We start from the raw sequence: 144,179 nt of genomic DNA on the forward strand, positions 1-144,179 counted from the left end.
GAGGGGACCCCGGCTCTCCTCGGCCTCCCGCCCCTGCAGCGTCCCACAGCCCGCGCCCCCTGCACCCTGCAGAGCGCAGAGCGGGATGCCGTCCTGCCTCAGGGCAGCCCGCCGGTGGGCCCCACTCCCCAGTCCCGGAGCCCCCGAGGCCGCCCAGTGCGGCTGCAGGAGCAGAAGGAGCACCTGGCGACCCATGGCCCGGGAGCAACAGGGTGCGAGAGACCCTGTGCTGGGGGCCGGTGCGTCGGGTCTGGAGACGCGTTCGACTGAGAAAACGCCAGGCGGGGAGGCGCGCGGGCGGCGGGGGGGCGGGGAGGGGGCTTTACTCCCGCTCCCGCCGCTCGCTGGGGACGGAGGGGTGTGGGAGGAATGGGCCGCTGCTCCCGGGGGGGAGCACTGCTCGCCCGGGGCTGCAGAGACAGCCCTGCGCCTCGCGCCCGTCTCTCTCTGGCTCCTCGGTGGCGACGAGTGGCCGGGACGCTGGTCCTTGACACACTTAGAGACAACATAGGGGTGGTCAGGGACACTTGGCTAAAGGCTTCTCAAACTTTTATATGCCCAAGAATCACATGGAAATCTTCAGACACAGACGCCGCTCCTGCGGGTCTGGGGTAGGGGGTGGGGGCTGAGATTCTAACAAACTCTCAAGTGGTGCCTTCGCTGCTGGTCTTCAGACCTCACTTTGAAAAGCAAGGGTTTAATAGCTTCCAAACTGAGGGCACCACTGTGACCGCTAGTCTCTGGAGCTGTTCTATGCGAGGACTCCCTCTCTGTCTCCTGTCCTCTCAGAGGACCAAAGCAGATTACATCTTCATGACTGGGTCTGCAATGACCGCTTTGAGATGTCAGTCATCTTTGGTTGGTGATCAGCAAACTAAGGAAGGGTGACAGCACAAAAGCCCTGAAAAACACCATTCCCCTTTCAGTCTGAATCGATGTCCAGAGTGGAATGCTTTAATTAACAATTGCATGTGGACATAGGTTGAGTTTGATGGCTCCAAACCTGAGTCAAATATAATCCCCTTAGGGCGGTAGGTTTATAGAACTGGAAGAATTTAGGATTATTTTACCCAAATGCTATCGTTTAAGGATGAGATGATGGATAAAAATGAGAGTTTGTGACACTTTCCCATAGACACAGACCACCCCCAACTCCTTACTTAGCTAAGCTGTGGCATTCTTTCTTTCCTGTACACCAGGAGAAGTGTCAGATTCTTGATGAGAACACAATAGAGTTAAAATTTAGGATGTAAACAGGCAAGGAACATTTATGATGTTTGGGAACAAAAGGCAGCAGTAAAACTACCAGGAACACTTCTCTGTTACAGAGAAACAGAGAAATGAATTGCAAAGTGCCTTCTTAGATTTTATTTGCAACACAATACTCCAACAGCTTTCTTTTAAATCATACCTCCTCTTCATGTTCACTGCTGGTCCCTTCAAACCACACTTTGAAGACAGCAGAATGCCATATGCTCTGAAATTTTCTATAAATTCTTTGTATGCTCTGATTGCATAAGCCAAAAAGGACCCTTCTGTTTTTAACAAAAATCTCCTGAGATATAGTGAGGTCTGCTGAAAAAGAAAACAGACCTGGAGTTCTGCCTTTATTGGGGTCAAGGGAAGGGTTTCTAGGGTTTTGTGAGTTCACTCCTTTTCGGCGAATTTAAAACATAAGAGATAGAATTAGCCCAGGAAGGAAAAAGCAAGCAGTCAATCAGATGGTCAGTTGTCTACCTCAACCAGAGCTTTCTAGAAAGAGGAACGCCATGATTGGGGTAGCCTAGTTCTTTATCTAGATCAGTAGCTGGCAATGTATGTATTGGAGATGAATGTCTGAAATGGATACCTCAGCAATGAGAAGGTTAAAGTCAGGCACTCACGATCAAAAAAGCTAATTGTCAGGAGTTTATAGTGTAACCAATTGCATTCCTGGAATAAATCCATCCCACTTAGTCATTAAAAAAATATACTAAAATACAGCACAGTTAATGGAATACACAAAAAAATTGGCTCATGAGAACATGACTATGTAGTTAGTTAGCACAGTACATTCACGTAAACAGTAACCTAATGAATACTGTGATCAGCTGTGTGCTGGCAGAAATTCGAAAGTGTTCAATTAATAATAAATTATTAACAAATGATGGAGTGAATTGCTAAAGCTTTATACCAATGATAGATACTAAAATTTTTTTGGTATTGTATGTATTTTATCTTCTTACTCTGTGAAATTTATGTGTGTTTAAGCCTAGTGAGTCTCCATCCGTGAGTTGATTCACCAGCACTTCATTCTCTGTCAGGCCGAATATAGAGAACTGTGTGGGTGTCCATGTGTGTATCAGAGAGCTGAAGGGAATAAATGTTGAATGAGGACATGCTGAGAGATATTAGCCTGGAAAGATTTCATGAAAGAGGTGAAATTTAAGCTGCAATTTGATAGGGGGAAAAATGCTACAGAGGTTCATTTATATAGCAAGTCAAATCTGTGTTAATTTTCCTAGCTGTTGATTTGGTAATGTGGCAACATGAATCACTTTGGAAAAACCCATCTGTCTGAGTGAAAATACCAGAGAGTCACCTTCTCTGAGCATTCCTTGCTGGTGTCCATCTGGGCCATCGGATGAACAGATTGCTAATATAATCTGGTGTGACACAAGACATTTTGATAACTGCTGCACTTGTCCCATCCTAAATGACAACCTGCTTCTTTACCAATGACTACAGCCATGTGTCTTGGGGAGTCTCCATTTCACGATCCATTTGTTATACTCCTTGCCCAAATTTGTGTCATTTATGATTCAATTTAAAATGTTGCAATTTTACATTTCCACAGGGCCAAAGAAATGTTTTTGTCACTTGTCAAAACAAGTCATCTTAACCTTTTTTGCTGTGTTTTTCCAAGGAGTGTCCTGGGACTCATCTCGAGATTCAGAGTAAAAGAGCTTGAAGTTATAGAGCAGGAAAAAATAGGGAGAACCTTTTTGTATTTCATTTATAGTATTGTTAGTCTTTATCTGAAAAAGAGTAGTGGCAATGGCAGCATGGAATCATCACAAGCAGAAACCACAAATGGAACAGATATAGAAGGACTTCTAAGCCACAGACAAATGTTTGGTGACCGAGTTTGTGTCAGTGTGTTCTGTTTACATATTAAGTTTCTAACAAGAAAAACAGCATTTAATGAATTTCCTGTCCTATAAAAACCGTTGCATTGTTTGTTTGATCATGTGTTCATCAAGCCCTGTAATCCTACCTGCATTCTCTCTCTCAGATCACCCCCCCCCTGCTATACCCACTGGCCCCACCCCAGCTCCATCCCTCAGTGCTTCTCACACGTCCCCTCAGCAGTTTGCCCTCAACATCTGCACTCAGCACCGAAGTGTTATGAGCCATTTATTTCTCTGCATCAGGCTGCTCTCTGATATGGCCACAAATAGTCTTACAGTCCCTTTCACCTACTTAAAGATAGATCTTGGTTTACTCAGCAATTTTCTTTCTTTGTTTCTTTTACCAAATACTGTAAGATTGTGACTAAGAAATGACGGAGGATGTTCCTATAGACCTCATAGACATTAAAGAGATATCTTAGATGAAATGGACAAATTCCTTGAAAGACATAAACTAGAACTCACTCAAAAAGAAAAAGATTATTGAAGACATCCTATATCTATTAAAGAAATGGGCTTTGTAGTTAAAAAACTTTCCGACAAAGAAAACTCCAGGCCCAGATGTATTCGCTAGTGAAGTCTACCAAATATTTAAGGAAGAATTTGTTATCAATTCTACACAATCTTTCCCAGAAGAATGGGGAGAGGGAAAAACAACAACAGAAACCAAACAGAGCCTGAAAGCTAACAGAAAATAACAAGCCTAATCATGTTTCAAATTAATACTCTAAGCACACTGAAGGAAAAGGAAGGAAGAAAAGAAGGAAGGAGAGAGAAGGGAAGGGAAAGGGAGAGAGAGAGTAAGAGAGGGAGATGAAGGGAGGATGGGAGGGAGAAAGAAACCAATTCAAATAAAATATGAACACAGTATTTGCCTATATAACCTCATTTTGAGGAAAGGTAAGGGCCACTGAACTGAAGAAAGAATTAAAAACAAGCCCTGAACTCTTTTTAGTGGTTTGCTTATTTTAGCAGCATGGGCAAAGTAATTCTGAAATTATTTTAGATGTGTTAAAAGATTAAGCATATAACCAAACATGCTGATATTGTTGGGAGCCAAGTTCTCACTGTGGAAGAAGGAATATACAAATATGACTTCCACTGTCAAATCTGGGACAATTTGAACACCAAAAATGATTAAGTACAGTACTGAATTACAAACCATTGAAAATATAGGGATTAAAGAGTCCATGATGATAGGTTAGATAGATAGATGATGATGGTTGGTTGGATGGATGGATGGCTGGATGGATAAGTAGGTAGGTAGATGACAAGAGAGGACTCTTGCTTATGGTAGAATACCAAGAGCTAACTGGAAAATGTGCAGGGAGTGATAGAGCTTGAAAATAATTATTTTGCAAATATTAAAAGTAATAATTAGATCAGGCAAGATTCATCAATGGGCAATACATCTAGGGGGCAATTTTGATTGGGAGCAGAATAGTCGCACAGCAATAATCACAGACTGCTTATTAGTTGCAAGTGAGAAAAACAAAACCATAATTATAGAGTAGATAACAAGACAATAGCCTGCATAGTTAATCAAGATTAGCATCACCAAAGGAAGGCAAGTAGATATTTTGTAGGGCAGATGAGATATCCTGAGAAAAACACAGCCTTACTTGACAAGAATGAGCTGAGAATGCATAAGCTGAATCTAATCACCGTAATCTAATCAGAAGGGAAAAAACCATGAAAGAAACAGCATCCTGTTTTAAGAATGTCAAGGGGTCTATACTCTTAAAAATGTTAATTTCATAAAAATGTTGAGAAAGGCTATAGAGAGTTCCATATTAAAGAGGCTAACGAAACACAACTAAATGTGATACCTAGCCCTAGATTGGATCCTGCACTGGAGAGAGTTGGGGATGCTATAAAAGAAATTATTAGGTTAACTAACAAAACATGAATATGGACTATAGATTCAAATATTAAAACAATATAAACTTATATTGTTAAGTATGCTATGGATATGTAAGAGAATATCATTCTTCTTAGGAAGCCCACATTAAAGTGTTTAGAGATCAGAGTAGATATTGGGTACATATGTAATTACCCCAAAATGGTTCAGATAATAATTACGTGTGTGCACGTGCACACACACACGCGTGGGTATGTGTGTACGTACAGAGAGAAAGAGCAATAAAGTGAATTGGAGTAAAATGTTAATAAATAAAAGGCAAATTTGAGTAAAGGACATTATAAATGTTCTTCATACTATTTATTTTTCTAATTCTAAAATTGTTTTCAAAAAAATTTTAAATACGTAATTATAAATTCTAATTTATTAACAAAATATGGGTATTAGGAATGGGAGGATAAATAAATGAGAAAGCCAAAGCGTTCTTACATCTCAGTTTGGAGGAGGGAGTAGCACTGATGATGTTAAATCTTTTGGGCATTGAAGTGACTATGTAATTTTAGTGTATTGATAGAGACGTCTAACTTTAAATATACGTCAAAATATAAGAAAGATATAGTAAAATGTATATTGCTTTGGAAGAAAGAAAGCTGGAAGAATTATAAAAATTAATGTTTTAATTAATCTGGAAGAAATTGGAAAAGAGGAAAAGCACAAACAATAGAGAAAATAAATAGTAAAGATAACGTAAGAAGAAAGGTAGGAAACCAAACCCACCAGAAGAAATGTGATAAGGTTGCACTCCAGTATCAGATGATGACTCTTAGGCTGGGTTAAGAAACAATATCAATCTATATGCTGTCTACAAGAAATATATTTAAAAACTTTCACAGAAAATTTGAAAATTAAGAGATAGATAAAAATAAATCAGGCATATGCAAACCAAATATTATCCAATGAAATGAAATTCAAAAGCAATAATTTTGATATCATCTGAAGGAGGGCCAAAAGGGATTACAGCAATGAGTAATCATTGTATACCTTTCTGTCTTCTGTCTACCCCTGGGAGGGTCTGGCCTGTTTCCCTAGCAACCCAGTGGCTAGAGGAAAATTTGTTCCAGAATAAATAACATTAATGATTAATGATGGCTGTCACAAGCGATCTCTCTCATTAAATGTTGAATAATAATAACACTCTAATTCTGAGAAAGACATTCTAATTGTTTTGTATTTTACTTTTTTTGACATAAAGAAACACGAATACATGATTCTTTGGAGTTCGTGCTAGTGAAACCAAGTAGAGGACCCACTGCAGAAGGCTTCGTGGACTGGCTTTCTTTCCCATGCCTCAGTTTCTGCTGCCACCTACAGTCAGAGTCCGGGCACAGCAATTTACCCTTACAGCTATTTTTCACACTTCTCTCTCTCCTTCCCTCCCTCCTTTCCTCTCTTTCTTCCTTCCCTCATGCATTCATGCCAAAATTTTCCTGTAGCCGTGTTAGCCACATAAACTAGACTACAATACAGTGCAGTGGTTGCATCGACAGTGGTATGAGGGGAGCGTAAAGGCAGAGTGCGATGCATTACAATCTAACGCCCTTGATCTGAAGTCGGCTGTTCTTTTCTCTCCAGATTCCTTCTTCATGAAAACTGTCTGACGTCTTCCTCAAACTACAGAGAATACTGTTCAATATGAAGCAAACCTTTTAAATTGCTATTTGTTTCAAAGTTTACGTTTTCTTATCTTTTTAATCATTTCTGTTTAAAATGATATAACTTTAAATGTGTTATTGTGATCATGTCACACGTCACCAGGGGACTTTCCAGTGCGGTTTTTCATCTCTCTCTTTGTTTGGCTTCACCCTGTCTTCTCTCTTCCTCACTCCCCTCACAAGAGTATCAGAGTAACACACATTACGAACGTTACATTTTGTACTCCATGTTTATATATTCACGTGTGGACATATAAGTACATACACATTTGGGGGAAGGAATGCAAGAAAAAATTTATGTGTGTACCCATAAAACTTTCAAGGCTACTGTTTAATTGTTGTGTTTTAACCGTTCAGCATCCAAAGACTCTTTTGGGGAAGTGTCCGGAACCCCTACCTGCTTCAACTCCTGTTTCATGGCAAATGATTCATAAAGCCTCTGTGTCAGATTATTTTCCCTTTAAATTTTTTTTTGTATCAAAGACTTAGTGATCATCCCAGGTGGGCTGAAAAAAGATTTCTGTGTTTTATCTCTAGAGCAGAAACAGAGTTTTTTTAAAAAAAATATATCTAAACATCTCTCTGTATTCTATTTCAACCTATTTCACTGAGTATTTATCGGAACCCCAGTTCCTAAAATCCTTAAAAGTTATTTGAGAAAGCAAGACCTGCCCTAAAGGAGAAAGTACTATTGACTCCAGGGGGATCCACGTAGTGGTAAGAGCACAGGCTCTGAAGTCTCCCCAATAACTCTGAAATCCCAGCTCCGCACCTGCAGACTGTGTGGTGTTGGGCAAGCCACTTAACCTCTCTGAGCTTTGTTGTCTATGTTATAGACCTTTTTGTTGTAAGACTTGAAATATATGCACTTAGCAAAAGCCAGGACTCTGACATAAATAATAGATTTTAGAAAAATACTGCCGACCCAGGTTTCTACCCCAGAAGAGATGATTCCCTTGGCTTGATCGAGAAAAGCAAGAAGGTGGCAAACACTGCAAGGCTGCTGGGTGAGCCAGAGAATGGGGCTCTAAGTCACGTCCCATGTCCTATGTCCCACGTCCCTATGTTGAATGTGGGGCATGGCTTGACAAAACCTCCAGATGAGCCCAGGGATCTGAGTGCAGAAGTAGCCTGTCTTACTTCCTGGGTGGCTCCGGGGAAATACAGAGACTGACCTCCTGCTGAGGAGCTGCTGCAGCAGGCTAGTGAAAATGGCTGCAGGTGTCGGTACGAGGCACCTGAGACAGCCCGCTGTGGCTCTCCGGATCCAGACTGGCACGGTGGGCATCAAGACAAACACAGATGCGCAGAGACCACCAGGCCCCGGGAGGCCTCCAGGTGTGGGCAGGCAGGAGTTACCTGAGGATCTGTCAGTGAGAAATCAGATGGAGTTTGGACATCTTCCTGGTGTGAGCAGGAAGTTCAGAGGTCAATGGGCTCGAGGATTCAGCATAAGATGTCAATGTCAACACACAAAAATGAGGGACCAGACACCCCACCCTGTGCCTTGACTCTAAACCCCATTAAAACTTAGATGCAATCCTGGGGAGGGAGAAGGGAAGCAAGAATCCCAGATTCGCAGGAGAAAACCCGAGTTGGCTGAGATTAATTCCCATTGTCAGTGGAAGGTGGGCCCAAAATGTAAATTCAGGTGTGAAAAATAATTGATAAAGCTAATGTTATATGTTTGTGTTTGAGACCTGAGCAATTTATTTCACAAATAAAGTACTCAGCACAGTACCCGGCTGTTACAAATGTTTCATAAACATTAATGATGATCATTAGTAATAAGAGGCTTAAATAACAATTCGGTGAGGCAAGATGAGAAAGTAACAAATGACAAAGGTTCAGAAGTGCAGCAGCCATGGAAACGCACAGCGCAGACCTCCTGCCGCAGGGAGAAAGCTGATGGAAGACCCCGCATCTCCTCTCCAGGACTGCTTCCGCCAACACCGGCCGACCGGGACCCCTCTAGCTGCCCGTGGCTCAGGAGCTGTTCCACTCTTGCCAAAGTGCCCTTGGAGCCACACTGCTTTCTGAAACCCCTCCCCCGCAGGCCACAGTGCTTCCTCCTCTCCCCTGAGACCCAGGGCTGCATCTGGTCTGCTGCCTTCGCAGTCCACTCCCCATCATCCTTCACGAAAGTGCCCCTACCCAATATCTCTTGCACATCTCATCCTATCTTTGTATCTACTTCTCAGAGGACCCCAGCTAACACAAGAGGCCTGATTCTATAGTCTCTGTAGGCCAAAAAGGGCATAGATGGCTTCAAAGAAGTTAGATTAAGTTCCAAAAGGAATTAGATGTGGCTAGTCTAAAAGTCGGAGACTGAGCACTGCACACCCAAGTGACCTCCAGAGCAAGGGTGGGCCTGGGCTCTGGGGCCTTTGGCTTGAGTCAGGGTCAGACTGCAGACCTCTCAAAGAGGCTAGGCTTTCTGGAGCAGTCAGTAGGAAGCCTGTTGGAAGGCTTTTCTCAGGGGAATGACAGGGGTGAAGGAACTGAGGGCAGCTCAGGAATTTTGCTCTGCAAGCTTTATCTTTCACAGTGGAATGCAAAACCTTGCCTCCTGTCAAATGGATTCGAAGCTTTAGCAAATATGCAAGGAACAATACTTCGTTGGGGGTACCTCATAGAATCTATGGCTTATTCTAAACACATAAAAGTGTAATTACTGCAGATATCCAACTTAAAAAAATCTATATTGTACAAAACATATAAGGTTTAATTGTAGAGAATAGTCAAATTATTTTACCACATTGAGCCTTAGTTTAAGGAAACTAAACTAAATAAAGAAATGAAACCTAGTGGACTCTAAAATTGTTGCAGCTCCACTAACCTATGCTTTTCAAAGTTATTGAACCATGATTTGTGACATCATTTCACATTTTCATTTTAATACAGGAGATGCTGGGCTAGTTTTATGGACCAATTCTTGACATCACATCACTCAGAAAGATTTATAAACAAATTTGTCTTTCTTGTGACGTGAGATTTTCAATTTCATCAGTTATAAATAATCGCCGTTGACATTTTTTGCTGACAGTTGTTTGAGCAGTTGTCAGTAAAATGTTCATTTCATTGATTTTTGTTTACTTGTATATCATGACTAAAATTTAAGTAGCTCAAAAGATAAATATTAATTGAGTGGAACTCTTAGTTCCTTGGCATGAGGCCACAGAATCAGCAGCTTCCCCTCGATGCCTCTATGTGCTATTAGTAAGAGGATTACAAGGGAATAAAGGGTAGTAATGCAGACAGGCTTAGATTGGTATCTTAATAAGTCATCAAGAAACCCTCAGAATAGCCACAAGTTTCTTCAAAGATGATTCTCAAGATCCCCCAATGGGTAGAATGAGATACCAGATCAAAAAAAATAAAAGTAAGTGAAAGTCTACATATTAAACCATGAAACTCACTCCGCTCAGCCCCGTCTTCTGCCCAGCTCCATACATCTGCAGCCAGCTCTATACCATCTGGCAGGAAATGGGAAGCATGTATCCTTCTCAGGGGATATTAACGTTTAGGGGTCACCCAATAAAGCAGTGAGGTCCTTTCCCAGTCATGCTGCTGTAACGCCCACTGGGCACCAGCATCATAAGACACACGACTTACAATCAGCTCAGGAAATATGCCTCACTCTTATTCACCAGGCATAACTTGGCAGATATTTGAGGAATAGATTTAAAATAAAAGTAAAGCAAGAGACAAAAATGAACATATGGAAACCAGAAATTCAGAAGAAACAGAGAATATGTAGGAAGCAGAAGAAAAACTAATGGAAGTGCTCAGAGAAAGAAAAAAATATAGCATATGGCATCTATGAAATAAGAACGGTGCAAGTCTTTACAAAGAACAAGAAAAACTTTGGAAATTAAAAATATGCTCACCGATATTTTTTTAAATCAGTAAAAGTGTTGAAGATAAAGTTGAAAAAAATCAACCAGATTTAAAAAAAGAAAAGACAACAGGAGACAAAAGGTAAATAAATTAGAAGATCATTGCAGGAGGTACAACAGCAAAATAATCAAAATTCCACAAAGAGAGAAGAGAAAAATTAGTGCAAAGAAAATCATCAATGACAGAAGAAAACTTCCCCAAACTAAAGATGTAGTTCTCCAGGTCCTGGACTCCCTGGAGTACTAACTCCATCTTGAATCCTAAACTTGGGGGCAGTGTCTAATCACTATTTATTTTTGGACCCTCTAAATGACCCAAGCCAGTGACTTACACATAATAGATATCAATAAACAGTTTTTTGAATCAATAAATAACATTTGTAGAAAAACTTTCTAAAGTAGAGATGTGGGACATTTTGTATATAATAATAATAATAACAGTAATTTAGAAACAAAATATATATGTAATTCAACACTGGAGAAAAATCAAGTATGGCATAGCCAAGAAACAGAATCGTGTGCATTCATTAAATTATTTGGCTATTTGTTAGGACATTGATTATTCTGATTGACATTTAGAAGCCAAGCCTGGAGCTTCTCCCCACTGCTCTGGACTTGGGGTGGTGACCTCAGCGGAGGAAGAAATCCTGCTAATCTGTTAGTCAAGTGCTCTTTGGCCCAATGTCTGAGACTTTATCTTAAAGGCTTTAGTATAAGACACTGTAAACCACAAGAGTTAAGTTACCCATTGAAAGTGTTATTAGTAGCTGAACATACTAGTGGGCAAAGAACGTCCGCATTTGAGAAGGGTCTGAAGCATGAGGGAAAGATAGCGTCAGGGTATGTGGCAATTGCTAATTTCAACCATCAGGTGGCGCAGCAGAACACAAAATTCTCAGCAGTAGAGGGCAAAAACATTCCTTGGCTGTTCTTAAAAAAAATTAGTTTGGTAACCCCAGAAATTTGTCTAGAAGAGGGTTCAGTCAGACCCCATTGAGACAGTAACCCAATACATTAATTTCGCCCTTCTCCCAATTGTGCACTGAAAAGTACTTTCAAGAAATGTATCTGACAGACTGTCTCTTGAGAGCCAAGAGCTACATTTTCAAGAATTAAAAAATTATACTTTTGAGGTAGACAGGGGAAAGAATAAAAGAAAATTGAAATAATTTCTTCAATTAAACAAACAAATAAATAAATATTTTTAATTAAAATTAGATTATATAAACTTACAATTAACTAGATTATATTTAAAACAAAAATACTTTCCAAGGCACCCAAGATACAAATTCATCATTCTGGAACTCTTCTGCCACCTGAAAATGGCAGGGTGTTTCCTTATCAGAGTATGCACATTGCCATTTCTAGAATTCCTTCTGTCCTAGGATATACGCATCGTCTCAGGGGAAAAGCATGTGACACTCTAAGTCATTTGAGACTACAGCTGTCTTACTGTCATGATCTCATTCAGAACTATTTTGGCACTGCCACAGCTGCTGGTAGAGCCCAGATGGGTGTAACCATGCATGAGGAGAGTAGTGATATGGACAAGATAACTGATACTGACAAAGTGTCATCACGACAGATCAAGGGCCACGCATAGGCCTTGCTAGTGCTTTTAAAATTTTAAATATATGGATATTATACAAATAAATACATGCTCATTGTTGAATGTGTAAAATATAAAGGCATAAAGATTAATTTTTTATTTCCCTCTAGCTTTGTTAAGATATAATTGACAGGACATTGTGTAAGTTTAAGGTATGTTACATGATGATTTGATACAATATATATTATAAAATGTTTACTAAATTAGATTAACTCATCCTTCACCTCCCATAATTACCTTTTTTGTTGTTGTTATTGTGAGAACATTTAAGATCCACTCTCTTAGCAACTTTCACGTGTATGGTACAGTATTGTTAATTATCGTCACCATGCTGTACATTGGATCCCAAAAACTTATTTACCTTCTGATCGGAAGTTTGTGCCATTTGACCAGCATCTCCCCATTTCTTCTACCCCCGCCCCCAAGCCTTTGGCAACCACTATTCTACTCTGTTTCGGTAAGTCCATTTTTTTTTTTTTTAGATTCCACATATAACTGAGAACAGACAGTATTTGTCTTTTTCTGCCTGACTTATTTCACTTAGCATAATGCCCTCATAGTCCATCCATGTTGTCACAAATGGCAGGATTTTCTTCTCATTTAAGGCTAAATAATATTCCATTATTTATCTATCTATAGAAAGGAAGATTTTTTTTTCTTTTTTCTCCTACCGTCTCTACTAATTATTCTCAAATAGTTTCAGGTTTACAGAAAAGTTGCAAAAATAGTATAAAGAATTACAATATGCTCTTTACCTAAATATTGACATTATCACATTTGCTCTTTTGTGACCCCCTTTCTCATATGTGTATTATTTATTTCTGAACCATATGATGGTGCATTGCAAACTGATCCCCCCTTCCTTGCCTCTAAATACTTCTGCACATGTTCCCTGAAAACAAGACCAGTCTTACACATACTAGACAACAAAATCAGGAAATTAATAATGATACTACTGTTTTAGTCAATCTACAGAATTTATTTAATTTCACCAATTGTCTCCTTATTGCCCTTTTAGCAAAAGAAAAACAATTTTGGTCCAGGATCCAATTCAGCATCACATATGGCATTTAGTCTCTTTGGTATTCCTTAATCTGGGTAGCTCTTCAGCCTTTCTTGCCTGGCTTGGACATTTCTGAAGGGTATGAGTTAATTCTCTTGTAACAGAGTTTTGAGTTTGTTGATGTTTCTTTATATTGAAACTCACGTTGCACATCTTCAGCAGGCAGCGTTGTTCTTCTTAGGGCGTTATATCAAGAGCACATGCCGTGGTTTTGATGCATTACTGGTGGCGTTAACTTTGACCATTGGGTGAAGCGGTGTCTGCAAACTGTAAATGATACTATCTTATCCTTTGTAATTAAAAACTATCTTATGGGAAGCTAACATTAATACTATGTAAATATCCTATGACTCTTCTAATTTTCACCTATTATTTTTATTATCCTTGATGATTTTTGCCTGAATCAATTATTATTACAATGGGTACTAAATGATGATTTTCTAATTTCATCATTTCTCATTTATAGTTTGCATTCTACTATAAGTAGGTGCTTTTCTTCCTCATTTTTCATGCAGTTATTTATAGTAGTATTGATACTCATGGATTCTCACTTTAGTGTGTTATAAGCTATTGCTATTTATCTGTTTTGATGTTCAAATTGACCCAGATTTGGTGAGTAGAAGCCCCATCAATCTGGCTCTGTGTCTTTTGCATATGCCCCCATCATCCTTTGAGCACATCCTTATATAATTGCACAGCAGGATGCTTCAGCCCTGGAATCAGCCAATTCTCCAAGGAACTCTAGTTCCTTTTAGTGGAGCATGGTATTTTAAAAACCATATCTGGACACTTAATGTGTTCATTACTACTGGGATATCATTGCTTTTAAGCACTCTCAACAAATAGAGTCAGGAATTTATGTTTGTGTCCTGAGATTCATAATGACTTCTATATCTATATATTTTAAACCCATGTGTTTATAATGATACTTGCAATTCCAATACAACACCACAGGCTGCATTCTAGCTTCTCCCTTCATGTATGTGTAATTCTTTCCTCTAATAATGAAAAATCTAGCTCCCATTTTTTGTGCAATCTGAGAATAGCCATAACGTAGTTTTGAAATTGCTAACAATTCTGAAAATTCTGTGAAAAACAAACCCACTAACTACAATAATTGCCTATAGTTTTTGTTGTTGTTGTTGTTGTTGTTGTTGTTTTGCCTGAGAGTATAAAATCAAGTTATCGCATTCAAAAATAACTTGATTGTTTCCCTATGGTCCCTTTGTCTATGGTTGGCACTTAAAATACTATTAGTAATATATATTTGTTTCTTTTCATGTCTTATTTGCAATTTTTATCCCACGTACTCATTAATTCTATTAATTAATGTGTTCATTTATTTTTGAATATGCGAAATATAAATATGGTTTTTAAAGACAAAAAGATACAAAAAGTTTACTTAAGAAAGTGGCATTCTGCTCAACTCTTGTAGTCTGTTCCCATCTTCCTACCCTGAAGGTGACCAATCCCATTTACTTGTGGTCTACTCTTCCTGTGATTCGTTTTGCATAAATAAGCAGACGTGTATATTTTCTTATTTCTCCACTTCTTGGTTACACAAAAGGTGGTACAAAATGGATACTCCTTTGTACACTGCTTTTTTCATTTAATGATATATCTTGAAAATCCCTCCATATCAGTTTATACTAGGACCTACTTCATTTCTTTTCATAGCTGTATAGCATTCCATTGTGTAGATATATCGCCATTTATTCAATCTCTCTATTGTGTAGGTACTTAGGTTATTTGCGATATTTTGAAATTACGATGGATAGATATTCAATAGATAACCTTGTGCATATATGTACTTTTGTTTGCTGGAGTTGTATCTTCAGGGTAAATTCTTAGAAGTGAAATTGATGGGCCAAAAGGTAGTTTAAAAAAGATATGTAGTTATCATTTATTGCCAAAATCTCCTCCAAAGGTACTGCACCAATTTCCATTCCCACCAGCAATGTATGGGAATGCTTATTTCTCACAATTTCTCTAACAGAATATTGTCCTATTTTTTAATTTTAACCAATCTGATAGGTTAGAAATGGAATCTTTGGACAGTTATAATTTACATTTCTCCAGTTATGAGTGAGGCTGAACATTTTTCACATGTTTAGGTTATTTTTGTGTTTTGTTTTGTTTTGTTTTTATGAATTCTTCCTTAGTATCTTTTATTCTTTTTTTTTCTATCTAGTGTTTAGTCTTTATTCCTTTAATTTTAAAGTTTTTTTTTTTTATTTTTTAAATATATGTTAGGAGCCATTCTCCTTTTATCTGATAAATGTTGAAAATATTTTCTCTCAGTTTATCAGGTATATTTTGATTTTTGTTCATTTTTTTGGCAAAAGATTTTTACCTTTATCAATCTTTTCTTTTTTCTTTATTTTGCTTCTGGATTTTGAGTCTTAGAAAACCTTTCTTCCCATACTTGTTATAATAGAATTTACCTTTGCTTTCTTCTATTTTTACAAGCTTTCTGATAATAAATTTTGTATTTCTTTTATGAAGGTAACATTATATATGAAGGGTTTCCTATGTTGATAAAAATTATTTTAAAATGTGGTTTTAAAATTCTGCATTTTCTTTGAGAAGATTGAAAATAATTGCTTAATTTATCTATTATTGTTGAACATACAGATACCTTCTAATTTTTTGATAATGTAAATAACGTTGTAACGTGTGTCTTTAAACATAAATCTTTGAACAAATCTCTGATTATTGTCTTAGAATAAATGTCAAGAAAAAGATAGTTGGCAATTTTATGCCAATTGACAATGAGTGGACAAGCAGATGATGGTATACCCATCCCATGGAATACTACTCAGCAATAAACAGAAACTCATTATATGCATCCAACAACATGGATAAACCTCACGATAATTATGCTGAGTAAAAAAATAGAGACCAAAGATAAGAGGATATAGTATATTATTTAATTTATAAAATACTAAAAAATATAAATTAATCTATAGTGACAGAAAGCACAAAAGTAGTTACTTGGGGATGTAAGCAAAAAGATGAATAGATCATAAAGAGATGCAAGAAACATTTGGAGGTCATATTCTTGATTGTGATGATAGCTTCATGGATGTATATGTTTGTTGAACTTATCAAATTGTGTACTTTAAATATGTGTATTTTATCATATTTTAATTATATCTCAATAAAATTGCAAAATCAAAAAAATATAAGTCCAAGCAGAGCAGGAGAGATGACAGATATCTTCAAGGTCCTAATACTGACTACCAATTGCCTACCAGGTCAGCTGTCCTGTCTTGTACTTTATACAGTACAGGTGTATAACCACTTCTCCAAAGTCATTAACAGGAATTTCGCATCTTTAAAAATTTTTGCTAGTTTCATAAGCACAATCATAAGATTGTTCTAACATGCATTTCATTAATAATGCAGTCCAACATTTTATATGTATACTTCTTATTACTTGTTATTTCTTCTTGTGTGAATTTTCCAGGTTCATTGACCATTTTGCTAAATTTAATGAACTTTGACGATTTCTTTTTATAGTATGCCATTTCTTCATTTGTGTATATTGCAAATATTGCTTTAAATTTGCTTTTTACTTCCTTATTTTGCCTATGGTAGTTTTAGATAGACAGAACTTTTAAAAGATGTAAAAAAATCAAATGTGGTGATTTCCTTCATGGTTCTTATTAGAAAAATCCCACCTATTCTGATATCAAGTAAATATTCACTCTGTTTTCTTAGTGTTTGCCTAATTTCAGTTTTTACACTGACTCTCCTTATTTCCCTTTGGAATTTTTTTAAGTGAATTCTATGAAAAAAAAAATCTAATTCCTCCTCACCCCCCAAGCAGTAAAATATGTTTCCCAGGATCATTTTGGTGATATTTCTAAAGAATAAGTGGCCATTAAAAAATAAGTCTTTCTATTTATATTGTCCTGGTTTTTCTATCTGTAAACTTATGGTATAATGATTTCCACTTCATCATTGTATTGAACATAGAAAACATTAGCTCATGTCCACTAGGCTAGTTCTTACATGCAAGATAAGCATTCTGAAGAGGATAAGAAAACCTGATGCCCTGAATGAATGCACCAACAGGGGCCCTAAATTAATATCTGCAACTCATCTGGAGCCCAAATGAAGCACTGTGGGGGAAATGTTCTCACTAATGGCATGCTCAATGTTATTCCTAAGCATCTTCTTTTTCTCTTTTTTCCAGTTCCTGGATGGATATTCATCATATATAGAGGAAGATAAATCCAGTCAGCTGCAAGACAAGGAGAGAGAAAGAAGAAAGTGAATGGGTAGTAAAATTCACCAGATTAAAAGAGAACTTTATAATTTCGCCTGCATGAATTTGACTCCAGATTTTCCCCCTCAATATGCTATTCTCATGTTCCTTAAACATACATATTTGTTTAGGAAAAAAAATGATGTAGTGATGTACTGACTCTCACCATTACAGACTTATTAAATATTGCGGATACAACCCCTAACTCCTAATATGCAAAATGTCAAATGTATATAAAATATATATTAGAAAGTAAGTATGTTACTGTAAATTACCTACTCCGTGGATGTTTTATAAACGGTTAGGTTCCCTGGTACATTTCAACTCTGATTCAGGTGATGAAGTGCAATGTTCATAGGTACAGAAAATGAAGTTTACATCATTCCATTTGGCTTTTGGTCTATAAGCAGCTGAACTTCTATCCACGGAACACTATGATCATCTTTTTGACCTTCATCCAGAAAGCATTTGGTAAGTGGCATTACTATTTTACTGATATACAAACCCTTTATAACATTTTATGATCACAGGCTTGGATAAACCACATTATTAAAACAGAGTCATTAAACACGGTCACTGCGTCCACAGCAACGGCTGTACTCCATGTGGTCAGCTTTATTACCATTTCCAGTCTTGTGGATATTGGTCCTTCTCTTCCTCCCATGCTCACATTTGGAAGAGTCTCTGCAGGGGCAAATGGTGCTGTTGTTATCAGTGACATCTGCAATCATCACCAGCAGAGGTGAATTCTGCGGCTTTGACTTTCTCCTTTGCAGTGCGTCTGCTGGGAGAAAGAAATGGCAGTAATGAACAGGGAGACACGGTAGTCTCAAGTAAGGGATCATCTAAGGGACAAGTATCAGGTTGTTGTTTTTTTTAAATTTTAAGGTGAAGTTTATTTTGGGTAATTTGGAAAGTAGAATGAAGCATAAAGGAGGAGGGGAAAAAATAAGGACCTGCCCTCCCAAATCTAAAGTAATCTGTTAGCAATTGTTGTTTTTTTTTTTGTAGTATTAAGAAACAAACAATGTAAACATTTTTAAACTGAGATGAAATACCTTCTTACCATAAATCTTGAAAAGCTGCAGCCACAGGTCTTAAAGCAGATCTTGTACAGTATTCATGTAAGAAATTTTCATTTTTCGTCCTAGTTGTCCATATAGAATTTTTTTTTTCACATGTAAGCCTTTTATGGGAAGGTTGGAAAGACTGCGTTTGAGAATGGTGACCTTCATCTCATCTTGAGCAACTTACTATTAAGCTGCATTCGGGAGAGCTGTGTGTGAGAGGGCCTCAGCCTGCACCCCGGAAACGGAAGCGGAAGTGGAAGCACCGGCCTTCCTGCCTCGGGTGTGCCCTCTGCAGAGCGGGGCGCTTCAGTGGCGCCCTCCTTCCGCGCGTTTGTTTTCACAGGTGTTGAAAAGAAATTATGTATAAAACTTGCAACTCACTTTTGCACTTAGAATCGTAGCGATAGGTTTTGTGTATTACTATAAGACATTCTTCAGAGCATCATTAGTGACATTTCCCGTCATATACTTACAATTTACCGAATCGTTTTCTCTTTGTTACTTTAAATTTTTGCTAGAAACATCATTATACATACATCTTTGACCGTATATCTATGACTTTGGGATAGGACCTGAGAGTGGGATTAAATCCGGACACACTGACAGCTTTCGACAGCTATCCCTAACTGCTTCCCAGCGCGGTCCCACTCCCGCCGCCAAGGCCCCAGCACGTGACCGCAGAGGCAAACTTGAAAGGCACATTGTTTGGAAACATTCATGGCCCTAGATGGCACAAGACATCAAAAATAAGGTGGTTTACCGACATGATCCCTCCTAACATCTTCATTTTACAATCCTAATAATGAAACGCAATTCCATTTTAGAGTTCATCTGGGGAGTTTGGCTTCAGAAATGCCTCACGTTATAGTCTGGTCAGTTCGCGTTTTAAAAACAAGGTTTCAAGAGTCGCCCCAGGACATGAACATCTCTGGCAAAACCAGATTTACTGTTTCCCTTGAGCCGTTTTGAATGTCCTCCTCATTTTTGCAAGAGATCACCTTGCACAGAAAATGTATCACTCATCCAACCTGTCTGCTTAAGAACTTGAGCATTTGGTTATTTTCACTTAGTTTAAAAATAACACTGTGATAAAATCCTTGATGCTGGCGACCACGTGCGTCAGTCGGTTCATTTAACCGTCTTTGCGGCTGTGCGGCTGAGGAGAAGGCAGCTCCAGAGGCTGTTCCCCTGATACCAGGTCTGAAAAAGAGGAAAAGCATCACAGCCCCAGCCAAATTCCATTGCCTGAGGCTACTGTGTGACAGACGCAGAATTAGTCACAAGGAGAACAAAGTCAGATCCAGCTTGTGGACCAGTACAATTAGAAAAGTGACTGTGATATTATTCATTGGTCAGCTCCAATAATTTTGTAGATGTGGGACAATAATAGCCTTACAAACTGGCATGGATTCAATTTATTTTTTTATTTGTTTGTTTGTTTATTTAATTTTTAAAAATTTTTAACGCCTACTGCACCTGGTCTTCCTAGATGGTCTCCCATCCAAGTACTAACCAGGCCTGACCCTGTTTAGCTTCCAAAATCAGATTTAATTAAACCGTGGAAGGGACCCTAAGCAATCACTGAGTATAAAGATGAGCAATCTGAGGCCTAAAGAAGTCCGGTGACATGCGCAAGATCCCATAGCTAGTTATGGCTATCTGGGTCTTTACCGAGGTCTTCTGATTGCAAGCTCAGTGCTCTTTCTAGTTCCGCATTAGCTGGATCTCTGGCCCATGTCCTTGAAGTCTTGGAAGGTCAGTGAGAACTGGTGGAGAGAGAAGCCTGGACACAATGAGAGGACATATCTTATTATTCTTCATCTTGCTGCCACTTGCATTCCAAAGTAGTGGAATTTTCTGGTGCAGCTCAGCCACTGACAGTGTCTCTCATCTCTGCATCTCTCAGGAAAAAATTAAATTCATTTAAGAATTCGTTTCCTTAGCCCCTTATTTGTAGCAAGCCCCTTATGCGTGAAGGAATAGCTCCAAATCAAGATTCTTTTCTGATGAAATGGAAACCAGTCTGCAGTGAAACATGTAATGAGAGAACTATAATTTCCTGACCCCAGCATCATTAAACCTCAGCAATGCTACCACATTCACTGGTTTTCATGTAATTGTATAAACACAGTTTTGCCAGTTCAAAGCACTTGGAAGTATTTCATTATGCCTTCTTTCTAGCTGGACAATACTGATCATATGCCAAGACTGAATAAATAACTGGCTTGTCAATTAGCTAGTGACAATTTGGATTTGTACGAAGGTAACTGGGCTAAAATCTTTACATGCACATCACCATTTCAATTTTACTCTAGGAAACGGAATAATGAGGGACTCATTATGATCTTCTTGGATGTGGAAGCTGGGAGAAAAGGAAAAGGTGAATGTCCTCCTTATTTCTCCCTCCCTAGTCCTTCACAGGTTGAATTTAGTTCAGCTTAACTAATATCCATTAAAGTTAGTACATATTACGAAGGTCCAGTGATAGGTCGTAGGCAGAGAAGGAATTGGGCTCATTTTCTATTCCCAAGGAATTCAAGTTCCTAAAGATGAGATAGGTGTATAAATAACTTAAACTCTGAGCCAGAATGGCAGAAGTGCCATGATGACCACAGAAGTGCTAACTGGTACAAGAAAGAGAGAAATTAATTTTGTCTGAGAGATTCTGCAAGAAAAGAATAGTATTTGAGCTGGACCTGGAAGCAGGTCTGTATTTAGTGGGTAAAGAAAATTTAATGAGAGGAACCACTCTGAACAGTGTGGGTCAAAGCGCATGGCCGAGAGTGTTTAAGAGCAGGGCATAGGGCTGGGTGCGAGTAACCCACTGTGAGTAGTAAATATTGTGGTCTCTGACCACAAGAAAGTCAGCTCTCAGCAGAGACCTGGTCTGCCTTATCTAGTACTGAATCTCCAGTGCCCAAACAGCACTCAGCATAAAATGAATGTCCAATAACTGAATGAATTTCCAGGGAAGGAGTGCATCCTTCAGCAGGGTATTTTTGGTGCAAATGCAGGGATCCCTTCAAGTTACCTCTAGTAATAGGTGGTGCTCAGGGTAGGTGGGTCAAGTTCACCTGTAGAGGGAATAGAGTTGTTAGACTTATGCCAATTGACCAAGGAATTTGACCTGTATGCAGTAGGCACATGTTGTAGAAGGCTATTATCAGGGCCTCGGCTGCTGGCTCTGTACCCTTTCATGTCCTCAGACTCTCCCATGTCACTGGACAGCAGCCTAACAACTCATTGTCCCCCAATATTTTCTTTTATATAAGTTTTGTATCTTCACTTGAGAGACTCATCACTCTATTCTCAATTTGGCTCTGTTACTCTGTCTTTGTTCTTTGAAGCTTTCTCGTAGAAGCCTGTGCCCTCAGCTTTGGCAGACGATTGCCCTCTATGAGCAGGCCTCATCCAATCAGTTGAAGACTTGAGCAGACTAAAGGCTGACCTTTCCCCCCAGTAGGAGAGAATTCTCCTACCAAACAGCTTTCAAAGGAGGCCACCAGCTTTTCAGATTATGGACTTGCCAGCCTCCATAATCAATGAGCCAATTTCTTGTAACAAATCTCTTTCTGATGTATGCTATTGGTTCTGTTACTCTAGAGGAGCCTGACTAATACACTCCCCTAAAAGAAGACCTGTACCCCTTAGCAGTCAGTCCCTCATCCTGCCTCCCTCCAGCCCTAAGAAACTACTATTTATTTGCCTACTCTGGACATTTCGTATAAATGGAACCATACAGAATGTGGTCTTCCATGACTGGCTCCTTTTACTTTGGATTATGCTTTTAAGTTTCCTCTAAGTGATAGCATGCATCAGTACTTTGTTTTTCATTGCCAGATAACATTATATTGTATGAATATACCATATTTTAGTTATCCATTCATCAGCAGAAGCATATTTGGGTTGTTTCCACTTTTTGGATATTATGAACTGTGCTGCCGTAAACATTTGTTCAAAGTTTTTGTAAGGATGTGTGCTTTTATTTCTCTTGGGTATAAACTCAGAGTGGAGGCGTGGAATTGCCCAGCTATAGGTAACTCTATGTTGAACATTTTGAGGAACTGCCAAACTGTTTGCCAAATTGTCTTCATCATTTTACCGGCAATGTACGAGAGTTCCGATTTCTCCACATCCTCGTCAACACTCCATATTGTCTATGATAGTGGTATCTCGCTGAGGTTTAGATTTGCACTTCCCTCATATTTTCTTCCCTGTGTTTTCTTCCCTGACCTACTGGTGATTTAGTACTGTGTTGTTGAATCTTTATATTTTTGTGCATGCATGTCTCAAATTTCCTTTCCTTCCTGATGAATTGACCCTTTCCCATAATGAAATGTCTCTCTTTACCTCTAGCCACATTTTTTGTTTTAATGTCTATTTTGTCTGATAAGTCTGATATGAGTACAGCCACTCCAGCTCTATTATATTTTCTTTTTTTTCTTTTTTTGGCCTGGCATATCCCTGTCCATTCCATTACTTGTCACCTATTTTTTTTTTTTTTGGTATCTTTAAATTAAAATCTGTTTCTTATAGAGATCATACTTTTTAATTCCAATCACACAATCTCTACCTGTTGAATTGCTTAATCTATTCATGTTTAATGCTATTAACGATATGGTTAGGTTTACATCTGCCGTATTGATTTTTGTTTTCTATGTCTCGTGCTTTTTGTTCCCCTATTCCTCCCTCGCTGTCTACTTTTATATTAAGCGGGTATTTTCTAGTGTAACATTTTAATTCCTTTAATGATTTCTTAAGTATATTTTTGAATTATTTTCTAAAGGGGCGTTCTAAGTTTTGCAATATACATCATAACTTACTAGAATCTACTTCAGATTTATACTTAATTCCAGTAAAATATAGAAACTTTATTCCTATATAACTCTATTCCCTCCACCCCTTTTTGTGCTATTGTTATACATATGGCATCTACATATTACAAAACAATACATTGGTATGATTATTGCTTATTGGGGCTCTTCGATTCCCTGTTCAGATTTTCCCCCTTTGTTTTTATCTTTTAGCCTAGCACACTGTTACCCGTGGTTCTGTATAAGTCACTTATTAGCCAAAGTTGTGCTTAAGCCCCCTTCATCAGTGCATTTTTAACTTTTACTGTGGGATGTGCGTGCACGTTGTAGGTTGCTATCACAGCTCAGAGAATTTACCTTTTTTTTTTTTGGCTCTGCATTTGCCAGGAACTTACAGTTTGCAGTTTCCTCTCATCATTCCTGAGAGGGCTCAGTCTTGGACATGCACAGTCTCTCAGGCTGCTAGGAACCAGTGTGATGTGAGTTAGCAGCCTGGCTTCCTAGGAGTAGCCCCTGAATGGGAGGAGCTTACTACTCAGTGTTAGCTCAGAGGTTGTATTTGAGTCCCTGTGCCTGTGAGGCTTCTGTCTTGTGTCTTGCTCTGACAATTCCTGAATGGGTGCAGCCTAGAACACCCCCAGGACTGACTGTGAACCTGGAAGAGTTCTTCTTGGCTCTTTCCCTGGTTCTATTAACTTCTAGCTCCTCTTCTGTCCCACTCGTTTCATAGAACTACCAGCCTCCTCTGCTGCTCTCCACCAATATCTCCACTGTTTTGACAACACCCCTAGGCATGCAGCTCTCCAGGCTCTGTTCCAGATAAAATTGGTTCTCCTCAGGCACAGCCCTGGAGCTCTTCATCTTTTTTTTTTTTTTAATGTGATTAGTTTTTATCTATCTATCTATCTATCTATCTATCTATCTATCTATCTATCATCTATTTATTTTCGAGCCTGCAGCACCAGGTAGTCTCCCATCCAAGAACTAACCAGGCCCGATGCTGCTTAGCTTCCGAGCTTACCTTCTGAGATCGTAGGAGATCCAGTGCATTTAGGGTGGTATAACTGTACACCTGGGGCTCTTCACCCTTACGGCCTGCCTTTCCTCTGGATAAACTGTTGTGCCCTTGCACTGAAACTGAGAGTGAAGACCCTCTTTTTCTGAGAATGACAACCCTGCTACAAGTGAGTACTGAGGGAGGAAGAAGAGGTGTTATTGGCTTGCCTCTCCTGGGGTGGAATCTATTTGAAAGATTGGCAGGGGAGATGGAGCCCCCTGGATTCTTGGCCAACCCTGCCTGTAGCAGAGCTTAGTTCCTGTAAGTGTGGGGGGAGGCCCTTGTCCTCTCAGCCACTCTTGCCTGGGATACAGCTTCTGTCATAAAGAGCTGGGGATGACAGAAATACTAGCAGCCTGTCCCTCCCATGGGGAAACCATAGCCCCAGACACAGAGTTGAGTGAGAGGAGAACCTTCATCTCCTTGGCCACATCTGCCCAGAGCAGAGGGCTCAGGGAAGCAGCATGTCCAGAATGTGAAGCTATGGGAGAGGAGGGGTTAGGGAGGACATGGTTCGAACTTCAGACTGGGCCGATCTTATATTCACTAGATTTTCCTGAATGACTATTTCTCCATTTGCTATATGTGCTTAGGACAATTTCCAGGGATTTTAAGTGATTGTGGTTTTGCCTTTTTCAAAAAACATTTTCCCTATTTTGTTTTGCTGGGGAGGATTTTCACTGAGCAATTCACTCTGTCACTCCAGAGGTCCACTCATCTGCCATCTTGGCATGCTTTTTGGAGTAGGAGAAAAAAAAGCGAATGTGTCACTAGTTTGCTGGGCATGACATCTACTCCTTGACACACCCTAGGCATGTGGACTGTATTCAACTTAATTTCAATGCTATGCCACTCAAGTACCGAGTGACTATAAATTCAAGCCATTTGTTTTGTTCTGTGTGTACCAAAGTGGTACAGTTAGTTTTGATTTCATTTCTTTTTTTAAAAAAATTTTAAAAATTAAATTTATTGGAGTGACATTGTCTATTTAATAAAATTATATAGGTTTCAAGTGTACATTCACTAATACTTCACATGTATATTGCATTATGTTCACCACCCAAAGTTAAATTTCCTTCTGTCACCCTATACTTGACCCCACCTTTACTCTCATCTACCTCCCCTTTCCCTCTGGTAATCACCACACTGTTGTCTGCGCCTAGGAGTTTTTGTTGTCTTATTTGTTTGTTGCTTTCAAACATGATTCTCAACCATTTCCGTCTAATTTCATTTTGCATGATGATCTCCAGATCCAACCATGTTGTTGCAGATGGCAGTATTTCATCTCCTATGGCTGAGTAATATTCCATTGTATATACTTACCATAGCTTCTTTATCCACTCATCTATTGAATGGTACTTTGGTTGTTTCCATGCCTCGGCCACTGTGAACAATGCTGCAATGATCATTGGGTGCATATATCTTTACGGATGTTTTCAAATTTTGGGGTTATATACCCAGAAGAGGGATTGCTGGAACATATGGTAATTCTATTCTTAATTTTTTGAGAAACTTCTATACTGTTTTCCCTAGTGGCTATACCAATTTACATTCCCACCAGCAGTGTTTGAGTGTTCCTTTTCCCCTACAACCTCTGCAAAGTTACTTGCCCTGTTGATGATAGCTATTCTAACAGGTGCGAGGTGGTACCTCATTGCGGTTTTGATTTGCATTTCTCTACTAGCTAGTGAAGGTGCGCATCTTTTCATGTCTGTTGGCTACTAGTATGTCTATTCAGGTCCTCTGCCCATTTTTTTCTGATGAGTGAAACATGAAAGATTCAGAGAAAAAGTGTTTTACTTATAAGTTTCTTCCAAAAATCTAAAATTTTCACAAATCAAATCAGCTTTCCCATTCAAATTTCAGAGCTGTATTTACATGGAGAGCTTCTGGTTACACTCAGACAACATTTAAGAATGCAGCAGAACTTATTTTAAATATCAAATTTAAGAAAAATAAAAGGTCCTAAGAATATAATTCTGTAATCTTCCAAAATATTTTTCTCACAGAAATTTTAGAACGGGTTTGGGTTCTTTAAAAGGGTTTGGGTTCTTTCAGGCTCACAGAGAAACTGCCTGGTCTCTCTGTAGGTTGCTTTAGAGTGTGTCCCTTCATCGTATTACCCAGACATTCACATACATTTGCATAAATTTTGCCATATAGTCACCATTTTTTTATCACCTGCACTTATTCATTTAATGTTTTTTCTTTCTAATACATTTTAAGTATTTCATCCTAAACACATTCATTTTTAGAGCATTTTATCGCTGGTGCAAATAACCAGTTAATAAACATGGTGAAAACAAATGTTAAAAATCCTTGCTAGATACTGTTAAAGACTCAGAGCTTGAGGCCTGCTTTCTAGGTGTGTGTGTGTGTGTGTGAGAGAGAGAGAGAGATTGAGAGAGAGAGAGAGAGAGAGAGAGAGAGAGATTGAGAGAGAGAGAGAGAGAGAGAGAGAGAGAGAGAGAGAGAGAAAGAGAGAGAGAGAGAGAGAGAGAGAGAGAGAGAGAGAACTATGCAAGTAAGTAGAATGAGATTAGTCACATTTGATTAGCCCTTCCAGCGCTAGGCACAGTCATGAGCACTTCACACATTATGTCTCATTTAACATTCATAACAACTGTATATCGTAGATTTTCTCCATTTTACACATGAGGAAGTTGGGGCACAAGGTAAATAGATGACAGAGCCAGAATTCAAACGGAGGCAGTTTGGAGTGAGTGCTCTTAACCACAGTGCCAACCTGCCTCCTACTAACTAACATGAAAGGCCCACAGAGAAGTGATTCTCTACCCTTTGATGCTATGTCTGCCTCTCAGGTTGCATTGCCAGGCATGTCCTGTACTTTGGGTCTCGGAGGATGTCTACAGATGACTCTTGGGAAAGGCTTCCTTTCTCACACGCATGAAAGTGCTGCACTTTTTATTCCCTTTTGGATACTCAAAATGTATATCGACATCTAAAATGTTCTGAGTCCTGTGGCAAAAACTCTTTTAAGCTTTAAAGCAGCATTTTTCAAACTTACATGATCTCAGAAGTCTTTTGCAGAGGACTAAATCTTAGTGTCTCCAGAGACACAAATATTTCATGGAGCGGTTCGGGAAACAATGAGTTAGTCTCTGTTTTGAATGAAATTCATTCAAAAATATTTCATATATGTAAAGATGAAGATGATATTTCTTACTTGCATTTGTATTAAAATAGGGTTTCTGTTACCAGGTGAATTTTCTCATGCTATCAAACCCAGATAATGTCAAAGGGTCATCTGATTTATAAAACCTCTTCCAGGAACTCCATGTCCCCTCCCTTCTCCAGGTGATGTCACTCCTGGTTCCCAGCATCAATGGGTGACTTAAGTAGGCACAGGCAAAGAAAACCTTGGGCTTTTGAATGCAGCACCTGAGCAACCACCTTTGTCTTAAAGCAAATCTGAAATCTACCCCCAAAAGCCCACAATGAAGTAGGAGAAACAGGCTTGGGAGATAGTGACATGTGTGAAAAATCGGGCATTCTAATCATCACCAGACGCCTGCTCACCAAGTTTAAAGAACTCCGAGGTACTTGGTAAGGGACTGATGACTTCTGTTCCTCATGCTGCTCACCAGGAGGGACAGCAGGACCCAGCTCTTTGCCTTACGGCACACAGCTCTAAGAGCAAGCCCGTCCGCACTATTCTTTGGAAAATTCTGACAACCACATGGATTCAACTTTTCCGTTGGCAGAGATATGTTTGGATTCAGGGCCACCAGTAGCTCCACCGACCTTCTCAGGAGTCTTATAGTGAGGCCCTCCCAGCCAAGGGGGCCCTTTCTTCCCTGTGCCAACGCCCCAGCCCTCAGGGTGGGACTTTTCTGCTCCTGGTCCTTCCCTAGAGTCTGTGGCTTCTGCACCAAGCAGCCACACTTATCCCTTTCTTTTATCTTCTCAACTGTCTTTTAAAAAGAGAGAGAGAGAGAAACAAACAAACAAACAAACAAACAAACAAACAAAAACTTCAGGAAGAACAGAGGCTCTGACCCTGGTCCTGGAGGGCCAGCTCTTTCAGCCTGTGAATACAGACACCCACCGGGGCAATAGTTACAAGGTGGCAAGAACTTCTGCTAAGAGCCCTTGAAAAAAAGATCAGAAAAAGAGAACTTGCAAACCTGTCATAAATTCATAAGCTTTGATTTAGGAGTATAGCAGAACACTGAAAAAAAAGGATCTGACTTAAGACACCACAGCCAATATATTCAGGAGCTGAATCTCTAGTCTGAAAACACTGGCAGAGTTTTAAACAGACCTCATCAGTTTTCTTCTTGGGGACTCAATTCCAAAAGAGAGCTGCCACCATTCACCTCCTATAGCTCAAAAGTGACTTAACTAAAAATGTATAATCGTTATTCATTAACTGATAAAAACTGAAACAAACAAACAAAAACAAGAATAACTAAACTCTGGTAATATAATTGCTTAACCATTTGTATTTTTATTGACCTTAAAAAAATTTTTTTTCTGCCCGGTTACGACAATTAAATGGGAAACAGCAATTACAATTCACAAACTGTGGCATGAAAAATAACACATACCTCATCAGGAATGACACCAAACCTTTTCCATTTTTATTCATTCAAAAGAGTCCACCACTCAAGTGTCAAATCTGAACAATGTCATTTCTTTTTTTCTTGGAAGGGGGAAAAACATTTATTCTGGCAGCACTTTTACAATTCCAGGAAGTGGTTTTGATACCACAAGTTGCAGGAATAGAAACCATAACAAACTTGGAAGGTTTTTTATTTTTTTCTTGCAAGGCTAGGGACTAATGGCTGGAAGACTCCCCTTGTGCTCAGTGAATTGCCTGTCAGCCTCAGCTGGCTGAGTCTTCCCAGGTGTTGAAAGAAAAAATGGATTTTCCTGCAGACAGTGAAAATTCCTGTAGAGCAGAGTGTTTTCTGTATCTCCGACCCTCCCCGCACCCTGAAGCAAGTTCTCAAGCTTTTCTGGAGCTGCTTTTGGTCACATGACCCTCTATCGCCATGACTTTTTTGCTTAAATACATGTGACACCAAGACTTCTTCTTACACTGCTTCTCTAGGGTTCAGATGACAGCACAAAACATCACTTGTCAAAAAATAGCAGATATTAAGAACGTGGGCATTTCTGTTCATAATAACAGCACATACTTTTTGGGGTATGCCACCCAAAGTAGCATTTTTTTTTTTTCATTTAATATGGTCCCCTGGAGAGTTAGCTCAAAGTCACACACTTAAAAATCTTTTCAAAAGAGTGGTCAAAATCAGTTACTTTGACAGTTTAGGAACTGTCTCATGCCAATTAAAAAACTTTTATGCCCAATGATTTAATGGTCCACAAAGCAATTAAATGTTAGCATTCAGTTTACACTTATACACACACGCATCCACGCACATGCACATGCACGAGAACTGTGACAAAAGGATTAACCAGATTAATTTTGTGACTGTGTTCTAAGAGAAAAAAAGCCCAAATTTGAGGTGTCATATTCAAGTAAGTATTTAAAAATGCAGAAATAGTCTGATCCCACTTGATTTTATGATCATAAGAAATCATACTTGTTTAACTGAAGTTCTGGAGTTAGTGAAGTTAATTCTGAGGACACAAAATATTCCACAAAAATAGATCTATGATTTTTTTGCAATGCAGTACTTACTTGTTCGTAATTTCTTTTAAAAATCTTTTGAGACGTTGTATACTGTAGCATTGCAAGAGTCAATACTTTATAAAAGAAGTAAAAGAATAATACCAACTGACTCACTTTTCCTGTCTCACACTGGTGAGAAACAGTCTTACACATTTTCAATCAACACCAAAGAGGAGGCAGATGTAAACAGAATCCTTTACATTCTGCAAAGACTAGAATGTGTTTCTATTGCAGCAGATGCTGTTTGGCCCCAATCAGGAGTAGAAGAGAAAGCAATTTGTTTGGTTTGCTTTTTAAATTTTGCTTCATGAAGATTTTAAAAGAAGAGTTTTACTAGTTCTTGGCAATCGGAGGCTCTGTATTTATAAATAACCAATGTGGGATTATGCTTCTCCAATTAGGTCATTTACTATCTAAGGTCTGACAGCCAGATGTGGAGGGCTTTCAAAGTGCTCTGCGAAATTTCATAGACTCTGTTCTCGGGTAAAAAAAAAGGACTCATTACTAGAGTTCTTTGTGTGTTTCCAACTGACTCCTGATTATCTTAAGCTACTGAAAGACTCAGGTTTTCCATAGACTGATTGACCCCTCTGCTCCTTTCCACTGAAGAATCCCAACACCAGACTTCCATCAGTGCATTACGCAGTGACAGCCCACCATCAGCATGAAAGCTTGCAGCAAAGAATGCTGCCCAGCACTAGCGACATGTGGGCAAAGAAAAGGAATAATCCCACTACCCCGCTCAACACTTACAGGCAGGGACCTGCGATTAAGAGGAGAGGGAGCGCTGCCTGACGTGCACCTTGAACATTCATGCAGGTTGCTGGCAGCCTCTGTGAACCAAAACTTAAGCCACGGGCAGATTGGTATCTTATTATTTTCTTAATCCGAGAAGTATTAAAGTATAAAGAATGAACAAAAAGGTCTTATGCTAAAATAAGAAATCAGCCCCATCTTGGCACAGTTCTCATGCAGAATATTGCACCCAGTGTTAACTAACGCTAGAAGCCTCAAACTGTATAAATTTAAATGTTTTTGCATATTATAAAAATAAAGATAAACATATACATATTTTACACTAGTTATGGAACAGCAATGAATGGTCAGTCGATCCCTCTTTCACATTTAACAGAACTGAAATCTGAGTGCTCTAAATACTGCCACCTGTACTGGAACTATGGCTTATATGTGCACAGAAAACAAAATCCCTGAGAAGCCGTTCGACTTTTTTTTTTTTTCTTTTCTTCAAGTAGCGCTCTCCTTGGAGGATCACAGTTCTGAGGTTCAGGTTGTAAGACATTTGCTCCATATTCTCTCCCATCCTTCCGCCGCCCCTCCCACCTCACGTGCAGGCGAGGCGTGCCTCTCCTCAGAGAGCACCCTGAACACCTATGCACTCGAGTTCACGGAACACACTGGGAGTGTGGAGGGTTTACCAGGTGCGAAAGATGGTCCAGGTGAGTTCTGATGCTCTCTTTTCTCCACGGAAATTCCACAGCCATAAAAGTCACTGGTTTCTGTGCTTTTCACCAACGTTCTTCCTATATGGGTAGATGTGAAGAAAGCACAGGAATGACAAAAGGCAATGGAGCTCTCAATTACATGATTAGGAAGCAATACATTTGCATAGATTGTCACTGCTATTTCTAGAACTCCTTATAAAAATGTCAATGTCAGACAACTAATGTTCCTGCAGAGGAAAGACTTTACTAGAAAGAAGATCGGTCAAACATTTCCGTGTGTGATGTTAAATTCAGACATGACGAGGGGGCTATGCCACTGTGGTCTCACGGCTTGACTGGAGTCCCCATCAAGAGCCTCAGACTCTAAACGCGGCACTGCTTCCTTTCAGGAAACACACAGACACACACACAAACACCCTAAATAACCCTCGAGGAGTAGGAATATACACGAAAAAGCGAGAACGGCTGTCTTCCATCTGGACTAAAAGGCATGATTTTACTTAAAGAGTTGTAAGCAAGGCTGTCAGACTAAAATCTGGAGTTGGATGAATAGGAAGTGAAGAAACGGTGGCTTCTTCAGCTAAGCAAAGTGGCATTCGATTCAGACAAAATGGGTAGAGGAAAAAATGTCAAATGTTCCCATCCCTTATTTCAGCTTTTTTTTATAATGATATGTAATGTGATGTTTTAAAAAGTGTTTTAGCAGCATTTAATAAAACATACAAAGACACAAAGGGTTTATGATCTACTTCCTTCACGTTCAGCCCTGTCTCTCTCCTAATGCTACCTGATTTTATGGGAGCTGACAATTTTCTACCTAAGACATTTCTCCAGACCACATAAGAATCGGTCGAGTATAATACTAAGAACAACATCATCAAAACTATGCACCTTCCATTTACTAAAATCTTAAACTTACTGCACACTGGGAATAGCATCATTCACTGCAGTGTGTTATTCCATGAATCTTAAACTCATCATAGTCCCACCAGGTAAGCTCCATCTTACCCTGCATCTTACTAAGAAGGAAAGCAAGGTTCCAAGAGGTACAATAACTTCCCTGAGGGTACAGAGCCAGGCCTGTAGAAGGGCGTTATTTGACTCTAAAGCACGCTGGATAGGTTGGAATATTTGGGAGCATGGGATACTTTCCTGTTTCTATGGCACTCAAGAATGAAGACCCTTTGAAGGTCTATTAATATAGTAAACTTGCCAGTAGAAGTTTTGAAGACTCCCTCAAATTCAAGTAATAATATAATATATCAAACTAAAGAGGATGGCAGTGTGAAAACACATGTGTCAGCCAAACAGTTAACTCTGGTGGTGTGACATGTGGGTTCATATGGGAGAAGTGCTATGTATGTTTTTTTAACCGAATCTAACGAACCTCTGGAAATGCAGACAGTTGTGTCTGGCTGTCTGCTCCCCTGAGCCACATGTAAGACTGAGAAACACAAGAATACCTAAACAAGGGCGTCTTCATTGTTGAAGGGAATATTCCAGTGTTGAAGAAAGTAAAAGGATAATTGATTTCAACATAGTTCCACGGAGATCCCACTTTTCGTTTGTGCTCTTACAGAAAAAGAAAATATTCATCAAATTGGCAGCCTTTTCCACCCCTCACTGCTTCCCCATCTCATAAACTTGCCCTTATCCATCAATCAAGATCCACCTCGAGTTCCGAGAACTTTTCCCAGTTCTGGCTTCTTTGTGCCTACAGGTCTTTGTCGATACACCTATCACAGCAGGTATCATATTTTAGTTGTAAATTAGACACTCACAAGATTGTCTAATTATCTTTGATTCCTATTCTTTCCCAAAAGACTATTAGATTCTTGAGGGCAAGGTCTGTCTGTCTTAAGTTATTTCCACATCCTCAACATCTGGCACAATGCCTAGTCAAAGGCAAATACTCAACAAGATCTGCTGAATGAATGATGAATAAGATGTGATGAAAAAGTCTCAGGTGAAAAACAGATAAGCTACTATGAGTTCACAGCTTTAATGGAGGTGTATAATAAGTATTGAGGAGATGTGAAGAGTGACCGATTATAGTTAGAAAGGCTGGGGATGGCTTCTCAGCTTCTCAGGGGAAGTGGCATATGACCTTGGCCTAAGGGACGATGCGTCTTCATCTGGTAGGAGAGAAGGAGTGGACGCCAGCTAAGGACTGAGAGCCAGCCAGGGACATAGTATGGCTGACGCCTCTCACAGTAAGGGAGCGTCACACATGTCAGCAGGGTGGCTAGGGTCTGATTGTGAGTCATGAACAGGAATTTGAACTTGGGACTATACTCAATAGGAAGCCATTTGGGCTTTTAAATAGGGAGAGAAGTAAGAGGGCCTGACATTGAAAGATAATATCGGTTTGAACGACAAAAAGACTAGAGAACAGAGGCAAGCTGAAACTCAATCACAGGAATCTTGCAAAGACAGGTAGGCCTAGGTAAAAACCTCGGCAGAAGGGAAAGTTATATGGCCAAATACGCTCATGTCAAGACAACTGATAAGATAGGATAACAGCTCTCAGTGGAGGACTGCATATGGAGAAGAGGGCAGTGTTGACCCTGACAGACTCTTAGCTTCAAAGATGGGTGCAATATGCAGGCTGATGAAGAGCTTTGGGGGAGGAAGACAATAATTTGTACTATTAAGCCCACAGGACAATCAAGGGGGTTGCCGCGCAGGATGCTGGAAACAGAAGCCCGGAGCTGAAGTGAGAGGTGAGACATACAATCCTTTCAGGTTATTGAACATGCATTCCCGGGACGAAGCAACATTATTTAGGTATTTAGAAATTTAGGCTAAAACTAAGGTCATGTGATGTTGTATTAACCAGATCTTTTATTTTCTTTATTCTGAAGCTCTGACATCTGAGGCCTTGCTGACCCTGGAGGGATTGCCCCTCACAGCATTAGCTAGTTTCTAGAGATAATAACTGGAAAGTGAATGTGCTTCTCAAATATAAACCAACTAATCCAAAGCCCACACCCCACCCACCTTCCTTATCGGCTCTCACACTCTGAGCCACTATTCACCTGCCCTAAGCAAACACACCTAGGGTGCGGTACCAGATAACAAGGGACAGTCTCTATGCCTGACAGCCTGCTGAAACTATTCAAAACGGCCCATCCTAAGCCTGTCCGCCCTGCCTTGTCTCTACCCTCACGCAGAAGCCATAATGTAGGCTCTTGCTCACAGTCCGACCCTTTCTCTCTCTGCCTCATGATGGGTATTTCCCCATTCAGCCCCCGATAGCACAGCACGCCCTTCCTCTAAGGAAATGTGAGTAATGAACCATCCTTTCGATGGCAGTTGTTTCTCAATCTGTTGGCCTTCCTATACCTCCAATGTTCTACTAATACACTATATTTTAAAACGAATGGGCAAGGAGGAACTTGCTGTGAAAACAACAGTGTGCCTGGGGGCCGTGACGTGGATTTCAGGCCCAACTGTGCATCAGTCGCTGTGGTTGTGGGAACATGGTTTGGTCTCAGACTCCCTGCTCCTGGCCCTATGGGACGTACAGGGTTGTTAGGAGAAGCACATGAGCCAGGGGGCTTCTCTCTGAGTTCATCTAGGCACAGTAGGCATTTGTGACTATAATATGAAAGGAACGGTGCCAATCATCTCTTTATCTCATGAAGACAGACAGGGTTGGGCCGACAATGTTTACTGAGTAACGGCAGGTGGGCTTATTAATAGATCTTCATGTGTTCTGCCGTGACCCCTTCATGGTGGTGGAGGGGAGGATAAGCCAACATACCTGTCTGGCATTCACATGTACCTTCCTTGGGCAAGTAGCTCAATTAAGCTAAACACTGCTAGTAAGTCAGAGGATGAATTTTACTCAAGTATATTTATTTATACTTTGAAGTTTCATTTTTATTACTACCTTTAATTCCTGAAATAACAGCAACTGAATTTATTAAGCACTATTTACTCAGTGTAAAGAATAATGCCAAATACTTCCCTGTACTTGTCTCTTAATGCTCACAACACCACATGAGATCAGAGCTGTTGTAACCTCGATCTGACAGAGGTCTACCTCATAGCACTAACAAATCTGAAAGATTCAAACTCAGGAAGTTAACTCCAGAGCCCATCAGACTGCCTTGAGGAAATAAACACAGACATTGCTTTTTAAAAGTTATTTGCTGTGCTAATCAACTTAAGCTTTTACTGATGTTATATCCTTGCATAATAGTTGAGTAAATTTTTTTAGATGATCTTTTTTTCCAACAAGAATCTGAATACAAATCTATACAATACTGTAGTAAATTAGGTGAAAGAATCAACCGTTTCCTTATTCTTAATTACCAAATATACTTTGATTCTAGATAATTAAAAGATTTGTAACCTTAAAATGTCCTGCTCTATTGAATTCTTCACCCCAAACACCTCCCTTACCCCTAACCTTTCCAAGTCCTTAGGAAGCCCTTATCTGTTTAAGAAACGCTCTCTGCTTCCCAGAGACTTACCCATAAAAATTGGTGCTCCTAAAGTCACAGATTGGGTACAGTAAAAATGATGATATAAGGGAAAGAAGCACTATCTTTTCCATTTAATTTTCCAAGAAAGTATGGAGATACCTAAGCAGAGAGGGAACAAATTCCAGTATCAATGTGGCTGATGGAAGACTAAATAATCAAAGAAACACTATTCCTCCTCACCTGTAAAAGTTGCACAGCAATGAGCTGCTTCACTCTTTGCAAAGAATAAAACAAATCAATGCAAATCATTGTGATACACCCCACAGGCAAAGTGCACAGGTAGCCTTCCCCATTCTCCATGCTTTAAAATTCTATGGTCAGTGAAAATCCTCCATTGTGATAAAGCCAAATCCATCTCACTCGATTGCTTTTTTAAAAAAATTATCAAGTCCATATTAACTAATCTGAGTGCAGTTAAACATAATTTGCCTGTTTATTTAGTGAGATAAAGGTCAGAGTCTTCATCCCACTTTTTATTAAAGGCTATTTCAATTGGTCTTAAATATCCTCATGTCAAAACAATGTAACTTCCAAAATTCCTATGCAAAGTAATCACTATATTTTTGAGAATACTTATAACAGTACGTAACTGAAATTTTACTAGGATCTTCCTTGAATGGTAACACTACAATATATACGCAATAACCCAAGCTTAAAAAGTAGTTTGAAACAGTGTCTCAGCCTTGCCTTTTATTAGCAGTAGCACTTTCTGGAAAAGGAGAAAGCATAGCCCAACAAAGTTCAAAGCAGCCCGTTTTTTCCTAACACATGACCTGCCACAGTCAGAATTAAGTTCCTATTTTTCAGTCCCACCACTCCACTTTTGATGGAATGCAGACAACACGGTACCACCACGAGAGAGATGGCAACTGTTAGGAAATAAAAATGATATATTCCCATTTCCTGTATGTTCAGTCCATTAAAAAACCACTTGGAAGAACATAGGTTGCCTTCCAATATGCCTTAAGGTAAAATATTTTCATATGCTCGCTTTTAAATGAAAAATCAGTAGATAAATTGGGTTATCTGGCAGTTTATCAGAATATACACTTTAATTGGTAGAGGTAGGTTTGGTCTAAACCTCTTTAGAAAAGAGAAAGGGAAACATTCTCTAGGTACCCAAAAATGAAATGCAAATCCAAAGAAGTGCTTGTTTCCCTTCTGAATTGGAATTTTAAGTGTTGCAACCTGCAGAGCAACAGGATGGAGACAGGAATTCACAAATTTAAAAAAATTTAATAAAATTTAAAAATTATCCTACTTTCTCCTTACTTTTCCCATTGAAAGTATATTTTTGTCCTTTCTGACTCCTAATGTCTAAGAGTCAGCATCCCTTTAGGGGTTGGTTAGGCTGCCATTCAGGAGTTCTGAAGGATAAATACATGAGGTGATGGATGTGTGAATTAACTAAGTGGTGAAAATCCTTTCACAAGGTATATGCATATCAAATAACTACGATGTACACTTTAAACATCTTACAATTTTATTTGTCAATTATACCTCAACAAAGCTAACAAATAAATTTAAAAAAGGACTGGTGGTTGTCAGGCGGTTAATGGGGAGGAAGGGATAAATAGAGGGAATACAGAGGATTTTTAGGGAAATGAAAATATAGTATATGACACTGTAATGTGTATATGTCATTATACATTTGTCCAAACCCACAGAATGTACAACATCAAAAGTAAGACCTAATGTAAACTATGGACTTTGGTGATTATGATGTGTCAGCATAGGTTCATCAACTAACGAATGTACTCCTCTTGGTGGCGGGGATGTTGGTATTGGGGGTGGCTGTGTGTGTGTTGGGGCAAAGGGTGGATGGGATCTCTCTGTATCTTCTGCTAGATTTTGTTGTGAACCTAAACTGCTCTAAAAAATAAAGTCTATGTTTTTAAAAATTGCTACCTATACTAAGAAAAAGAAACTTCTGAAGGAGGCTGACCTTCCTCCAAGCAGTTCTGCTTCCCCTCTACTGTCCAGTAAACAAGGGATTAGCAGTGGGCAGTGCAAGTCAATCCCCTGCCTCTGACTGAACTGGGCTAGGGATAACATGTGTATATAAAATTTTCTTTACAATTCATGAGTCTGTTTAATACCAGCACACCAGGCAGCAAAACCATTCCTGAAAGTGACGCTAAACATATTGACTGCAGGTGTGGTATTAGACATAAATGACTGCAAACGGCAGGAAGTTGGGTTTTTTTTTTTGGAGCGATGAAAATGTTCTAAAATTAGATTGTATTGATGGTTGCACAACCCCGTAAATATATTAATAATCACTGAATGGGGAGGTTTAATGGTATGAAAGTATACCTCAATAAACGCTCTTAAAAATGCATCAAATAGAATCATATCCTTAAAAAAGTCAGAATTTTTCACAGCAACCCAGTAGAATCTGCTGCTAGATGAACTTTCATCTACTCTCAAATATAAATATCATTGAAAGTCGGCCCAGGATAGCCAAAGCATAGAAATGACTCACATCTGACAGAATCTGATCAAATCAAAAGGGACAAGAAGCCACTCAGCCCCTAGGTTTCCCCCTAGAGGGTGAGGTGCAGGAGAGGCATTTCATTCAGGACATGTAACCTCTTCCTAATGGAATGCTGGTAGAGACCTCAGCCACCAGTCACCGAGACAAGTGATAAGAGTAAATCATATTTAAAAAAAAAAAAAAAATGGCTACCTACTCTTTATTCTCTGTGTCTCCCCATAGGGGAATAAAACACCTAGAAAAATTTTTAAATGAGAAATAGAAACACTTAGAATTTATAAGGAACATCCAATCAAATAACATCATCAATGGTTTTTCTTTATAAAGTACTCTGATCACCATTATTGCATCTATGGTCAAAATCAGGTTGTTAAGTGACAAGTCTCTGATTTGACTGATAAAGGAAAGGAGTAAACTGAATAAAGAGCTTAGAATGTCTTTTAAAAATCACCATAAGCTCTAAATCAATAACCTACGAATAGGGTGATTATTCTGGTGTGCCTGGGACATACCTGGCTGATGCCTATTGTCCCGGCATAATAATTACGAATAGCCCTCCTGTCACTCTCGATCCTTTCCTGACCTGAACAATAAACCACATGTTCAGCTATAAACGTGAAATGAGAGTGGAACGGATCGTGTTGATCCATACAGCATGGGTTAGTTTTGCCCCAGTGCTGCCAGTTGGCTACTGACCATAGCCAAAGATAAGGTCCACTGGCCATGGAGCCCACCCTTGGAACTATGAGAGAGAGCAGAAAGATCAGAAAGTCCAGCGTATATACATTAAAATCATCTGAGTGATTCTTATTTTGTAAAGACTGGTACCCAGCCCCACCCCATGGGAATCCTGATACATGTGCTTGATTAACAAAGCCCAATCTTGACCATCAACCTGCATCTTACAGGATGACGGAGAAGTAAAAGATCACTCTACAGTGACCTGCTTAAGTTAACTTGGCTAGAATTGCAAAGCCAGTGCAATAGCTCCAGTCTCCCAAATTTCTAGTGCCTGCTGGGACCCCAAGTCTCACTCTCAGGCTGAGAGCTAAGCTGCATTGATGTAATGACCACCTCCTAAGACACGTTCCTCATCAGTCCCCTAAATCTCCTGTTCCAATACACTGTCATCCACTTCTAAATTAGACCTCCCACCGGGCATGGCCTGGATGTTTGTTTTCATAGATATTCCTTCATTTAGAATTGAGACTTACACTCCAAACCTGCTATCCATTGCATGAGACGTTTTATTCCACCTATTTCAAAACAAAACTATTCACATAGCTAGGTCAAAAGCAGTTCAATCCCTCAAGGTATTCTCTCTAGCAGCTAGATGTCTGAGGCTGCGTGGCTCTGATTACTAAGACTTTAAAGACTTATTCATTTAGGTATAATAAACTGTGTGTGTGAGAGACAGGCCGATAGCATTTTTTTCAGGTTGGAGTATCTTTCCGTGGCAGTACAACAAGAAGCCCATGGGAAAACGCTGATAAAGCTGGCTCCATGCCACTGTGGTTTCTTGTGCAAATGGATATTATAGCCCTATCTCTATCTTGCCTATTAAGTGCCACGTGGCTATGGCAAAACAATAGGTTAACATCTCTCCTGGCTCAGGAAAATCTACACTAATGCAAAGTACATGGAACAATTGTTTCCCTCTGTTCCATACCCTGCTGTTTTTATATCTCCTTATCCTAACCCTATCAGTATCTGAAAGAAAGAGACCAATGTACCTCAATTCAAAGGATAGTAAAATTTCCGTTGTTTGATATTCAGGACAGAGGATGTTCTGGTTAATATGAAGTTACTTTGTAATCCTACTTTAATATTTAATAAGCACTTCAAGATTTTACAATTTCTTAGGGCCATGCTAGTGAGGAATTATACTATATTCATAGTTAGCTAAAAGAACATTTTGAATATAACAGCGTTGGATAAGAGTTTCCCATGGGTGTTCAGGGATATTTCCCAGCAAAGAGGGATTAGAGATGTTCTGTCTAATGAGTCACCTGGCTTGGAGAAAAGGGACAGCAGTCTTCTACTGCAGCTGCTGAGAAATGAGAGTATCCCCCCCTCAGCCCCCCTCAGCCCACCGCACCCCCACTGCTCTGCGGAAAGCAGGCCCAAGGCCGGAAAGACAGCGCGTCAGGTCCGGAAGCTGAGCTCCTCTCACACACAGCTCCCTCAAATGCAGTCTCACAGATAGTTTCTCAAGATGAGATGGCAGGTCGCCATTCTCAAACACAAGCTTCCCACCCTCCCTACAGAAAGCTTACATGCAAAAAAAATTTTGTTGTTGCTATTGTCAGCTAGGAAGAAAAATGAAAGTTTCCTGCATGAACACTGCTGTGTAAGTCATGTTGCTAAAGCACCCAGATACGAGATCTACTCCAAGACCTGTGGCTGCGGCTTTTCGAGATTTATAATAAGAAGGTATTTCTTCTGTTTAAAAGTGTTATCACTGTTTGATTCTTAATGCTAAAAAAAAAAAAAAAAAAAAAGTTTTTTCTGTAATATTAAGCTAACTTTGTATCCAACAGTTATTTTGCACTTGTACATTCTCTGTCTTTAAGTACATTTTGGGGAAAGTGGGAGCAAACAGCAAAGCCCCTGATTATCAAGCACTGATAGAAAATCAGAGATCCAAAGAATAAAGGGCCCAATTAATTCTGCAGTGACAGAATGACTTTCTGTTAAAAAAAAAAAAAGAGTTCTTTTTGGTTGCATATATCTATCTTAAAATATACTAGAAACCAATGGCATATACTTTTAACGAGTGAACTATATGGTATGTAAATGATATGTCAATAAAGCTGTTAAAAATGCTCAGACTTTTTTCAGTAAAAATTTAAAAGAATCACACACAAGAAAAAATAAGTTCCTGGTTTGCTACATAAGCCATAATGTTAACGTCATCCAGATAATAGGGTCTGCCTCGGCTGCTTTTCAGGGTGTCTTGAGATGTACTTTAACTGGCTTTTTGTTATTACAACTGCTGAGGCAGGATCGGGAGTAAGGGACAGGAGCTGCCCCGTTCAGAACTCACTTGGAACAGGGGCTGATCACAGTCGGTGTAGGTGGGTAAACCAAGGCAACGTTCACTCGCTCACTGCCATTCTTGGGGCAGACGATTTCTGCCACTCCTTCTGGTCTGGGCTGACTCAGCAGCTCCCCTGCAGAAGAGAGAAAAAAATGCATTAATGGGACCACTTGAGGGAGCTAGCTTGGGGATGGGGAGATAGGGAGAAGGGAAGGTAAGAAGGGACCACAGACAATGGATTCCAAGAACAAAAGTGCAACCAGAACAGCAGCACTGGCTCTGGCCCCACTTGCACTGCCCAAATTCTCATCTGCATCGCCATAGAGAACGTTTTAATGGTTGTGGCAGGGAGGCCGTCATTCCAGACAAAGACAGTGTCTCCGCCTTCCTTTTCAAGGTAACCAGAGTGACTGCGGATATCTTTATCTATATGTAGCAACAAAGCCAGGAGCCCCAGAGTCCAGAGAAGTAGGGGCTGCCAAGGAGGGCTTCATAATTAAAATTCAGGCAGCTGGAATTTGGGCAGGTGTAGCAGCCTCTCAACATAGCCTTGCATAAATGACCTGGAAATTCAGCATACTAAAGGTGGGTTATCAAGGTAAACAGCCCAGGTTCATACTGGAAAGAAGACTGCCTGGGTAGGTTTGTATATGGGCTTGAAAAGACCAACACAATGCTATCTTGTGAGTAATGGGGTCTAGTAAAAATGGATAATTAACTTAATGGACACCAAAAGGAAATCTGCATACTCTGCTCGTCCCGGATATAATCCCCCTCCAGCTAGATCGTTAAATCCCTAAGAGCAGTGATGACTTCTGTTCCTTAGTTTCCTCGCCCTTGTCCAGTGGCACCCTGCGCATTCTCTGTGCCCATGGCCAGCACGGAGCTCTCACTCCAGAGTTCAATAAATAGCTTCTGGCCGATGATGGTATTCATTATTGCCTAAATAATTCCTCTTCTTAAATATAGTAAATAAACCAAATCAAAGACACAAAACATATGCCAAATGGGGAAAGACACTACTGATATTAAAAAGTCAACTCTAAGGTAGCCATCACCTATATTACAGATTTGAAATTCTGGAGACCCCCAAAGTACATGCCAACATGGGATAATACAAATATCCTTTGCCTCAAAATAGCGTGTCTCTAAATGCCTTCCCTTCCGCAGAACTTTGTTGATAAAGTGAGTCCGTGTGCCAGGACTAAACTATGAGCTTTAAATGTACATCACATTTCATCTTTACAATATTTCTAATGAGGTTTATCCTCATTTTACAAATGAGGAAGCTAATGATCAGAAGTTATATGGCGTACCCTGAATCAAAAGCTAGCAAGTGACAGACGGGTATATGACCTCGGAAACCCATTTCTGGAGCACTTCCTCTTGGCCACCACTCTCTAATACCTCCCCAAAGTAAGGACTACTTCTTTACACCAGAATACATCTTTCCTAGAAGAAATTTCCAAAAACAATATTTTAAAATAATGAACTAAGCAATGACATATTTGTACTTTTACAAAAGACATTTATTTCCTGGTTTGAACATTTTTACATGGCTTTGCACAATAGGAACTGAATGTAGTTGAGTTCCTTAATCAAACTACTGCAAACACCAAATTACTACAAAATTGAATTTAACATGATTAGCTTATGTCACAGAACTACACTCTGACACCAGTTAGGAAAAGAGCCCAAAATATAAAAAAAGCAAGTTAAAAATGTGAATATCATATGTTGTCAAAGTAATAAAATGAACCAAAGTAATCATGTGTTAGAGCTAGACTGAAACTTGGAAGTCACCCAGTCCAAATACCGCTTTATATGCCAGAAGCTCTCGGTTCAACAGATTCGCTCCAGGCCCCACAGAGAGCTATGCATTAAACCGACCAATCCGCCATGAACCACAGGGCTAGCACTGCAACAAGAGGATGCTCTCAACGCCCCAGGCCTGTTAAGAGCCCTGGCCCTGGATGGCCCTCTCCTGGTTCCTCACCTGAGATTTTCGATTTGTACTTTCTGTCCCAAGATTACCCCACAAGCCTTGAACACTGACTGACTGGGTTGCTCTGGTTTCCCCGAAAAACTCTCTCTGGGTTAGAATTTCACAGAGGCCTCAGCTTTCAGCTGCAGGAGTGTCCCGGATAACAACTGCAGATGTCAAGCCCTGCCCCAGGCACCCATCCCTGGCTGGCATTAAGCTCTCATGCTGGCTTCCTTGCTGGGTATGTTGTAGGTTCTGGTGAGCAGAAGATCAGTTTTGCCAGAGGATTTTAAATAATTTACAGTAGGCTAATAAGCATTGGTTATCAATGTCTACTAAACCAGCAGCTTTACTGTCGCTGTCTCCCACCTTCCGGACTCCCAGTATCATGTAGGACCAGGCAACTGGTTTTGTGTAGGTCCTGTACCTAGCAGCGTTGCCAGTCACCAAAACAGAGCCCATAAGTTGAAGGCACTGAGAAGCTTCATGCATAAGAAAAATTCACTTGATGCTATAGAAAACAGAGCACTAAGCACAACGGTTCACAATCTCTTATACATCCGTGCACTCCAACAAGGTACCATGTGGTGCCGGTATTCTTAGAATTTAAGAAATGAGCTCAACTGCTAGATTAAGAAAATAACAGAAACAGCTTTTTCCTCCTAAAAAACCTATCTCGTCACAAGTACGAAGAGTGGTTTATAACATGTGCTTTCTACTAAAACAGAAACTCATCATCTCAAATTTCTTTAACACAAATTTGACTTTAAAGTACAGCCATTCATTGAGTATCTAAATAGGGGGACCTCAGTATGCGTGAGGAGCTGCAGGAGATGCAAGAGATACAGAAATCTAAGGCAAAGCCTCTGATGGGGAGGATTCTCAGCATCAGAGAAAACCACGTGTGTAAAAAAAGAACTATAGCCTTACACGATCGGTGCCCTTGAAGAAAGTTATATGAGATGCTAGAGGAGTAATGAGATGGACAGACTAACAATAATTTGCAGGACTGGAAAAGACCTTGAAGAGGGGAGAACATTGACTCAAAAGACCCAGTAGCATTCATTATCGAAGTGGAAAATTATACATGGGCTTTACTTTTCCATTGTGATTCATTCATGCATGCTAAGCTGAAAAACAAACAAAAATTAACCTCAGAAGAAAAAATAATGATGGCAGCAGCAGCTAACATTTATTGAACATTTATTATATACTTATACTACAACTGTATTATTTTACTGAGTCCTCACGAAAATCCTCTGAAGTAGGCACAATTATCAACCTCATTGCAGAGAAGAAGAAAGGATGCCCAGAGGTGTGAGGTATTTATCAATAGTCACACAGAGAAGTGGCAGTGCCAGAATTTGAACCTGGGACTACCTGACTCCACTCTTTACCACTGTAAAATAATGTACTGTGGCCGGACTATTATGATGACTCAATTAGATAACATGTGAAAAGTACTCAATGTTGTATCTGGCATCTAGTAACTTCTTGACACTATTATTATAGTGATACGATTGTGTAAAAGCTTGCTTTTCCAAATATATAAAGAATTCACAGTACCCAGGTTCTCTATGGTAAAGCAATATACCAAGATCAGGCCATCTATTATCCACATGCAAAACACTACCTCATGAGAAATTTGAAAACTTTAAATACAAAAAATTAGATTTATCATATATGTCATCACTAGCAAAAGCAAATAAAAAAAGATAAATACCAAAGTTAGTAGGAGCTGTAAAAAAAAAACTACATTTACAGAAAATACCTTATCAATAGAGTAAAAAGAAATATACATAGAACCTGGTATTATTTCCAATTTCAGGAACTTGCTTCAAGAAATAGGCCTTGCTTTCTGATTACTTACAGCAACACTATTTACAAAATAGTGAAAACTTGGTATTTGGTAACCTTCTCAAATGTCCAACGGTAAGGGAATGATTAAAAACTATGACAATTAATAAGATGGAATTCTCTGTAGTCATTAAAAATTATGAGACTGACATTTCAATATGGAAGTATAAGCTTGAAAGGACATTCTAACTAGAAACAAACTGACAAAGAACACAAATGAATTTAGAGTGAAATAAGTCATTTGAAGATGAAGAGGTCTTAAGGTTGTTTGTTTATTTTTATGTTTCAGTCTATAATAAAAGAAGACGAAAGTATGCCTCACACTGAAGGGAGACACCAGCTTTAAATGCTGACGCTTTCTCCTCTGCTGGAGCTTTTCTATTCATGTGCACCACACAATGCGATCAGTCTTTCTGAAATGTGGCCTGACGAACAGAACACTACATTAACCAAAGCTGCATAAGGCTACTATACTGTCTCCTTATGCCCATTTAAGTTATTAAAAAAAACTATTCTTAATTTATCTGGCTCAAGATACCTGGCATTAAAATGCTAGCAAACTTATCAACTAACTATTTTCCCCCACTCCTACCCACCTGTGGAAGAACAGAACCATTCTTCTTTATAAAAAAAAAAAAAAAATCAACAGAGGGTAAATGAAACGAGTTCAACATTTTTTCTAATCATTGGAATTCTTAAATATTGGGCACATAAAAATACTAAAAATTTATCATACTGACTACCTGAACCATGATATTAAAAGCTCCCAAACATTTCTTTTCAGTGCAAATAAAACCCACTTCCTGATTTAGGATAAGGATCTAAATTATGAACATTCCTCAAAACAGCAAAAATGGTCTAGAAATTAAAACAATTATATAAGTTCTATTAAGTAAGAAATTATCTAGATGTCTTCAAGCCTTCTGCCAGCTCTAATATTCTACAATTCACACCCCTCCAGCTCCAAAGTCCACTGCTGTCTTTTAGCTGCGTGTGATTCTGGTTGTAGCTGCAATGAGATACAATAACGCCTGTTTCCCACATCTCCTCAGGGCAAAGGCAGCAGCCTCCAAAACCAGTGAGCAGGAAGGTTCCCCACTTTGCCAGCCCTCCAAGTTATCGGGGATAGCGAAGATTGGTGAACGCCACGGTTATTTTCATATGGAGGAAGATAGCCACGTAAAAATAAAAGGACATCTTGTCTTAAGACAAAATAAAGCCCACAAAGCATATACACAGAAGTGAACTCTGAGCACTAAAATGCTTAATTTAAAAATGTGCCACTGTTCACACTTGAGTGTGAGAAAAGATGGCAGAAGAGATCTCTTAACACCTGTTGGTTCCAACCTCACCAGCCTTTTGTAAACCTGGCTGCCCTATCTAGTTTCAGGGGAGGGTCCCTGTGTTCAAACCTCATCACATGACAGCACCTCCCTCAGGACCATGGCTAAGTAAAATAAAATACATAGACCGGGTTGTACTTTTTGGTAGTTTTGATTAAAAAAAAAAAAATCCATTGTATGAAGTGCTTTGGTCTCGGCTCTTTGATTATGAGTTCTAACTGGTTTTTAGAAGAGAAAGTGACGTGCAGGAAGTAGAGGAGCGAGGCCGCATTCAGAGCAGAAACGGGCCGAGGCCTTCCGTCTCCAAGCCCAGGGCTGTGTCCATCTCCCGCAGCCGTCTTGTTCACTGAATAGAAATATAAAGAAACTACACGTAATTTGGAAATCATTGTAAAAACTTAAAAATAAATTTAACAACCAAAGGATGGAGGGTATACAATGTCATTTAAAGGTGTGTTCTAATCATATTTAAACTAAAGGTGAAGTTTAAAAGTAAATTTAAAATGAAAATAAATGAAAGGTGATGTAGTTTTAAAATGGTTTTGGAAATTTTACCATAACCTGTAAGTAAACAGGAGATATCAATAACTTGGAGCCAGGAATTAATTACTTCACTGGCAATAGGTATCTTGGTACAAAGTAGATGAGATAAGTCTCAGGCCTGGCTCTGCCACTGAGTTCACTCATTCACTCAGTGGATGCAAACCAACCACCGACTAATGCTAGACAGGTACCACCACAGACTGAGAGAAAAGTAGGGAACAAGTACACAGAGATCCCTGATTTCATGGAGCTTTTAGTCTAAAAGGAAGATTAGCAAGAAACAAACTACATAACTACTAAACACTTGTTACCCAGATAATTAAAACAGGTTAACAAGATAGTGACTGTGTGTCTGGTTATCCTGGGATGTCCAGAACGGGATGCCTCCCTGAGAAGGTGACATTTAAGATGAAATCTGAATAAGGAGAAGTGAGCCATGAGAAGTACATTCCAGAGGGAATCCCTAATGCAAAATCCTGAAAGTAGGAAGATGCTTGGCTGCCCAGGGAAGAGCCTGGCAAAGCTAGATAATGGGCGAAGGGCAAACAGGACCAGGGGAGAAAGCAAGGCAGTGAGGGGCCAGATCATGTGGACTTGGCAGGCCAGGGACCAACATTCTAAGCGGTAAGGAGCTGTGTGCAAGGTTTTAAATGGAGTAATGACATCTGATCTGTTTTAAGATCACTCTGGCTGCTGCGTAGGGAGGAAAGACAGAGGCAGGGAGACCATTAGGAGGCTCACACAGGAGCTGGGTAGAGGCCTGGTCTGGAGAGGTGCCAGTGGAGATGGAGAGACTGGAGTGTGTTTTGTTCTCCGTCAACAGGACTTGCCAACGAATTGGATGTGGGGGTAGGAGGCAGAGGGGAACCTATGGTAATTCCAAAGCTTAGGTTTGAGAAACTGGTGGATAATGGCACTACTTGCAAAACTAAGAGAGAAGGTAGTTTATGGGAAGAGGAGAAATTAAGAGTTCCGTTCCAGTCAAGTTAGATTTCTGACTGTTAGACAAAGATGGTGACAGATATTACATGTATAATTACATAATCAATTCTGGATCTGCAATAAAAGGCTAAGGCTGGAAGTAGAGATTTCAGAGTAATCAGTAAACACATGATTTTTAAAGGCATAAAAGTAGAGGACATCGCTGAGAAAAGTGAGTGGATAAAAAAAAGAGAAAGGAACCAGAGACGAAGTCCTGGAGTGCTCCAAACTTAGAGGCTGAAAATAAAGAGAGAGACCAGCTAGACACTGCCAGAAGGTAGAAGGGAAACAAGGAAAACATGGCCTCACAAAGGAAAACGAGCCCCTTCAAGAACAGGCAGTGATCAGCTATGTCAAGTTCTGCTGAGTGGACAAGCAAAATAACCAGAGAGAAGGGACTCCTGGGTTTGGAGGCCCCTGGAGGCTTTGAATAAAACACCCTCAGCAGGAAGGTGGGTGTGTATGTGTCGCTAAAGAGTCTGCCTGAGAAAAGATGGGTGCTAAAGAAGTAGGGAACAGAACTGGAGACAACTTCTCAAGAAGTTGCAAATTATGCTGTACCTGTCGTTTGCACTCTATGGGCTGGTTACGTCACATTTCAAAAACACAATGAGGGATACAGACAGGTTCATCTGAGTTTTCTCCAGCTCTGAGGCTCCTTTTCTGAATTACCAAAATGAACAGGTGGGTGGACACAGGAGGAGGAGGGAGGGAATGAGTAAATGCATAAAAGCATGAATGAAAGATCACAGGCTGAAAAGACAGAGAAGAGAAAGAAACCCTGGAGGGCGATGCAATGAATTGCTATTTTGAAAAGATAAACAGGAATGTTCAAGTCTTTTCTGTGATGGGCTCCATGATAAAAAAAGTTCTTTGTGTAGAAGACATCTTTGTTTACAAAAATAATAGCAGTGAAATAACATCTGTTTGCTGTTTAAAATGGATTTTTATCAAAAGGTAAAAAATGTTAAATGCTTAAATCACACTAATCAACTTAATGTATATGAAATCGCTGGTCCTAGAGAAACAATAAAAAGTAGTTTGGCTCTGGAGTCAGACAACCTTAGTTCTGATCCTGGCTAAGATTTACTGGCCATACTGATTGGTCAGGGTCTAGTCAAGAAACAGAAACCACGCAGTGAGGTTTAATGTAAGCAATTACTGACTTTTTACAGGGAATTTACTACCAAGAAGAAGAGAAAGCTAAAGAACACCTGAAGGCTGAGGGAGACTATCTAAGGAAGAAAAACGTGGATGTCGGGGGAGCCCTCCCCAAGGCAGAGATTTGGACCTGGTTGGATAAGATATGGTGCAGCCTCCCCGCTGGTAGAGAGGTTGGCTAGGTTGCCCCAGACCAGAGTAGTCCACAGTCAGCTGATGGAAATGAGAAGGGAAGGGTCCTCTGGGTGCCAACAAGATGCCCAGGAAGCTGGGTGGGGCACCTGCAGATTCAGCAGGAATCTTCCTGCTGGGCCACTTGGATGTTTGCTGGGGTGCCCATCAATATTGTCCAACATCTACATGTACTCTTAGGAAGTTCTGGGAATTAGAGAGTGGTCCCCCACGCTGCAGGGATGCTGCGTTCTCCTTGTGAGCAGAGTTTGCTTTTGGCTCAATTAGTTTCTCTTGGAAATAAGTCAAGTTGATAGGACCAATTAAGAACTAGATACATCATCCCAAGATGAATTCCAAAGGCAGCTGCAAAACTTATGCCATCAGAAATTGTGAGCCTCTTCTAAATTCATGTTTTCATTTTCACCATATAGCTCTGCAGTTCTTCAAAATGTTGAAATCCATTGAGTTCTAGGCAATTTAACTCAAATTCAATTTTGATTCTGAGTGGTGGGGCTTCTTTTTTAAAAACATTCAGAAATGTCCTTCTATGATTTGAAACTTTGGGGACAATTTGTAAAGTCTTAACAGTGAGAGTACAACCTACAAGGAAGCAAAAGTAGGCCAGTGAGGTTCTTAGAGATGCCCTTGAACGAGGGAGGCATGACTCAGTACCTATCTTCAGTGAGTTTGCATGGCTTGGTCACTAGGCTACACTCAACAAACTAAATTTCAACAGTTCTCTTCAACTTCTTCCCAACATCCCCCAAAAGCTGTGGCCGTGGTGACAGTTACAGGTAGAAGGAAAAACAAAGTCCACACTCTTGGCTGTTCCTGGCTTACCCAATGACCCTGTGAAGTCCTCAGACTCTCCGGATAAATAATGCACCAAAGCCACACACAGGCCCCACACTGGGCACAAATGGCTGACATCTTTAATTTTCCTTTTATGTCATCCAGAGCAAAAAGCTGAGCTTTTCCTTGTTTAGCCTAATTCCTGACAGAGGATAATTGTCTTAAGAGTAATGTTTACTTATAATTATATAAAGCTTTTTTTGTTTGTTTGTTGGAGGGACAGAAGGAGGTGATTAAATATCTCAGATATGCTATGCCAAGAAGAGCAGTATTTGGCCCATGGTGCCCCTCCCTGACGGATAACCACTCAGGTCTCTTCTGGATCGAAAAAGTTGTGACCTCAGATCACAGCACCTTTTCCAAAGCGTTTGGCCAAAGTTCAAGCAAGAAAAAGGATCTGCTAACAAAATGTCTTTTCAAATCTTTGCTGAGTTTAGTCACATCTTTCACGTTACAAGCTAATACTTCCCTTTCTTGGGGTCCTTCCTTCCTTCCTTCCTTCCTTCCTTCCTTCCTTCCTTCCTTCCTTCTCTTCCTTCCTTTTCTTCCTTCCTTCCTCTCTCCCTCCCTCTTCTTTCTTTCTTCCTTCCTTCTCTCTTTTTTTATTTGCATACATCCAATCCTCTGTACCATTCTTTCCTACATCTTCCTCATGCTTGGCAATTTGAAATTTCCTCTCCTGCAGTCCCCTTACTCCATCACCTGCAGTGAAATGAGAGCCCCATCCTGCCTCCTCTGGGTTGCTCTTCTGCCTAGACTTTCTCCTGTTGGAAAAACCTCCAAGTCTCCAAATCTTCAGAGTCCCTGAGAGGTTTCCTTCCAGAGATGTTCTTCACAGCAGTGGGATGACATACCAGGTTGAAACTTCAGGAAGATTCCACTTTGAAGTGTGAGGCTCCGACAGACACTAAATGAATATTCCTGGGGACCAGAATGAACATCTGAGACAGCAGGCGAACCTAGCTCACGTGGCATTTATCAATGTGTAGGAGAAATTACTCGAAGGAAACTGCAGGAAGCTGCAGGAAGGGCTTTGCCTTTGGTTCTAAAAAAAGTGAACAACAGCAAAATAAAAGATTGTTTTATGTCACAGTTCTTTATACCTGCTGTTCTCAGTATCTTCATCCATTCGGTATTAGCCCAGATAATATAGGAATTGCAATAACACAAGAACAAGAGATCCTGTCTTTAGATTTTGTATGAGATTCCTCTAGAATGTCTACAAATGAACCACCCTGTGGTATCCTAGAAATGCAGAACCACGAGGCACAACCTGAAGCTTAAATGAGGTGGTTTATGACAAGAACACATTCATATTGATGGCAAGCACACTTTCAGAAATGACTACCCATGAGAAGTGGCAAGGGCTGGTTCAAAAAGGTAGAGACAAATTCATGTAAGTAAATCAATAGTGGGACAAACTGTTGAGAAAGTAAAGCTTGCATCCAAAGCTGAGTCAAAGGAGGACAGCAAAGGCCTTCTACAAAACTATTCTCTGGGTAATGACAAAGAAATGAAGTGAACGAATCATTCATATACATACATATATCTCATTGGAGTCATATTCCAGAGTTAATTGAGTGGCTGCTGGTTTAGCTCAAGCTGTTCTATAATGGCCCTGCATACAAGCACATTCACATCCTTAGGAAAATGCAAGGGAGGACTTATACCACCCTCTCATGACTGATCCTTAAAAGGTCTGACTCAAGAAAAGCTGACTTGGAGCAGAGGGACAGACTGCCCTGACCCTTCCCACCATTCATTCATTCCACCTTGCCTCCCCTCAGATGTCTGTGCTTGCCATTTGGCTCCATTTTCATTGCTAAGGGTTTATATAAATACAAATCCACCCAAGAAAGGAAAAATATTTTCCTTTTTCTTGCTCTGGATAAAGTTCCAGCAGACTTGGCTGAGGATTAGACATGCTTCACAGATCAAAGTGTGTTGAGGGGAGAGAGAGGGAGGGAGGATCAGAGGCCAAACCCAACCCAGCCTTCCCTTTCTCAAAATGCAAGTCAGGATTATAAAAAGCCCTTACTGCTGGACCGAAGTACTTTCAAAAGGCTACTCTTTATTTGGATAGCCTGTCACCTACTTCTTACTGGAAACGGTTCCAGGCTCAGAGAAGTTAATGCAGACATCATAAAAGCATTCAGACTAAAACTGTCTCCCTCCAACATTAGTTTTCCTTTTAACTGAACATGGGAGGAACTTTTACGACCTGAAATGAAATTTGAAACACTGGCCCAGAGGCCTTATCAAAATCTATCTGATTTTGAAATACTCCGGGAGCTATTTGAAGTCCTTAGAAATGATCAGAAACCATAGATTTGCTTCTCATCTCCTAACTATGAAGATAACAAGAATTTCTGTAAATTTATTTTTCTCTGAGGAGGGGAAAAAGAAGGAGGACTGAGTATCGGCATGGGTAGGGAGCTGAAGAGCCCCCGTGGGGCCTGGGAGACCGAGAAGACCGGCAGGCTTCGGACAGGACCTCAGAGCCTTGAGACTGGAAGAAATCTTGAGTTGGTTCAACTTCCTTATTTTGCACATGAATAATATCTCCCATATGCATAAACAAGCTGCACAAGGAAACAAGTTCCAGCTGGGTCCTCTCCCGAAATGGGCTCTTCTTTATCTACTCCCCCTACCCAAGTTTCATTCCCAGAAGACCCAGCCTGAACTTGAGGCCACTTGAAACACACGGAAAGCCTCTCTGATGACCTGAAAAGCATGAAATTGCAGGAACAATCAAAACCGAGCAATCCTTAGTCTCTCCAACTTCTTAAAGGTGGTAACTGCACACGAGAAAGGATTTTTTATACCTCAATTGCACTCCACCTGCAAGCTGATGCAGCTGGCTTCCAAACTGAAGCCTAAATGCAGATAAAGAGAAAAACATAATCATGAAAGCATTAAAGCCAGTTAGAAAGCACAGCATCACCAAACAGAACAAGCTTCATCGGAGGCAAGGGTGGCACCATGGAGAAGCCACTTCTGAGGGCAGCTCAGTCCACAGAGAAACCACCACTGATGTAGGCCACCTGCCTTGCACAGGCCTCAGTGTACCTCCAGTCCTGAGCTCTTGCCTGAATACTGAACCAAGAGACTGAACTACCTATTAAGCATTTCCCCTTGAATACTGATTTATCCAAAATCAAACTTTTGATGCCCAACTGTCTCTACCTGCCAGTTACTCCTTTTCTACGCTCCCCCATACCTGTTAATGTCCATTGTATTCTTCTAGTTACTTTGGACAAAAAAATGTGGGCTTCGGTTTCCCTCCCTTTATCCCTCACATAGCACTCTGACTGCATCAGGACATTCTGTTGCTCCACCTTCAAACCTGTCCAGCATCTGACCACTGCATCAGCTCCCAAGTCCACACCACCATCCTCCTGGACTACTGCATGGCCTTCCAGTAGATCCCCTTGCCTCCCCCTCTTCCTCACTGAAGCTAGAGGGGTTCTATTAGAACCCTCCAGCGCCTCCTGTGTCACTCAGAACAACCACCCAAGTCCCCACAAAAGTCTACAGAGTCCTGTGTGACCTGCTCCTGTCTATCTCCTGCCCTCACTCCTTCTTCGTTCTGCCGTAGCCTCACTGGCCTCCTTGCACAGCACGCCGCTACTTCAGGGCCCTGTCCTAACCACTTAGCCTCCCATGCCCCACCCACCCTCACCCTCATATACATTTTATTCAGGTCTCTACTCAAACATCACCACCTCAAACAAAACTTCCCTGACCCCCTGTAAAATAGCACCCCCATCTCCCGGTCACGCTACATTCCATCACTTCCTCTACTTTTCTTCATAGCACTTATGTCCACCTGACATATATTGGTTGCTGATGTGTCTCTTCTACTAGAATGTAGGCTCAAGTGTGGGAATTTCTCTCGTTCATTGTTGGATCCCAAGCATTCAGAACAGTGGCTGGCATGCAGCAGGCCCTAGATATATGATGAAAAACTAAATCAAGCATTTGATAAACCCATAAATTGAGGGCATGTACAAGGCAGCCTCTCAAGTGTCCTCAGTTCTGCAGTTCCAAGTCTGACACTTGTATGGCACACAGTCAGGCCGTTAGGGACAAACTCTATACTCTCTTCTTTTGAAGGGGACACAATGCCCAGCTAGGGCAGGTTCCTAAACACCCTGCACATTACTGCCTCCTTCACATGCCAGGCCAAGAGCAGAAATGAGAAGCACTCCAGGAAGTCTCCCTGCCTTTCAGTCTTACTTGATTCTTTCATCTTTTATAAACTAAAGATAAAGTTACATCAAAATCAAGATCCATTTGGGGAGAGTCTAATGCCAACATCTTGAAACGCTTTCTAAATTCTGAGGATTACATGGCTCAGAGACTCTTTAGGAAAACCTGTAAGTGTAGCTAAAAATGCCCTCTTCTGAAATGAGTTACTTTGAGAGTGGGGGTGGTGGGGTGAAAGAGAGAAAGCGGAGGTCCCACAAATTATTTAGTGTTCTTGGTGTGAGGTAGATTACAGCTGAAATAAGGTCTTAGCGCCCCACCTTACTCCCCTGCCACACACACTTCTTTTCAGTCTCAGAGAGTTTACTCACACTCAGGCATGGATCGGCATCCTGCTGCGTTCTCCAGGGGACCCTCTGCATATTTCTGGGGTTCTCACTCCTCTCTAGTCCTCTGTCCTGCAACTATAGTCACTTTGGTCTCCTTATTCTGGGGGGTCTGCTGGGCGCTGCCTCAGTTTCTCTTCTTTGCACAGGAGCCTGGACACTCTCAAGGCACTAAGCTGGGCAATTATGGGGCTCACCTCAATTGCTTTCTATATCTCAGAATCATTATCCTTTGTTGCCTGATGATCAGGATCTTGAAAATCATTGTTTTACATATTTTGCTATTTTGGTTTTATTTTTTTTTCTTTAGATGTACGAGTTAATACAGTCTCTGTTATTCTATCTTAGCTAAAAGTAGAAGTGTGGCTATAGGTTTTGAAGTACTTTCGATACTATGAATAAAATAATTTCTTTCTAAATGGTAAGCCCATCATCAAAGTTAAAAACTTATGTTTTTCCAAAGACACAGACCAGAGGAAATATATACAAAGCATATGTCTGATAAAGGACTTGTTTCCAGAATATATAAAGAATTCTCAAAACTCAAGAAGAAAATAAACTACCCAATTTTAAAAATGGGCAAAAGTTTAAACAGACATTACATCAAAGAAAATCTATTAATGATAAATAAGGACATGAAAAAATATTCAACATCATTAAACCGGTAGGAAAATGCAAACAAAACTACAGTGAGACACCACTTCACACCTAGTAGGATGTCTAAATGGAAAAGGATGACTATACCGAGTGTTTGTGAGGATGTGGAGGAACTGGAACTCTCATACACTGCTGGTGGCATTCCCTAAAAAGTTCAAACATATACCTACCAGCCCTTTACTCCTAGATATTTACCTAAAGAAAAGAAAGCATAAATCCACACAAAGATGTATACCTGAATGTTCATAGCAGCTTCATCTAAAGTGGTCAAAAACTAGAAGCAACCCAAACTTCCACTGTAGGTGAGCAGATAACAAACTGTAGTATGCAGTAGTACTCAGCGATAAAAAGGATAAACTACAGCCATATACAACATAGATGAATCTAAAAATGCTACATTGAATAAATGAAACCAGACCAAAAAAGAGACCATATTTTATGATTCCATTATATAAAACTTTAGAAAATGCAAACTAATCTATAGCGACAGAAAGTGGATCAGGGGTGAGGGTGGAGGATAGGACGGGACAGGAAGGACGAGAGTGAGTGAGAGAAAACTCCTGAGGGAAGAAACAGTTTTTCATTATCTTGATTGTAGTGATAGTTTTATGGTTATGTTCATATGTCAAAACTTAACAAATTGTATAATTTAAATTCCACATTTTACAGTATGCCAATTATATCTCAACTACATCTCAATTATGTCTCAATTAAAAACAAAATAAAACCCTATAGTTAATAAAAAACCTAAACTATCACTAAGAAACACTAACTGGTGTTACAGCATGACCACTCTTCCCAAGAAAATGGAAGGTGTGAAAGGCTTGACAGATTTCAGGAAGGGCATATTTCATTTACTATAGCCCATGAATTTCAAGCTATAAAATCAGGGAATCTCCTAGATCGATCCACATAAGGCAGAAATGTCATATAAGTATGTATCTTTTGATGAGATTTTTTTTTCTGCTTATACTTATGATTATTTCATTTGCGCCTCACTGTGATATTTATAAAAGGAAAAAATATATTGTATTAGATGACATTTAAGCTGAAGCTATATGCAATCATGTAGAAATTTCCAATATTAATAATACTTGATATTAACTAATATCTAATAATAATTAGTAGGTGACACTACTTACCAACAGCTTTTAAGTTAGTAGGTCAAAGTAAGTAAAGATATTTGATGGTTATAAACTTTCAATGAGTAGTAATAACACAGAAACACACCAATGACTGCTGCTAAAGCACAACACGTAAGAGCCGACACATTTGCAGGGCGGGGCAGGTAAACATACTTCCACTTATAATTAATTAGAGATGTTTAGGCTTGGCTTCTTTCTCTGCTACATCAGGAAATTACTCTCTGCCTATGACAAGATTAAGAGTGTTATAACTTAGAAGTGAGACATAAGGTTTAGTTTATCCAACACTATCCCACCAAACTTCTAGGAGAAGACAAGGCTATGGGTGAGAAGAGATAAGAATACTGGCTCCTTTCAGTCTTGAAGCACAAAGTAATCTAGTGGCCAACTCACAAAATCAGCTCAAAGGAGCACCGTCTTCTCCTTCCATCTAGACTGGAAACCATACCGCTTTTGATCAAATGAACAGAAAAAAGAAAACTACCAAAATAATCCCTGTCACCCATGAAAAAATTTATCCTGGCTTTTACGGGAGGAAAAAAGCTCCTTATTTCTTGAGCTGAGAAATCACCCCAAATTATATCCAAGCTCTTTATTGCAGCTCATTTGTATCAGAGGTTATTAGTTTAATAGAGCCATTGGAAACAAAAAGTAGATGCAGTTGCCAACCTACAAACATCTACTTTCAAAAATGATAAACAGTCCCATTCCTTCTACTAGTGATGCTTACAATACCTAAGCCAGCCCTCTATCACCCTGTATCTTTGGTCTCAGCCCCTAGCCTGACTGCAGCCATGCCCCTCATGGCTAAATGAGAAAGGCTAACCATACCGAACGTTAATGAGGATGTGGAGGAACTGGAACTCTCATACACTGTTGCTAGCACTTCTTGAAAACATACACCTACCCTGTGATCCAGCTATTTACTCCTAGATATCTGCCCAAAAGAATGTGGGAGCTCTTGCCTCTCCGATTTTCCCCCTCACTGTGGCTCTCACTCTTATCTATCCAAACATCCTCACCTATGCATTCTGCTATGGACTGAGAGTGCCAAGGAGCTAACTAATGGCCACCAGTACTCTTTCAGAATGTTGAAGGTTATAGGGCTTTTGTGGTTTGGCCTGGAAGCAAACAAGCATTCAAGGCATCGCTGCTTCAGGGCTGTGTCTTATCCTTCAGAGGTAGTAGACAAAAAAGAATGCTTGGAACACAAGGGCAAGCTTCATGATCCAACAGCAAACTTTCTCTTTATATCCCACAAATGTACTAAAAGGGACTTCTGAGGCACAAGCAATGTTCCACATTATACGTCAACCACAGGTGACATACATCTTAGCTCAATGAATTCCCAGATTTTCTGCAATGCAAGAGCTACAGAGACTTCTAATGTTGTGTGTGGGGAGGTGGGGGGCTGGGGGGGAAAGATCACAAAGAACACAAGTACTGTGACAAAGTTTGAAATCCGGCTCTCCATGTAGGTACTGTGTGACCTTGGGGACATTACCTAGCCTTTCTGAACCTCATTTTTCTCATCTGTGCATTGCGGATAGTAATTATATATATATAAATTTCATGGGAGTGCTACAAGAATTAAATAATACTTGTAAATAGCCTATGCCTGACACCTGGTACCAGCTCACTAAATATTTATTTCTTCCTCATGTCCTTGTTAATCTGAAACATAAAAACCAAGGTTTGAGGAAAAATAACTTCTTGAAAGAGAAGTCCCCATTAGAAAGATGAGCAATGAAAAAGCCCTAATGTTTCTAATGCCTTCCCTAAAATTCCCATTGCTACTGTGATATTATATCCCACCTCCAAGGCAGCCTTGTTCTCTCAAGAATAGCTAACACTTTCATACATTTCTAAAGGAAGTTTAGATTTTACCTCCTCTCTAGAGAGAAATTTGACAATTCCACTTTGAGATATTTCTTCTATGGATATACCCACAGATGTCGAAAAATATAGTTGCAAGTATTTACTTCAGTACTGTTTCTAAAGTAAGAGACCAAAAACAACTCAAATGCTCATCAACAAAAGGCTGGTTAAATAAAACCAGCTTATGCAAAAGAATATACAACCAATAAAAAGAACCAAACAGTTCTCTATACATCAATATGGTCGGTATATATTTTCAATTAAAAAAAGATGCAAAACAGTCAGTGCTTCTATCATGTTACCATGGGAGGGGGAGGGGGAGTTCTCTCTTCTTATACATACAAATATATATTTATAAAAACAAAGCATCTCTGCAAGGACACCCAAGGATTTGGCAAAAAATCTGGCCACCACCCAGAGGGGATATAGATGGGTATGGACAGAAAGACTTTCTTTTCCCCACAGAGCTTTTGTCCCTTCTGAATTTTGAACCTTTTACATAGGCTTTCTCTTAAATATAATCTACTCTAGTGTAAATTTCAAATTTTTTTCTTTTTTCTCCCTTTCTTGTTTTCTTAATTTTACTTTAAATTTATTTTTAATTATAAAAGTTAACATGTACTTGTTTTAATAGGTGAATTAATATAAAATATGGAAAGAAGAGAATATAATCACTTTCACCCTTTACCCCTTCCCGTAGGTCCAGGGTTGAGCTGGTGTGTACCCTTCCTTACCTTTCCCCTGCTCAGACAAACTAAGAAAGCACACATACACACTAGTTTTTTGTTGATTTCCCTTCTATCAGGCAGAATTGTACCATAAGTCTTTTATCTGACAGCCATGTTAGAGTGAGAACTATATTTGTTCCCAATTCCTTTGTTCATCTAATCTCATGTCTTTCTCTTCCCTGCCCTTCCCCCACCCACAATTTTATATAAATAGACTCATGTCACACATTAATTTTTTAATGGGATATTTTTATTTGTTTGGTTTTTGCTACTTCCCCCCCTCTCCCATTTCCTAAACAACTTCCCATCCCTTGAGAGGGTGAGGAGACTAGTGCTTGCACCCCAGCCTGACCTGTTGGTCCTCTTGGGGCCCTCTGCTGGGGCTGTTTCCTGCTCGGCTGAGAGGCAGGGGTGCCCTGGGGCAAATGGCAGCCAGCTGGCCAAGCAGTGGAACTGGGCTCTGGCCAAGCATGAAGTGTGATTCTAGACTCAGGCCCAGGTGCCATTTGCATCACAGAATTAAATGATCTAAATGGAGAAGCCACTGGAAGCTTTTCACAAACCCAAATCACACATTGGATTAAGAAAAAATAGCACAAGTGACAGAGAAAAGCTCGCCAGCAAGTAAAGGCTTCTAGTTTTGACACGCTTCCCCACCCTTCTTCCTTTAAAAGCCAGCAAAGACGAGAGAGCTCGTGAGTCAAATCAGGACAGTATCTGGGTCCCAGTTACACAGACTTTCACACTGGCTGCTCACTGGGGTCTGAGGCCGCTCCCTGCCTGGCCTTGGCTGTGAGAGGGAACAGCTGTTGATGAAGCCAGAATGAACTGCTGGGGGATTAGCAGCTTCTGTGCAAAGCTCGCAGGATGCCTGCAAGGCCCCTGTGGCAGGAGGTCAGAGAATGAGGAAGGAGTGGAAATGGAAGGTCACTGACTACTAAGCCCATTTCCACCCTGCATTTCTTGGTGCTTAGATTTCATCACGGCAAATTTCACGGAATGCAAAAAAGGACTTACGGTCTTTGTTCACAAGGCGGATAGTGCAGAAATGATCACCTCCCTCCCAAATATGGTTATAATTCTTATGTCCATACAAAATTTTTATTGATGCCAGAGGTTAAGAAAATATGTGTCAATCACCACTCATTAATAAAAATTTGATTTATGCCAGAGCTTCATATTTTCTTTAAAAGGGGTAGAGGTGATTTTTCAAGTCCCTAAAACTAGCTTGCAGTGTTTATACCTTAGGGCTTGACCTAGATCAAAGAAATACTCCTCAGAGCCCAAGTATGTTAAGCTGCTAGTTGGTACCATGTAAGATTTCAAACACAGGACCGCCAAACAGAACCAGCTTCATCAGAGGCAAGGGTGGTGCCATGGAGAAGCCGCTGCTGGGGGCGGCTCAGTGCACAGGGTAACCACCACTGAACTAAAACCCCATTTCTGTCAAGTCTACCCTGATAGCCCAGGTACCTTAACAATAACTTCCACACACTTGCGAAAGGCAGTTGAGTCTCCTCCGCGTTGGAGCATTCTGACTTCCTAGGAATGACTGATGAACTTCAGAAAGGCCTCACATCAGAAGGAGGGTACTACAGGACTGACTTCAGACTGCCCCCTGGCAGTGGGACCCTAAGAAAATGGCTTTAATGGGGCTAGGCCTCAGTTTCTACATCCTTATGGGGGATGAGACCGCACTCCTCAGAGGGTTGTTATGAGGACTGAATGAGATCAATATGTTAGATAAGCATTTCAAACAAGGCCAGCTGCCTTACCCACCAGTGAGGCCCTTGGGGCCCCTAGCCCCCAACTAGACCAGGCCTAGCCGCCTGGCCACCAGCAGTCAATTCTTAAATGTAGCAGTAACATGCAGCCTGGTGAGGAAAGCTGAAGTAGGCGGATCAGAAGGCTCCCTAGGGAATTGGAAATGAGGTGAGAGACAGAATTAGTCTGTAAGAGAGAGAGGCTGGTCTAAGGGGAGCAAGAAAAATGGGGCATGTCCTTAGGGAGAGACAGAGATGGCACTGAGAGGTGATTGCCTCTGAGATGGAGAGAGAGAAGATGAAAGGGAGGGGGACCAAGATGGGAGACGGGACTGAGGTGAAGACAGGGGACCAAGTCAGGGAGATGGAGATGAGAGTCAGGGTGATGAACAAGTAGAATGACGGACAGGACAGGAAGTATCAACAGATTTGGGGGTGAGGGGAGGTACCACTGGACAGGAGGTCTGGGGCAGGGAGAGGACAGAGAGAGAGCCTGGGACAGAGGGACAGAGAGACATAGACCAGTTCCAAGATCCATTTCACATAAGAAAAGCCTGTACTTTGTTTCCCTTCTTTGGATGCTGAAGATCGCTCTAGCCTTGACATAATCCTGCTTTTTTCCCCCTTAAATTAGCTCAAGAGCTCTGACTAGAACATAATAATTAATAAATGGCTTTTATCGAGCATTTCCATTTTTTCATTAACTATTAATTATTTACAACTAATAAATTATTGTAAAAACGCATTTCTCTGTATCCAGGGAAATGCTTTGCAAAGGCCGAATGAATAGTCCTACTGGAGGGGAAGGGGCCAGGGACCAGGCTAGAGCCCCGGGTTTCAGTCCCAGCCTGCACTAACCTCTGGCAAGGTCCTGACAAACTGGGCCTCAGTCCCTGAGCTGCAAAAAGAAGAAGCTGAATCGGTTTATCTCCAGAGTCTGTTTAGCTCAAAATAGTCTGTTCCAGCTTAATATACTGTGAAAACGTATTTTCTACTGAATTTTCTAGGCTTCTCAAGTTAAACTCCTTGCAAATTTAGCATGGTGTAGAAAAATCTCTTAAATAGGCCAAACAAACACGTCCTGGCTCTCCCCTGCCACCCCCCCCCCCACCACCTCCCTGAGTGTGTTAAATCCTCTGGCTTTGACACAAGGTACTGCATCTGCGTGGCACCGAGAACTGTTATCTGACACGCTTCTTACACAATGTATATTTTCCTATTGGTTTTGTTTTAAGCAAGGTGTGAAAACGGTGATATTATATGGATAGTTAGATATTAAAAAAGTTTAATCGTATGTATTTTTTTGTATGTGATATTTTAAATGTCTTAATTTAACCCTAAATAACTAAAAACAAAAATAATAATTAAATGAAGGGCAATTACAAAGCAAAGTTCCCTAATAAAGGTCACCAAGCTAAATGTGTAACATCTCTTAAAGGATGGTGACTGTACGAAGATACTTCTTTTTGTTGTTTTGTGGGAAGGAATCCACCAAATACAAAACTCTAACTCACCCCTCTAAAGTAAGCACACTGAATGCAAGAGGTAGTGTGAGCTGGCAATGACCTTTTTCAGATAGTCAAGCTGAGAACCCTTATTTTAGAAATGTAACACTAAGGCCCTAAGGGTTTCAAGTAGCTCACTCTGAGCTACAGAGATTGCACAGGAATAAGAAACCCCCTGCTTGCCTATTTTTCACTGCTCCACAAAGTCTCCCTGACCCCAACTACCCCACATCACCTAGCATTCTCTATGTGAACAGTACAAAAGCCTTGATCTTCCTCCTCTAATCCTAGAATATATCACCCCTCAAATTGCTCTATAATTTTGGGAATCATGCCATCCTGTTTTGGCAACTCTGAGTAAGATTTTCTGAATTTAAAGAAAGAAGAGTGTGTGTTTTGTATCAGTACTAGAAATAAAACCCCTCCTTGGTCTCAGCAAGGCATGCAATTAAAAATAATCAGGGCCTGATTCTATAATGAAAGAAGGAAATGAAGAGCAATGTGAGAGGTGAGTATAAACAGGTTTTTCTCTTTTAATAACCTGATCTAAGTAACAGTCTGCCTGACTCCGGTTTAAAAGGCTGCCTGGAGGAAGTACTGCCCACTCTCCAATGCTTTCTGAGAGACTGTAATCTCAGATAACAAATTGTAATACTACAACTTCCTCAGTACATAGTAAATCATTCAACTTCAAAGTGTCTTGGGAGACAAGTGTAAGTCCTACTTGAAGCCCATCTCCTACAGCCTTGCTACCAAGTGTGGCCTGTACCAGCTGCACGAGCGGCACCTGAGCTTGTCGGGAACGCAGAACCCTTGGCTTTGCCGCAGACCTCCTGCCGCAGCCGCATCCATCGGAACAAGATGCCAAGGTGACTGATGTGCATGCTGAAGTTTGAGGAGCACTGACTTGATTCTGGTAATGAGCTGCTTTTCTCAAAAAAAAAAATCCCAAGATGCCGCCCTGTATTCATTCCCAATTGGTGCTTCAGGACATAGAGATGCTCATGACATTCCCTATTATCTCTCAACATTCTCTCCTGTATGTTGGAAATTTTGATTTACAGATTAGGATGGTTTTAACCAATATGAAAACAAGGATGTAAATGTCTCATCTGCATGTAAGAATGTGAGAGAGAAAGGAAAAGAGCATAAGGTGGGAAGGCGTAGGTTAGATTGGGCAAGGCAGGGATGGGAAAGAGGGGAGAGGAAGGATGGTAGAGGTGTGGTTATTCCCCACCCTCTGGACTTCACCTTGTGGCTCTTCCCATAAACACTAGCATCCATATTTTATAGACTGAAAATGAAAGACTAGCATTCCTCTTGGATTTAGCTTTCACACTAAGGTCAGCGATAATGAACCAAAAATGGAAAGGTAGAAACTGAAGAATCACCTCTCTGTTTTATCATTATCTGGGGCAGAATTGTGCCTAAAGAGGACAAAATGTAAATAGCAGACACTTAATTTATAAAGAATTGTAGAACCAATTTAATATAATAAAAACCTGCTCTTCTCTGGGATTCTGACTGCATGGTCATTGTGCTGAAAGACATGGAGGCGCAGATTCTAATCATTTGGAAAAGTGTGTTAGAGGGAGAGGAAAAGAACCCTGAAGTCAGAAAGCCCGGACTACAGTGTCAGCCCTTCTACTCACTGGCAGAGAAACCTTGGGCTCAGACTGTCAGTCTCACCTTTGTCTTTCAAAGAAATGAAAGAAATAAGACTAGATAATTTCCAAAGGTCCCTTCATTTCAGCCCTAAAAACAATATGATTCTAAGTCATGTAAATATTGTCCTAATATTACTACTTCTCTTAAAAATGGGAAAAATAACCCACAAATGTTCGTACCAGATGCAGTTTTCAAAAGTGTTAGTTTTTCACTTTAGGAAACAGTACAGCTTTCTTAAAAATATGACTCTATTCACACTTAACCAGGTTTCCTTACAAAAACACAAATAAAATATGCATTGGCACATACATCACTCCTGTCATTGTTTAAAATTAGCATGACTCTTACACTAGCTTCTTATCTGAAAAGATCTAAAACTACACAATTAAGATACTATAATTCTGGAGAGACAAGTCTGGCTTCCATCCATCTTCTCTGGCATAATCTAGGAGGCTGATGCAAGGTCAGATCTTGGCTTCAAACGCTTCCTTCTCAGATAATCCCATGCTCTGCCATTACTCTCTATGCCCTCACTCTCCACCCAACTAGGTTTTCGATTTCTGGACAGCAGGGCTGTTGCCTGTCACTGCAGCATTCCCGGAATCTCAAATAGTACCTTGGCATGTAGAGTTGCTCCACACACACCGCTAAATAAGCAAATTTAAATTCGAACACTGGTCATTTGGATTGTTGCTTTATTTTAAAAATAAGGCCCCAATACTATCAGCATAATAAAACAACTCTTGGGTAAAATTATGAACAACAACCAGTACAAAAGATACAAGTGAAAAGAGAAAAAAAAAAGAACTCGTTTGAGCAGGAATAAGAAGAAGACCAAAAGGATATTCAAGTTTATTAATGAGACAATAATAGCTTTTAATAACTACAATAAAAAAAATGGAACAGGTCCCACACTCGACTTTTGATCTTTCCTCAAAATCTCCTCTCCCTGTCTTTCTTAGTTCAATAAATGGCAATTCTAGCATTCCAACTGCTTAGGCCAAATACCTTTATGTCTTTCTTTACTTCTTTCTCCCATAACCCGATCCAATCCATCAACAAACCCTTTAGCTCTATCGTCTAAACAGACCTAGAACATGACCGCTTCTCACCAGCTCCACTGCGAGTATGAAGTCTGAGGGACCATCATTTCTTGCCTGCACTACTGCACCAGTCCTACCTCTCTGCTTTCCCCCTTGCCTAGTCACCACGTGCCCTATGGGATCTTTTAAAAACATTTAAAATGATCTCAACTCGAAAATCCCCATTGGCTTTCCAACTAGAGTTGGTGGAATTACAAGTAACTCTTATTTTTTTCTTTCTACTTTAATGCATTGGCAATAACCATATTTTACTATCCTCGGAAGGGATAGCCATATGGTTTTTGTTTTTTAGTTTCCAATAAACTTGTTATAAAGGTCTTGAGAGATAAAGGCTCTCAGAATTTACTTAAATTGTAGAAAGAAAATATGGACTAGCATAAGAATTCATTATTAATAAGACAGCTAGTAGTTATACACAAAGAAATAAAAACAACCTGTATTTAAAATAGTCATGTTTTAACTACCTGAATGGAGACACCTTACTGCATATGTATAACCAATTTCACATATTCAAGTCAATTCTCTGAACATTCTAAACCTTCAGAAAACATGTATTGACTAAAATTCTGCTTTATCATAAATAGTGAAAGGAATATTTCCATTCCCAACCACTTAAATAGAAGGTATCTAAAGTTAAATCATTCTTTGAGGGCACATGCTGCTTGGTAGACTCAGTACATTTATGCTTGAGAAAACAATCTGTAGACACTGCGAGGGGAGTATATTCGCTATGGCCCAGACAGGTAAGATATAAAGCAGTATACAGACATCCCTTCCTGTTCTGGCATATTTTCCCCGCTCCTATGACAAAAGGTGAGAAAAGACAAAAGCACAACCTAGACATGAATTTAACTGGACTGCTCGAAAATTCACCTGGGGACACGAGCTGTTTGACGCATTGGCTGATGCCTTTGTTTCTCAGTCTGCTGGACTCAGAGGGTGTCCCACCTGACCCCGAAGGCTTGAAACGGCCACTAGTGTCCTGCTGTCCTCTTACAGATCATCATGTGCAGCACATTTGTCATAGCAGCACTTCTCCTGTTCTTCAAAGAAAGGATTATGACCCCAATTTACACACGGCTGAACACATTAGCCATTTTGAGGGAGTGACTTTACTCTTCATTTTATAAAGACCCAGTCAAGCTTAAAATGGAAAAAAAAAATATTCATCCAATTTCATTTCCTTCTCCATATCAAGCAGAGGAATAAAAGTGAAGGCCATTAATATAAAGAGACACAAACAAAACAGTAAATGGAACTCAGGGGGAACTCAAAATCTTCTCTTTAAACCTGAAATATTAAAACACTTCATGAGACAGAGGAAGCCCTCTGACTAATAACAGAGCTGGGGAATCATTTTGAAACAATAGTGAAGTATTCAACAGAGAACTAAGAAAGATTTTTGTCCTTACATTAGGAGTTTTTTTTTTTTTAAGTAAACAAATGAAAAACACAGAGTACTGTAGCAAGCCACCAGCCCACAGGCTAAGTTAAGTATTAACTTAGAATTAAACATCCACAGAACTACTTTGATTAAACGTAGTACAGTGTTGCCTTCCATACAGAAAATTGGTTTAGAAAAAAGTGGTTAAATCAAACAAATTTTGAAGTTTTTTTTTGAAGGTGGGGAGATTTACTTCTGATTTCAAACCATCATAATACTTTCCTCTTAAAATGCAAACTGATTACATTTACCATTTCCCCCCAAATACCATAGTAACAGTATATAGGCTCCAAGTATAGGACTCTGAAACAACTCTGCAAGTTAACAATTCATTTACTTTTATTTCTTCACATACATACATACATACACACACACACACACACACACACACAGATACCGATGTGTGTGTGTGTTTATATATATTCTGTCAGTAATAATACTATGATGATATAGTAATATAGTAATATATTGAGTAATACACATTGCTAAACAGTAATATTACATATCTTTTTCTGTCAGTAAGATGAATGTGGGGTTACTATGAAGACATTTATCCAGTTGCATATCTATACCTTCATGGTTCCCTCAGAACTCAGCCCAAGTCAGGCATTAAAAGAACCTCCCATGAACTGAAAATGCATACGTCTCCAGGACCTGAAATGAGCAGCCTAAGTGAACTGTGCTTTTGTATAAATAAACTAACCCTTTCTTTAAACTCCAGCAGGTAGGGAGGGGTAAATAAGCTTCACTTTCTAGCAGAGCAAAGTTATCTCCTTTCCCTGTCTCTCAAAGGGAACCAAACCCTGAAAGATAGTTTATAGCTCAAAGCCCTGATTACCTGGCATGACCCAGAGAAAATAACATTTTGATAAAATGTACTTTCCTTAAATTCTCTAGGACAGAAAACAGCCAGGTCTCAGAAGCCACTGGACTTTAGAAACTTTTAGGAAAGCAAAGGAAATTAAATTACTTAAACCTAACAGTTCGAAATCCTTGCCTTGAGCAACCCTGATAGTTAATACTATGCCTGTTCTAATGAAGATAATTGTATATGAATCATCTATTCTTGACTAGGTTTGAGGCAACAAAAACTAAAAATCAGATTGTGAACGTTTAAATCCAGTAGTAACCACCAGCTATTAAACTAGTTAGCATTTATAAACTATTAACTCTCAGCTACACCCCTTGGTAAATGTTCACAGTCATTTAAAATTCTTTCATTAACTGAAATGCAAGCAGTTTCACATGGGTGTGACAATACATACTAATAATTTCCCACTTTTTAAAAAATGTTAATAGCAATAGTAACTCTGACACCCGACCTGAAAATACTTCCTATATTAGGGAGGTAGATTGCAAGACTGATATTTTCCTAATGGTATATGTTCTAATTATAACAGAATTTCTAAACTGGAAGAGACTGTAGAGATCACTTAATCCAGCCCCTTATTTTAAAGATTAGAGACAGGACCAGAGAGTTGAAATGTCCAAAGTCACAGTATCTATTAGCAGAAATTATATCAGAAGACCCTGAATTCCCAGGTCACCACGCTACACACCAATCTACCAAACCCTCCACCACTCACGTAATCTCAATTAAACTCTTCTCTTTCCCTGTCTGTTTCCGAACTAGCCATTCTCTCTTCTAGAGGGTTCCATACACACCCGACAGCTCCATCAATGGTTGTGTCTTGGAACTAACCCTCTATAGCCCATTAGCTTTTCCTCAGAGTGAACCTTTTCTTCTTCATAATCTGGAATTCTTACTTAAATTATGTATGTATGTTTCCCTCGGGGTTTAGGAGAAAATCCTGGGGCTAGATGAATTATAGAAAATTAAAAGTACAAAGTTTGCTTTTTCTTTTATTAAGCCTTGGTTCTTTCTAGGATGCCCAACTCTACCAAAAAGTGTGGCACTTTTCATTTGTGGTATGATTTAGATTTAGGTGTCTAATTAACGGGAACTAGATTTTGTTGTCTAATTCCAAATATTAATATTTAGTACTCTTCCAGTTCTTCATATTGGCAAAGTTTCTACCATTTAAATGAGTAGTATGCTACCAAAGGAGGAGGACACTGAGTTTCATAGAAATACATAATGTCCACAAACAGCTGTTCCTGGGATGCATGAAGAACCCTCTTAAAGTGAGGTCTGGAGTTCACAAAGCGGCCTCTGCGAACTCCACATCTGGTGCTATCTAAATAAAACAACTAATTTGCTTAACAGTTTAACCAGATTCATCATACCATGTAATCCTACAAAATGGAGTTTTAGTGTGCTGTTAAACCACCAGGAAATAAAGTTTATAGCACTTAATTACTGTTGCAAAACAGATGGAAACAAAACTCTATTCTTTAAGTATCATACTTCTTCCTGTTGCATTATTTTTCTCTTTCCATTCACTAAGAAACATGTTAACCAAAGAATGCACTTAAAATAAAAACACAGAAAGTTAATCTGAACGAAACACTAGCAGTGATATTAAACTGAGGTAAATGGGACATAGGAAGTTTAGATGCCTCCCATGAAGCAAAGGTTTTCTGGCATGTGAGACTTTAGGACTCATCATCTCCTCAGGAAGAGAGAAAAAATATTTTCTCTAGGCACAACGGAAGCTTCTGTGTAAATTCCAAGTCACCAAGCGCAACCCTAAGAACTGAAAACTCATCAGAAACGCCTCTGCAGCAACTAGTTTTAGAGGCAGAGGGAGTGAGGAAGGGATGCCAGCTTCTCCTCAAAGAGAACCAGCTCCAGCACCAGGTGAATCACCCCGTGCGAGGTATCCTCCACTTCAGGAAGCTGAGGTTTCAGGAGTGCCTGGAATGTCATTGGCATGACACCTTAAAGTATACCACACAAGGTTTTCAATCTAGCATCTGCTGGCTTCAATGGCTTCAAAACCAATTGGAAATGTCTTTTTTTTTTTCTTTTAAATTCTGTGTTCTTAGGACACCATCTCCCTGCATTAAGGCTGAGATTCCAACTTCCATAGCCATTTGCCACCAATGCTCTTAACAACCATTATCGATTTGATTCTTAAGTCTAGAGAAAAAGCTTTCTATTTCTGTTTTCACTAATACAGTACAGCCAAGAGAGTGTACCCTATCACACAAAGCTTTAATTTGGCTGACATCAAAACAAAGTCTGTCACACAGTTTCTTATATTAGACCATAATTGTCATTAGTCCTTATGAGTTAAATTTACATTCTGGGAAAAGGGCATGGGTCCTCACTTCCAAGTACTTACTTCGTGCATGAGAATATGACTTTAAAAACAACCAGTGCAACCTAAAGGAGGGGAGGCCCTGCGTCTATTCTCAGCAGCAACAGAGGCCTGCCTCAGCCTGTGAGTCTGCTTTCAAGCCCTGACTTCTCCCCTACCTGCTCTACTTTCTCCTACTATAAAAATGGGGATATTACCATTCAATCATGCTTAGTTATACCGTATACATACACTGACCCGCACATGCATACCCACACACCCTACGGAAGACCAGAGGCTTAAAATACCCCATGCTGCTACAGCTTGCTCTGAAGTTATCTCCCACTAGATCGACAGATGACAGACCCCTGTCCTGCCTGCTCCTGCCCACCTTTCAGGAAGGACAGGAAGCACTGCAGAGCTATATGGAGAGGAACAGAAACAGCAGGATGGGAGAAGGGGGCCAGTACCTAAGTCAACCACAGTTCCATAGTCCCAAACAACTATTTTATTAGGTGACACACACATTCTCACAAGATGGCTGCTCGTTAACATTAAAAACTTGGATTAGGAGTGCCTGGCTGGTAGGAGGCAAGAGGCATGAGCAAACCCATTGATTTAGGTCCTCGCTGCGTATTTCTATTATCAAGGCTATCTGGTTGTTGTAGGTGAAACAGTCCATCTTCACTAACACTAATTGTGAAGGAGGGTAATTACTCCTATTTGCGATTCCCATCCTACATTTCATAGAAGAAACCGAGCCCAGTGAAAACCTTGATTTGCCTTAGTTGTAGCCATTTTATAGCTACTTTGTTTCAAAAAAAAAGTTTCTAAGTAATGGACTTTATATAGGCTTGCCTGATTTAGCAAATAAAAATACAGGATGACTAACTACATCTGAATATTGCATGAGACATATTTGTACTGAAAACTTACTTGCCGCTTATCTAAAATTTAAAAATATATATACAAATGGGATACATTTAGGATAAAACTTGGTTACTATTTATCTGAAATTCAAATTTAACTGAGCATCCTATACTTTATCTGGCAACCCTAACACTCACTGCACCAGGACCTGGGAGAACAAAGATGAATGAGGCACAGCATCTGATCCCCAGGAGCTCACTCTTTGGTGAGTGAACAAGAACAGTGCAGGCTACAACAGAGGATCAGAGGTGCTTACCGAGCGCTCTCAGAAACACAGGCAAAGGAGCCATCAAATCCTAATTTAGCACCTAAGGTCACTATCCTTCTCAATGAAAATGAACATCATGGAATATTTTATTCTAGAATTCTCTATATTCTACAGATTTTATCATTTTGATTCATGAACATACTAAGTGTTCTAAATGGGCTGGACATCATCCATGAATTCTCCTTCAGGAGTAATATCCACAGCAAAAGCATGTTCCATAACTTTCAGGAGTTAGGGAGCTCTCTCCTTAACCCCCAGTTATGCTGATAACCTTACAAGAACCGACATAAAAACAAACAAACAAACAAACAAACAAACAAACACAAAGAGTAATGTGGCTTGCATGCAGTGGGTGTCATCTGGATAAAAAAGCCCAATTTATGAATGCCACATCATCTTCATGCATAACCCAAAAACCTGAACAATTATTAAGAACATTCATTATGCTTTTTGCCATTATTTGCATCTGAAGCAAGTGCCTATTAAGGTAATCAGAAAGGGATTAGAGACTACTAGCCATAAAACAGATTTGAAAGGAGAGGTTACAAAATAAACTGAATTTTATACACTGCCAGAAAATCTGCATCACTTGTGTTTTGAAAGCTAGCATGATTGGAGAGTTTGCTTGTTTCAGATACAATTTAGTCCTCTCCATTTCCACTGAGATGAGAGATTCCCCACATACTACTCATGTGCACAGCTCCAAAAGTAAGATTTTTGAGCCCATATTTGGAAAATGAACTCTCCTTTAGATCTGGAGCTCTTTTTTTTTTTAAGCCAGCAGCCAAAGGAGGCAAGGCTTGGAGTAGACTGGTCAGGTTGGGTCAAGCAAGGACAGTGCCCACGAGGCCTGCCCCAGGCTCACATTATTCTCTCTTCATGGCTCCTGGGCAGGCGTGATGTATACAGCCTGGCACAGAAACAACGCTAGCTTAAAAATCACCTAAATCTTCTCAAGAGCTACCTCATTTCCACATGATTTTGAGATCAAGGAGAGAAAGCAAAACGCAGGCAAGGGAAAAAGGAAGCAAGGAAGCTAAGAACTAGGTGGTGTTACTTATTTCCTGCTGGGATTGCTTTAGACCTCATTTAGAAATGAAGGCATGGCATGATCATTGCCAAGTGCATTTGATAAGGCCTTGGGAGCCATTGGTGGGAAACCCATAACATATTTCACATCAAAGACAATAATTCAAAGACAAAATTGGGTAATTATCTTAATATTATTTTACTTATGAGGTGTCATTTTTCAGTATTAAACGTACTAACACTTTAAAAAATAAAATTAGGCTTATATTCTCCAGTACTGAGCACTGTCATGTCTGATAAATTGATGAGTTAATGGATAGTGTCTGTGAAGTTTCAGTCTGATAAGCTACATTCCCTACCATAGGCACTCATTAGTTTATTATTGCACCCAGGAAACTTTGGGGTTTTCCCTTTAATGTTAAGAAATATTAAAGGGAAAAACTTTGTAGCCATATGGTTTTGTTTAAACACTTTCCTAACAGGCAACATGATTTTTCAGGTAATAAAGAGACTTACTTAAAACAAGACACTTTTACAAGTCAGAAGAGTAAAAATACTTTCTGAATAGATTAAAAAAAAAAAGTCAACCTGTTTATAATTTTGTTTTGGAGGCAGTACAGAAGGAACATTTTGAAAGCACTGCCAGATTCTAACCAAAAAAAAAAAAATTGTAAAAAGACAAAAACAAATTCTGCCATTAAACAAAGCAGAAACAAACAAATGAATAAACGACCTGTTTCTATTCCAGGCAATAAAGGTTTAATAGAAAGTTCATGAAAGATTAATAAATAAATTCCAGATATGGCCCCACTGTTGAATTATTAACAGTCAAACCAACATAGGACAGATTTGCTTCTAGTTCAACATCCCTATCAGATCTCTGACTCCATTATGAATTATTTTCCAAGCTAAAATATGCCAACTATTTCTGCCTTGCAATAAATATGTGAACTTTCAGGGCTCAGGTACTTTCTTCCTTTAATTCAAACACAAATGTTCTAGTCATCTCAACCACATTTAATAGTATATATGAGTAATGTATAAATAAAAACATGTGTTTTGATTTACCCTTACCCACAGTTTCACATTCTGTAGTTTCGGTTACCTGAAGTCAATTGTAGTACAGAAATATTAAATGGAAAATTCGAGAAATGAACAATTTACATTTTAAACTGGGTGCCATTCTGAAGTGCATGATGAAATCTCAAGGTGTCCTGCTCCATCCCACATGGGACACGAATCGCCCTTTGTCCACAGTCTCCAAGCCATAGACGCTCCCCACCCATTAGTTACTTAGAAGCCATCTTGGTATGCTGTTCTTGCATTCAGGTCACCCTTATCTTACTTAACACTGGCCCCACAGAGCACAAGAATAGTGATGCTGGCTATTCAGCTGTGCCAAAGAGGTGTCATTCGTAAAGTACTTTCTTTAAGTGAAAAGGTGAGTATGGCGCAATGACATATTTTGAGAGAGACCACATTCACATAACTTCCATTACAGTATATTGTTATAGTTGTTCTATTTTATTATTAGTTATTGCTATTAATCTCTTACTGTGCCTAATGGGCTAATGGTAATTCAAAAATTATGAATTACTGCACTTTTTTAGTTAACAGGTTAAAAGCCCAGGTTTTGATGACGGCAGTAGAAGGAAAAAGACCATTTGTAACTTCCTTTATTCATAATATGCCTTTCGCACCACTAATAAATGGAATTCTAGTTTTTCCAAGACCCCTCAGTTGGAAAGAGTCTCTCTCTCCTCTGAACTCCCATGGCACTTTGTCTAGATTCATTTTACAACGTATTAAAGCTGTACACACACCCTACCCTCCTTTCTGGACCAAGGTCCTTGAGGACGGGCTCCAGGAGAGATTCCTGCTGGACCTCCCATGGTGCCCATACCTTGCTGGGAGGCCTCAGTAATTCTTGTTGAATGAAGATAGGATTCAGTGAATAAATATCCTGACTAGTATCATCCTGGGTGTTAACTCTAATTGTTATCTCGTTTCTCCATATTGCATGAGCACTGTGTAGTGTCCTGTAATTAATACTACAGACAAATTAAGTTAAACATTTTTTCTTGCAAAGATTCTTTTAATCTAATATGAGCTGAAACCATAATAACCACTAAGAAAGATAGCCCCAACATTTTTCAACTGACTGGAAACTGGAATTCTGACTAATACATGGAAAACAGTCCTCAGTAGGCCCCCCTAAAACGAAGGGGGCCATAGGCCTTGGATCCCCTTCAATATGGAGCCGCTCCCAGCTACTGGGATCTTTGCCTCCAACCATCCCCACAAATGATCCTCATAGGGAAGATGAGACAGTTCACCAACGTGCAATGCAATCCACAGCAGGCCCCTTCTAATTAATTCAGATGAGCCAGGCGTGACAACTGTCTGGGAGGCTCCTCCCTCATAAGTAGGTAGTCACTGTCACTATAGAAATAAGCAATTTACAAGTGACTGAAACAAATGATGTTACAAGTGGCTTCCACTTAGAGTCATCATTACTTCATGTATGAAATTGACACAGTACCTTTGATATCATACTTGGATCCTAAAGGACTCTTTGCTAGGAGAGGAGGAAAAGGGAACCAAAAGCACAAACTAATTCTCTGCTGCATTTCATGTTTTTTAATTCTCTCAAAGTACAGCTAGAGTCTAGAGACAATTAGTGAGAGAAAAGATTATGGGCATATTCTTAATAATGTATTCCAATTTATTTTGTTTTATTATCATTATAAGGTTAAAAAGTAGTTAAGGCTTAACCTGCTTTTACACAGAGCATAAAGATCTTTAAGGCGGCCTGCTGCCTTGAACAATTTAGAGGTTACTGAGAAGAGGAGGAAGGGGACAAAAAGAATAGCTTTTGAAGGTGCGGCCAGCCGAGAGGCATGCCATGCCGGCTCTATGCTCTGCCATTAGCCCACCCTGAAGCTGTTAACATCACAGGGGCTTCTCCTCCTATGGTCCCTTTATCCCACCCTACTGCGGACCAATTTGATAAGGAATAAACAAAACACAAAGGCAACTAACGGCACAGGACAGCAAAAAAACAATCATCCTGCACCAAACAGATTTCTTTAATGTATTTGCTTTGACCTCTTCTTTTACAAGCACTACCACTGAATATAAGCTAGAACAAAAGATGATTCGATATGCAGGGCCATAAAGAACTCCAAGGCACACTTCATACATAATTCATGATGCGAAGCAAGCCGCCATCAGCATCATTTATCCTTTCAATATTTTAAAGTGGTGAAAGGTTACTAGATATTTATAAAGTCTCTTATTTCTATGCAACCCTTCCAAATTTAAGAACAAATGGGGAACTTTATTCTTCTGCAAATGACATTACTTACAAACATAAGACTATAAATCTGCTAGAATTCCCTTGGTATCCATCATAGGAGGGTAGATAAGCAACCCTAATAAACCAATTAAGTCAGAAGGCAACATATATCAGCCCTGTTGAAATTAATCTTATCAAATTACTTCTGCTTTCTGTTTTAAAAATAAATGCCCCTCTCTTTTTCCCACTATGGTTAAAATTCATCCCACCCACAAGCCCAAATCAAAGAGACATGTTTTCTGCCTCACAGACCAGGATGCTGAAGCCCAAAGAGGTTTCCTGGCATGCCCAAGACTTCACAGCCAGATGGAGAGGCCCAGGACTCCACTTTATTAACATCCCGGACTGTCTCTTCCATTCCCAAGAACACGCCTGGGAACCTGTGTCATATATTGTCTGAATTACCTCAACGCGGCCACCTGGCTCCATTCTCAGTCCATTCAAGTACATCTTCCATGCTGTTGCCCTGAGTGTTCTTACAAAATGTAAACTTGACATTTCCCCACTTGACCCTTGAATATTCCCCTCTCACCCTAGGGAAAAAAAAGCATCATATCAAATAAAAACATTTCAGCTTTATACTGAGCTACCAAGAGCTCTATTCTGGTGGGGAAAAAAAATGTTAGTTGATCAGGTAGATAGGCTAAAAAAATAGTTACATGGAATGTGCGCTTATAAGTAGAATAGCTGGTTCCCGGTAATCTGCACGACTCTCTCCCCACTTCCCCTACTCCTCCCGTACTTCAATGGCCATAGTGGTTTGCAGAAAGCCTGCTAGCATCACCTCCACTCTGCTGGAGACCTGCTTCTATCCATCCAACCCCAACCACCTAGCTCCAGAGGGCTCCCCTCCTTAGGCCTCTCCTGGCCTCTGTAAATCTTTTTATCTCAGCTTTTATTACCCAGCCATGCAACTGTATGTTTATTGCTTTCTCCAATTCCCAACACTGCAACTTCCTAGCACCAAAGCCTGTTCACCCACAACTCCTCGTGACCAGCCCACTGCCTCATCATTGTAGATTCCCAGTTAATGTTTATACAGAGTTAAACACGCATGCCTTCCACATATGCTATTCTGTTTTTCATTCAACAACCACCCATTTTTGACAGGTGGAAAGCTATTGTTTTCCTGAGAGGCAGTATAGGGTGGTGGCAGAGAGTGTAGGTTCTCGAGGACAGCCTGGGCCCTGCCACGTGCGGTGTGCCCTGAGCCAAGTAACTCAATATTGCTTGCCTCCCAAGCCTTAGTGTTCCTCACCTGTAAACAGGGATCATGGTATTCAGAGCTAACATTTACTGAGCACATAATATATGGTAAAAACTACTCTAGACTTTGGCATCCATTCATTCATTTAATCCTCACAACATCTAAGGAGATTGTGATAGGAGGAGCAAATGCTTAGGAACTGTTAGGATTATTTCTCCTCTTTTACAGATGAAGAAACTGAGGCCCAGGCTTCTGTACTCATTAATCTACTGGCTTTGAAAGATGAAAGAGGTAAGGCCTCTTTCTTTGATGCTGGTTTGGCATAATGCAAGAAAACAGCATGGCAGTACTCATCTCCAGCTGTAGCTCAAGGGACACTTGTCCTCTGTCCCCCTCCATAGGAAACTATGTAGACTCCTTGGGGCGAACACCTCTCCCATTACAGAAATGAGCTAAGTTAGAGGAGGCAGAGGATGAAATGGAAAGTTACTCCTTATACACCCAGATTCCAAGCATTATAAACTTATCTGTGTAATGTGTGTGTCTGCATCCTTAGAAGATGAGAGCGTGTGTTTGTGCGCAGATGTGAACAAGCCACCAACACACCACCGGGTTCTTCAAAAGCAAATATTTGTCTACAAGCGAAGAAGCAGGATTTTTTTCTAGCAAAGAACAATGCACACCAATCTAATTACTGATTCTTCCTCTTTGTTTATAGTGGGCTCTGATTTCAATGGAAATCCCCCTACAAATGAACATGTCTCCAATAACAAATGACACAATAAATCAGAAGATTTATTGACTGTAAAAAGGGATGGCAGGTGTATGCCAACCTTCCTGTGAACACCTGGGTCTTGCTATGCAGCACTTTATCACTTCATGGAAACGGTACCTATTTTTTTGGCTCAGCAAAAGAATTTTAACAGCCCTGGTAATCAACAAGATGCAATCATCCCTTCTTTTTGGGTAGCCTTTCACACTGCCCCATGTCACATGGACAAGGCTCCCTGACAGCAACAATCTCAAGAAGTAGCTGAGAGGCTAAGCAGCGCTGAGAAGCTCTGTCTGGCTGCAGTAGAGAAAGCCTGGTCCAATGGCCTCAAAGGCAAATTCCTGAAATGACCAAACAGAAAACAAGCGACGTTTTCTCTTCCTTGCACCAAGAAAAAAGATGGAAATGCTGTAAGAACCAGAAAGATGCATGTTACATTAGAGAAACCAAAGGGCCCGTTTTTCCCGGGGAAGGGAAATGGCATGCATAGTCACAAGGCTTAATAAAAAAAAAAATTCAAAAGAAACACCTGCCCCAATCTAGAGAGCGGCATAGCAAGAGCCAGGCCATCTGGAGGTGAATGGTGTCAGCAAAGGGGACAGATGCATCCTACGGGGACTTTGGATTCCTTTTTTTGTTACTGTACCCTAGGCACAAAACAGCTCAGCTCTCAGCAGACCAGTGACCTGTTTTTGGTATCACAGTGTTCTCAAAAATTCACATTTGTCTTTTTGGTTTTTCCCATGCAAATCAACAGCAACAAGCCCCCTGAATCAAATGCACCACAGCTATGTACATCTAAGGTGAATCCAAAGAAGCCCAGTGAAAACATTTTTAATAACATGTTCATAAAAAGTGGCTTCCTCTCCTTATTGTATGCATTGATTTGGATATTTAGTATAAGATGAAGGATTTAAAAGACTAAACATTTCAATGAACCCTGCGGAAAAACCTCTTTTTCTAAGAACCTGATTGGTGATTTTGTTAGCTTTAAACAAAATAAACAATTAAGTGTCTTTTAATCACAAAAGCCGCTCTAATGGGCTCTAATTGTTTACTGTTTTTACAGGTCAAACACATTTTGGTGTGCTGGGTTAGACCCATTCTTTATTCATTACACATACAGAGGAGCAAACAGTGCAGATAATCCCTTAAATTTTGAACCCCTGCTGGTACCAGGATCCATCCAAGGCACATTTCCTGAGCGTAGCACAGGATGCTGAGGTTTAGAAAAGACAATGGTGTGGCACTCCGGAGGCTGGTTCTAGGACAGATTTTCCTTTAAATGACAGTTGGGGTAGAAAAGCAGAAGCAATGTTTTGAGTCAGTGAAACAGTTCATTATCAATTATTTGTCATTAATTTCTCACACTGACACAGCATTATTTTATCTGCCACTGTCTTATTTTAATCAGTGGTATATTTATTTGTAGACATGTAAGATTCGTAATTATTGCTAGGTCTAAACATTACCTCACATAATAGATGAACTAAGCTGTGAAATGCATAATTATGGTGAAAACAATGGTAATTCAATATGCATCACAAAAGCCAATTTAAAAAGATTACCCATATTTTAAATCACAAAGTTAACCCTTTTTAAGTCCCAACATTTTGACTCAGAGATTTTTCTTTTTCTAACTGCACCTCAACAGTGTTCTGAGCACAGAAAAGGATTATCAACACTGAAGGAAATAAAAGTAAGTATTTATCAAAATTCTAGAAGGTGAACTTACTTAACTTAAAATCTGTAAAAAGAATCTGGAAAGAATCAAAAGTCTGTCAATATAGAACTAAGCAGTACATCCACTGGTAGGAGTTATATGTATGTTTGTGTGTGTATTTGTACTGTTCATATGGAAGTACCTCCAAAATATATTTTAAGTGACCAACAGTAAGATACAGAATGATGACTAAGTATGATCTCTTTCAGATTAAAATATATGCAAATATGTTTTCTTTTCCTTAAAAGAAACTCACAAGAAACATTACACAGAGGAGAAAGAGATCTGAGGAGGAGGCTATAAAAGAGGGGCATTTTTTTTAATATACCATCCACGTAGAGATCTTTTTGGTTAGTAAAGGTTATATATGGTACACTGTGTTTCCTTCTCTTATTATATATCTCTGTATTTAGAAAAATAATAATAATAATAATGACATTTCATTATTATTATATAGTTTAGTTATCAATAAACTATATAAAATAAAATTTAAAACTTCAAAACATGTTTTTAAACATCAGAAAGGTAGACAAGTTAGAAAATAAACACATTAAATATGATAGACAAAAGATTATCATCTATAACATATAAAATGTTAATTCAAAGTGAACCCTGATAAGAAATCACTGTGATTATAAATATATGTGTGTGTGTATATATATTTAGATAGATAGATACACACACCACCAAGAGATCACGTCAAAAGACATGATCAGACAATTCACAAAAGATGCAAAACAATTAGGCAACATTCATAAAGGAAAACATTCACATCGCCTAGTTAAAATTTGAACCATCAGTGAGATACTGTTTTCCATTCATTGTTAGTACATTTTTAAGATGATACCCAATGCTGAGAAAAGACAGTGAAGTCATCCTGCATCCTCTGAAGGTAGGTATATGAGTTGTGTCCCCCTCATGGAAAGCAATATAAACATGTACTGGACCTTAGGCATGCTTTGCCTTTGACTCAATGATTACACTGCAGGGATATCTGCCCAAATAGGAGAGAGCTTTTGTAAAGAAATGCAGTCATCCCAGAAGCACTCATAACAACAAAGACTTGAAGCAACTTAAGTGTTCAATGCTTAAATAAACAAAAGTAAAAATCCTCTTGATGTACTATTTTACAAGCATCTATAATTACCAGATAGGGACTAATAATAACATGAAACCATATTCATGACAGCTTAGGTTAAAAAACAACATTTAAACCATTTATACGATATGGTTATAACTATATATTTTAATAAAACTAAGCTTAAGGGAAAAAACTTGAAAAGAGAGCAAACTGTGTAATTATGTTAGATACCTTCGAATTTGCATATGTTTTAATGAGGGGTCATTTTTTTTTAGAAGAGCATAAAGTGTTTATGAATAGGGATCACATTCTATTACACTTTCATGAAAAAAAGTTTTACCCAGAAACTTACCAGATTTCCAAATGCATGTTTAGACTTGTGCTTTCTGGAATAAGCATAGTAACAGCAGCAGCAACAGCAGCTAACATCTACTGAGCTCTTGCTATGTGTCAAGAATTGTCCTAAGCATTTTACATGTATTAACGCAGTCCTCATGACTGCCCTATGAGACAGAAACTATGATGATGCCCAAAGTCACATAGCCAACAAGTGGTGGAACAGGGATGCAGACCCAGCAGCCGTCCTCAAGAGCCCCTGCAACTGACTACTGTATGATAATGCTTCCATTTTAAAATGCAACACAGAATTCCACGTTTCAAGTCAAAATACAAAGTAAATATAAACGAAGTACAGAGTAAAAATTTAAAATATCTTGCACTTCCTAGAATTACAATTACAATGTACTGAAGTATATTTTGATAAACCGAGAGGCGAAGGAAGACACGCTAGAATGATATGATGGACGATGCCAAAAAACACGCATTGTGGTAGTGTCTAAACAAATGAAATGCATAAAATATGGTGTTCCATTAGTGTAAAACTAGTAAAAAACAGTATTTTCAATCAGTCTGTGGTATTACGAAAAAGCACAGGGTAAAGATAGTAAAATGTAGGCCACAATAAAATGCTAACTGTGTTATAGCCAAATTTGCTTTTATCACGGGATCTGCCATGGTTCAGATTTAGAGGAAAGAAAATCAATGTTCTCGGATACATTCCCAAGGATTACAGAGGCATACAGCCACCTGGCTGTTAAAATAACCAACCCTCCTTTTCTCCCTGTGCTCAGACATGGAGAAAGTGACAGGTGTGATATCAGCACAACAATAACTTGATTACGAGTCTGAGCACATCATTTGAAACTACCCTTCCATTTTCTCAACCATAAATCTCTTTCCTGGTCTCAACAGAGCCCTGCTTGATAGAAAAGGAATGGGCTAGGACAATGCTTCCGAAACTCTAGTTTATGGTCCAGCAATGGTCACCGGCAAACTTTTACCAGTCCACAAATGAAACTTAAATAAAGAAGCCTCTTCCTTACCACAATTGCTAAATGCTTTTTTGCACACATGCCCACTCCCAGACAGGGCATGTTGAACAACTACCTATATCTCCCTGGCTTTTAATTGCCATTCTAACTTGAAATACCCTTCCTTACTTCTCCACGCAGTTAACTGGAAATCACCCTTAATAGTCAGCTGCAGGGTAGCCCTTTTAGAAACTCCTGAGACCCCACCTCTCCCCTGCACCTGACTGCGACCTCTGCTGACATCCACATGCACAGGTCCCATGCATTACCAGACCTTGGATACCCAGCAGTGGTGCCAGTGCCTAGCACTTAGTGATACTGAATGGACATCAAGGAGAGAGGACAGAAGGAGTGGAGTTTGCGTATGTTCGAAAGCAGTGGGCGACGAAACCCTGAGAGGCAGGCCGGATGGAGGGTAGGAGCAGAGGGTCTGAGCTGAAATCTCAAAGGCTCTAACTCTGGGGAATTCACTTAACTTTCTAAACTGCGATTTCTTCACTGGAAGATGAGGAAAATGGTAACATCTAGCTCCTAGGGCTGATTGGTGGACTAAGGAAGATTCCCCAGAGGAAGTGCTTAGCGCTGTCTCTAGAACATGATGAGAACACAGTGGCGTTACCGATTTCTTCCCCAACCATATACTCATAAGAAGACTGATGCGATGATTAATACAATAGTAACCTTTAAGGCATGAAAAATAAGAATCTTATTGAAACAATAATAAGGTTGATAAATCGAACAACGGTACCAGTATCATTTTTCTGATTTTCTCTCTTCCTTCTCCATTACCCTTTTTCTAACTCTTTTCAAAAAAAAGACAGAGAGAGAGAGGGAGGGAGGAAGGGGGAGAGGGAGGGGGAGAGGGGGAGGGGGGGAGAGAGAGAGAGAGAGAGAGAGAGAGAGAGAGAGAGAGAGAGAGAGAAAGAGAGGCTTCTACTACCTCAAAATTCAGTAGTACTGCAACACTGTACAAATACAGTGTTAATGCATATGCTTTGTTTTAGCAGTGGGGAGGATCTAAGAACATTAACTCTTTAATTCTCTCAACATTTAATACGCTAAGGACAGAAAACCACCTCAACAATGCATCCTATTGAACAAAGACTCTGTAAGAAGCAGCCATACATTTTTATGATGACAGTATCCGATTTAATTTATACTGTTTTTAGAATCAGTGTTCATATAATCTTTGGTGTTCATAAGTCATTGATGACTAATTCCTCTCAAAATGGAAGCAAATCCATAAATGACTGAGAAATGTAGATTCTTGAGGAGGAGGTTATTTTCCCCCCTCAAAAAGCTGGCTGGTTTTGGAAGTTTTCAGAAATGCTCAGATACAATGCTTTTTCCTTTTTCAGTATCCTCTCAAGATCTGCCTGGGGTTTCTTACTCACAGATGACCCAAACTGAAACCAAATGAAAAGAATGACCTGGGCATTACTTTCCACCAACTCATCTACATCGAGCAAACCCAAAGCTGTAGCCAGTTTTTCTCAGTGTGGTCATATTTTTTTCTGGAAAGTCAAAAGCCAGTTTTTTCAGTAATTACTCAAACATGCAAGTGAATTTCTCTGTATGTGGTCATATTCCCTACATACCAGGATCAACAATTACATAGACCTATCCCTACTCTGCTCCTCATGGCCAAGGCCATGTATTTCATTTTATTCTCCTAAAACTCCCAGTTCAGAACAGACGTCTATATACAGCAGGTATTCGAGAGTGAGTGATGACATAATCCAACTAATAAACTTATGGCACACTTGTGGTCTAATTTGATAATGGCCTAATTTTGCATCAGTTCAACTCCATCCCCTTAACGCTCACATTTGCCTATGGCTTTGCCAATCATTCGAGAACTCCACACGAAATTCATGTTGGGGTGGGGGGGAAGCACAGTACAGAAGACAGTAATTACACAGTACTCATTTGTGCATCTTTTCTATGTTTATTTGTCAGCCCCCCATTAAATCACATATACCACAGAACTGACCAGAAGGCCCCATGTCCTACTTTCTGTCTTCCCATCAACACTAAGTAGGAAGATTCCCACTGCAGCTGAGTTAAAAGATGTTCATCAGCGTGGCATCTCAGGGCCAAGCCTAAAGAGCTCTTCACTCCTTAAGTCATACCTTAGAAGGAAAGTCATCACAAATGCCTCACCAAAAAATTCCCTGTCACTTTCCACCCCCAGGCAGGAAGCCACCACCTAATCTGCTCCTTGCCTCAAGAAGCACTTGATTTAAAAGTGTGGTTACACAACATTGTGAATGTACTAAATGCTATGGAACTGTTCACTTAAAACTGATTAATTTCATGTTATGTGAATTTCCCTAAGAGGAGGAGGAAGAGGAAGAAGCAGCAGGAGCAGCAGCCTGGACTCAGTGAGCCACCCCACCCAAAAGCAGAAAGGCACACACAAATCAAAGAGCAATCTTGACACAACTCCAGTTTTCCCTTCCTCCTTGCTCTTCTCCCAAGTGTGCTTGTGCGCAGATTTGCAAAAGTAAAGGAAGCAGCTGGAACAGCCTGGGTGCCTAGGGCTGCCTGCTTGCAGCAGGAAGTTCCTTCCTGAGGCCAGTAAAATGGCCTCCAGGCCCAGAACGCCCATGGGATCCACCCCTGGCCACCCACCAGTACCTCAGTATCTCTGTCCTACTCCAATTTACCACTCCAATTTTCTTTCTGCTTTTGTAGTCTTTGCCTTCTTTAAATCTACAGCTAAAGGGGGAAAAAAATCTGCTGATGGGTGTTTACTAATTTACTCTTTAAGAAACAAAACATCAGTATTTTCAGCTAAGAGATTACACTGAGAAAGGAAAACTGATAAAATGTTTTTAAGCATTCAATGCCAAAAATAATAACAACTAAAATTTTTTCCTCCACCCTCTCCACAAATAAGTCAGCCCTACTGGCAATGGTGTCTGAGAGTTGTTATCCATAGTATACAGCACACATAGAACCATCTCTGAATTCATTACAGCCAACGCACTCTCCCAGGGTCTTCCATGAACTCAAACCAACAACCTAAACTCTGTGCAGAGCTTCTGGAAAGCAACAGCACATGGAGGAAGAGAAAACGGCTGGTACAAACCATGAAAAACGTCTTTCCTGCACCACCACCATCACGCCTTCTCTCTCCTCACCATTTAGTTTCCTTCTTCAAAAGGCCAATGTCAAGGCTGCATTGGGTTACCGAAAAGAAAGAGCTATGGAACATCGAGTTCTGGGGAGAAGAGTGATCACTGACTCAAGAAGGCAAAGGTGAGGTCAGATGCTGGAAGCTCCTTGCACTTCATTCACCTTGGCTTCCTGATAAGTTGTCCCTGGCCACTCTCTGGCACCCCCGACCCCATTTCTGGAAGTTAGGAGGTAGATATGGAGGACAGGAATACGTGCACTAGAAAAATCACATGGAAAATTGTATACACTTACCTTGAAGTACACACTGTAAGACAAAGAACATCATAAACAACCCAAAGACGCACTCTGCCAAGGAATCGATTGAGATACACTAGAATTTTTTGAGTTCTTTAAAAACATTACCAATCCACTTTGAGCCCTTCTACCTGCTCAGCCTTGTATTGGGCACTGTCAGGCAAGTGTCCTGCCATCGCATGAACCTCAGAACTCAGAGAAGAGAGTTTACAACAACAGAGTAATACTGCCATATCTTACATAGAAGAGGGTCTCTATGGTTTAACAAAGACATGACATCATATGCATACTGTGACTGTCTGAGATGCCTGTCAATCACTCTGGATTCTATAGGTTTCACAGACATGAGGAGCCAAGAGGCTCAGAGAGTCAGTTTCATTGAGATAGCGAGATTGGGAATGCTAGCCAAAATGGCACCTCCTCATCTACTGAACTGAAGATAGCCAGATCCCAGAGGAAGGCAAACCTGACAACCACTCAGCAGCTGGTTTTGCAATCAGAGCAACTGAAATAAACCAAGGAGAACAGAGACCTGGCTGGGCCTGCCCCAAGCAGACCTCACCTGGTGTGCTTTCCACAGAGCCTAGAAACACAAAGCAACTCTCTTCTCCACTCACGGACACGAGCGTGCCAAAGCTGAAGGAGACAACAGAGGGCAAGAGATGAGGATGGCACCTGTCTTCCAGTTTTCATTTTTTTTTTGTTTTTTTGTTTTTTTGTTTTGTTTTTTTTTAGGCATCGTAATGGATGGATTGTCCAGTCCTTAATCATAACAGGCTCTCACAGAGAGAAGCAAGTTAATAGATGGATGGAGACAACAACCAGAAGTGCTCACTCCAATATCAGGCCCCATCCCTCATCTCCATATAATGGAAAAGCCCCACACTTCTTTACAGGCAAAGATGACTGTTTTTCTCAATACATTCTCTCACCCAATCCTCCAAACAACCCTATGAAGTACATACTATAAATGTTTTAGGTGTTAAAATGAAGTAAATGAGCAAGAACTAAAATAAGTAAGGTTTACTGGGGAGTAAGAACAGCAGGCGGCAGAGAATGACATAAAACGTCTGTTGACGAATAAAATAAAAATATTTTCTCTAGGAAATTCTAAGCTACTTGTGCAGGGATGAACTTGAGATTCTACTCTAAAGTTTAAAGAAGAGGCACCTAATATTTAATATAATTTATTCTCCAAAGGCCTTTCTAGGCTTTGAATTTTATCATACACAGTATTTCTTTCTCCCACTGCATGATTAAGGTTTTAATTTTTATATGAAACAAAGCCCAGAGGAGTTCAAAGAGGACTGTTCACAAAAATAAAAGCCAAGAGGCATCAATATTAATAAAGCTAAACTAAAGAGATATTTAATAACCTTTGTGAAGTTAAAAACAGTGACTAATTCAATCCAAACAACTAGGTCATGCTCAAATTCCAGTCACTCTAAAGCTGAGATTTAATAAGGCAAGAATTTTGCTTTGCTTCAGTGGTCAAAATGAAGGGTCCATTCAAGGGTAAGACTAATAACACAGTGACAATGGAAACCTTAGAGGGACATTTGGGGTGCAGGGGAAGGAAGTTGGGACACAGGACAAAGCAATATGATTACTACAGTACCATCTGGGAATTTGACAGAATATGTGACTAACAAAGAAAAAAAAGACATTTCTTACAAAGACCAAACAATCATTCAGCAAACATCTGAGAGACTCGTAGAAGCCACAAAGCCTCAGATGTGTGTCCTGCTCTGTGTAAGCAAGTTAACAACCTAATCAAAGAGATATTATGACATACATATATACCAGCAGAACAAGACAAAATGTGCTGAGTGCCTCAGGTACACAGTATGTAAGAAATTGAACGTAGGCAAAAGGCACTTGATGGGAGATGTGGAAAGGCATTGAGTTAATTAGTGAATGAAAGATACAAAATACGAAGACCACGACGTTCCCTGTCTACTGCTTTGGGTTGCTTTCCAATTATTCTTAAAAATGACCTTTAATAATTTGGAGAGTAGAATATTTAGTGGAAAATTACAATGAACCCAAGTTCAACTAAGATACATTCTGCCAATTTAAAATACACTGCATTCATTCAACGGCTTAAACAAAATTGCAAAGCTGTAGAATCTTGCTGCAGACCTATCTATGTCCTAGTCACCCGTCTTACTCAATATATCACACATCCAACCTCAGGAGTATTGAGCTTTTCTGGTTTAGAAGTCATATTGAACTTCTAAGAAAAGAACAAAAACGTAATAAACATAGCAGAAGAAGAAACTTACTCTAGAACATCTCTACAAGTAACGTGGAGAGAAGTCTGGCTGTCAGTACCTGGTAGTACTGTCAGTATATGCAGAAAGGTGATGATTCACACATCTAGATACTTAGGCTCCATCACAGGCTTCCTTTGAATACCAAAAGCATCTCCTGTGACTCAACCCTTCGTCTTAAATGAGACAAATCGGGAATCTCCCTGAGAATGCGACTTAAATGAGACAAATCGGGAATCTCCCTGAAAATGTGATTAGATTTTTTTTACAAGAACTTTAAAAACCAAGTGGTTGTTGGCTGAGGATTTTCCAAAATATGGTATTTCTTTCAAAAATCAAAATCAGAAAAGATAAATCTGGCACTCTACTTCCCTGGGCCAACTACCTTAGTACAGCTCAGGCTAGAAAATGTGTCTTATTGACAATGACTGGGCAAAACGGACTTTTTACAAAATAAGAACTAAAAATATTAATAGAACTTTACATTTCTTTTGTATAAAATCCAAGGAGACAGTAATTTGTATTTACTCTTAATGTCCCAAAACTGAAAAAAAATTGATTCCAGTTTTTTCACATTGTATCAAAATTGTGAGTTTACAAGGAACTTGACACTTTAATAAAATGAAAAACTAAGTAACCGACTTTTTAAATGTTTCTGAAAAGCAAAATGACTACTTAAAAATAGATTCAAAGATGTATGCCAAGTTAAAACACATTTTAACAATTTCGAGACTCAATGAATGTATTTTTAAATGTTTGCCCTACCTAAACGAACACCAAACATTATAATTCTGCTCCTACAACACTTGCTAGTTTTTAAAATTATTTTAGCTCTTCCTAAATCTTTCAGAAACGTGGCAAATACTGACGGATGATGGCTACCACAAAAAAATATGAAAGAGGAAACCAGGTTTTTTTCCATTGTCTTAACGTAATGAATTACTACAATCATCTTTTCCACGACTTTTGTGCCCTCAGCTACCTTTAGAAGAAATACAATCCTAAACAAAGCTAAAAGAGAACTTCTTTCTTTGACCATAAATAAGACAGAAATGTAGTCTATATTATCAAAACACCTGGTGATTTATTCTTATCCAATATATATGATAATTCTACCATTTTTAACCATTTATTTGTTTTCACGTTGAAAAAAAAATCATCTCTTCATTAGAGCCTGGACTGCAGACCAGGTGTGCTTCCTTGGACAGGCAAATAGGCCAAACAATGACAAGAGAATGGGCTTGTTTCGGAATTTCTGACTGGTAAAAAAAAATAAGAGCTGAGGTTAGGAAAAAAGAATTCCAGTTTCATTGTTTACTCCTGAACGTTGTTTGAATTCCTCTGCACGGATCTTTACTTGTTCAGTAACATAGCTATGTCTTTCCCTTTGTTGTTAATAACATCAGTTTTATTAACGCTCCATCTGGATTAGGAATTGGCTTTAAGTAGCTCCTTCGATCAGCTATTCTGTGAATACGTAACTCTCAACCACTTTATTCAATTTAGTAGCACAATAAAGGAGTATCTGTTTTCATGAAGAAAATAAAATGGCAAATATAAAACGAATGAAGAGCCTACCAGGTCTCATTTGAACTGTGACAAGACACCAGATTATTACACAGAATGGATGGCTCAGTTGACTGGTAATGGAATACGGTGGCTTTTTTTTTAAGCTGAAGAATTAAACCCAGCCTAGATCTAGGGCAACAGGAAGATGTTACCTTCGGAAATATGGGTGTCCAATTTCTTCCAGACACTATGACAAGCTGCATTCAGACTGGGACAAAGATCAGAGTGGCATGCAGCCTTCATTTCATCACCCCTCAATGTGCCCTGCGGGGTGGGGGACCAAGGGGAGAAATTGGCAGTGATACTATCATTAGGTTTGTCCTTGGGACACTTGGAATGTTGTTAGCCAAGCCTGCTCCACAAATATCTGAGTAGTTTAAAAGAAATGCTCCAAAGAGTGCTTTCGCATGTGAGAAATAGATACATTCCAAACAGAAGACTCAGGATACCAATTAACCAGGCTCAAAAAAATCCCAGACAACTAGTGCTGGAATTCTGCCACTCACCTACAATGATTTTAAAAAGTAAAAAGAAAGAAAAAAAGTCTGTTATAAAACACTCCCTAAAAGAGAAAAAAAAAAAAATCCTTCCAATGTTTTGTCCCTCCCATCTCTTACAAAGTACTTCCAAAATGCTCCACTCTAAAATCAAACCTTAAGACATCTTGTAAAGCACCAAATTGCTGGAAAGTACCTGAGGAAACTCCCCTCAGAGATACCAGCAGTCTATGGTTCATGCCCATGGGTGTGATGAGTAAAACAGCAAACTCAGGATTCAGTTATGCATCACAGACTAAAAATTTTGTCTTTACTAATCCATCATAAGTATCATTGTGTTTAAAATCCAATCCCGATTACAAAATATTCTCCTCTGGAATTTCTTAAGAAAAGTAAGCAATACTCTTTATGACCGTACTCTGAATTTAAACACAAGAATATGACAATAGACATGTCAAACTCTAAGCATCTCAAACCCTTCGAGATCCGTCTAATATGCAGGCTCAGCAAAAAACACTTCAGACAACCATCTTCTGTCCATACACCTGAAATTTCCTTCCATGAAAGGTGGGCTAAATTGAGAAGAGAGAAAAGGAGATCCAAATGTTTTGACTGGAACCCATTTTGGAAGTCTGAGTCTTTTTTGTAGGAGAGCATGACACTGAGGACTGTATTTCATATTGCTTATGTATTTACTGCCTTTTGCTTGTCCCCAAATACCCCCCGTATTTACCTTGAGAAGCTTTCCTGGAGTGAAGCTAATAATCTTACAAATGAGGAAAAAAACATTTTCAAAAAATGCATCTTAATAACACATCATACAAGAGCCACGCGCCTCTCTCCACCTACCTGGGAAAGCGTGTGGATTGGGTGACCCTCTCTTAAGGCACTTAGAACAGAGAATGTGCACGGTGTAGTGCAGTCCAGGCCATTCTTGAAGTAGAACATTCAGTTCCTCTACCAAGGGGGTTATGGCTTGCCATGCTGTCCATATATTTGGTAATGATGCATGGCTGGCAATGGACAGAGTATCTGGCTGCAGGACCCCTTTGGCAGGTCTGTAACTCACCACCACAGGAACTTTCCCTCTATATGCAAAGATCTGAAGTTTCCCATCTGACCGGTGCACCACATGGCTGTTGATCTGTACGCTGTAGCGAGCAAACAACCCAGGTGGAAAGGTAAAGGGAAAACTATATTCAATCTGCAACTGTTCAGCCACAAAAGACTGCCCGGTCAGGTTGGTCCCATTAATCCAGGCCTCTGCATGAGGCACCTCGTTCTGCACATAGCATGGGAATTTGTACCAGGCTGTGGACCCATTCAAAGGCTTGCCCTTGGGTTTATTGAGGCAGTAGCAGAGTCCCATCTTTTCCAGCAGCTCCAGCAGCAGCTGCAAGTCTTGCTGGGCTTGGACATGAGGCTTAAGCAGCAGCCGAATAACATGGGCAGGTAAGAGCCCATGAAGCAGAAAGCCCTCCACGTAATGATGGAGCTGGGTGGCCGGAAGCAGGTCCTGGCTCGGGGTGGGCAGTGACATCACAAGGGAGCTTTCCCCCTCGCCCTCTCCCTCTCCACTGGTCCCTAGGAGCAACTTATGCAGCAACAAGGAAGGATCCTTCTGGAAAAAGACATTGAGGATGTCAATGAGGCGGGTGAGGTTGTGGAAGACGTGCTCCTTGAGGGCTGGGCTGTCCTCAAAGTAGAGCAGCTTGCCGCTCTCGTGCAGGTAGGACAGGGCGCTCTGCAGCCGGTCCTCGGTCAGACCTGCCTGCAGGCCCAGGCGTGCTGAGTCCCACCAGCTTAGCCAGAGCCGTTGGGCCTGAGGTGGCTGGAAATGCAGTTCCTCGAGCACCTGCCAGGACCGAGGCAGTACTCTGTGTAAGTTGGGGAAGATTTCTCGGTGCTCAGCTACGGAGAGCAGCTTGTCTCGAAGGCGTTGTAATTGCCGAGGGTCCCTGCAGCTCACAGGCAACACAGGGGAGAGGATCTGCAGCCGGTGGTTTAGCAGGTACTGAAAATGAGCCTTGCGCCGCCGCAGGTTCTTGTCCGAAACACCATAGTAGGCTGCGTGGGGGCTGGCAGAGCGAAGCTCGAAGTCCCGGGCCAGCGCCTCATCCACCACCTGGGCCAGACGGCTCAGCCCCTCAGCATCGTGCTTCTCCTGCAGGGCGATCTGGCGGTGAATGTCCAGACACTTCTCCTCCAGCTCCCGCTCCCCACACAGGTCTGCGTGCGTGCCCACAATACAAACTACGGCGTGAGGCACCCGGGCCCCCACCCGATGCAAGAAGGAACCCACTGTGGTGGGAAAGCGCAGTGGCTCATAGGTGGCCAAGTTCACCACCAGCACGTAAAGGGCCCCTGGGGAGAGAAAGAAGGGCTGGATCACCTCGTAACTTTCATCTCCAGCTAAGTCATACACGATGAACCGCAGGCCTCGGGAAGCATCAGCTGTCCAGCTGGTCACCTCGATGCCTTTGCTCACGGGTGGAGGTGAAGGTGGGTAGCTCATCTCCTTATCCCCTCCTTCCTGTCCTTCCACTCTATCCTCAGTGAGGCAGTGACGGAGCAAGGTCTTTCCTGCAGCCTTATGACCCATCAGGAGCAGCTTGAGGCGGGGCTGCACCGCTGGCTGGGAATGGGCCAGCTCCTTCTGGTAGGCTGCGATGTACGGAATCCCCTTCATGCAGACCTCGTAAGGGGGCTGGATCAGTGGGTTGTCCTTGATCTTCCACAGGCCCACCCGGGAGAGCTGGCCAAAGTTGTCTGGCAGCACAGCGATCTGGTTCCCTTGTAGCACTAGCTCCTCCAGGCCTGTCAGCTCCACAATGGAGTCCGGCAGGTAGCGGATACGGTTATTATCCAGCCACAAGGTAAGGAGCCGGCACAGGCCCGAGATCAGAGACGGCACTGAGGTGAGTTGGTTGCGACTAAGGTAGAGCTCCTCCAAACCAGCCAGGGGCAGCAGCGCGGCTGGGAACTCCTCAAAGAGGTTGGAGGACAGGTTGAGCATTTTGAGTCGCTGCAGACAGCTGAACTGGGCGGGCAGAGCCTGGAGCCCGTTGTTATCTAGCATGAGGCTCTCCAGGCTGGCAAGCTCACAGAAGCCTTCCGGCAAGGTGCCAAGCTCGGCCCCACTCAGCCAGAGGATCTTAAGGGCACGGAGGGCACTGATATCCTCAGGTAGGCCCCGTAGCCGGTTGCTGGACACGTCCAGCTCCTCCAGGGCCGCCAGCTGCAGCAGCTGCCGAGGAAAAGCAGTGAGCTGGTTGTGGTCCACGTCGAGGGTGCGCAGGCGGTAGAGGCAGCAGAGGGAGTCTGGCAAGTGCGCCAGCCGGTTAAAACTGACATCCAGCTCCTCCAGGTGGGTGAGAGCGCCCAGCTGGGCGGGCAGAGAAGGTAGCTGGTTGTGGCTGAGGTTGAGCTTGCGTAGCTCGTGCAGGGCGCTCACCACCTCTGCGCCCAGGGCAGTCAGCTTGTTGTGGCTCACGTCCAGCTCGGTGAGGTGGTGGCCCAACTCTGCCACTGCCGGGGGCAGCCAGGCAAAGCGGTTCCTGCGGAGTACCAGGACGCGCAGGCTGCCCAGCGCCGACCCGAGCCCGTCCGGCACCTCCTCCAGGCCGTTGTTCCCCAGGTTCAGCACTTCAATGTCCCCGATGTTGGCCGGCAGCACAAGCTGGGGGGCGTCAGGGGAGTCGATCTGGTCGACCCCCGCCCCGGGGCAGCCCCCGGCCGCACTGAGGGTGAGCTGGCGCAGGTTGCTCCGCAGCTTCCTGGCGCGCAGGGCGGCGTCCCGCCACAGCCTCACCGTCTTCAGGTTCCCACTGTCCTTCCCAGCCATGGCGGGGCCCCGGGCCGACACCCTCACGCGGGCGCAGGAGCGCACAGCTACATGCCGCCTTGCGCCCGGGCGGGCGCCAGGCTCCCGGTCCCTCTCGCTCCTCCCTCCCCGCCACCTCTCGGCGACCAGCGGCTGTGGGTCCTAGCGCAGCCAGCGGCCGGGCGCCCGCAGCTGGGGGGCAGCAGCGACGCAGGCAGCTCCGGGGGGCGCCGAGCCCGCAGCGCTGGGGGCGGCGGCGGCGGCCGGCGGGCAGTGCGGCTCGCATTCTCCTCGCTGCCGGGCCATGGGCGCGCCGGAGCGCAGGGCCGCCGCCCGCCGCGCGGCGGAGGATGCCTGCTGCTCTTCCTCCCGCTCCGGCCGCTCGCGGCGCCTCCCGCCCCGCTACCCTAGCGCAGCGGCGGCCCCGCGGCAGGCAGCGGCGTCGCCTCCACGAGCAGCTGGAGCAGGTCGGCGCTCGGCTCGGCGGCGGGCATGTCGCGGGCACAGGGCCCGGGCTCAGCCGGGAGGGGGCGGCGGCGGCGGCGGCGCCTCCTTGTCTCCGCTTCCCGGGGCCCGGGCGGGAGCGCGAGCACCGCGTCCCCGGGACTGCGAGGGCGCGATCGGGAAGCTGCAGCGCCGCCGGGCGGAGCGGCTCCCACGTGACCGGCGGAGGCGCCGCGGGTTCCCGGCACCGCCCCGGGGGCGGGCACCGGGTGCGGGGCTGGGGGGCTCCTCGCCGGGCGCGGCCCGGGACGTGGCCTGCGCTCGGCGGGAGGCGCGCGGGGAGTGGGTCCTGGCGGCCGATCGGGGTCCCTGGGCCCTCCTGGTTGGGTTCGCCTGCGTTTGACTCTTTGTTGGCCCTGCGCCTCTGAGGATTTCTCTTCCTTTCCCCCCCAACTGTCGGATCCGCCGTCTTCCCTAACTCATTCTTTACCACCGCTCCCTTCCCCTTCGCTCACCCTACATCCACATGGCAATCGAACTGGAAAAATTCAGGGGCCTGGAGTATGACTACACAAAAGGAGAAATGCAGACGGCCATTCATTCGTTCGATAAATATTTATTGGGTCCCTATTTTGTATCAGACCAGCTGAGACACGTTCTCAGCGTCCCCAGGGAAGGCTTTGAGTAGACTCTCAGCCTGCCTGGGGGAGAGAAAGGTGTGGATGGGGGGCGCACGGTGAAGTAGTGTTTTTTATTCTGGGCTGTCCCATTTATCTTCACAAGAACACCTTAAAACAAATACTACCTTCTAAATATACAATACTTGTTATGCTGTAGGTTCAATAAAATGGCAGCTGTTTCCTCTTTGAGGTTTCTTTGAGATTACATCTATGCTAAGTAAATAAGTTCTTCAAAATTTACTAGATCCTTAAATATTAAGACTCCATCACTGTCTCCAGATTAGTTAATAATGAAGCAAATAGTTTGCAGAGACACAAAACTGAATTAATTGGTTAAATGCACCACTTAACACGTCGTGGCTCTCCCCCATGCATGATGATGCTGTTATTTGGGGACCCATATTCCGTGCAGTTTTTTCGGCAATAATAGTTTGTCTCTTCGAAGAGCCACTGAATATCTCAGCTGGAAATCCAGCTGATAACCATTCCCCAGTGATGGTTATCAGGCCTGGGTCATACATCTTGTAACTGAAGGATGCTCCTGCAACCAGTTGAGTCTCAGAGGCAAGATGTGGGTATATTAGCAGAGAGAGCTGAGCTGTGTTCACCTTGAAGGACTTCCTGAGAGATGAAACTGCTCAAGGGTTCCCTGGCCTCATCATCCCAAGAAAAGTTCTAAATCGCCTAGGCTGACCTTTTTTTTTTTTTTTTTTTTAACAGAGGAGATAAAAGGCCCAAGACATTAGGCAGCTTCATAGCCAGCCAGCTAGGTAAAAGGTAGAGCCAGATGTGAAAACTCCCTGTGTGGGGTTATTCCCCTGAAGGCCTCACCTTCATGATCAGACCCCAAATCCTTCGCCCTTCAGCTACTTCTAACCCAAATCTGAACCCCAGCCTGGGGAAAGAGACTGGAGAAGACATAGGCACCTCACCTTAAAGTTGTTTGGATTAGATCTAAATAACCTGTGGTAAACTGTTCCCCTTTAGAAGACATCAGAAAATTATACTTCTGTTTTAAATGTCTTTGAAAATGGTATTTTTCTTCTGTCAGGAGATAATCTGCTATTTGTTTTATCTGATAAAGAGAGCTGTATAGGACCAGACAATACTCAATTTGGGGCCTTTGGGCCCTCACTGAAGCGCCTAAGCCTGGCGTGAATGAGTTTGCTCAGCAGGAACATTCTTTACGGAGCCGCTCAGGCTGCTATGTGCTGTTGGCAGTCAATATTATAGAAAAGCCTTGTTGTAAAAAAGTCTTGTCCAAGAATTCTTTGAAAGTCAGATCAGGAAATGCAATGATAAAACTCCAGGAAAAGAAAATATGTCCAGATTGGCTCTTAAACCCCCAGGGCAACCAACCTGGTCCTCCTCTTGTTAAACCCCAGCCCTGTGGAAAAGTTTCTGATAGGCCAAAGGACAGGAAGGGCATGCCCCCTCAGCCTTCTAGAACAGGCTTGGTGTGAAGGTCTCCGAAATCCCTGTGCAAACAGCCCCAAGCCTGCTTGGGGAAGGCGGGGCAGTCTTTCATAGTCATTCAGGAGTTACTGACTGTGCACATTCCAGGCCTCACTGGATGGAGTTTGACCGCCCCTCTGTGCCTACTCGTTCCTCACTGTGCTGGACAGAACCCAGGTTAGGAGGAGAGGGGCATGGGTATACCACATGTGTTAGTCGGGTGTAGCACTTTAAATATTTAGGCATATGGTATATGGGCCTTTATTTGTACTCATGCCCCAGGCCTTGCAAATGTTAGGAGTAGGCCCTGTACATGTCAGGGTTTTCCTAAAAGACAGAGGGGGTGGGAGATCTCAGTTTGGAAAAAAGGGATTATGATTATTTAAAGTTTTTTGTTTGTTTGTTTGTTTGTTTTGTGTTTTTTTTGCCTTGTATGTTTATCCAATGCCATGGACCTAATCTATAAACTTTTCCAAACCTTTTTTCTTGTCTTTCTTACCCTGAGACTGTTTTCATTTTAGCTTCTGCCATAAGGTTGCAATAACATTTCATGCACATTGGATTTCTCTTACAGTGCAAACCCTCTGCTAGGGCACAAGTCGTTTAGGGGAGTGGGAGAGCAGATGGGAAGAGTCTGGGTCTGGAGCTAGGCTTTAAATGATGTGACTAGCTAGAGGGGAGACTCCTGAGCCCTCTGCAAAAGAGTTTGCTACTTAACTATCTGTCAGTAACAGTCTGAATGGCCCAGGCGGCAGGGATACCCTGCTCTTACCCCTTGCTAGACTAGCAACAAGCTCCAAGGAAGCTTCCATCCCTGATTTCTTTTGCTCTGTCTTCAACATACTTGCCTTTCCTCTATCTTGAGATTTTTTTTCTTGACCATGATACCCCACCCCCACCCCCGCCGCCACTGTCTCATTGCTTTACTTTTCTCTGTCATATATCTTACATTAATGGCCTAGGACCAGTCTGCCTCCTCTCTACTGGTTCCCTCCTTGGGCCCAGTGATCTGGCTTCTATCCCCACCGTGCCTTCGGCACTGCTCTCTCGAAGAAGGTCAGCTTAACTTTTTCTTCCCTTGACCTCTCATCGTTGAAAACGTTAAGCAACTTCCTTTGTAAACCTTCTCCTTTCTTGGCCCATGGGATATTTGGTGTCACATTAAGGTTCGGGTTTTCAAAAAGAGCCCTCTAAAGGCTAATTATTTCCTAGTATGAATCAAGTTTGCAATTAGAATCAGAGCTCCCAAATGAACTGCTATAACTACATGGATACACTGGCCAGGAATTGCCTAGAAATGGATAACTTCTTATGAAAGTATTTAATCATTATGCTTTTTCTAGTTACATTTATATTATTTTATTTCTATTAAAGATATATAATTTGGGAAATTACATAAGTATACGTTTCCACTAAATTTTAATTTTATTAACCACAACTTAAGTCTCTATTTTAGGGTGACCAAATGTCCCATATGTACAAGGCTGAGGGAGATTTTCTAGCATAGGAGACATTTTGAGCTAAAAACCAAGGCAAACTAGTACAGTTAACCTTGGTCTTTAAAAGAGCCTTTTATCTTGTTCTTTCTTTACCCTCAGGAGTTCAGAAAGCTCTGCTTCCTAGAAATGCAGCACTTTTATTTGTTTCAGCTGCTTTAGATTTTCAAAATAGTTCAAATTTTACTTAGGAAATGCTTACTAACTTATTAGAGACAACATTTCATGGACTTGAGGTTCTAACTAGGAGTATGGAAACCACCTGTCCAGTCTTGAAAGGAAATTTGACTGTCCCTTATGCCTTCTGTGCAAATGAGACCCAGAGCGGGGTTACAGCATTTCATGAGGAAATTTACCTAGTTCTCCTCATGAAGTCTGAAGAGGCCAAGAATATGCTGTCTTTATCATGAAAAGAGAGACAGGGCTTCCCACATTTCTCCTTTCTTGTAACTTTAGATCTGGCTATTATTTTGCTTTAAATAAATAATAGCAACAAAAATGTTCCCTCCTATCTGAGTGAAGGTAAGAGAAAAGTCTCACCTCCATGATTTTAATCAGGTTTGGTTTGGTTTTTTTTTTGGAGAAAGAAGTGGAGGGAATCAAGTGAAAGTCAGAAAGAGGAGAAGGAAGGGACATCCCTCTAAAAGGTTTTAGGCTTGTTCCAAAGAAGATTAGAGATAAAGCCTTAAAATTTGACATAAAACAGTTTAACCACAAGGGATCTTAAGGTCATGTTGTCTAAACTCTTGATACGGGGGATGATTGAGGTATCTAAGAATAATCACTGCTAATAATAGCTAACATGTATTAGAGGTTTTCTATGCACTCAGGAACTGTGCTATATGCTTGTCATGCAGTTATTTCATTTAATCTTCACAATAGCCTTGAATAGTGGGTTCCATTATTATCCTTATTTTACAGATGGGGAAAAATGAAGGCAGAGCTATTGAGTGGCAGAATCCAGACTCAAAACAAGGCAGGGTACAAAGCTCATGTTTTAATCACTGTGCTGTTTCTTGAGGGTGGGATGGGGGGTGGAGGGTCTTAGTTCACCGTCAGCAGACTGTGTTTTAAGCTGTAGAGAAGTGGTACCAGCGGGAGAGCAGGGCTTACACCCGTCTTCAGTAGAAAGTGAACTTTGCTCTTACAACATGTATCAAAGACTGTCTTACCAGACAACCAAAAGCTCTAAATAAATAGTATCCCCAAATAAAATTAACTGGGTTTAACATCTATTATTAAATGTTACAGCAGGAAACAGAATTTCTTTGTCATTTGTAGATAAATGGTATTTGATTTGTTTCTTTGTTTGCTTCTTTTAGAGAGTAAGCATTAAATACGTGTACATAAAATCTGTACTCCAATTAAAGGGCGTTTCAGATTCTGTCTTTTGAGAAGAGCATTAAAAAAGAAAAAGATAGAAGACTAAATTATCAAGCTAAGATTAGGTATAAACACTATGACATATTTTAGGAGTAAAAAAAATTAAGCTTTCCTCACCCTCCTTTCCCTAAATTTGATAAATCTGCTTTAGACTTACCGTGATTTGCATGAGAGCCAGTTCACATCAGCATTGGTTGAGAAGTCTGAGAGTGATCACTTAACTACCAACAGAGAGCATAAAAAATGTGTTCAAGGCACTGACTCCCCCCTTGAGCAAAGGCAAAATCATACCAATATGTCTGTTGTTTTTTCTTCTCCTTGCTCTACAGAAAACAAATTTATCTTGGAATGGGCAGCATTAAATTTAACATTGGCTCTCTTTGTGTTTCCAGGTCAAGTGGGAACACATATGCTCCCTACTGAGGAAAATAAACTGCAATGTATTTTTAGCATCCGTTGAAGTACTTTCGGCTAAAGCTATTCCACAGGATCCAGACTATTTCACTGAAGGCCAAAGGATTGGTCACAATGTCACCTAGAGTTCTAGAACTTGCCCCCAGAGTCTGTGAGTAGCAGTGTCCCTGAGCCCCCACCTCACTCCCAACTATTCTCAGTACCCATCCTGGTACAAACATCCTTTTTCTGAGAAAAAGAAGGAAAATCATCTCAATGAAAGATAAATGAAGAACATCTGTGAAATAGTTATGACAAATGCAGCTAACTATAGCACACTTGGCACTTTGAGATAAAGCATGTTCAGGAGGAGGAAATAGGGAAGATGGGACCAGAGAGGATGATCCCCCCCAACTTGGGGCCTAATGCTGGAGATAAGCCATCGAGAGGGAGCCATCCACCATATGGTGTATATTTGAAAAAGGTGCCTGTGGGGGCCGTTGTGAAAGGCAGAGCAAGGCACCCCTCTGGCAGACCTAGCTGCTCCATCGTAAGTGAGCGACACAAAGGTGGTTTCACCCTCCAAGGGTGGGGTGTGCAGTGCACAAACCGTGCAGCCCTGCAAGTGGAGTTTTAGTCACTAGTCTAAAATGTAATGTTTATGCATGAGATTTAGTGACAATGAGAACAATGATTTAAGACCTTCTTGTCTGCACAGTTTTGAAAAATATTTCCCATTTTTAAAACAAATTTAGGTGACCTTTAGCTTTTAAATAATGACACAGGGATATCACATCCTCCTTTCTAAAATTAAAAAAAAATCTTGTGTAAATAATTTCTAAAATAAAAACAAAGTCTTTAGTGACATAGTATAACACATAGCATAAAGCATAGCGCAGCATCAAAAATGTGAAAGTCCTCCTAAAAAACTATAATTTGGATTATTATTATTATAAAGCCATGTATTTTTCAAAAGATAGGAAAACCAAAGTTACCATTTTTGTTCCTTCTGAAGCTTATTACTCTCGTAGCAAAAAAAAAAAAAAAAGTTTCTGTTTATTGTTCTGTAGAATAGAACGATAAAATCTGACTCCCTACCTACTATACTTCGTCCTGTGAAATGGTGAGATGCCTTAAAATAATGAAAAACTATGGAGTGCAGTTATATAAGGATCACAGTTGGTCGTAACTTCGTTATTAATTCAATATATATTTATGTAAGGCCCTATGCAGGGTGCCTGAATACAAGATTACTTGAAAAAACTTCTCTCTGTTTCTCTTCATCAAGATTTAAAAATAAAGCATTTGTCCAATATAAATTAAGGCAGTCTTCAAAAGCTTTGATCCTCTCACAAGTTAAACATATACTGTCTATTTCAAAATTCTCAGAGCAGATTTAATGAAGGTCCAGTCGAAGTAACTACCAGACTCCTCAGCTTTATTCCTTTGTTCTCTAATAACTACAGTGGCTCTTCAGGTATTAAACAATTTGAGGAAGCCCTTCCCTTCCCCTGTAAGGTAATACTGAATACTGTCCCATGGTTGTGGTTGTCCTTGAATACAATCATAATAACATTTAATTTACATCATCAAAACTAAGAGCGTTAAGTTATACATTAGGAGCTTGGGCTTTGTTCTAGTATAGAATATTAAATTTATTATTCTTTTTCCTTCCTCTGGTGTTTTTATATACATTTTAAAAAAAAGTTTAACATAATGTACAAATTAAGTGAAAATATGCTCCAAAGTAAACTGGAAAAATTATAGAAGCCTCATACTAGCAGTTTAAGTTTGTAGGGAAGGAAAAATAATTTTCCCTTTACCCTTTAAAATTCTTGGCTGAGACCTCTTTAATGAAAGACAGATTAACAAGAGAAAAACAAACAGAAGTTTATTAACATGTATACCTCCTGTACATATGGGAAATACCCAAGGAAAGATGACTAACTCCCCAAGGTAGGTTAAAATTTAGGTTAAATACCATATTAACAGGGGCAGAGGAAAGGGGATGTAGGTGTCTTAGGGGAAAGTAAATGACTTTTAGGGAGGATGAATAGGCCCTTAGAAGAGATGGGAGGTCCAATAGTGTGTCTGGCCTAGGGGAGCTCAGAGAAAAAGCCTCTCCCTGCATTTACTGTTTTTCAAGTGCTTATAGCTCAAAGTAATCAATATGCCAAAGTAGTATATTTTGGGGTGGCATGTCTTGAACTCTTATAGTCATATTTTGGGGTGGCATATTCTGCTACCCTTTAGGTTTTATGCTGCACTCGACATAATCACATACCCCTACAGATTGTCATTATCGTATCGGAGGGTTTGTCTCTGCCAAACAACTAAACTTAACTAGGACTAGCCACGGGTCTTCAGTATTTAGTTTCTTGAAGCTGATAGTCTTAAAATTGATTAATTTATTTTTCAATTTCCTGTTATATAACATTAAATCTGTGATAGAAGTTATAGGGCATAATTTTGTAAAATACACTTAATATGATGCATAACTTTTTTTGTATCTGTGTAAATTCACAATGGTCCCTTTAACTTGCCCCTTGTCCACCCCAGCAGTAGGCTCCCAACAACCACATTTACAATGTGACCCCACACTCCTGCCTTCAGTTAATTAGATCCAAGTTAGGCACTTAATTGACACTGGGTCCCTATCTTAGAATTTTGGATTTGGGATTGTAGGGAAAGAAAATCATTTTCCCTCTAATCTTCTGAGTTCTTGGCTGAGACTCCTGTAATAAAAGACAGATTTACAAGAGAAAAACAGAGAAGTTTATTAACATGCATACCTCAAGTATACATGACAGATAATCAGGAGAAAATGAATAATTCAAAGTGGTGGGTTAGAACTCCGACCTATATAACATCTTCAGCTGAAGATACAAGAAATGTGTGTGGGAGGCTGGTCTGTAGTGGGGGTTGGGGGTGGGGGTGCATCTTATACATTTAAGTTAGTGCCTTCTCCATTGATAAGAGTCTAAAGAGATTACATTTTTGTCCTTATTGGTAGAGAAAGAAGGAGGGATACCTTTACAAATTTATGCCCTAGTTTTTGGAGAATAAGGGGAAGACGGGTTGCTTTCCTTATATTTGCTTTTTCTTAATTGCCTTCAGCTCAAAATAATCCTTATGCCAAAGTGGCATATACCAAAGTGGCATATTCTGCTATCCTTCAGGACTGAGAATAAGAAAATCAGTTTTTCTATGGGCCCAGATGTTAAATTGGAAACCACAAGCATCTTTCTCTAGATTATCAGAGGGACTTGGGAGCAGAAGAAATCAGTCCACCAAGGAAGAAAAAGGCAGATATGAAATGATAACAGATATGAGAGGGCATATTTCTTGGATTTCCAGCAACATTTTGGTTTCCTGCCTGGTATTCTTGAGTCTTAGCTACATTTCCTGGAGACTTACAATAAACCCCCTGCTTTTGCTAAAGCATCCTTGAATTGGTTTCTTGTCTTTGAAACCAAAAGAATCTTAGCATATAAGTTTTTATCTGGAAGTGAGTTTATAAGTTATAGACCATCAAAGAAAGTAGTTATCTCAAAGCAGCTGGGGTGAGAAGTGGGTAGTCCTGGAAACAAAGAAGAATATGTTTAAGTGTGTTCAGTTTTTATAGCCTTTCAAGAAGTGCGGTGAGAGCAAAAAGGAGAGAGATTTCAGGCCAAGGCAGCCTAGCCAAAAGCAGAGAAAGAAAAGTGAAGAATACAATTATGTACCACAAGCCTTTCTGACTGCAGCCAGCCACCTAAGACTACTTGAGGTCAGTCTAGAAAATATCTAAAAAGACACAAATCAACACAACCAGATTCTGTATTGCAACCATTTCTGAAACTAAAATTCGTGTGTTTGTTAAGAAAATATGTAATCTCAGCAATTTGAATGGCACTATCTGGGAGAAACCAGAGGTCCTGAGGCTATCGACCCCAGAACTTTAACACCCCAAACCTTCTGTATGTGTCCCCTCCATTTATCCCACCAAATATATGTGATGAGGCATGCCCCAAAGCAGTTCAGTTCAGAACAACTTGGGGGCACAAGTGACATTTCATGATACATTAGAGGGAAAAAGTGCCATCGGAAGCTAAAAATTATGACAGACAGGAAATATTTTCAATACATATAACATAGGGTTTATGTTTAAGTTATATAAGGAATTCCTACAAATCAATCTGCAAATGGTTAAGTACCACGATTAAAAAAGCAGGCAAGGAAAACAGTTTATAGTAAAATAAATACAGATAGATAATAAAAATATTTTAAAAATAGTTTAATCTCAAGGATAATAAAAGAAATACAAATTAAAATAGGATACCATATTTAGCCCATCAAATTGGCATAGATTTCTTTTGTATAACTACTGAAACTTATTTTTTTCCCAGTTATATTGGGATATAATTGACATACATCACTATTTAAGTTGAAGGTATACAGCATAATGATTTGACTTACATGTATTGTAAAATGATTATCACAAAAAGTTTAGTTAACATCTATCATCTCATATAGATAGATACAATGAAAATAAAGAAAAAAAATTAAACATACACTATTAATAGAAGGATAAGGAAAAGGGACATACCACAATATTACAGCTAGGAGTGTATTGGTACAACTTTGTACAACTCATTTAATAATACACAGAAAAATTCTAATGAAATCTTCTATTCCTGGAAAATTGTTCTAAAGAAGTAGAGGTGTACCCAAAGATCCACAGAGAAGGATATTTAGTGAGAAAAATTGAAAATGCCCTGAGATCCAATAGTAGAGTAATGGTTAGGTAAATGTTGGTGTGCATATATGATAGAATCTGTTTGGCCATTAGAATTTGTTTCCCAAGAAAATTTAAGAACTTTTGAAAATACCTATGTTGTAACATTTGTTGAAAATATGAAGATACAGTTCTTCATATAAAGCATGACCTACCTTTGATGTAAATAGATACATACATAAGTATATGCATATATATATATGTATATGTGTGTGTGTGTTGTAAATGTACATTCACATGAAAAAGCCTGAAGGTGGATGTATCGACTTGTCAGTAGTTATTATCTCTGCTTGCTGGAATTACAATCATTTTCTTCTTTGTTTTCCAAATTTTCTGTAATAGGTATTGTCTTTATCATGAGAGTAAATTATATTTCAAAAGAAAATCATGCAAAAAAGTACATATATTTTGTTCAAGAAATCACACCAAAAAAAACACTTGTTGTATTTAATGTTACATCCCTACATTTCAGTTTGTGATTCGTTTGAGAGCAAATACAAACACAAGGAAATACCCGTCTTTCCTGGAATATCAGTCTAAGCTTCCTTCTTGGCCTTAACATGACCCTGATCCAACATGTGCAGTTTCTCCAAGTTAATTGCATGAGACTCATAAAATTGGGGACTTTTAAATACATTCCAACAATGTTGAGAATATGGTTGCCTAGTATTACAATACAAAGTATTTCCAGAACTCTCACTTTTAGCTGCAAAAAAATTCAAACCAGGCGAAGTTATGAAAATGCCGCCTTTGCTTAACTTTAATATTGCTAAAGAGAGTTTTCTGCCCTACCCGCCTTTTTTAACACCAGCTTTCTCTAACCTGTCCGCCTCGTTCCACTGAGAAGTAGGCAAATGCATAAAGACATCAAGGTCAATAGCAGGTAATGAGACCAAGAGTCCCAAGGAGAATTCAGCACTAGAGAAACCTACCTCACTCTACAGAGATGTGTGTCACATAGCCACCATGATTCTCAATTTCATCAACTATAAAAGGAAGTCGAATTACATCTGATGCTTAATTTGGAGCAGACAATGGATATCAGTAGGTTCATTAACACATGAAATTATAAGCAAATTATGTGCTTTTTTTTTTTCTAGGGAGAAGATCCATAGCTTCCATCAGGTTATTAATTCGTGAATCTAAAGAAATATGCCCCCCCTAGATTATAAAATCTTTAAATATCATTAAACATTAACATTCTATGATTCTCCACTTATGCATATTTTAGGTAGTGTTTTTACCTTACTGAAAAACTTTATTTTATACTATGTTAGATTTACTCAGACTTCAAACTAATGAGGCCAGACTCTAATGTGAAGTAAATATTATTATTTCTTCTCTCATTTAAGGAGTTTTGCTTCAAGGAGTTTGTGTATGTATGCATACACAAGAGCTACAAAATAAAAAACTTAGTAAAATAGCTAACCATCTAGTATATTTCATGTCAATGATTGAAATTTTGCCATTATGTGAAATTTGACACAATTTGCTAGTTTAGTTGATCTAGTTAAAATATTTTAAGATTAGTATATGTTAAGAATGACTTCATAGTGTTATCACTATATGATCTTGGTGCTGACTTTAATATGTTTTTAAAGAGTCGGTTGAAAAAAAGTTGAGAAAAGTCGTAGAACTATAATTCCAAGACTCCAACCCCATCAATATATAATCACTATAATAAATTCAGATTCTTCAGATTTTAATTTCCAGCTTGATGTCAATAATCGAATTGTCTATTCACATTGGTCTCTCTGACATTTACCTATTATTTCAAGAGACTACATTATGAGTGACTTAATGATGACACATCGTCTTGTTGCTCTACAAGCTGACTTCAGGTGTATTGGGAAATTCTGTCTGGGAATGAATCCTGGCAGTGTCAAAGTGCAAGAGCACAGTCTTCTTTCCCGACCAGTGAAGTCGGGCACATGGAGCCAATCTCACTGATTCTGGACTCTGCAATGACATGACAGATACCATATCTACTAAACAAAAGAACAGCCTGGCCCTGTAACTGTGGAGAGCAGTTCGTTTGTTTTTTATTTTTAAAGTGGTTAACTTTGGATTCTTAGAGCTCCTATAAAGGTCTTACAAAGGGTTTAAATTCTTTCATTTGATTCTTAGATTCCTCATCAATTTGGGTTGAGAAATATCACTACCACATGTTTCATGTGTGGCTTTGCCCCTAAAGAATTCAGTGAATTTGCAAATAAAGACCAAAATAAAAACAGTTGAAAAGAATTATGAGACAACTGCTTAAACAAAATGTGGTTCATACACACAACGAAATATTTTTCAGCCTTAAAAAGGCATGAAGTTCTGACACACGCTGCAACATGGATAAACCTTATTTGTGAAATAAGCCGGTCGCAAAAGGATAGCTGTTATGTGATTCAGTTTATTCAAGGTACCTATACTGGTCAAATTTATGGAGACAGAAGATACTTCTCAGGGAAGAAGGGAGGAGAAATTAGGAATTAATGTTGAATGGGTATGAAATTTCAGTTTGAAAAGACGAAAAAGTTCTGGTGATGGTTGCACAACAGTGCGAATGTACTAATGCCACCGAATTGTACACTTGCAAGTGATTAAAACGGTAAATTTTAGGTTATATATATTTTTACCACATTTTTTGAAAATCCACTGAACTAAAAAAAAAAATTATAGGACAATAGGGGAAATTCGAACACTGGTTGGATAAAAGAAGTACTGGATTTTTTAAAAAAGACTATCTTTATCCTTTTAGAAATACATAATGAAATATTTACAGATAAAATGATATGATATCTGTCTTTTGGCTATAGATGAAACAAGTTTGGCCATGTGTTGATTAAATTTTTAAAAAGAAAGAAAAAAAGAGCAAAGCTATAAGCAATGAATTGCTGTTAACCTGTTAAATGAAACCAAAATATAGATTGTAAAATTTTTTTTTTATCAAAATGCCTTATCTATTATATTATTCTTTATACTTTTTGGTTTGCCTAAAGTACTCACTATATTTAATTTTTTTTTTATTTTGATTATAAACATCTTATGTTTTCCTTGTTCAGTACTATAGTCTGTAAGATAAACTTGTAGAAAGAATTCACTGTGTTCTTTTGAATGATCTTCTTAATCAAATGACAGGTCACTTGATTAATAAATTTAGTGGCTTATCTGAGATCATAGAGAAAATAGAACTGATTCCTTTGCAGTCTCATTCCAGTGTCATTATTTTTTAGGAGTCACTTTTTTTTACTATGCAACTTTGCTAGATTAAAAAAATGACATAGCATCACCATAGAATCTGCCTAAAAACTAACACAAACAACAATAATTTAATTTAGTTTCCTTATCCAAACTGAGGATGAACTTATGAATATACTCTCTAAATGATATACTTCTTGAGAACCAAATTTACTTTTTTAAATCTAGAAAATAATGGGTATTAATAAATATTTGACAAAGAAAAGAATGTCTAGGAATCCCTTTTTTGGAACTCCTGTGCTGACCTGTAAAACATCGTTATATACTTGGAAAAGAAGTCTAGGTGTGTTACTTTGACTCTTATGATTCATGGATTGATATTAATTTAAAATAAACCCCCTCACTCACTCTCTCCTAGTTGCAATAGCCTTTGTATTATTTTTGAAGATCTGGAACACATTCTACTTACAGTCTTTCTGTTTGGAAATCACTCTCCTAAGATGTTTGCATGAACCTCTTTTCTCCAACTGTTTATTATAATCTTTCCTAGAGACTTTCTCTAACCACCACAACTAAATTAGATTCCTACTCCCACCTTTTTTAACTGTCTGTTCCTTTACCCATCTCCTCCTACCCTTCCCCCAAGAACTTATCACTATCTGGTATATGTTTATTTGTTTGTTTGTATGCTGTCTCTTTCCCCACACGAGACTATAACTTCATGAGGAAAGGGAATTTTTTTTCACCACTAAATAGCCTGGGCCTTGGCAAATGGCAGATCACAATTGAACATTTGTTGACTCAATGAATGGACAAAGAGTTGAAAATGAACATACGGTTAAAGAGAGTCTAACTTCTAGTTGGAACAATGAACTTCAGTCATATCTTCAGCAACATTTATGGGAACTTTCATGGAATTTAATTACATGTATTTTTTTGTCTTCAAAGCACATTATAAATAGTTCTTTTAATATCTCCATGAAACAGATACTAATACCTCATTTTACAGATGAAAGTACTAAAAAACTAAATCCCTAAGGAACAATGAGTGAGTCAATGTCAGAGACAGATTTAGAGAAAATAATTTGGATATTTGGTCTTAAGCAACTGACTCCCCAAGTCATTTATTCATATCTTGTGCTTGTTACAACTCATTTATAAGTATTTACTATTCCTGAATTTGAAAGCCTCTCAGGTAAGAATTCAGTTTGTCATGACAGCAAGTGACTCAGTTACTGTAAATGTTCTCTTAAGAACTTGTTCCTCAATCTGTATCCAGTAATTCACAAAGTAAGTTGCTATCTTAGCAGAAATATATGATCTGTGAATAACTTACTAATTAGCTTAGTTAATGCTCATCCCTCATTTGGTTTTAGAATGGATTACACCAACCCAAATCTATTGCAAATGTGGGCGAAACCTCATGTGCAGTATCTATAAAAGACTTTCTCAAAGTCTAATTTTACTTTTGATTCTTCAAACATTACTAGAAATGATAAGACCCCAAAATTTAGTATACCAGAAGGATCACATAACTCCATTTTTTATCGAGAAATAAATATATATATATATATATATATATATATATATATATATATATATACAGTGGTTCTCAAATTTGGCTGCATTTTAGAACCACCTGGAAACTTTACAAATACTGATACCTGGATCTCACCAACCCGCCCCCCCCCCACCCCACCATGCTGATTTATTTGATCTGGGGTGTGGGTTGGGCATCATGGTTTTTTTTAAAAGAAACTTCTAAAGTTCAGCCAAGATAGAGACTGTCATAGAAAAGGCTCAGTTCATAGATCTCTGGATATAACATGACGATGGAGTCCAGGAAGGTGGCAAAGCCAGAGTACTATGGATATAATGGTTTCTAGATGGTTTCGCTATAATTCCAAATATCTTAAACTGTTTCCATATTGTTAATATCTTATTGTATTCTTCACCCTGAGGTTGTTTCTTAGAAGAATCTAGTTTTACATATCTTAAGATTTAAATTAAATTGGGCAAGATGAAAAATATGTCAAGGCGACAATTGGGATAAAGTGTATGAAACATCCTTAAAATGTAACAAGCTATAAAGATGTAAGCTATAATCATTATTATAAAAAATTTTGACATGCTCCATGAGCCATATAGGACCAACGTGTTCATTTGTATGATAAATACTGCCTCCAAAATAATTCTTAGTAATAAATAAAATTCACTCGATATGTGTCTACTTTTATTTTGGAGAAGTTGTCCTTTCATCAACTATTTTTATTTGCAGAAAAATGAATTTAGTTTTTCAGGCCTGAAAGTTCTACCCATTCTAATAACTACAGCTGAAAGTAACACTGTAGTTACTACATTTAACAATTCAAATCGCTCCAGAACAAAACCATTATGAGAGTTACACCTGTATATGGTCTTCATTTGTTTTGTAATAAGTTCATTTGGGACTTATTTGGATTGCTTGCTTGCTTAATTGTGAATGATAATAAAGGCAACAGAAAAATAGATATACAAATGAGGGAAAGATTACTGAAAAGGAAATCCTTTTTTAAAAATCAGCCAAAAAAACACAGATGAACTCAGCTTTCTAAAAGCAGGGACGAGAAACCCTGCCTCTCTCAGTGGCTCATGTTTGGCCTCTTGTTGGTTGCTTCCGGAACCCAGTTCTCCTGAGTTCCTCCCTCCCTCCCCTGGCATTGGTTCTCCAGTTGCTATTCACTTGATTACTTAAGCTCTTGGAAAGCTCTGTTTTCTCCTATATTTGCTCCAGGCTGTTGGGCTTGGGTTTGGTGTTGGTGCTCTGAAGCAAGAAGCTAGTGTCATCATTCAACACTCCTATTACCAAAAAACTCCCTTAATTCCTCCTGTTTAGTCTGGCTCATTGGGTGTTGCCCATAAAAACAGTTTGGCTTTTGTAATCACAATTAGAGCAGAGTGGTGTGACTAATCAGTCAGCTCACTAGTCTCTGTTATCTTCTGTGAAGTAAGTCAGTTTCAACATTAGCTTTGTGCTCATGTCACCCCCTGGCCTCTGATGTTCAAGTCTATATTTGTTCCAGACTCTAGATTTTTTTTTTAAAGGCTGTTTGTTTTCTTTCTAAAAACACATTCTATCCTCCCTCTCAGGAGTGAAACTAACTCCACAGGAATTTGGAGAAATTCCCATAATGCAAACTCCTACACAGAATTCCCAGGGCAGGGAAGCCATTTGTCCCCCCAATTTGGGAAATTGTACCAATGATACAACTAGTTGAGGTCAACACACAGGTACCACATGTTTACAGTGTGCCAAGTCCTTTTTATATAGCGTTGTTTTAAAAATAAGGTTTATTTTAGAGCAGTTTTAGATTTACAGAAAAATTACAAGGATCATAGAGTTCCCAAGCATTCCACATCCAGTCTCCTGTATTATTAGCATCTTACATTTGTATGACACAGTTCTTATGATTAACGTGATGATATACTAATATATTAATGATGAGGCATTATAATTAACTAATGTCCATGTTTTATTCATATTTCCTTAGTTTTTATGTAATGTGCTTTTTCTGTTCCAGGATCCCATACTAGATACATTTCATCTAATCATCAAGTCTTCTTAGGCAGCTCTTGACTGTGACAGATTCTCAGACTTTTTTTCTTTGTAATGAACTTGACAATTTTGAGGAGTACCAGTCAGGATTTTTATAGAATGTCCCATATTTGGGGCTTGTCTAATGTTTTTCTCATTAAACTGGCATTTAATGTTCTTGAGAGGAAGACCACAGAAGTAGAATGCCATCTTCATCACATCATGTCAAGGGGATTTACTATTAACATGTCTTATCATTGTTGACATTAACCTTGATCACCTGGCTGGGAAAATATTTGTCAGATTTCTCTACTGTAATATTACAGTGACTTTGCTCTCTTCTCCCTCTTTGCATTTTGTACTCTTTAGAAGGAAGTCACGATGCACCATTCACACATAAGGAGTAGGGAATTACAGCCCACCTTCTTGAGGGCAGAATATTTACATAAATTATTTGAAGTTCCTATTTATTCAGTTATTTATATCAGTATGAATTCAAGGGTTGAAAAAATACATTGTCTTATAATCCAGTAAATCCTTCTTTGTTTATTTTCTTGTTCAGTTTTTCCAACTTTGGCCACTGGAAACTCTTGCCATTGTCTCCTTGTCCCTTTAACATACTTCTTCAGTGTGTGTGTGTGTGTGTGTGTGTGTGTGTGTGTGTGTGTGTGTGTTTCCCCAGCTCTTTCTTAATTTCTGGCTCTATAAAATGCTCCATGCTTATTTTGTATATTTCCTGACCCAAATCTAGAATCAATCATTTCTTTAAAAAACCCTGGTTCCTTTTATTGGAGAATGGTATTAGAAATCAAGATCTGTGTGATAAATATGCTTATTACTGGGATATCTCTGCTTTTCAGTTGAAAGACAAAGGAATGATATGTGCACATACCAACCCTCGTATTTACATATATGCATAAAAATTTCTATATATAATCATTTGAATCTATATTTAGCAAAACCTGAGTTTATGCAGATGTCTCTAACTCTTATTCAATACCACATGGATCATTCTAGCCACCTTCCCTTGCTCCAACCATGAGAAACATGGCTTCCACCATCCACCATTCATTTATTTAATTGATCAGTTCCAGGACACATACATAGCAGTATCTAAATTGCTGTTAACTTGTACCCTGTGGGAGGCAACTTTATCAACTAGAATAGTTTTCCAGAGTCTGAAAGACATTATCCTGGATGGCCATGAGCGTCTGTTACCAAGGAAGAAAAGAGTCGATCAAGGAAAACAATTAACAGCCTCTGCCACAGAATGCACTGGAGTGGCAGGCCAGGGAGGAGAAAATACGATGGCGTTATTTTGAATTTTAGCTGAGTTTTTATGCAAAGGTCAATTATGTTCTTCGGACAGCAACCTTTGACACAATACTCATTTCCCTCCTTTGCCACAGCACAAGTTCTATCTTCTTTCAACCTCCACAGCCACCAGCCATCATTAAACAGGAGGGGAGAAACCTCATCGAGTACAGTATAAACTTCAGGGTGAGAGGTCACAGCAGGGTAATGAGGTGGCCAGGGACAGGTGGATGGAAATATCAGCTAGTTGTTGGGAAGCTGAAAGTAGCAGAGATTGCAAATAAATGCTGACTAATCAAGATATTAATACAAGAAGGGGAAAGAAACGTGGATGATGGGATGGGCTTTTATAGTCGACCGGTCGTGAGGCCTCGTCCACAACTGTGTCTAGTCTTTGCCCTTTCATTGATCTATTATCAAATCAGTTATCAATGGGCTATTTTTATCCAGTGGCAGCCGGCCATTCTAAAAGCAAACCCTTCCATATCCACTCTCTAAGCCTGGCCTGATATCTAGGAAGTGTGATGCCAATACAAGGGAAAGAGCATATAATCTCACACAAGGAAATCTCAAGTTTTCCCTATTACATGAGAAGATTCAGAGTTTAAGATTCTTGAAAAAAAGAAAAGGGTCTGGTAGAAAGAAAGGGGGCTTTGGGGATCCACTCATCTGGGTTTGAATCATAGCTCTGCCACTTAAACAGCTGTGTAACTGTAAGCGACTTGCTGTCGTTTATATTCAATAGATATGAAAATACTAAATTTTAAATATAACTTATTAAAATAATATCAAAATGATGTTTATTAATGTTTGAAATGATATGTGATAAAACCCATAGAATTTTATAGTGCAAAGAGTCGTCGTAACACATACAAATTTATAAGTCATTTAAGAGGTTGGGGATTCCCAGTTTTGCAGTATATGGCAAAACTATCTGTATTACAAATGGATGAAACAACCTCATCAGGGAAACTGTTAACTTTTCCAAGTAACTTTGGAAATGAGTGGAGTCTGCCATGCTGTAGGCAGAAGAAAGTGCACTTAAACGCTTTGCTCTAGTGGAAAGTGGAATGTGAAACCTCTGGTAAGTGCTCTTAAAGGGAGGGGTGTTCTCTTCTCGCTTTTCTTCTTTCATACTAGGTAGGGATAGGACATGATGCGTGGGTGGAACCTCCATTTTGCCTAACAAGGTCAAAGACAAGGGTCGTGGACAATGGGCACAAAAAGAAGAAGCCTATCTTCTTATGATTGTGAAGCCACCATATCAGTTGAATTTACATGCAAAGAAAAAGAAACTACTGCCTTGTTTCGATCACTCTTATTTTGAATTTCCTGTCACAAATGAGTCTAATCTCAACTACAGATTTTACTTGTATCTCTTCCTTCCTGCCCTTTACCTTCCACCAATTCTTCTGTCACTCAAAATATGAGTCCAAAATTTTTCATAATGTAACTCTTCCCATAAGACCCTCTGAGGTATTCTTAAACACTAATTCTAGCCAATGAAAAGTGTGCAAAAAGTGGACTTTTGCTCATGAAAAGATCATGTCTTTTCATCTAAGAGTAATAATTGTTCTGTAGCATAATTTGTATTAACTCATCATCCTCATGAAAGTTATTTAAATGAGCCACACAGTATAAATTTACCTTTTGATTACTTTATATCAAAGTACGCACTTATCGAATTTTGGGAGAAATGCCAAGAAGTGTAACTAAAAATGTAAAGCGACACAAAATAAAAACGCTAACAAGTGGTAAGTTAGGGGTATAAAACAATGGAAGTTATTCGTGAATGGCATGTTGTTTCCTTTCAAGTATTTCCATAAATAGGCACTAATAGTCCAAGATCTCTTTCTCTTTCTCTTCTTGTCTCCTCCCCACCGCCAGATATTTGATGTTACATTGGATTTAGAAATTATAAGTCTCTTCATGGAATGATAGAGCAGAAAAGGAATATGGCAGTAGTTGCTAGGTGTCCATTTCAAAATGGTTACCTAGCAACAGTTCCAGCGCGTAGCTACAAGGAGTAGCGCCAGGGGCTTGCAGTTAAAAAGCTTGCTTGAGCTACATACTTGCTCCACTGAACAACTCATCTGCATGGTTTTAAGAGTAAGAATCATCCTTCTGTGTCTTGTGGGCTGATGCGCAACTGACCATCTGTTTTGTTTTCTCTCACCTTCTAACAAAATGAATGTACTCGCTGTTTTTATAGCAAACCACTCAAGTTTTGAAAACAATCTGACAGTATTTGAAGCCAAAACAAAATCTTTCTCAAAGTTCCTACATGCCAGGGAGAGCAGCTTTGTGAATTTATACATAGATTTTTTTTTAAACCAACAAAGTCCACTTCTAAGTAAGAAATGTAAGTTTACTTAAACTCACAGAATAAGTTTGAAGAGTTAATTAGTAATAAATAAAACAATTTTCACTAAAATTGGTATCATTTTAAGAGCACTCTAACCCAGCCTCCTAAGTTTTCTTCTATTTACATTCAGTTCCTGAAAACTAAGACAAATATCTATAAAAGGAGAAATGCAAGGTGTATTACACTGGTTGTGGCATTCGATATTTATATCCTGTCATTAAGCAGCACCTTTATTTCCTTCATGTTAACTCTCCTTGTTTGTACCTATTTTCTATCTATGTTTCAAAATCATAAAAATATTTCATCTGTATGATTTCTTTGTAAAGTCTTCAGAGCTCTACCCTTTCAAAAGGAAAGACTCTCAAGAAGGTTTAAATACACATCACACATGCCGTACAGGTTAGAAATTAGATTTCTATTAAAAATTAAATCCACAGGGACTCAAATATTTATACATCAATGTTCATAACAGCATTATTCACAAAAAAAACAAACGTTAGAACAACCCAAGTATTCACCAACATTCATTCAGCCCTAAAAAAGTAAAATTTTGACACTTGTTCTAACATGGATGAAACTTGAAGACATTACGGTAAGTGAAATAAGCCAGACGCAAAAGGACAAATATTGTATGATTTTGCATATATGAAGTACCAAAAATAGTCAAATTCATAGAGACATAGAAAATAGAAAGGCAGTTGTCAGGGTAGAGTGGGTGTGGGGGATGGAGTTTTATTGTTTCATGGCTAGAAAGTTTCAGTTGGGGAAGAAGAAACATTTTCTGGAAATCGATAGTGGTGATGATTGTACAACATTGTAAATGTAGTTAATGCCAATCAACCGTATACCAAAAAAAGATTAAAATGATAATATTCCGTTATGTATATTTTACCACAATAAAATAATCAAATGACCAAATATTAACAATGCTGTGATTTTTCCTTGTACTTCAATATTCTAAAGGGAGATAATTACATGGAGAGAAAACCTTGCTGTGAGTATTGCGTAATGTACACTCATGTACAGAAGAATGAATCGCATTAGCAAAAAAGCAAAATTGTGCCTGATTCTAGCTAGGAATTCTTATATCTGTTAAACCTAAAGCTAAAACAAATGTGAAAGAACGACTCTTTTCAGGTGAGAAGGGGCTGGCAACATGTGTTCTAACAAATATTGTGGGGTTTTTTATTGGCCTTTTCCTCTCTATGGCCAGACATTTTTTAGATTTGTCTATCCTAAAGAAATAAATAAAATATATTTAAAAATAAGCTAGGCTTGAAATCAGGTTTTGATATTTGTTACCCTAAGCAGAACTTTCATAAATCTGATCCTGTTCAGCGGTGTTATTACAATGCTGATTTGCTTCTTTCCTCATCCGGGCCCTGAACTAAGATGCTGAAGTAACTGTTATGTAGAGACACTGCCATTTTAATTATAGTGCCATGGATTAATCAAAATGGACCCAAATGCAGACCGAATCAGAGTCACAAACTTATAATGTGTAATTTTTATAGAAGACTCAGTTCATGTAAAAGCATGATTTTCATCTTTTAATATATACTTTCTTTAATTTTTTTTTTTTTTTGCAAAAGTAAAATGAATTTATTACGGAAAAATCAGGAAATAAATACATGGAGGCCTAATAAATCCTAGGGGCCCACACAGTACAATGACCACACAGGATTCTATCAGAGAAGCGTGACAGGCTAGCATGTCTGCCTCTCACAGTGCTGTGCTGATTATGTTCCGTTTGCTGCACGCCATTTCCTCCACTTTCTTCCTCCCCACCGCCCCCCGCTAATATTCTCTGTGCTGATCTATTATTCTCTCAGAGGCTGATGCCGTACACTGTGTCACCCAGGTTTCCCGGATTTTGGTTGGGTTCAGCCAATGGAAGAACTAGGAGCCCCACAACTCAAGCATCCCAAAGAAGTAGGGGCTTCCCAGAAGAAATAGAGTATCTTATTTGGGGTTCCTCCAAAAGCAGATCTTGCGACATGAATTTGAATGCAAGTTGTTTATTTGGGAGGTGATCTCCAGAAACAGTGGTTGGGAAATGAAGAGGTGAACCAGAAAACAAACACAAGGGTGTGTACATCAAGCAAGTCACCCTTACAGGCTACTGAAGTTTAACCTCTTAGGGGAAATCTTGGAAACGGTGAAGAATATGACGCTGAGAGCTGTCTCACTTGAACGGTGAGAGTTGGGGTATTTATCACCAATTTCCATCTGTCACTAACAGAGGACCGGCCAGGGATGGTGTACGTGGAGATGTGAAGATGAAGGAGCTTTAGGAGGACGCTGCACGTTGGGTCATGAGGACAAGAGAAGAGCAGGGAGAGGTCGAGTCACAAAGCTGCAGTGATGCTGAAGTAAGGTCTGAACTGGGCCCGACCACTTCTACAAAGAAGTTGCTGGGAGGACAGTCTGTGGAGCGGTAGAGGTTGAATCAGGAATGCTTCAAAGAAAAGAAGCGAGGTACTGTATGTGGACAATTTTTTCAGGAAGCTGGATTCTGAAAAAAAGGAGAGTTAGATGGCTGTAGCCAAAAGGCTAGGGGCTCAGCAATGTTTTTAAAACTGTGATCTTCATACGTATTCTCGATCCATATGACCTGAGGATTTTAACACACACACACACACACACACACACACACACACACACACACACACACAGCATCCCCTAAATGCCCACTTATAACTGAATGCTATTTCGGAATTTGGTTCCTCTGGTTGTATTTGTGTTTACAATCAAGTTACACCCAGGCAGTAACCCTTTTAAACGACTTTTGAACAGAAATTGTCCATGCTGTACCAGAGTGAACATTCCCAATACTTATGTCCTAGAAAAGACATTCCGACCCAAAGAGAACAAAGGGGAACAGAGGGAACAAACAATTGGGGTAAGAGATTGGTCATAATCAACCAGGAGCACAAGCTGAGAGCTTTAGCACATATATGTATTAAATCACTCTGGCTACCACAGGACACCCCTCCTGAAAGCAGCTCTGGAAACGTCCAACCACGAAGGGCTCGAGGACTTGATTTTCAGAGAGGAATCGATTTAGTGGGTATGTAAGTGAATGCCTCAAGCAAGAATGAGTGGAGCTAGGTTCCCTTTGTGGCTGTAGCAGTGTTGGAATTGGGGACTGAGTAGGCAGGCCTGATGTAAAAGCCACTTGTTTGGCCACCCCAGAGAACCTTTCTATCTGTGTGGCTAGACATACGATTTGTGTGTATCTGTGAAAAGCAAAGAGAACCTATGTTACAGGTATTCTCAAGATTTTGATGTCTAATAAAGAAGCTGAAGAGCATACCTTTTATGAATGATAAGGATTTATAATCTTAGAAATATTCAGTGTTTAAAGGAGTTTTCAAAAAAAAAAAAATACACATATACACATACACATATACCCATAGAGGAAAACACTTTGTTTTAACAGAGCAACTATTTGCCACTTGTTATAGTCTTTCCAATCGTGATCTATGTACCTATGCTTTTTAAATCATTGTGGTCAATGTGCTGAATATTTTATGAGTGACCCCAGACAAACCACTTTAGCTCCACTAGTCTGTTTTCTTATCAGCTTCTATTTCATGGGGCTGTTGTGAAGAACAAGTGAGTTAATGTAATACAAAAATAATTTATAAACTCTAAAATGTATAATTACGAGGTATAATACATGTGATTGCTTCTTATATGCTTTACTACGTATCATTTTTAGTGGTTACATATTATTCTAACTGAATTGCTATAATAGCTTATTTAACCACTGTCTAATTGTTGCTCATTCATGCTTTTTTCTATCATAGGTAAAGTTGATTATAAACATCTCTGCATAATTAGCATTTTTTTCCTTCTGACATATTTCTTGAGGCTTAGTTCCTGGAACTGGTTCTAAATAGTAGCTAAGACAGACATTCTTCTTTAGATATGTATGTCTTCTTAGTGCAAACTTCTTCTTCAAGTAAAAACTATTTAATTACAATGCATCATGATTCAGATGAATTAAAAAACTAAATCTAATCCTAGTAGTGGTAGGAAGTCAGTATATATAAACTGTATAATCATAATCAATTTTTAAAAAGCAAAGAGTTAAATTTTCTCTTATCTTGGAACATGTTTCCTAGTGGCTAAAGATCCTCTTTTTTAGAATGTGTCTGGATAGAGTATGAAATGCAAAGACTCTGACCTGGTAGCCTTTGTTTCCAATGTTAGCCGCCATTTATAAGAGACCCAGTTTTTACAGGTTAAATTTCTTCCCATCTAAGACTTTAGGCACCTTTTATTTTTAAAGCTTACCTTCAGAGCAAAGTAATTTTGGTAAAGGGTGGTCTGCTACACAGATTTTAGGTTAAATTCAGGAAAGTGAATTTTGTGCTGCATATATAAAAATGCAAAAAAGTTTTCTCATAACTTGGTCTCAGTTTTTGGAAATATTATCTTAATATTTAGAAAGTATATGCAGATTCTTAGACTCCTGAACTGTAAATGCTCTTCACATATACTATCTGGCACCATTTTTAGAGGCTTAAATGCTCAGCGTGGCAAGAGTTCTCTCTGCCTATAATATTCCTCTTTGGATTTAAATTTTGTTTTCTTCTGGGCCATTCCTTTAGGGATGGCTGCAGGAATCAAGAAATATCTGAACAAGCTATGATTCAGTAGAAACTCTCCCTATAAGATGTTCCAGGGGAATTTTATCATTGATCGAGGAACCAGTATGATTGATTATTAAATGATTAGCTGTGCTTTGTTCATTTTATTTCTCCAGGTACTTCTTTTTCAAATGGCTTGAGGGGGAGTTAAGAGGAGGTATAATGGAAAAACACTGGCTAAGAGTTAGATTTAATTTATGGTTTCAGCTTTGCCACTACCTATATGACCAGATCTGTGTTATTTGATCTGTTAGGGCTTCAGTTTCTTCAACTAGAAAGTCGAGGGAAAATATCTGTTTTCTATAATTAAAGCATAGTTAACATACAATATCATATTATTTTCAGGTGGACAACATAGTGATTCAACGTTTATAAATACCTTACATACCATCACCATAATAAGTCTATTAACTACTCATCACAGTACAAAATTATTACAATGTTATTGACTATATCCCCATAACCTGTTTATTTAATAACTGGAAGTTTGTACCTCTTATTCCGCTTTGCCTTTTTCACTCGTCCTTCTAACTCCACCCCCTCTGGCAACCATGAGTTTGTTCTTTACATCTACGAGTCTATTTCTCGTTTGTTTTGTTTGTTCCTTTTATCTATGAATTTGTTTGTTTCTGTTTTGTTTGTTTTGTTTTTAGATTCCACATGTAAGTGAAATCATATGGTATTTGTTATTCTCTGACTTATTTCACTTAACATGATACTCTCTAGGTTCATCCTTGTTGTTGGAAATGGCAAGATTTTGTCATTTTTTATTGATGAATAATATTCCATTAATAATAATATTCCACATATATCTGAAGAAAAATATCTTGAATCTAAGATATGAAACACTCTGTAATTTTACATGGAGCAAAAAAGGGCTTTCCTTGTGACATAGTAAATTTACAAGGGCCAAATAACTTAGAAAAGTCTTTTTCAAATGTTGTCTTGTTGCCATTGCGTTGTGTACCTATATGTGTGTGTGTTGGTGGAGGGGCGAGTCGGAGGAGAGATGCCAACTCTCTACATATCAGCAGTTTAGAAACAGGTTGAAAAAACTTGCTCTGCTCTCCTGTGTTTCAGCAAACAGGACTCAGGCCCCCGGCCTCACTGTCCCACGGAGACTGACCACTGACCGCCGGGACTCCTGCATAGTCCCAGAGCTGCCAAGACAGTGGCTTTGGCAGAGCCCAGAGGAAGCTGGAAGAAGCAGCGCGGAGAGGTAAGGCCTGCAAAGGGGCGAACACGATGCCTGGCGAGGGTGAGGCGCGTACTCTGCTGAATTAACACTCGCCTGGTCGTCATCTTTAGCACTTGCAGAAATAACCAGTGGAGTTGCCTGGGAAGCGGGGAAAAACCTTTAACTTACTCAAATTTCACTTCAGATGCATTAATACTTTTAAAAGATAAATCGTAATACTTCCACTGCTTGTCGTTAAGGCAGTAATGTTCCTTTCAGACCCAAATTCTGGCAGCTGTTTCTCTCTTCCTTCGGCATTTCTGGCATCGCAGTTGACTCTAAGATCCCAGATTGGAGGATCAACAGCTGCAGGGCAGTGTTATGAGAGCTGAGCGGCAGCGAGTCCCGTGTCTCCTGCGTCTGCTTTCCTACTCGTCTCCAGCATCCTCCCTCCTCTTCGGGCCCTCACAGTGCAGTCTGCACACATGTGCTAACACCTCTTATAGTCGCAGTTTCACTTGTCCCTACAGCCTCTCTGGCCCTGCCTGCTGGTCTAGCTCGACGTATTCCTGCTTCTTCACCTACTCCCTTAGCTCCATGATTTGCTGTAGGCTCTCAGGTGCCGTTCCCTGGCTCTCTGCCTGGAAGGTTCTAGTAAACTCGTACTGCTTGCTGGACTGGTAAATATGTACACCTGCCATCCTTCAAGACTCAGCTCAAATGTCTCTTCCAGGTATTGTATTGTTTCCTCCTCTAGGCTACCTCAGCACCCAAGACCATTACATGAACACAGAACACTGAATTTCTTGGGGCCATGCGTTTTATTTTGATTTTTTTTGTATTCTGAGCACAGAAACTGACAAATAGGTGCTCAATAAATGCTGAATACACATTGAGACCTACTTTCTAATAATCTCATCTTCAATCCCTGTTTAGAACAAGGTGAGGGGATTTAAATGAAAAATAAATTGTAAACTAACATGGGGGAATTTATATTAAACTATGTTTGTATTTTAATTTGCTTTATAGAAACTCATCTTTAAACAAAGAAATATAGGTCCAGATGAACCAGAGTCCCATTTAGTCTCAAAGATCTTACCTAAGGGCGAAATAACTTAGAAAAATCTTTTTCAAATGTGCTGTTGCTGTTGCATTGTGTGTGTGTGTGTGTGTGTGTGTGTGTGTATTGGTGGAGGGGTAGGTAGGAGGAGAGATTCCAACTCTACATAGCAGCAGTTTAAAAACAAGTTGGAAAAAAACGCTTTCATTTGTCCCTAAAAACTCTCTGGCCTGCCTGCTGGTTAAGTCCCTCAACATGCCCCCAGCACACCTCCCCCACCATGAATTGCTCTTATACTTTCTATCAACCGTGAACTCATTTAGGTCAACAAGTTACTCTTTTTAAATATTTATATCTTACTAGAAAGGCCTTACTTACCTGTTAGTGGAAATTACTTTAAACAGAAATCCTCTTACAGAGAAATTGTGGGAGTTTTTAAGAAAGGCAGGAGAGAGATGCTGGGGATGGTGAGTGCTGGAAAACTTACTTTGAATGGAGGGCTCTTTCCTGGTATACATGTCACAGCTCCAATGCTTTTTAGTACTCCTAAGCTGCAATCCACACTTGGCCCAAATTCCTGGCCCATGAAAAGCCAGTCTCTGTAAAGAGCTTGGGCATCCTTGCCAGAAAACGCTGATTTCAAATCCTGGCTCTGTCACCTACTGAGTAAGTTATCTAACTTAGCAGAGCCTCCATTTTCTCCCCTGAAAATTGTAATAATAACAGTAAATGCCTCATAGGTTGTTGAAACGATTAAATGAGGTAATAGGCTAAGGTTCTGTCACAAGACAGGTTCACATACGTAGGAACTATTATATCTTTGCAGGACTCTGGGGCTCCTTCCCAGGAGTAGGTTTGGGTTGGTGGGTTATTAGGGCCTGTTCTGAAGCAGAGATGGATGGGGTGAGGGATTGTTCAGTCATAGGACAGGAGGCCTGAGGGCTACCCAGTAGGTATGGCACACAGCGGAACGCTGAGGTTTGATCTGCTAGGGGTGTGGTATCGCAAGAGCTCCAGGACACCCACAAACCCACAGCCTGCCCACGAGGGCACTGGCTGGTTAGATTCTGGGATCAGTTGAAGATCTTTTTCATCCCTCACTCTCTGAACTGGAGTAGGCCACTGCACTTCACGGGGTTATAAGACACACAGAAATGTTTATTTTAGGCCCAAAGTAAAATGTGAGAGTCAGTTTTGCATCTGTAAATAAGTTATCTCATCTTTGTAAGTGGAGCCCATGAAGAATTATTTCTGAAAGTGGGGAATTCATAGCAGCCACAGCAGAGCCCCATGTCACGCATCTTGAATTAAGATCTCTGAGATGGGGATGAGGAATCTACATTAAATCAAGTCCCCCGGGTAATCCCGATGCACCCTGAACCCTCGCTTCTGTAAGCGTGGTCCCTGCATCAGTGTCGCTTAGAAGCTTATAAGAAATGAAGAATCTGAGGGCCTGCCTCAGGCCTACCAAACCCTGGCTCTGTCACCTGCTGAGTAAGTTAAAGAATTTTTAAAGAATCGTGCTAAAATATACATATCACAAAATGTACCATCTTAACCGCGTTTAAGTATACAGGTCAGTAGTGTTAAGTGCATTCACGCTGTTGTGCAACCAAACTCCAGAACGCCGTTCATCTTGCAAAAGTGAAACTCTATACCCATTAAAACAACAATTCCCCATTTCTCTCTCCCCCCAGCCTCTAGCGATCACCAAACATCTGCATTTTAACAAGTTCTCCAGGTGGTTCATATGCCCATTAAATGTTGAAGATCACTGCTCTCCGTATGAGAACCATAGATAAGAAAATCAAGAGCCACAGTGAGCTTACTGAGGCAACCAGGCCATGTCCCTGGGCAAGACAATGGAAACCAGACAGCAGAGCAGTGACAGATCCTTCAGACAGCACCGATACACGCTCCAGTTTGAGAACCACTGCTCTACAACAGTGATTTGCAGCCCCGCCTACATATTAGAATCATTTGGCAACTCTAAAAATATGCTGGGACCCATCTCAAACTAACTCTAGCCTCTAGAGGCAGTGCCCAGGCATCTGCATTTTTAAAAGATCTCCTAGCAATTCTGATAACTCAGCCAGGTTTCAGAACCACCGATCTGGAGGGACACAGGAGGTTGTTAGGGTGACATGGATTCTGCCACCATGCCTGGGCATTAGAGCAGAATAGTAGTTCCAGAAAGGGCATCATTTGGCTCCATTTTATATGTGCCCAGATACCTTGGTATGAATGATTGCTCTGGGGGTAAAAAAAAAAAAAAAAAAAAAAAAGTCCTGTTTTGAAAAGAAATAGCTACCTTATTAGAACTCTAACACTCTAGATGCAAAACTCCCAGCCACTTCCTCTTCTTGCATCGCCTGTCATTATTCCCTATGAAGGTGCTCTGTTTATGTTTAATAGCATTTACCACAATTATCAATAGCATTTACCACTATCATGCTTATCGTCTGCCTCTTCTCACTAAATCAGCAGCTGCATCTGTGTAAGAGCCAGGTTCAGAGCCTCTCTCTCTCTTACAAAGGCCCTTGAAAACTATTTGAGTGAATGAAATACATGTACTAATCAACCCTGCTATGCTATCGAATCATTTCCCTACCTTGTGGCTCCAAACCAATTGAGTACAATATAGAAAGAGGGAGCAGTCTTCTGACAGTGAAAGAGACTGCTAAACTGTCAGGACTAAGAGAATCACGGTGAGGGTGGGGAAAGGGGGTCTGCATAGAGCAGTTGCATTTTCCCAAGTGGTAGAAGCCTGTGCAGGTAGCAGTGCAGATTGAGTCATTGGATAAAATTAGAATTCTTAAATGAGTGATAGGGACTTTGAGTTAGTGAAATCTGAATGTATAAATGTGACCTCGTGCAGAGCCTCTCAGCTGGTGAGGCTTGGACAGCAATGCATTTTATGCAGCATCCCCTTATGTAGAATTCTGTGGTAGAAAGGGCATAAATTTTGGAATGGATCTTCATTCAAATTCTACTCCCTCTCCTGCCTGGTATTTAACCATGGACAATTACTTATCTGAGCTTCAGCTTCCTCATCTGACACATAGCAGCACTCAATAAATTTTAATTCCCAGCCTGGAATCTGGATTTCCTTACCCATTGTTTTTCATACTCTTTTTTCCTTTAATTATACTCTAGTTATTGCCTCATTTCTAGAACTACATGCAATCAATATAGCAGTATTTGATTTGCAAAAAAAAAAAACCCACACACTGACTTGTGAATTGTCTTCTATCATTCTATTGAGAGCTGTTGTATAGTGAATGTGAAAATCAGAAGGATTTCTTTAACTTATTTCTCAGCTAAAATGGAAATGCCTTTTGGGACAAGAACCTTACGTTCTGCTTTTTTGTCTTCCAGCACTGAATTCTGTAGTCAGACACATGGAGCTGATACGCACTTTCCTGATCTCAATGCGTGCAATTGTTCAGATGGGGATCAGCGGAGCGCCCTGAACATTCTGATCTCTCCTAAAATGCAGCCCATTTGTGCATTGCTGACACCATGTATCTATCTACATTCTGATCATTTACTATACTGATTGAATCAGGTTTGCTTTAAAAAAAAAAATCAGATTTGTATGTGCTTTACCTTTTAACAGAATTCAAGGTATTATGAAAATAAATATTACTTCTTTAAATTGTCATGACATTATTTATGTTAAGACAGTGGCAGGGAATACAAATTTCTTCCCCCAGTCTGATCTCTCCTTGTTTCTTTAGTAAAAGATTCTCCATTTTTTGGCTGGTGCATTATAGTACAGTTAACAGATGACATTCCCTAGTTGCCATTTGCCATTGACTTGGTCAGATGACTAGGTGCTTGCCGTAGAGTTGTAAGTGAGAGTACTGAATAGTACTTTTGCAATGAAGAAAATGTTATGTGTTTACTATTCCTATGTTGTTGCAAGCCTGGAACATGGTCAAGATGGCTAGAGCACCAGTTATCTGCTTAGATAATAAGTACAAGGGCCATACCTTAGAAATTGTAAAATTGACAGCTAGAAGGCGGTTGAGCATAATAAATTTTAGGCACTTTGCCACACCAACCCCTAATTACCTACTTATAAAATCCCTTTGCAAGAAAAAGTGGTCAACTGTTACATGCAGTTTGGACTGATAAAAAATATGGTTAAATTATGCTTATTTCATATTCAGTTCATATGAATGATGTTTAATCGCAGGTAATTAATGTGCTGATTCCATGACGATAAGTTTACAGTCTACTAATTGTACTGAACTGCTGGCCGAATGTAGCATTTTTATTTATAATGCAAAATAAAAACCATTAAGATGCTTAAGAAAGTATAGCTGATTCAAAAAGTCAGTTTTAGATAGCAATAAATAGTTCTAAGCTTCTCTCAGCACAAAAGATTACCACTTAAGGAAAACATATGCAAAAAAAAAAGCACCATAATCTAAAGTAAAAGCATTGTCACTGGTCCTATAGATTTTACTAGCTGTTTTTATTTGCTTTAAGTTTTAAATAGATTTTAGACAAATTCATTGTGCTAGAGAATTTTTAACACTAGTAAAAAATAGTCTCTGTCCTAAAAACACGTGTATGTGATTTATTTTGGTCAGAAAATAGAGACAGTATGAAGACTAAGGTAATATAGCTTAAAGGCAATGAAGTGGAAGATCATGATACTGGTCAGTAGGAAAACTGGGAAAAGCAGACCTTGGAGGCAGATGATGGCAGAGGGCTCCTACAGGCTGACTGGGAATTAGGACAGTGGTGATATCTACTACAGTCATTCACAGCATAACAACATTTTGGTCAATGACAAACCACATGTACAATGGTGGTCCCATAAGCTTATAATGGAGCTGAAAAATTCCTATCACTTGGTAGCATTGTAGCCATCATAATGTCCTAGCTCAGTGCATTACTCACATGTTTGTGGTGATGCTGGTGTAAACAAACCTAATGCACTGCCAGTTATTTAAGAGTACAGCACATACAATTATAGTGTAGGTTTGTGTAAATGCACTCTATAATGTTCACACAATGTTGAAATCGCCCAGCGACACATTTCTCAGAACAGCACATGACTATATTTGAATAATGAATTACCGCTTACAAAGCCCAAGAATTGTCTCACTCAGAGACAGGGTGTAGAAACTCAGGGAGGGTTGCCAGGGCTTGTGGGTGAAAAAAGGGATGACTATAAAGGAATAGCAAGAGGCAGGGCTTTCAGATGATAGAAAGTATATATTCTCCACACTCCACTGTCCAAGATAACTGAGGTTTGTCAGGATGTTTGTTGTGTATACAATGATTCCGGTTTTGTATCTCATACTTATGCTGTTTTGGAGAGCTTCTTCATGAAAAATACAAAATTAAGTTCAGGGTCTTGAAGAAAACCTATATGAGTTAGAGCTGCTGACCCTTAAATTTTAGTACCACTGTAAATCCAACTTGGGTCATTATCTGTGCTTTAAAAACAATCAAAACAGAGACCAAAGTGTGCGTGCTCTGCTATAAACAAACTCTTTCCCTCAACTATATCTTGGGTAACCTTCCTCATCAATACATATAATTGTAGTTCATCTTTTCAAATAATTCTGTGGTTATCCCAATATTCATTTTACCCTTATTGAATGGTTGATCTTTAAGTTATTTCAATACTTTGATCTTCCCATTGGGGGATGCTTGATGTAACAACAGAGCCTGGAATATGATAAGCTCTAAATAAATGTTTGTTACTTTGGTATACTGCTCTGAGCTGGGTAGTCTCCAGTGTTAAACGAGGTGATCTCTACTTTGAGGCTGGCCCTGGCTGGGGTGGTGAGAGGGAGAACAAAGCCACCACTCTCCTGTTCCTTGAAGCCTGTATCTGTTCCCTCCCTCTCGCGTTCCTGGGCTGTCATGTCAACACCTGGCCTGGCTCTCCACGAAGGGTGGGAAATCCCAATAAACATGTTTGGCCCAAATGCAAGCTGGTGTTTCAGAAACATGCTCTAGATTTCAGTGTACTCTTAACTTTAGAGGGAAAGTTTAATAAACATTCTTTCCCCAGAACAACAACTAAATCTCAAATATAAAACTTGAAAGACACTGGCAATCTGAGAGTCTTGAGTACATTTAGCTGCTGTGAATCTGAAAAACAAATAATGTTAAAAATCAACAAAAATTTCACAGGATCGGAATGTGGGGCTCAAGAAATAAAGTTCTCTTTATATTCTTATGTGATAGAAGGGACCATAAATTCATACATTTTAGCTGGGCATAATCAATTCATTTGTGATAAGAGACATTTTGTAGAAATAATAAGCAAACTTAAAGTACCAATAGAAGAAACAATAGGTTCAAAATCTGTCATCCCAGAATAGTGAATAGAGTTTTGGTGTTTTTAATGAGAAAATTTGCTCATTTCCTGGGATAAATCTCCACAGCTAAGAAAATTAAACCCAGCTTGCCTAAAGCCATCTAGCCAGGTCGTGGGTGCTATGTACTCTGGTTTTGCCTGTCCCCTGATGCAAAGATATAGGCTCTGACTCTGCCAAGGATGAATGGGTAGCCCCTCTCCCTTAAGCCTCATAAAGAAATATAGTTTCCAGCAGAGTGTGTGTGTGTGGGGGGGGGGGGGGGGTCATGACTATCCAGTCACAAGAAAACTGAGATGAACCTCTCTGCTCTGTTGATTGCGAGAGGTTAGAGGACAAAAAATAAACTCTTGCTCTTTGTTAGAATTCAGACTGCCTTTTATGAAAATACATTTTAGTCTAGATAGAACCCTTTCAGATTTACTTGTTCATATTCTATTAATGGTCATACAGACTTCTTCATAAATATATTACTGCTATTTGGCCCATCTGACTGATGAAATATTGACAACATGTGATTTATGTGCATGAATGAAACAGCTGGAGGGCTATTTGACTGTGATTACTTAGGGTTTTATTACCCTCTCTACAAATGGAAAGTGTGAAAATGTGAAAGCACCTATTGTTCCCAATTACTTGAAATATTTTCTGTAAATATCTAACCTCTCCCTGCAGTTTTGTTAGCCAAACTGAAAGGGAAATTATGAGGTTATTGTATAAAATTTTAAAGCAAATAAACAGGCCTTCAAAACTGCTTTATTGAAAGTAATTGAAATATGATAATCGGAAATGATATCTGAATTTACTTAGGATGGAATGTGATAACAAAATAGCCACATAGAAAATACAGCATAACTTTTTATAAGTAACAGTTTATTTCCATAACCAGATACATAAAGTCTACTTGACAGATAAACATAGCAAAAGAAAAACCCCAAAGGAAAACTCTTTTTAAACCAATTTTCTCTTATAACAAAAATAGCATTAAGTAGTAAAATAAAATAAAATTAGGAGTTTTCTTTACTACTAATTTGTGTCCTTCTAATTGACAACAGTAACAACAACAACACACCCCCAAAAACAAAAAAACAACCCAGCATGCATTTGGTAATAGTAGCCTGCTGACACATTTAACCAAGAGGAGGGGGTTGATTTTGTTTATATGACCTTGTGTGGCTACAGGAGTGCTAGAGTTCTTGAACCTGAAGATATTTCAAAATAAGAAATAGCAACAAATCTTCAGGTTACACATGTTTGTTAGAGTGAACTGCTATGGTGCTCTGAGCTCACGTCAGAGTAGTTCGCTAGCTGTTCCCTTTGGACAGGCTGTACCGAGTGGGTAGACATCGTGGGAAAACTCAACAGTATCAGAGATGAAGAATATCTTCTTTGCCAATGAATAGCCTGTGTGTACTTATAAAGACCTGTTCAGCGACCCAGCTGTTTTTAAAATTATCTCAAAGTATAACCTAAATAGTGATACCGCATTGGCCTAGTAATTCATGGTGGATCGTAATTTATCTATAGGAGACTTGGTTCTGGGAAATGGTCCCCTCTAACCTGCCTGATTTTAAGAATTTAGGAATCTGAAAGGACCATGTGATTATGCATTGGGTTGACTTTAGTCCTTTGTCACCCTACCACTTCCATATGCTTTTTGTGGCTCATGTGGGTTTGGGGATTTTACAGAAAGAAGATGAGCCATCTTAGTATTTTCTCCCATTTTAGCTCCCTTATGTCACACATTTACTCATCAGAAATAGAATAAATGTGACCATTTGCTAGTAACAGTACTAGATGACTGGAAAAAAAATAGATTACACCTAACCTCTCCTATCTATACACTCTATGCAATTTAGATAACTGAAATATTAATATTCCATATGTATCAAGATGAAACCCATCATTCTTCCCTTACTGTTAAAACCCTAATTTATATTTCCCAATGCCCATTGTTTAGCTTTTTTCTACTTCTATTTCCATTTTTCTATTTAGGTGATGCTCAAAAATCTATTGAAATTGACTCGTAAGAACTGAATTAAATTTTTCAGCAGGAATTTCTTATGCAAAGCAGTCTCTCATGTGGTTTTGCTCATACACCAAACTTAAGCCCACTCTGTGAAAGGGGACTGTCCATTCATCCAACCCAGGGGCCAATAAGTGTGCTCATTCATTTACTTAGAGCATATATCAAGAGGAGATTCTTTTCCCCAAATAGTCTAATAATACAATGATATTCAAACTTGAGTAATCAAGATGGTTTTTAACAGAAAAATAAATTTTCCTAGAGTTTCAAAGAGCTAACTTTAACACTAATATTTTTTTTCTATGAAAAGACTTTCAATAATAAATGATCACTGCAAAAGCAACAGTTGTAACAGTGAGTGTTTTTTGCAAATGGGTCTTCTAGATAGAAATAATGAACGTTTAGTCACCTTTTGAACCCCTACTATGGTTATTATTTCCCCTAATGGAGTTTAGGAACTTGTATTACTTCCTATTCCTATTTTCCAAAGAATTGCAGATGTGGTTGGCAGGACAGACATCTGAGGGAAGGGCCTAGGTTTAAAAAAAAAAAAAAGGCTTCATGTTATTAGTAATTAGAAATTAAAGGGTATCCCACCAAAAAATAGCTTCTCCAGCTAAACTATATGAGAAACTCTGAGTGGAACTTTAGTTACCAAGGAAGAAACAAGTCACTTCCCATCGCCAAGAATACAGTAAATCTAAGAGAATATGAATAACGGCTGATCTAAGAATTTACAGGTGGAGGTAAGATGAATTAAGCCACTCTACTGCTCAGGGGTGACATCAAAGTGTTGCTCATTTAGTGTAGCTCTAGCGACCATAAAACTGGGCAACATTTTGGAGAAAAGGAACCAAAGATGCCAAAAAGAGGATTTAAAACAATTGTTCTATTTGACTTTATTTTCAAATGCACTTTCGTAAGAAATTATTTACACACATGTATTCCAAAAGGCATATTTTGTTGACAAAAAAAAAAAAAAGTGATACACACATGCTTGTATGTGAAGAGGAAATAGTAGGATGCATATAAAAATGTTATGAGTGGATACCCCTAGGGACTGGGAAAGGGCTAGGGACTGGCGCAGGAGTGAGTTGTCACTTCTCATTTTATGTATTTCATGTTCAAAAAAAATGTTCGCCTGAGGTGGGTATCATTTTTATAATCACCAACCTTTAAAAAATAACTTGCTTTGTACTTGACCTGTGCAAGGAGAGAACACAGATGTTCTAGAACAATGTGGGAGTGGCATCAGAGTGCCCAAATGTGTTTGAATGCAGGAAGTCATTAATAATAATGTTTGAGTAATAAACACTGGTATCGAGATTGCTTCTGATTTGTAATCTCTTACAGATACATCAAAGGGGTCAGTAACTGTCAAAAATTTGAAGCAACCAAGATAGACAAACTATAGAACATCCATACAATGGAATATTATTCCATGATTTAAAAAAAAATAAAAGACCCAGGAGCCATGAAAAGATATGGGAGAACCTTAAATGGGTGTCCCTAAGAAGCCAATCTGAAAAGGTTATAAATATATACTGTATGCGTCTAACTACATAACATTCTGGAAAAAGCAACCTGGCAACAGTAAAAAGATCAGTGGTTGCCAGGAGTTGGGGAAGGGGGGAAGGAGGGAGGGATGAATTTGTGGAACAAGGGTGGTTTTAGGGCATTTGGAACTATTCTGTATGATACTGTAATTATGGATACATGACATGCATTCATCAAAACTCATAGAACAAACAGTACGATACAAAAAGTGAACCCAAATTAAACTATGGACTCGGTTAACAATAATGTATCTGTATTGATTGGTCAATTGTGGTGCAATCATAACTAATGTACCACACTAATGCAAGATTTTAATAATAGGGAAACTCAGAGGTGGAGAGAGGAGACATATAGGAATTCTTTGTACTTTCCGATCAAATTTTCTGTAAAACTAAAGCTGCTCTTAAAAATAAGTCTATTACTTTTTAAATAACTTAATGCGGGTTTTAAATATTTATATGTAATAATAATAAAAGGCCAGTAATAACATAACGAGATTAAAAACTAGCATTTCAAAACCAAGTTAGGACTATGATGCCCCAAGCCACGTTTTACAAGATAAGGTTCAAGAGTGCTTTTCTATGCAGTTAGCACAGCCGCCCTGGGACCAGTCCCTTTCCCCCTTCGCGCAGAACTGTTGCGGACCTGGTGCGCCCTCATCTGCCCGTGCATCCTTGGTGACCTTCGCCTCACGCGCCTTCCACCACCAGGATCCCTCTGCTTCCCACCAGCGTGCGGGGCACCACGGGCAACTCCAGCGTCCCAGCGCGTGCCTCTTTTACCGGATTGGTGGTGGTCACCGTGGACTCCTCGCCCCACTCGCGCACCCCACAACGCCGGCTCCGCCTGCCTGCCCAGCTTCGAGTACGATCAACACTCGAGTGCGCGCCACGCAGAGGCACCGAGATGGCGAAGACGCTGAGCAAGCGGGTTTGCTATGAACCCGTCTCTGCGAGCTGTGGCCTCGCCTGGGAAGCTGGGAAGAAAAGCCAGCGCGGGATGGTTTGCTTCTCCCGCTCCCCAGTCTCAGCCCAGGTCTCTAAACCCGCAGTCCAGCAGACGCACGTACACACAGCTCTGGACGTTCGGTCTGTCATACGCAAGCCTGGGTGGTGGTGCTTACGACCTAAAAATAAACACTCCATTCCCTTGGGAAGGGAGAGGCTGGGATTCCATCTATTTAAATTGCACAGATTATTTTCATTCCTTGGTGTCCGAAGTACTGAAGGCCGAAATCTGCTTCTCCGCTCTTTGCATGTATTTGTTTTAGTGACTGGGAGTCACTTCCAAGAAGGGCTGCTCCTATGGCAACTGCAACAAAACAAGATTAGGCTCCCATAAGGGTGGAGGAAGGAAACTTCCTAAGAAAGTCAGGCGCCACAGCCAGGGGTGTGGATCTCCCTTGTTGGGCCTGCTTGGGAATGGAGGGCCTGGTTAACAGGCCTTGAAGAAAAGCCGGTATGACAAGGATGTTTTCTTAAGTTCTGCATTGCGCTAACTCAGCTGTAATTTTTAAAAAGCATGCCTTATCCTTTGGGTTGGAAAGGAATATTGGAATTCAGTGTTGGTGCTTATTTCATACAGTAACATGAAGGGAAAGTAATTCACCTTAGTTCATATTCATACAATTGCATACATTATCCTAGATATTATTTGTACATTATATGAATTCAAAAGATATATAATGTTATATATCTTCAAAAGTACAGAAATAAAAGAATTAAAACCAATGACTCACCAAAATAGTAATTACTAAAAGTTTATAGTGATCATACTAAAAAGAGAGTTTGCAAACCAAAACATGGAATGAGACTCAGGGGTGCATTTTTATAAAGCAGCTTATGTAGTGAGAAGGCAGTGACTGTTTATTCTTCTCAGTGATGGTTCATAATATTAGAATTTTCAGTGGTTACCTCATATAAACCTTGGGAAATCGTTCAAGTGTTGTTTATGATTTCCAGAGACATAAGCAAGAAATGATGGAAATCAAGTTAATCTTGCAAAATAAGCTAAATTAAGCATTGTTTGTATGACTAAACTGGTTTTGTCTGCTCAGGGAATTTTCAAGGCTGGTCTCCATTTGTATGTATATAGATATATACACATACATACATATAATATAAGCGTATAATATATAGTGCATATATAATTGTATGTAATGTATTATATTTGATGTAATTATATAATCATCCATTTATTTTGAAACGTTGTACTTCCAAGCAGATATTATTTGGAAAACACTGTACACTCTACACTTTGAAGCTTATCTTAAGTTCCTATATTAAATATAGAGTTGAGGTTCAGCATTTTTCTGGATCCAGCCTAAAAAACAAAGCTTCGTTTCCTTCTAAAGGAAGGGTTCTCAGTTCTATTAGACCTCAATACTCAATTTTATAACAAATATTTTAGCGCCTCCTTAATTATCCTAAAATGTATTTCATAGGTAATATTATTCCTCTAATAATATTCCTCCATAATTTTAAAAAAGCAATACAATGTTCTAACTAAAATATAAAGGAGAAATAAAAGGAGAGTAATAGTACTGCGACACAGGGGCACGACAAGAGAAGACGTGATGAAGTAGACGTGTGCTCGCTCTTGTTTGCAGCATCGCGTATGAAAGTGACAACTACAAATGAAGGCTAATACAGGTGCCTCGTGTGGCAAGTACAATGTCCCAAAACGGTGAAAGGATTTTCTGAAATGGCAAACAAGCTCTTAGTAAAGCAAGCAAAACAAAGTATGATCTTCTGCTGTTTTTTACTTTGGTAGTTGCATTCATGGACTTCGGCATACATTAAAACTATGCAAAAGTTATTTTGTGTTTATACGTAAAATGGAGTTGGGTTGTAGGCTCTGAAAATCATAAATAGGTGTTTGGTTTATTTGATTTTCTTACACGAGCATTCAATGGGATATTTGAAAGTTAACAAAACTGTCCCATGCCAACAGTGCTAACCAAATATAGTGGCAACTAATTCTCTACAACTCCCACCCCCAATGTAGATTTCCAAAACATCCCCTAGAGGCAGTTTCAAAACACTCTACCTTTTAAAACGCTATTCTAAAAGACAGAGCCTTTACTCCAACAGGAATATAATGTTAATGTATCTTATTCGTTGACTTGAGATTTGAATCAAAGAATGAAAGGCAATGTTGCCGAAAACCAGACTGTCTTAAAATCAAAGGGTGATAAATTGATCACAATGAAAGGAGTCTATTCCTAGTGCTTGTCACTTTGGGAAAGAACTGAAATGACTGGTTTATTCACAAACAAAAAGAACTCGATCTTCAAAAGCTCTTCTAAGCATTTTAAGTGCAGCTGGCCTGAAGGCCAGGTGATGCCTTCGGAGCTCAGTCATGGGGAATGACACTGCAGCAAATACACATAGGTGATTAGCTGAATGAAATAAGAATGAGAGGCAGTATTCTCAGCTTCTCTATCTCCACAGAGCTGCCCTCTGCAGAAACAATGTCAAGCTGGCTTGAGCACAGCATCTCTTCTGCAGGGCTAAATGTTATTTGCTTGTCTGAGAATAACATAAATCATAGGCAGGTCCTATATGCCATATGCCATATGCCAAATAGTGAAGTGAAGATATGCGGGGAAGGGAGACAGATTAAAAGCAAGGAGGCGAGTCAATGATTCTTAATCCTGGCTGCACATTAAGATCTCTTCAGAAGCCTTTAAAAAATATTGCTGCCTGGGCCTATTCTTATGGTGTTTGATCCCACTCACCCACCCCCAGTAAATGTTAGCTAATTTTATTAATTTTATGTCCTTTTTTTGTGTGTACTATTTGTCCCCAGTGAAATTATTTTTTGAGAATTTCCTATACATTTCGGTAATTTTCTCCTGACTTCAGGGCTCAGGATATTATAGCACATCTTTGTATAAAATAGAAAACCAGTGACTCTACATTTATTCATTACCCCCTCCACTTAACCTCCCACTCATTGAAGCTAAAAGCTTACTGTATAGGTCTATCCCCTTCTCCCTCTCATTCACATTTCCCCCCGTGAATTTCCCATGACTTGCAATGATAGTCCTCCCTCACTTTTTTCCCATCTCATTCCACGTAGTTAGCTTAACTTGTTCTACAGTGATATCTACTCATGGCATTCTGACTATCCTGGCTAGAGTAGGACTTCAGCATCAATTTCACAAGCTCATCAGATGATTCTAATGTGTGGTCAGGGTAGTGAACACTAATTTGGCAACTAGAAATAAAAGAGTGAACACGTGTCCTTTTGCCAGCCCAGAGCTTTTACTAAGTAATTAAATACATATGGATGCTTCCACAAAGGAGGTTTGGGCAACAATGTTGTACACATCTGAAAATATTAACCGGCAGTATGACCTTGGGCTGGTTAATTTATATCTCTAAGACTCAATGTCATTTATCAAAGGAGGTTAGTTATGGCACTTGCCTTATATAAATGTGAGTCTTAAATGAGATTATATGTGTAAATCACTTAACACTATGCTTGATAGAAAGTACTCAATAAAAAACTTCAATTTCATCATCTTATTATTATTTAATGGAATAAAAGTATTGGATTTAAGATTTATACATAGCATATTTGTGTCCATGGAGAAGTACGCATTCTAGAATGCAAACAGAAAAATATTTAAAAATCATTTCATATTCTTAGAGTGCTTTTCCTTTGAACATAGATGGGGGATAATTTAATAGATTTCCAATATTCAGTTTTGAATCTGTTCTTAGTCTTATTTGTCATTCTCAACTTTGAACTTCTGTCTTATTAGTCCTCTTCCACAAAGTCCACACTAGAGTTTTTTTTATTATTATTAATATATTCCATATCTGTCCATTTATGCTCTATAAATACTAATTCCAGACTTGCTTAGCCAGCACTTTTCTGACCCTATGGACTCCACAAAATGGACTAGGACCTTCTTATATAATGCATAATCTACCAAGTTGGTGTAAGGGAGTGAGATGAGCTGTGATACTGAGATCGAAAGAACAGGCTGGGAGAGCCAGGCTCCTAATTACTTCAGTCCTTTCCTATCACTAGGGGATGGGAGAATGAGAAAGAGAGAGAAAGAGGAAACAAGATTGAGGGGGTGGGGGAGAGGTGTGAAGGAGAAGGGAGAGGGAGAGGAATACTTGCTCTAAGCCCGTAGAGTTGTAAGCTGGCTAAATGTGAAGAATTCATTCGGCCTGGCTAGAGACAGTTCCAATGGGCTGCACTTCAATAGTGGGATAAGCAGGCTCTGGGGCTTCTTTTCCTCTAAGCCCAGTCTAAGTCTCAGCTTCTGAGCAGCCTGATGTGATGAGGCAAATTCAAGAAAAAAAGGGGGGAATGCACTTCCTCCTGAGAGCTAGATCGGAGTGCCTCTAATCTCTCTTATTTGTCAGTAATAGAATCCAACTCCAATAACTTAGGAAGGAAGACATTACCAGAAGGCTATTTGTGAGAAGGCTAGAGGAGCAGGCTTAGTCACAGAGCCAAAGGAGGCAACTGGCAGAACCACAAACCAGTCCAATGAAGACACCATTGCTGCTGTCGCCAAACATGAGACCCCGCAGCTCGCCCACCACTGATGTTGATGTGAAGTGACAGGTACTGCCACAGGCATGACTGCCACTCCATTGGGGAACCTGACATTGCTCCACCAGCTGCCATGGTCCACCTATAAATGGTTTCCCCACCTCCCTGCTTCTTGAAGTAGAGTAGCCCCCAACTTCAGGTTCCCATGCTAGGCCAGCCTCGGTGTCCACTACAGAGGGGATATCTGTTGGTTCTCTGCCCCGCTCCCACCCTCCTCTGCCTTCCTTTGTTTCATTTCCCATGCTCTCTCACTCCAGCTGAAGATGAGCACATGGAGGCAAGGGAAAACTCTTCTATAGCTGGCTCCAACAGTGGCAGTACTGGTGATACTGGTGACCACATACCACAGGGGGCCTGAAGAGCATCTGAGGCACCAGCAGGGACACAGCATCAGTCTTTGCTCACCCTTAGTGGGGTAGGAGGTGGGCAACATTAGACGTTCAGTGGCTCCAACACTTAAATATTAGTAGCTTCTGATCTGATCTCTGCATAACACCTCCCTCTCTCTGTGTTCTTCCAGCTCTTTCAATACCTTTGTCCATATTCCCTATTTTCCCGAAAGGACAATGACTAATACAGATTTCCTATTCATATAATGAGAATAATAATTTTAAAAAGTAACTATCCTCTTGGCCATACAGAACTATAGCAAGCATGCATTATTTAATAGTTACCAGGTTGCTTTAAAGTTAATAAAGAACTATCTAATTTCTAAGTATTATAATTATACAAATAAGAGCATTCACATAGGGAAATATAGAGTAGTGAGGAGATTTCTATGGGACACAGAATGAAGACAGAAGTTTTTTGTTCTGTTTTGTTTTGATTCTAAAGTGTGATTACTGTATCATGATGTCTTCTACCAGCCCAGGCTGTCCTATCTTTATAGATATTTATACTCTGTTGTCATCATAAAGCAATATAGAATGGCTAATAAGAGCTTAAGCTTTGTAGTACACAGAGCTCCACCTTTTATTTGCTGTGTGGCTTTAGACAAGTTACTTAACCTGTTTGTGCTTCATTTCCTCATCTGTAATGGACCTACCTTACTGGGTTGCTGTGAGAACTAAATGCAATAATTCATATGTTAAACAATCAAGATTCATGTGACATAATAAGAAAGCACTTTTGTTTGTCATTGCCCATTTAAAATTTATTCAGTGGGAGAAGGCCTTTTTTTTTTTTCCCCTGAATGAAAAATCAGGCAGTTCCCTAATATTTCCTTAGACAATAAAAAGTTCCCGCAACTCCATTTTAAGTTGCAAAACTTAAAACAATCTCATTTTGATGCTTAAGAAATCATGTTTCATATAATAATAAAGGATTCTTGTTTCATACAAAGTTCCCCTTAGCTGAGATCTTCTGCTAAGAAGCCAGAAATAAAGGCATAATTCTCTTTTAATTCCTTTTAATTCCTCACTTTATCCTTCCAGTCTTGCTCTCCCAATTGGATAATCAGGATTTCTCATCATTTGAGGTGGTAGGAAAGGTAAGGGGGTAGGCAGGAACACTCTTAGTTGGTACCATTGGAAGCTTCCCATTTTCTGGGCTTGGCAAATGTTTAAAAGTGACTTTTAAATGGTGTTTCAGAGTTTCCCCCAATGACATTCAACTGCATTTCCCATGTTGAGGAAAATATAATTTCTCCTGGTTGCTGTCTAGTCGTAACCCCCTGAGCTGTGTGTGTGCGTGTGTGTGTGTGTGTGTGTGTGTGTGTGTGTGTGTTCAGTTGTCTGCTCTAACTAGGATCTTTGTTGGAGAGACCCATTGTTTCTCCAGGCAGTTCCTTGGACAGGATTTAAGAAGACTCCAAGTCAGCCTTCTCTCCCTCCTGGTCCACATATGGACTTTTTGTCCTGACATTCTGGGAGTACAAGCTGATTTTAATACACCAACAACTCTCTTTCACTCTGTTAATGACACTCCTAGTCTGCCCTTCTCTCTTGCCCTCTAGATGCTTTGCGTGCAAGTCAGACAGTTCCACTATGGTTCCTATTGCAGGGACACATATAATGCTCTGGCTGGTCCCAGGGAAGTCCTTCTTGACTTGAGATGAAGAAAGAAACATCCCAACCATACTCCTTTGGTACATATGGGAAAGGATTCAGAGAGCACCTCTCTCAAAACACATTTTCTTCACATTTTTTTCTCAATTTCAACTATTTTATATATTTGATTTGGCTGAAGTCAAGAACTGTATAAACAACTCTTTAATTGTTTATAAAATTTACTTTTCAACTAAATCCTACTTTGTAAACCCTCTGGAGTGGTCTATCTTACAATTCACCTTTGTATTGTATCAATTGCCTTAGCCAAAAGACACTCATATTCATATTTTTTTTAATGCGAAGAGTTTTTATAACAGTGCTTTAAAAAATGTTAGCTATTATTACTATCCCGGATGTAAAACAAGACATGTGGATAGTTTAAAATAAGTAATTGGAACCAAAACAAAAGAATCACTCATATTGTCTTCTAAGAAACAGCCTTGGATAATCAATTAAATGTTTTCAGAGAAGAGCTTTTCTTCTATTTGAAATAAATGAACTACAATTAAACTTAAGCAGAGCAATGAACTTGTGACCTCTAATTTCCAGTCAGTGATGTTTTGAAACTGAGCCACCCTGAGCAAAGTTTTGCATAGCAGCAACTGTGGCTGGCATGTTCATGAGAGAGCTCTAAGCAAAGACATCCCAGTTGAAATGAGGACACTAGTTACCAAATATGATTCTTCATTAAAAGGAACCAGGACTCCTTAGAGAAATGGTTGATTGCAAAGCCAGGACAGGGTAAATATATGGTGAGCTTAAAATGTTTTGTTGCACAAGAAAGTGGAGAAATGCTTAAGATATGACAGATACATGTTAAAAGGACACAGGAATTGGCTTGAAGGGACTCCCTTGGGCAAATCTGGGCCAATCTGAGCATAAAAAAATTGATAGCAACGGATTTACAACCCCTTGAATAAAATAAGAAGCCATGAGTTATGAGTTCATACTGTATACACAAACAAATAAATGCAAATTGGTACAGTCATTATGGAAAACAGAATGGAGATTTCTCAAAAAACTTTAAAATAGAATTAGCATATAATCCAGCAATCCAATTCCTGAGTATATATCAAAAAAAAAAGAAAAAAGAAATCACTATCTCAAGGAGATATTCGAGTGTCCTTATTTGGGAGAGGTACACGTTTATGTAGTGGAAATGACGAGGCGCTTTGTTTGAAGTTTGCACTCAGTGGTTCAAAAAATAGACTAAGGGCAAAAAATAAAGACTAAAAAGGAGGAGCGAGGGAGGGAGAGGGAAAGGGTGGAGGTGAAGGAGTGACAGAAAAGCCAGCAAGGAGGTAAAACCGGGGAATCTGAGTGAAGTTGATGTGGAAATTCTTCAAACTGTTTTTTCAACTTTTCTGTATGTTTGAAATTATTTCAAAAAAATTTATTAATAAAACTATTAAGTTAACTTCTTAATGGTGTTCTAGATTCACCGTGCTTCTGTGATTACAGATTTAAAAATTTTTATCCTTATCTTAATATCAGTTGTTTTGTAACCAAGTCTGAAGCTCAGTAGTTTATTCTCATCTTATTTCTACTACAATATGCTCTCCGTGTTAATACCTATTCAAAATCTCTGATGTATTAGGTAAAAATGAAGATTCTGAGGCTCTCCAGATCTATGAAGTCAAAAAATTGGAACGAGGACCATGAATCTACATTGTTAGCCAGGTCCTTGGGTGATTTTTTTTTTAAGTTTTACTTATTTACTTTTATTTTAATTATTTTTTTTTATCGGGGTGACAATGATTAACAAAATCCAATAAGTTTCAACTGTACGATTCAACAGTAAGTCATATATACATTTCATTATGTGTTCACTGCCCATAGTTAGATTTCTTTCCATTATCACATACCCCTCTTCCCTCTGGTAACCACTAGTCCGCTGTCCATGTCCATGAGTCTCTGTTTGTTTGTCCTGTTTGTTGCTTTTAGATTTATATCCCACATATAAGTGATATCATGTGGTTTTCACCTTTTCCTTTCTGGCTTATATTGCTTACCATGATTATCTCGAGGTCCATTCATGTTGTCGCAAAAGGTAGTATTCATCTCTTCTTACAGCGGAGTAATATTCCATGTATATATGTACCACAGCTTCTTTATCCAATCATCTATTGTAAGACATTTCATTTTCTCCATGTCCTGGCCACCATGAACAATGCTGCTATGAACATTGGTGTGCAAATATCTTTTCAAATATATGTTTTCAAGTTTTTTTGAGTAAATATTGGGTAGTACTTATGCATACTAAAACTTAAAAGTTTCATCACATAGTTAAGCTTGGTAATTTTGACAATGACCAAAAAAATGCCTTTAAGACAAACAAAATTATATCATGAAATCCTAATTTTAAATCTAATTATTTTTCAATTGCTTAGAGTACTTATTCAAGTATTTTTGTGGGCCCTTGCATACTTGAGAATGTCTATTTACATTACACAAGACAGAAACCTTGGTTGAGTGTAAAATTCTTGGGGTGTAAACTTTTCTGCTCAACATGCTGTCAATTGACTTTCAAAATTTAATATGTCAGAGAAATTTGAAGACAGCTTAATATTTGTTCTATTTTTAGAGCACTAGTATTAATTTTGTGCCTGAATATTTCTATAACCTTTTATCATTTTAATTTTTTAAAGTTGCCAAGATATACCATTGATCTCACCTGTTTTACAACTAAGAATGTAGAATATGAATATACTATAATACTAAAATGTTTTTCAGCATAGGATAATTTCCTTCCATTGTATCTTTGAGTCCTGGGGGTACCATGCCAGATACTTTCAAGCCTCAACTTTACTCCTACTGTTCTATATGTCCCCTAAAATGTACCCTTGCCTCTTTTGCCTGGAAAATCCCTACCCATTATTATTTTTGTCATAGCTTAGTAAAATATACAAATTTATAATATTTATGTTTTCTAAAAGCATAATAGATGTTTATATTTTTTTGCAAATGATGTTTTTCTCTTCTGTGCTTTTTTAAATTGTGAAATGAATCACACACAAAAGACTTAAAAAATAATAATAATACAAATGCTTGTGTACCCACCATCCAATTTTAGAAATAGAACTTAAAAGTATATTAGAAGTCCCTTCTGTGTCTCCATCTGGGAATACGTACCTAGCTATCATATTTTTAATTTTGAAAAATTAAGAGGCAAACACAAATTTAGCTTTGCAAGGAAAGACAGAATTGTCCTCATTTAATGAAGCCTCCCAGATAATGGGAACAGTTTCTGAGTCGTGATTTGGCTTCTCCTTCCCTGACAGGTGATTGGAAATCTTTGGAAGTCTGTGGGCAAAGTCATAAATGAGTCCTGGGAAACTTAGCACCTTCAAGCATCTGACAGAATTACGGTGTGGAATACACAACCTCTAGAAGAAATATGGTTAGAGAGAGTGAGTTGCATTGTATTTTCTCCTTAGCTTACCATGTTCTATTTCCAGCTCTGAAGCTGCTCAAAACAATATTTCTGAGGAGTGAAATGAGTATCTTAAACTAACGTGGCAGAAGGACTTGGAGGAGATAGCAGTAAGTTCATCAGCTCTCAAGACAAAGCAAGGACAGACAAAAATTTCACCAGGTTCATTGGACTTTCTGTTCACTATTAGAGTACACAATAACATCGAGGATCTTGATGATAATAGCACTCAACATGCCTATGTCTTGTGTTGCATCGCTCTGATCCTGACTGGTGTCCCTTACTGGAGCATAGGTGTCCTTCTGGGATCTTCTTTCTCCATCATCCTGGGGATTCTTTTTGCCTCTATCCTGTGTTAGATATCCTGTTTTCTGAATCTTATGTCTTCCTTTTTTCTTGGTCCACTCTTTTTGTGGAGTGAATCCTCAGTAGAAACTTGAGAAGGGATGTATAAAAGATAAGATTTTTAAATCTTGTATGTTTGAATATAGTTTGTCCTACTTTGATGTTCTTGTTGATTACATATAGAATTTGAAATTTCAAATGACTTTTTTCAGATTTTGAAAGATATTGCTCCAGTGTTTTCTTGCTTCCGATATTAGTATTGAGAATTCAGAAGCCTAATACTGGGTATGCTACTATTTTTTCATGTCTGGAAATGAGTAATATCTTCTTTTTACCCTCAGTGTTCTGATATTTCACAAAAATATGCCTTAGAGTGAATCTATTGGATTAAGCACTTATTGAGTTCTTTCAGTCTGACAACTTATATCATTCAGTTCCAAAATTTTTTCTTAGATCTTTTTCTTTATTTTTATGTTCCATTTTTTTCTTTCCTTCTAGGACATCTGTTATTCAATTGTTTGATTTCTTGGATGGTCCTGTGATTTTTTTTCATCTTTTTTCTTTGTTGTTGTCTCTTGCTTTATGAGGAAAGTCCTCAAACTTACCTTCTCAAGTGCTATCAATATAACTTTCTGCAATGATGGAAATGTTCTATATCTGAGCTGTCCAATACCTTAGCCCCTAGCCACCCATGTGGCTTTTTTTGAGTCTTTGAAATATAACTAGAGAAAATGAAGACTTGAATTTTTAATTTTATGAAATTTAATTAATTTTAATTTAAATGCAGTGGCTAGTGGATACCACATTGGCTAGCATAAATATTAGTTTTCTGCTACTATGTTTTTAATTTCCAAAAGTTCTTTTTTTCCCCCTAAATCTTCCATTTTCATAGCCCTGGTTCTTGTTTAGTGAATGCAATATTTCCTCTTATTGCTCTGGGGATATAATTATAGCTGCTGCTTTTAAATTTTAATTACTGTTTCCTCCAAGATGCTTTTTCTATCTGTGCTTGTTTGTTTGAGACTCTATCTTCTGTATAACAGGCTTTCATTAGATGTCTGGGAAATCTTGGAGGTCTGCTCAAAATTAAAAGTGGAAAATTTAAGAACTGATTAGAAGCTCTGAATGTGTGAGTTTTACTACAGGGTGATATAGGTAGGTAGGCTGTTGGGGAAACCTTGATGTCAGTATCTTTAAGCATTTTCTTTTTCAGATGGCCAGATTCCCCCAGGGGAGAGTCTTCCAATATCCTAATTAAAAAGTAAAGATGTAG

At 39.7% G+C, this 144,179-nt stretch overlaps 1 protein-coding gene across 4 annotated transcripts; it reads right to left on the bottom strand.

The window, feature by feature from the left end:
• Positions 1-28,974: 28,974 nt before the first annotated feature.
• Positions 28,975-93,763, bottom strand: MFHAS1 (malignant fibrous histiocytoma amplified sequence 1). 4 transcript variants are annotated; one of them, XR_001595392.2, is made up of 4 exons: positions 90,632-93,763; positions 41,690-41,816; positions 36,135-36,245; positions 28,975-31,731 (listed from the first exon to the last, which is right to left on the bottom strand). XR_001595392.2 is itself a non-coding variant. In XM_016133146.2 (3 exons), exons 1-3 carry the CDS (start codon positions 93,624-93,626, stop codon positions 31,698-31,700), a joined length of 3,156 nt encoding a protein of 1,051 aa, XP_015988632.2. In that variant the 5' UTR covers positions 93,627-93,763; the 3' UTR covers positions 28,975-31,697. The 4 variants fall into 4 exon arrangements, 2 of the variants coding, with proteins under 2 accessions (XP_015988632.2, XP_036084597.1); XR_001595393.2 differs by lacking the exon at positions 28,975-31,731 and adding an exon at positions 31,744-33,225; XM_016133146.2 differs by lacking the exon at positions 36,135-36,245.
• Positions 93,764-144,179: the final 50,416 nt, after the last annotated feature.

The sequence above is a fragment of the Rousettus aegyptiacus genome, unplaced genomic scaffold, assembly GCF_014176215.1.
Source record: "Rousettus aegyptiacus isolate mRouAeg1 unplaced genomic scaffold, mRouAeg1.p scaffold_m13_p_11, whole genome shotgun sequence".
NCBI lineage: Eukaryota > Metazoa > Chordata > Mammalia > Chiroptera > Pteropodidae > Rousettus > Rousettus aegyptiacus.

What these genes read in the sequence shown, in the direction of transcription:
- MFHAS1 (XM_016133146.2), bottom strand. Translation starts at nt 93,626, where the DNA reads ATGGCTGGGAAGGACAGTGGGAACCTGAAGACGGTGAGGCTGTGGCGG. An exon ending in CAATCCACACGCTTTCCCAG is followed by an intron (nt 41,817 to 90,631) that starts GTAGGTGGAGAG and finishes TCTCTTCTGCAG; the next exon opens with GGGAGCTGCTGAGTCAGCCC. An exon ending in GTGATCAGCCCCTGTTCCAA is followed by an intron (nt 31,732 to 41,689) that starts GTGAGTTCTGAA and finishes CTACCCATATAG; the next exon opens with GAAGAACGTTGGTGAAAAGC.